General features: G+C 30.0%; 1 protein-coding gene across 3 annotated transcripts; it reads right to left on the bottom strand.

Moving 5' to 3' along the window:
• Positions 1–2582: 2582 nt before the first annotated feature.
• LOC142318056 (uncharacterized) lies at positions 2583–114181 on the bottom strand. 3 transcript variants are annotated; one of them, XM_075354581.1, is made up of 12 exons: positions 114144–114181; positions 43649–43701; positions 30535–30625; positions 23983–24099; positions 19533–19895; positions 17010–17359; positions 15022–15198; positions 9505–9648; positions 8372–8635; positions 6002–6094; positions 5390–5546; positions 2583–4186 (listed from the first exon to the last, which is right to left on the bottom strand). In XM_075354581.1, exons 2-12 carry the CDS (start codon positions 43697–43699, stop codon positions 4038–4040), a joined length of 1956 nt encoding a protein of 651 aa, XP_075210696.1. In that variant the 5' UTR covers positions 43700–43701; positions 114144–114181; the 3' UTR covers positions 2583–4037. The 3 variants fall into 3 exon arrangements, with proteins under 3 accessions (XP_075210696.1, XP_075210695.1, XP_075210697.1); XM_075354580.1 differs by having other exon boundaries at positions 19509–19895; XM_075354582.1 differs by lacking the exons at positions 30535–30625; positions 43649–43701; positions 114144–114181 and adding an exon at positions 25048–25155 and having other exon boundaries at positions 19509–19895.
• Positions 114182–144179: the final 29998 nt, after the last annotated feature.

Genomic DNA, 144179 nt, shown 5'->3' on the forward strand with positions numbered 1-144179 from the left:
TATAAAAAATAACGTCTTAAGAATAAATAGACCGAGATATTTTAATGAAATTTGGTACACTTTAAAATGGAAGACAGAGGGAATATGAAGCAGGATAGGGCATTGTAGACAAGAACTTTGCAACCAGCATTAGTGTTTTCATTTCAAGTTACAAACTCTTTCAGTGAATGCCAAAAAAAGTTTTACTTATTAGAAAGTGTTTAAAATGGAGAGTTGATGATATAGCAAGATACTTAACACTTCAAGTTTTATCAAAAAGGTATCTGGTTATGTAGAGCATGTAATTAGTAGTTTAGAAGTAATAATGGTTAAAAGTTTAATTTTTATATTTTGTTGCCTGTATACCAAAAGAATTACTATAGAAAATTATTGTAGCCATTGAGGAAATTAGTTTTAAAGTTAGAAAATTTGCAAGTGATATGGGTTCACCAAACTGTAAATTACATATGTTATTAATAAAGCTGGGAAAGGCATGCATTGTTTATCCATACTTTTGAAAAAATAAAAACTTGGACATTTTGTGAAGTACCCCTGCCCTAAAATTATTAGTGTCATCTATTGGATTCAGTATGTGAACTTTCTGATGGGGAGATACAAACGATTAAGAGAAAAACAATTAATTAGAGTAATTAATAGAAGGAGATTATAATATGTTTAATTTATATTCCTTCTCTCATAATATTTTTAATTTATGTTCCTTTTCATAACCACAATAATTTCATATATGTATTTCTGGAATTGACAGGCAAAAAAACAGAAAAGCAACCAAACTATTATATTTAAAATCATTTCAACGAGAATTCCTTATAATATTCTAGAAATAGAAACAAGTATCAGATTTTGTTAAAATAATCGACAGATATGATGTTCTGATTACTTAATGTGATAACTATTTTAAGAAAGAGATTTTTAAAGAGGTCATGAATTAAATTTATTATGCAAAAAGAAGCTGTATCAAAGCCTTTCAGACTGATGGACATTAATGAGAGTAATCAGAAAAAATTCTTGTTTACTATTTCAGATTGAACTGATTGTCTCAATAAAAAATGCTCAGGGATTATAAGATCAATTAAGAAATAAGAAGGATATACTTTTCTGTTGGGAGAAAAGCTGAACCAAGATGTACATTCTGTAGGTTCCTGTGGTGAATAAATTCATCAAGCCAAAATTTAAAAAAGAAATTAAAATTGATAATTTAGAACTATCGGCAAGTTCTGCCTAATAACTAAATGTAAATATTTGTAATCTCTTAAATTTGAAAAAAGAAATCTCATTAAAAAAGCCAAAGCAAATTCAGCTTAGCTTTTAAATTTTTAGTTAGAAGATTATTTAATTACCATTATTATATTTAAATTATTATATCAATTTTTGTAACGGAAAAAAATAATTTCTAATTTTGTGTTATCTATTGTAATAAAATAGAATAACTATACCTGGTAATACAATCGATTCAATTTTAAATAAACATACCTGAAATTTTTGAGAAACAAGAATTCAGATATAATTCATATGATTGATCACCTTCTCATGGTCTCTCACTATTTCCAGAACCTAAATAGTAATCTTTCTGGTGCAGACTCATGTATTCATAAACAAAAAATAAGTAAATAATGCTGTTTAAGGACAGATATATAAAGACATTTTTACTAACAAAACTATTTGACTTTTTTTATCTACCAAGTTTTTATAAGCAGTTGGAAATGTAGGTGTTGGTAATAGGTGTATGAAAAACAAGGTGTAATGATTGCTTACTAAGAGAAAGCTATGTGTATGTATGCACCCTATTCTTTTTTCTTTTTAAATTGATTCATTACTTTTCTACTTAAAGTCTACTCTGATTAAAATTGTTTCCTTTTTAAAGTTCATTCATTCATCTTCTATTAAATCTACTTTTTTGATTCTATTAAGACTTTATTCAAAGTCTACATTAACTACAAATCAATTTTTTAGTCTTTCTTTGTTCCATTTCTTTGATCACAGTTCCTTTAGATCAGTTTTTTACTTTTCAATTTATTAAATTACAATTAGAATCAATATCTACTACTTTACAGTTTATAATTTCCTTCAGAACTACTGAAAGGACTATGTTTTGAAACAGAAAACAACTTTTTTCAGTGATTTGAATTCTAGGCTCTTTTACCCTTAACATAGTTTTAATGTTACTGATCATTTACTCTTGACAAATTTAAATACTTAATGATACACCTGCCACGTACCATCATGATACATCAGGGATTCTGAATTAAATTAAATAATTAACTATGTTGTAAAAGAAAGAAACTATTTCAAAGTATTCAAAATTACGACATGAAGTTAATAAATAATGCAAATAAAAACAAAACATATTTAATTTTAATGTTCTTTATTAAAAAAAAAAAATATATAAAGAAATTACACTATATCTAAAATAATTTTTATATATAAAATTACCTTTCATGTTTATGAAACATGTAATTTCTAATTGTAAACAAAATATTTTTATTGTGAATAAAGAGGAATATGTGCAAAATATAATTTATATCATGAAAAAAAAGAAAAATGGCACAATTCAGTTTTTATTACTCTAATTACTATATTACCAGTATAAAATGTGTGGTATATTTAGACAATATAAATTTTATTTCTCCTTATATACAATATATATTTACATTTATTTTTATTTTCAAGTAGAAAAGCATACAAATATATCTATATAATAGATTTAATATATAAAAGAATATATAAGTATGTATATATACAACTCACTAATACATGCACACATTTAAAAACACTCACTCTCACAAAACTTGTGGTGCACTCAACACAAAAACATAGTAAATACATAATGAATCAGAGCTGGACTAAAGTAGTAAATACATTAATCTTATTTGCTCATCCATTCATTCATTTTGATAAAATCGTAATTATAAGAATGAACTATTTCAGTTTCAGTTTACTTTTAGCACCTACTTTCACATGTATCTAAATTAATAATTTTTTATTTATTTATAAAGCTAGTAATATGTTTTTTTTTTTTTTTTTTTTTTTTGAAAAATACAAACTACAGTGATATCTTCTGGCAGAAAGATTTAAAAATCATTACTTCTAATGTCTTACCAATTCATTAATTTAATTTACCTATATTTATCGTGTCAATCATTTTTATGTATAATCATGTTTACCTATATCATTATGTAAACAATTCCTTTTTTTCTAACATATTACTTTAGAAAAGAAGTTTCTGATGAATATGCTATAACTATCATTAATTTCGTCAGTTATAAGTTTAGCTAAATAAAATCTTATTGAAGCAGACTCGTATATTAATGTATCAGTAAAGAGAATAATTTCAATTTTATAAAGAAATGAAAATTTTAAAACAAACTTTCAGTATAATCTTTCAGAAAAATCGTATGTTTTCAGAATTGTGAAATATGTTTACAGAACTGTGATAGAAGCTTCTTTAGAGTTCAATAAAGAATTTATGCTATCAAATAAACTGTATCATAGCTCTGAAAAGATTTTCTGGATGGATATTTCCAAGAAGAGTTGTTTTTAAATTTATTTTTTGTAAAAGTTCAATTTTGTACTGTCATAAATTATCTAAAAGATTTCTGCAGTATTTTTATTTAAATTAAACGAAATATACTTTATTTAATATAAAATAATTTGTAATTTTAACTTATAAATGTTTGCTAGAAATTATATAAGTAGTTCTTTGCTTTTAAACAAGTCTGATATGGTAACTTTTATTCATTTACTTTGGTTATTACATAAATGTTTTTGCTAGCACTATCTATAGAAAGAGAGCAATTCTGGAAAATATTAAATCTTGCAAATCATATTTCTATTTGTTGTTATAATGACGTGTAAGTTCATGATGAAGTTTTTTGTTGTTGAAGTTGTATATTTTTCAGTACATATGGTAACAATAGAATCTTTTTGCTTTATCTTATTTAATCTGTTAGTTCCTTTTTTCATAATTTATTATTTCTTACAAAGATTGAGCTCTGATTAATACACAGGTTTGTTGCATTCAATTACAGTTGGTTCTAGGATTAGTTTTTTAAAAATGGATTCCTTTGAAGTTTGAACCATAGTGATACAGTAGTCAAACATGATGCAGCCATAATTCCAAGAAGAACTGTGAACATGGTAATAAATACTCCAGTTGACAAGCACACTGAATCTGAGGTCTGTTCAGCCACTGCAAATGTAAATAAAACATTAGTGATAATCAATAATTAAAATAAACCTCTATAGCAATTGCAGACGATAAACAGTACTTAATAAGTAATAATAACTTACCAATATAAAAATGATCTCTGAAAAATAAAAAAATGACATTTGATGAATAATAAACCTATTCTTGTTGATCAGCAGAATAACACTGAATGAAGTTTCTATATTGCAGGTTAATTACAAATTGTTGGGATTGTTTTTTGGTTAACAACCTTAGCAGTTAAATATCAATTAAAGACACAGGACAGCTGTATTTAGATAATTCCCTTATAAAGTAGGCCTAAATCACAATTAAGTCAGTATTACCAGATCTACTTTGGTAGTGAATAAATCATTTAAGTTATTAGTCAACCAGATATTACTGTGATTTATTAATCATTTATGTAAAATTATAATATTTTAAAAATGAAAGTAAGAAATTCTACTAAGCTTCGAGTACATATAGATGTGACTTCATTGGGAGCTACCGGGAGTCAGGTCCCGATGAAGAAACATACAGGGCTGGCTCCCAACTATGACAGCTGTGGTGAAGGCGGCGGGTCAGATATATACGAACCTCCTTCGCACAGTGAAGAAAACCATGTTGCCGGGTGAGGCAAGTATTCTTTCAGCACAAAGGGGTTAGAGAGAGGACCTCCATATAAGAATTAAGGACACTGGGGCCACAGCCGAGAAGTTACACCAACAAATCATGAATAAAGTGAAGGGTACCACTTATGGCTGGTAGGGGCGTTCAGTGAATCCATTTATTGATAAAGGACATTGATACCCTTACCTCTGAGGAGGAACTTGTGCGGGACATCCGTAAGAAAACTGGGGACTCAGTCACAATAGATGTCCTCTCCTTAACAAAAAATAGATTTTCCAAGTTAAATTTTTTTTTTCTTAGTATTAACTTAATTTTAGTTTTGTTTTTAATAGTCTAGGTGGCAAAAATTTATTTCATGATTTTAGAGACATGTCTCTATGATTACTTTGTACAGTAACATGCTGTAATTATTACAACAGAGAAACAAAAATTTATATTATTATTACACCTGTTATTCTGAAATTCCAGAAAGCAATTGCTTGTTATTATACAGCTTAATTTTTAACTTTTACTAAAGTTGGGAATCAACTATCATAAATTTTAAGGGGATAAGCATATTACTTATATTTTTCAACTTACTTGATCCAACATTGATCACAACAGGTGTGTTGCTGGTTGATGACTGTTCAATGTCTTCAGGTAAATATACTCGAAGTCTACCTCCTAATGTTACAGGATCAGCAATTAAAGAACTATTCAATATATCTCTTCTTCTTCTTTTACCTGGCTCTAGTTTCTGAAATATAATTGAAGCTCAATGAATTATTAATAATTATCATTCAGTAATGTTAGAAAAATGTAATTTTCAGATCAAATATTTCACTGACTTAAAAGTTAATTTGAATTTTTATTACTATAATATAGAAATTGCTTATTACGAGAAATTTATGTACTAAATTAAATAACAAAACATTTAATAAACATTTCATTATTAAAACATTCTTGTTGTAAATTAAATATATATTAAAATTTTGATAAAAATTTTTTGGAAAAGATTACCAAAAATATTTCATTTGCTGCCAGTCATAAATTTAATAGAAATTTTGTGCTGCATTAAACATTTTTACATTATTTTTTGTTACAATTACTTATATATTCATAATCCAATCTATATTTGATATACTTGTACCAATACATAAACTGAATTTGTAAGACATATATATTTTATTATTATTGTTAATTTGTTATTACCTGATTAGGATTCGGGCAAGGTTGGCAATCAGTTTTGCATAATTCCACATTGCATTCAATAGTTAGATCCATTACATCTGGGAACTTAAATGCCTGAAAAAAAATGTAATACAATTAATTTAACAATGAATATGATGCAGTTTTAATGTATATTTCAAATGGTTTTTTGATATTTGAAATATAATACATTAAAAGAAAACATATAAAATTAATCTGACTCTTATCAAATAAATGGTAGTGAAACAGTGTTATATTTTTTTGTCATTTTATGTTATCCCATTTTTTACAATTCCAGATTCTTTATAAGAAAACTTAAATTATAACGATTGTAAGTTTAATCACAAATCATAACCAGTCCTTTTATGTTTGCTTTACAGTGAAGTTTAATAAGCTATTAAACCAAAGAAGAAATTCATTTAAAAAATGACAAATGTAAAAGTTTAGGTGTAATTGTTTTAATTGTGTCATTTTTAATATATGTTTTTAAAATCTAACTTCTGTATGCATTATGCTTACTCCTTAAATTTTTAAGTACATTTTTTTTTCAATTCAAGTGTATTTAATTTTTTTCAACCTATTTGTCTAAACCAGTATTGAAGTTACCTCCCCTTTTCTTGACATACTTAATCAGATTTATCTTCTCTTATCATGTAAAATAAGATAAATTTATCTTCCCTATTTAAATGATTTTTATATTCAGTCCTCAAACTCTATGCCAGCTGTTCACTAATAGTGATGAAACTAAAGTTAAACAAAAGATTAGATATGCTGACAATTTTTATGTCAGCTTTATTTTTTTTTAGATATTTTCAATATAATAATAATAATAATTCTATAAACAAAATGAAATGCACAAAAGGGATGCATAAATAAATTTAGCACATTATCTAAATTTTTTAAATAATGTCAAAGTCAAAACCAGTAATAATTTACCAATATTTAAACATAAAACTCTACTGATTGTTCCTTATAAACTACTAAAATACTCAATTGCCATGATTTTACTAATTAAGATTTTAAAAGAGGAGAAATCATTTTTAATGAAAACACTAAAATGTATTCCAGCATTTGAACAGTAAGTTTCCCTTCTTAGCAATGTTCATCTAAAACCATTTATTATTTAAATTATGATTCTGTTTCTACCTAAAAGATACATTTTTGATAGCATTTATAAAACTTTGATAGATAAATAACAGTATCACACACTGAAGAGGTTGTGACGATAACCTGGTAATCTATGAATCAAGGCGCTCATAGATTTATGAAAGTATCTATCCAAAACAAAATACTGAGCCAACATTCTGTAAAAATTTATTATAAGTGACAAGTAGACAAATTTATGATATATTTTATTTCATAAAATATGAAATAAGAATCCTATGGTTAAGGAATATGTATATATTACAAATCATAAAAATCTGATGTGGACACCACAAGACTTCCTTGCATACCTATTAAATTATATATACACATTTTTTTTTTTAAGTGAAAAGTACATAAAATTCTATTTCATTAATGACTTCTGATATTTTTTTCATTTTTTTTTTTTTTTTTATTGTTATTATTGAATTATTATTTATCATAAAGATTAGTTTACAGTCAGATGTTAACAATTAATTATTAATAAATCAATATATTTAAATTAAAAAAAGCAGATGAAGTAGGATTTGAATCGATGTGCCTTCCTCTTGTAAGATCCAAATATTTCATTAATTAAAATTTTATTTGGCTATAACTCTGGAACCAATGAAAATAAGTAGCAGTTATGATGTTGTTGAAATTGACTCAATGAGGGCTTATTACTGCAGTTAAGAAAAAGTTCAAAATCCAATTTTTTTGGATTTTTGGACTTTTTGACTTTTGGATTTTGGATACATACAGATGTCACATCAAACTAGTCAAAATGGATTCAGGAATCGTCAAAATGGATACTTCTGTTGAAATCTGAACACTGAAATTTTTCGCGATCACAGTACTTCCTTTACTTCATACAAGGAAGAAAGAGATTAATTTTTTAATCTCTCTTAATGATTATTTCAGTAAAGTAATATGTGTGTGTGTGTGTGTGTGTGTGTGTCACCATTTTTAAAAGGTAAAAATATCTAAACAACTAATTGAAAAAGCAGATTTGAATTAATATAAATCGTGCAGATGAAAAGAATTAACCACTATAAAAATTATTTTCACAAATACATAACACATTTTAAACAAAGTATATGCTAGTGAATTATTTACTCTAAGCATTAATTTAAATAAACGTCAATGACAATATTACTGTTATTATGTACATGGTAATAATAATTATTATAATTATGGTGATGTATATATTTCATTGTTCGAAAATAATATCTAGTACAATTTTTAATTTACCTGGAAAAATGCATAAGCAATTGTGCTACCAGTTTCAGGGTTACGACTTGTCTGGAAAGCACCAATCAATTTTGGTTTAAGTACACAACCCAGATCATCTGTTAATTTAACAATATTACCAGAACTAGGATCATTATCTCTAGCAATACATTCTCGAACAAGAACATTGAATGCTGGATCACCATCTACAGTAACCACAAGCGTCATCGGTTCTCCTATTTTAATAAGCCCATTTGCATTTGGTGCAAATGGTCCTTTTCCAATCTAAAACATAAAATTCATATTATGATATTAATTTATTAAAATAACTATGCACCTTAGTGTTTAGAAGAAAATTTGTTTATTATTAATCAGTTAATTTTATTAAATATTATATTGTTATTATTACGTTTTAAATTACTATGTTAGGTGTTCAATTAAAGTAATTAAATACATCTATTGTTGGTAGCTGTCACCTGTTAACATAGAAAAGAAATTTTATTTTATCTTTTATTTTTTCACTTATTTATAATTTTATGTTTCCTGAATCAACAACTATTGTGTCTTGAAACAAGTGAAAGTCTTTATTTTTTGTGAAACTGTAATTTAGTCAGAGGCCAAGTAACAGTAGGTGATAACATGAAGCCATCCTCTCAAACCATAATTAGAATTTTAAATCAAAGTAGAGAGATGATGCAAAAACATAGCTACAGCTATGATAAAACAAATTATTAAAAACTTTACATTGAGTTATAAAAAGTATTATATTATTAGAATGAATAGTCAATGATAAATCACTGAGTAATGCTAACAGTAAGAAAAATGTTATTCATCAGGGATAGTATTATGTTTAGAACTTACTTATTTAAATTTTGTTTTTTACAATTTTATTATTTGTAAACTAGTATTTTATAAAAATTAATATTTTAGTGACATACAAGAAGTGAGTACTACTAAGAGAATAGTTATTGTCAAGTTCAGAATTTAGTTTAGATTTAATTAATTGAAAATTAAAATGGTTTGATGACAGAAAATATGCCAATAATACTATATTTTATTTTCCATTTCATCCTTCTACATCATGAATACTAGCTGGTTTAATAAAATAATTTTTCATTAAATAATTAAATTAAAATAATAACTATAATTTATACCTGAATGTCAAGTCTTGCAGTTGCTGTGTCACCACTGAATGTAACAACTTCCTGGTTTAACATATCAACACTAAGCGCCACACTAAGTGCTTTGTTTAAATTACCTTCCCAAAGGCATCTAACACTTCTTACACTATCCCAGACCTACAAGAAAATCAAATTTTGAAAATAAGTTGAAAAACTTGACAGTAAAAAATAACTACTGAATCAAACAATATTATATAATGTTTAAACAATCAGATAATTATTTCAAGTGAGATTCATGCTTTAACAACTTTTAATCAGCATAAATAAATGATTTTACTTACCTAACCAACACAATAAGCTACAATTACGAAAAATAGATATAGTAAATAACTTGTTAAATATATATTTTCCAAATATGTGCATTACAAATCTGTTCAATAAGCAACCCCCCTCAGCCCAATAAGATGAGGATGATGTATGGCATGTGTATTAGGTGTAGTCTTATACAGACTCAGGCTGACCATTCCTGAAACATGTGATTAATTGAGCCCTAACCACCAAAGTACACTGGTATCCACTGTCAAGTATTCAAATCCATACAAAAGCAACTAAGTTTATTAGGATTTGAACCTCAGAATATACAATATCAAAAATCAGCTATCAATCAATGGTTTGTAACGACAAGTTAATCACTAGACCAGCCCAGTGGACTAGTGTATAATTGTGAATAAAAAAATTCTGTAATTTATTTCATTGCAATAGTTTACTTTGCAAAATTACAAAAATATTCATGGAGAAAAAGTTCATAAAATACTTTCCTTTCTAAACAATCTGTAGGAAAATTATAAAATATATATCAAATAAATAGTTTTATGAGTATTGTATTAAAAATCTTAAATTGGAAATATTCTTCTATTAGATCTTTTTAAGAGTTTTGTTTACAATTTTCTTTAAGATGTGATTTTAAAATGAGTAGGAAACTGTTAGAATAAGGTTAAGTGGTACATTTGATCTATGATGTCTTTGTTCATTTAGTACATTACTTTTCCAAATTTACTATGTTTGCAGATTTTATATTATTCAAGTATGTTGTATTTGCTACTTTAATCTATCTACAAAATTTACATGTTGTGGTTAATCTACATAATAAAACAGAGTGAGTGATCCATAATCAACACCCAGCAAAAAATCTTGAAGATAAATTGATGAAAATTTGTATACATATTCTTGATATGGTGTAAGTTTACAATAGGAAAGGATTTTTTAAAATTATTATTAGAATGGAGTAACAATAAAGTTTACTATTTTTTTATATTCTTGGTAATGAATGGAGACACCAACTTTTTTTTATGTGTGTAATCTTCGTGTGAATATCTAAACACCAATTTCCAGATTTTTTAAAATTCCGAGTTTAAAGGTTAAAATGGATTCTTTGATTTTTTTTTAAACCCAGCTATTTTCTTAATTTCCTAAAATTTCTTATAATTTAATTTCTTAAATTTAATTTAATTACTTCTTTCTTATTTTCATAATTTCGGCTTATTTTCTTAGTTGACTTTAACAACTTGATTTTTGGTTTGTGTAATCTTGATGTGAATATTTAAAAACCAATTTATAGATTTTTTGAAATTTGATCTTGAAAGGGGTGAAGAAAGGTAAAATAATTTTTAACAATGATTGAAAATTTTCCCATTTTTGACTATACTAAATAAGATATTCAGTATATTTGTGCTTTTAAGTATTCTTCAGATAAATATCTACAACCATTTTCAAGTTTTTTTGAATTTTATTTTTTTAAGGGGTACTCTGGTGTACCCAAAGCGGTTCAACCAACACTTCCATCCCCACTTTTACTGTATCTGCAACATGAATGGCTGCACCTGTCTCCAGTTATTTGACTAAAACACATAAAATAAAAAAATTGGCCCCGATGGAAAATGCAAGTAACCATATAGCACGGGCAAAGCCATTACAAGGTTGTTAGTGTTTTTATAAATACACATTTCATAATGAAAAGTAACTATAAAATAAAAATTGTTAATATTATAAATGAAATTAAATTTAGTGTCAAAAATTGAGAAATTTTCACACTATTTTGTAAAAATGTCTTCATATATCATAAAAAAATAAAGGTGGAAAGATTTTTAGATTAGCTGAGTCTGAGATCATCTTCAATTTACATTATTATCTCTTTAATTAAAAAAAACAAAAGAATTTTTAATTTCTTGTTCATTTGTCATAAATTACAAATAACTATGCAGCAGCCACATAAAGATCCACTGAAGAAGATATATCACAGCAAAACATATTTATACATAATGAAAGTATTTATAGTACTTTATTATCAAAAAGTGTAGCAGCATGCCATTTTCTCAAATATATTTTTGGATCTTATCAATTATTTTTATATTTATTCATCTTTTATTTGTTGATAGACTATTTTCCGTAATTTTTTTTTTTGTGTAGCTTAATGAGATATTCATTGTAAATATTATATTAATAATTTCTATTGAAATAAAATGATCCAAAAAGTAGTTTACAAACTAGGAATAATTATCCAATTTGTTAAATACTAGGAAAAATTTCTAACTTATCTTGGCTAAAATTGTTTCAAAATCTCAAGGTTTGTCTGAAAACATGAAATTCACTAGACTCAGTCACTGATTAGAAGCTATTTATTTTTTTATTCCCTTCTTCCTTTTTTTTTTGTTAAAAGTTATTAAGACATAAATTAATTAGTAAGTTTTGATGAAACAACCAACAATGATCAAATGAATGAAATATGCCAAAAATCAAAAACCACCTAATGAATATATATGTTGAGACTCAGGTTTCATTTGCTCCTTTTTTATTAAAAGGAGGACTTAAAATTTTATTAATGGAGGACTTCTAAATTTTAAAATAAAAATTTTCATTTTTTTTTACTCTATAAATTCTCACTTTTTCATTACTCTTATTAATTGAATTGGTCTAATGCCTTATTTTTAGTCAGTCTTGTTCCATTTTTCAAAGACTCAACATATGTTTATTACAAACATGTAATTAATTAATACAATAATGTTATATACATATGAATTACAAGTTCAAAGATCAGAATAAAAGTAATTTATATTATAAACAAAATAAAGATTATTTATTGGAATGAACCAGCGAATAATAAAATATTTAGAATAATTAAACCTAATCAAGGTGGCATATTATTCGACAATACATATTGATTAAAAAGCACACACCTACACAAGATACAGCACAATAATATATTATTCCCGTGGAATAAATTCTCGCATACCTCAATAATGTATTTAATGTAAAAAGTGATATATAGACATCAAATAACATGTTGACTTACAGCACCTGATTACAGTAAAGTGTTGAAAATGTCCACCCTGCATTACAAGGCTGGTGTGAGCCCTCTTAACATTGTTGGATGCCACCTTGCACAGGAGCATATGGCTGATGGGCATAATCTCTTGGATTATCATCCCCCTTCAGGTCTTATACAATGTGTGGATTCTGTGAGTACATACAAACTTTTAAATAAGTTCAGAAAGAAAAATCCTCTTGATATAAATCAGGTGGCTGGTGGGAGGGGACTGTCACAAAACTTTTGAAAATCAGGTGGTCAGAAAATATTTTTTTGAGAAACCCCATAGTGCCATAGGATGTGTGACGTAGTGCTCTGTTTTGTTGCAAGTGACGATAATGTTTATCTGTATTCAGAAGTGCATAAATTGTATGATTATGTCCTGTTGAGGATTATGAATCTTAACTGACTGTTAAGGTTCATGTCAAAAAGTAGGGATCCTATTTTCACACAAACAAAAAATTTATCATCATGTAATCATATACATCTCCTCAAATTTCAATGAATGTAACAGCATTTCATCTAAGAGATGAGGATTTTCAATCTACCAAAATCTGTTGCTCTGTCTGATGACATATCAACTAAACTGGAAGTATGCTTTGGCACTTAAAAACAATAAAGAGGCCGATTCTATGATGTCTCAAAAAAATAATCTGCCAACTAGAGTATGCAATTTGTTTGAGTCATTGATTCTTTCATTTCCTGAACATATGGTAAGCAAAGAGACATAATTTCTTTCTTGCCTTCGGTGCACTCCCATTAGATATTTGCATTTACAATTCCAGTTCATTCAAACTTTTTGTTGAGGACCCTTTTAATAGTACCACAACTTTGACTAGTTTTGCATCCACTAACTCTTGAGAATTCCTTGCCTTCTTATCATCAACAGATCTGGTCTCTTGGAAATGCCTGACAATTCTCATAATTTTCAAGTTGTTGAGCATAGGCATATCAAAATACTTATAATAAAATTATTCCTTCACATGCGTGACTATTTTTGAAAATATACTTCCACAATAAAAAATAAGTAAAGTGCTGCAAAAAAGCACAGCACTGACATTTTTTAATGCAAGTAACAAACTTATAAAAAAACACAACTTTTTTTTAAGGCAGATCTGTGATTTAACCAACAAGTGTGTATGTTACCTACCTTGAGGAACACTGTGATGCCATTTTCTGGGACATTCCCAAACTACACTAACCTGCACCAAACTATGTGATAAAATGATTACCCTTTATAATGTATTATAATAGTAATATTATAATTATTATTATTATAAGGTTAATACTACATTGTTAATCAACAATAATTAAAAGTTATTTCTTCTTTTCCTGTACAAGGACCAAACTTGTATAGGAAGCCAAACTCCTGATTTCATTCTCCATGAAACCAACAGTTTGGTTTGATTGAGAAGTATAAAAATAAAGTTAGATTTCATACAATAAATAACCTAAATAATAAATTACTGTGTTTAGTGTGACTTGAGTAGTTGGACTTTTAATGATCACTAAATTAAAAATTGTTTAATTTACAAATATAAATAGTTATCACCAATTCCAAAAAAAAATACCTGCATACCTTAAAATTTTATTCTGGAGTTTATGGTTTTTGATACAAATATCAGTCTTTTAAGATCAAATCCTTAGCAAATCAACCCAAAAAGTATATATTTATAAATACATTAGTAAAAATGTCATTTCAATCCCACTATCCAATATTTATGAATCCAATTTGTCATTTTTTCTACACATATGCAATCCATTTTACAAGATCCTAGTAGTCTAAGGGATCTTTCTATCTTATAGAAATTTGCCTGACTGAGAAAATCTGAGCAACATAATTAATGAGTGTGCATAAAATTATTATCTGTATATATCCAACAGAATGATATTTACACAAATAAATAAATACATATATATTTGTATTTTGTATTTGTGTAAATACTATTTGGTAGTATAACATACCAGTAACTCTAAACATAATTTATCTTTGTAAATAATAATTATCAATATACACGTAATTGCTTCTTTAAAGTTTTTATTTATGTAATCTAGTTTTCAGATTTCCTAAGGCTAAATCAATTTAAATTATCTCTGAAGAAATGGAATCAGTGATAATTTTTTTTTAGCAAATTAGCTTATGCTTCATTTTATTAGTTAGGATATGTAAAATAAAATTGAATTACCTCTTGAATTCCTGGTTCATTCTGTAGAACAAGAACATTTTCTAAATATGCCTGTTTTCCTTCACTAAATCCATCAATGAATTGAGTTCCACAAGAATTAAGCATTACAGTAAATATATACTTTGTCTGTGCAGAGTTAGGAGCAACATAACGACATTCTGGTGATGCGTAGTAACCCTTAAAAATTATTGTAGTTACTTTAGTGTTAGCATTCAAACATTTTCTCATGTATTATCAAAAACAAGTAATATAAATTTAAATGATATTTTACCCAGCAAATAAAGCCATTTTACCTGATCACATAGTAGCAGAAGTTAGCTCACTACTATCTTCAAAAATGTTTAGTAAAGAATAAATTAAAACCAACTGCGGTAAATTAAAAAACGTTGTTATGTATAGAATCCACATCCTAAATGCCATTCATCTCATGGAAGAGTGTACTTCTAAACCATATCTCAGTTGAGATCTTCCAAGGTAAAATGGAATTTAAGCAGCACCTCTGATCTGTATCCCAGCTATCAATAAGAACATTTAATACAGCAAAACTTTATTGGCATAAAATTTTGAGTTCTCTTAAATATTTACCCATCTCATCCATTCATCAAATAAAACATTTTTAATTTTACTTTAACATGATGAGAATTCTTTGTTAATAATAAAACAATACACTCTAATTGTAAATGAGAAATCAAACATCTGTTGTAATAGAGATTGAAAATCTAAAGCAAAAAATTTTCAAATTGTAATAATGCTACTTATTTAAAAAAAAAATAAACAGTCACCAGTTGCCATATTATGGCATAGAAATTGCAAAGTTATTGACATATAGTAAATACACTATATGGAGTTTTATTTATTACTTTATCAAATAATGTAACATCTAACATGAGTGTGTAACATTCAACTCTGAAACCATATCAAAAGAGATAAAAGGTCTCACTCTAAACAAAACCACATGGGGATGTAAAATATCATCACTTACATTCAAATAAATAATTAAAAAAAGTTGCATAAAAATACAGAAATAAAAATTATTCAAGGGCAATATGAAACATTTCCACTAATCTTGGCTAATTATTATTAAATGTACTAATTTATATTATCGTGTAATAACAGAAATTATTTTCAGTAAAATACACTTTAAGTAAACTCTTTTGGACACATAAGAATGGGCAAATTTTAACCACAAAACGGTACTTTATTTTACTATTAATTCAATAAGAACAGAAAATAAATTTGTATTTTAGATACCATAACCAGAAATGTTCTGGACAATCTGACTTGAAATTTAAGTCTTTCTCTAACTGCCAAGCCATTATCAAGATTACAAGCATCTCTTGATAAGCTTACTATGAAAAGTGATGAATGAAAGTGCTTCCTATTGTTATTTTAATGAGTCAAACATAGTGGCATGTTAAGCCACCAAAATGTAAGAGAGAGGGACTGATAGCAAACAAAGCACAGCTTTACCAAAGCTAACAAAGTGATTAAATGTAATGACTAACATCATTACTACTGATGAAAGCAACTCTGACTATGCCTCCTGTACCAAAGATACTTTAAATTTATCATACTCATAAGAAAGACTGAGAAAGGTACCATAAAAAAAAATTAATATACTTCTTGAGGGCAATATATTATATTACTTTCCCAAGGTATTACATTGTTTCTATCTAATTGGAGAACTAATAAATGGAAACTTTTTTTTATATGTAACATAATAATGATAGTGTATACAGATATATATATATATATATATATATATATATATAAGCAAACACAGAAATGATAATATATCACGACAACTTTTAGTTGGTATGCAAAAATGTTCTGTTACTTACTACACAAAAATTTATAAGAATGAAAATTATTTTGTAACTAAGTTATAAAATTAATATAAATATGTTACTTAGTAATTGTAATTGTAACTCAGTTCTTGAAATAAACTCACTTCAGAAACTAAAAATCAAAGTATTTTAATGTATTACCTTTGAGTATATGACTCCATCAAATTGTCGATTAAATTCAATATCAATTGTCATACGATCCTTGCTGCACTGAACATTAATAGCATGTATATGTGGAGGATGTAACGTATCAGTATCTATCTCATTACCAGAGAAAGTTTCATCACCCGGTGAAGTTGCTGTTGAAGAAGGAGAGGGAGATGGATAAATACCTGACGAAGTTGGTCCAGGGCTAAAATAATCTGGTGATGATGGGAAACCTTGAGAGGATGGGAATCCTTGAGAAGATGGGAATCCTGGAGCAGTTGGTACATCAGGTGCTGTAGGAGATTGACTGGAAACAACTGGAGAAATAGGACTGCTAGGAATTCCTATAAAATAAAATACAAAATCATTAAATTGGAATTCATATTTCACAATATTGAAAATTAACATTTTGTAGTAAAAAGTAATTAATAATTCTCACCCAAGAAGCATAAAGAAAAACTAAAAATATAATTACAAGTATAAAATGAATCATTTTAAACTGCAGTTAAAATATGATATTTTACTAAATTAGTGGAGAAGTAAATTTAAATTTACTATGTGGCTATTAATATCACAGGATATATCAAATAATATTTTATATTCGATAATGAAATGTTTCAGAACTACTGTTCATGTTATTTTTTTCCACCAGAATATGTGTCCTCACAAAAAGTACTAAAAATTACCCTTATGTCAAAAACATAATGTTACCCTTTTTCAAATCTTAAAGTTATCAATCCAGAAGCAAACTAAATCCATCAATCCAAATACAGTGATTAGGGAAAAATAATGGTTAATTTTAATAGCTCTTAATTAGACATTTCAAAAAGTTAAAAATAAACTGATTGAACCAGCTAAATTGCTAAAAACTGTTATGGATTGGGTCTCAGAATCCTGTTCATATACTTAAAACTTAACATACCAAACCTAAACTTTGTAGGGTTAATAGGGTTGTAGGGTTAATAAAGGTAGTTCAGTTTTCTTAAAACTATTCACTTCATATAATAAGATGCTCTCCTCATGTGGAAGAGTATTTGTAAAGAAATCTGTAGACAGAATTGTCAATAGTCAATTGTAAATAGCAATTGTCAATTGTTTTATAATTCCGCTAGGATTATCATAATGATTTGAGTGTTATATTTTGCTCTTTTGTCACTCTAATATTTGCTGTTGACACATTTTGGATTACCTCCATTCTCAAAGCTAGTTTTATTACTCAATTTTGAGAATGGAGGTCTGAAATGCATCAACAAAAATGTTAGAGAGAGAATGTTAGGAAGGGTAGAAAATAACAGTGAAATCAATTCTCTAGCAGACTTAAGACATTCTTATTAAGTAACCTCATATAAAATTTTTTTTTAAGAAAATGTAAGTGCTTACTTGTTCATCCTTATATTTAGTAGTATGTGTGAAAGAAATTTATCCAAATAATTAATTTATATACAAACAAAAGGAATATTTTTTTTTTTAATAAGCTACCTGTATTGTTAAATATAGATTACCAAAAACTTTCATTGAACTTAAAAAAAATCTAATTAAAAACCAATATTCATGTGAAGGAATGCTGACTTTAAATTCATGACAGATTAAAAAGCAATGAACTAATTTAATCTACAAACCTCCTTAAAATGTAATCAAACAGGATTTTTATGTAAAGATATATTAATTTTTTTGATAACATTATTTTTAAATTATTACTTGTTATTTTTACCAATGTACACATTTGACCAGATCATTCTAGGAGACTAGACCATATAATATCTCTTTCTACTATAGTCATTTTCTCAACAGTAAGGTACTCTGAATTATTTTTTTCAGACTGGCTACAGATTAGGACACTTGATAGAAGCATTATTTAAAAATTAAACTGATCTGGTTGCAGAAATCATATTTTATGTATACTGTTGATTAGGTACCATTTATTGGCATGAATATACTGTACAGAAAATGATCACTTTTCATAATTTCAAACAAATTCATTAAATATAATGTTATAAAATTATTACTACTTTATAAATAGTTTATAAAAACTGTTAAAATATGTTTTAGTTTTCTTAAAAATGAATGATTCATTAATTCAAGAATCAAAGTATTTCAGATGTTACGGTAAAATATACATTTCAGATACTACTTTTTATGCTTATGCTGCTTAAAATTTCAGTATAATTAATTTCTATTAATCTTTAATCTGGTTGTGAGTAGATTAGATCAGCTGCTTTTAAACTTTCAATCTAGATTTAAAAGCAACTAATGAATGACTAGACTAATATTAAAAAGATTATTAATTTCAGAGATTAATAATATTTGTTGCAGATAGACAATTATGTTTGCAGATTTTAAATAATCGATAAATTAATACTACATTTACATTTAAGGAACCTAGGAATATATGCCTTAATTGGTTCAGTATGATTAACCATAAAATAATTTCATAATTAGTCATTATTACACAGAAAAAAAACAGTATTCTAACATAATAAGAACGCATAATACTTTGTGGTATTGATGACTGATAACCTGTTGAAGACTGATATGAAGGTGGCTCAAATGTTGATGGTTGGTATGTTGATTGAGGTGGCTGATAGGTCGAAGACTGCACTGGTGGTTGAAAGCTGGATGGTTGTTCATAACCTGGTGAAGGTTGATATGTAGTTGATGGCTGATATGTAGATGATGGTCTTTGTGGAATGTTAAATTGTGGATTTGGTGCCTCCTGATATGGATATCCCTTTACACTGATATCAACACCTCCAGATGCTGCTGAAATGGAAGGCTGTTGTGGAGGAACAGGAGAACTTGTTTGGAATGGTCGGGGTCTTTGCGTTGTTGACACCCCAGGTAACGATGGAAGATACTGTCGTGAAGGCAGCTGCTGTCTTGCTGATGAGAACAAACAGAATGGTATTCATAAACTCAAAGAATAAAAATATATTTTTTTAAATAGCAAATTAATATACAGAAAATATCACAAAGTTCTCTTGGGACTTTTATAACCCATTCTACTCATGTAAGTAATGGAAAAAGTTCATATAAATACATATATATATTAAAATGCATAATTTGCTAGTTACAGCCAATGAAAGGTTAAGCACAGACTTCGGCTACCGAAGGTCGTAAATAAAGGTCTTAAATGAGGTCATATTGAAATTTTTAAGACAGTAATTAAGGGACAAAATTGATTTCTTATAGCTTTTGACCTGAAAATTGAATAAAGTAGGTCCCAGAAAAGTACTGATAGTTTTTGAAAAATCTGTTGTGAAAACCAATAAATTGGGATAAAAATCCCTGTTTTTTATTTGACATACAATAACTTTGTTAAATGGAAAATAAACATATAAAAATTTTAAATAAAGCTTGTAGAGAATTTATTTCTGAACAATATGGCGTAAGATAAGTTGAATAACAGAAAAGTTAGAAAAATTTGAATTCTATTTAGAAACAGTATATTACTAAATTTGCCAGAAAAGTACTTGTTTAATGTTGAATAAACAAATATTTTTATATATATATATATTCTATGTAGTTTATATGGAATTTTCCATTATTTTCACTAGTAGAATAGGTTATAAAAGTCCTGGAGAACTTCGTGATACACTCTGTATACAATTTTTTATCAATAATCAAGTTTTCAGAAGTATAATTATAGGAAATAATGGAGCAAAGACCAAAATGAACTTGAATATAGAACTTTTAATATTACTGCATTAAATCTCTTTTCAAAATATAGTAATTTAGTGGTAACTTAATTACTTTTCTGCTGTTCCTTATGATGATGTAACACAATCCTATTTTAACTTAGATTACATTTATTCTCTTCATATGTAAATATTTTATAATAAACTGAGTAGCTATGAACGAGTTCAATGAAACATTTCAGAACCTTTTTTTGTAGAATCTATTGCAAGGGGGAAAAATATCTCTTTAAGGGGTTTACGATGACCCTTGCTCATCTGTAATTTTTTAAATTGCAAAAATTTTCAAAATATGAATACAGTTTGTTATATTTATATTAAAACTATTGATCAGACTTCAAAAATTGCTCCAATTAAACAAATACCTTTAAAAATCTATGCTATTTCATCATCCATCTTCTATTAAAACATTTTTGCTATTACAAAGATTTTGCAATATTTCTCAGTAGCCAATTTTTTTCTAAGAAACAAATTAAGGTTCACTAGTCGATAAAAATATAGCATTAAAATGCTTTTATTATATTTTGTAGCATTTTAAGAACATATTCAAAAGAGTGGCAAACAAATAAATAAAACAACTGCATCATTTCATCCCTTCACAAGCCCATCTATCATTCTAATTGGTAATATTCTCTTGTGAATTTTTAAGTCTATACACTTACTGAAGATAAGCAGTATGTTATGTATGTTTATTGTTATTAAAAACTACTGCAACCTGTACATAAAAAACAATCTTTTGTTGTATTTGTTAATGGGTTGATTTTGTTGCAATGTATCTGAATTGTAGTATTCAAATATGAGTTATGATTAGGGTGTTGTCTGATTCATTTTAGATTAATTTTATATTGTGTGTATAAATATATATATATATATATATATATATATATATATATATATATATATATATATTCTTTTTTTTAAATTAGTATAAACATTTGAAATTTCTTTTTGAAACATAATTTTTTAAGTCTTTAAGTCATTTATCTTTTCAAATATTTGCTATGTGTTGAAAAGTTACATATAAACTATAAGTTATCATAAGTATATTGATTTTAAGTATTCATGAAACTGAATGATACTTTTTGGCCTTACTTTTTTGTTAGTTTAAGAATCCAGAAAAGAGGGAGCCAGAAAATAAACAGGAAGGAATTTGAAGAGAAGTTTTTAAATATCCAGATAGATGTCTGGATTCATTAATTTCACTGTTGATACGACTAATAAATTTCCAAATCTTTGTTTTCTTAATTAAGAATCTAATTCTTTCACTTTTCAAATCAACTATAATTTAATACATATTTTGACAAAATTGGTAATGTGAATCATCAGAATTTTTGAAAAATAGAATGCAGAAGCTTTAGGTTGAAATATGGATAAATTTGCCCACATGTATTCTACTTTGTTATGTATAATGACACCAAGGCTTGATAACACCAGCAACCTGGTATCACATTACCTACAATAGCAGGTGCACTCATTTTTTAGCCACTAAATCACTCTCTGGTTTTTAACAGTCAATAATAACCAATTGCTAAGAAACAAATGGTTAAGATCATTTGTTTGAAATTGCTCTTTTCCACGTTTATGTAAGTTTCATGTTCATTTTGAAAGGTGAAGTTTTTGAAAGAAAAATGAAATAAATTAAATTAAAAAAAGTTGTGAAGGAGATGAAATCATAAATAATTCTATTTTTTTCATCAATACTGATGAAAAAAAATTTTTTCATCATTGTAAAATAGTTTGGTAATGGACATTTTCAGTGTTATTTATTTAGTTTTTTTTTTTTGTCTTCAGTCATTTGACTGGTTTGATGCAGCTCTCCAAGATTCCCTATCTAGTGCTAGTCGTTTCATTTCAGTATACCCTCTACATCCTACATCCCCAACAATTTGTTTTACATACTCCAAACGTGGCCTGCCTACACAATTTTTCCCTTCTACCTGTCCTTCCAATATTAAAGCGACTATTCCAGGATGCCTTAGTATGTGGCCTATAAGTCTGTCTCTTCTTTTAACTATATTTTTCCAAATGCTTCTTTCTTCATCTATTTGCCGCAATACCTCTTCATTTGTCACTTTATCCACCCATCTGATTTTTAACATTCTCCTATAGCACCACATTTCAAAAGCTTCTAATCTTTTATTCTCAGATACTCCGATTGTCCAAGTTTCACTTCCATATGATGCGACACTCCAAACATACACTTTCAAAAATCTTTTCCTGACATTTAAATTTATTTAGTAACAATACACTTCTTTTTTGGCTTGATATCACCACATAAGCTTGATGCTTGTGTGTGAGATATGGAAATGGAATTTTGTAGTGTGTGGAAATGCTATGCTCAGATTATTGTATATCTGAATTTATCTTGTGGAATAGTAATTATTTAAAGGTTTATTACTCTTTAAAAATATGGGCACTGATTCATATACTTTTCTGAATATTCTCTTATAATCTGACCTAACTTTCGTTTTTTTTGATAGTTGCTTAATGGTAATTTTTTTTTTTTTAATTTTAATTCATTTTGAACCAATCATAGCATAGCTTAAAGATTTTTCTCCACCCAGAATCTAATTTTCTCATGCTTAGAAAAAATAGCTTTTCTTGAAATTTAAAACTATTGTAACTACTCTAGATATAAAGTTATTTTTAAAATTTGTTGTTAAATAACAATTTATTTTTTTTAAATTGAAATTTAATACTAGAAATTAATATAAATAAAGTAATAATACTGACAAAGGACCTTCAAAAAAATTGTTTGAAATGAAAACACCATAAAGTTAAGTGTTTATATGCAATAAGTGAACAAACAGAATTTTATAGACTTAAAAAATATAAAAACAAATTTAATAATCACAATTCAAGATTTATTTACCGAGGCTTACTTTATAAATTTTATTACTGTATTGTGAACAAACTATTGACTACAAAAATTTTGATAATCAAATAACAAGAAAATCAGTTGTAATTTTATAGTTGAATAACAAGATATGCTAATTCTCTAATATTAAAGATTGATTTAACTTACAATAATTTTATCATAATTATGATTAAATAATCTTCCTGCAAAAATCTTCCTTAAATGATCTTCCTGCAAAAGTACTCTATGAAGTATTCATGCCAAAAATCAGCAAAGGTGGAAAATATTTTGAAGCTACATTTAATATTTTAATTATTTTTTTAATATTGATTGAATTATATTACATAACATTATAATATCACAGACTAATGGTGAATAACATAAATTAAATACAGTAAACGGCATAATTTATATTTACCTATCCTATTATTTTCAGTGTATTTTCCTTGAAGCCACTGCAATATATTATGCACAGTTTGATCCATGGTTGTTGATGTCTCCTGACCTTGACGAGATGTTCTACCAAGGCTTGAACCTGATTTATAGAAAAATATTATTATTATTATTAATAATGTTGATGATAAAAAAAATTTTTGTGCAGTCTGCACAAAACGAGCGACTTTTCGATATTTTATTTTGTTTCCTTTTGACCGGCTTAAACACGTAACCATTCATCATGGCTAAGTGGGTAACGCTACCTGAATACGCCGAACAATATTGCTAACAGTAGACAACGTAAATAAAAAAACGTCAAACTTCCAACTTGCAGCATAATAACGGACGATTGGTCATCATAACGAATATGGCTAAATAGAAAAGAAAGAAAGCATCATAGCGAACTTCGCTTCTAACTTGCCCCGCTCAAATTTTTCGACGTTAAATTGAGCGTAACTCAAGAATGGCTCAACCAATCTTTATCAAATTTTGAAACGTTAACTTCAGATACACTACTACAGCATATTTAAATTTCAATGAAATTGATTTACTAACTTTGGAAATTTTCGAGCTGCAGTATTTTACACGCAAGCCTGTAAATAAATTTATAATTAAACCACAATTTATTGAATGGTATTTTCGTATTCCCTTTGTCTCAAAACGTAAAAAAAATAATTTTCACCCTCTCCGCACTCCAAACATTCGAGCCTTACTAAATACCGTACTTTTATTCGAAAAGTCGGTAAAAACGAATAAATTATTTTAAAAAATAAAATCTTTTGTAATGTTGGTAATTTTTAGTAATGTTACACAGAAACAGAAGTAGTCAGTGAAAAATATTGTAAATGCTCATTTTATATACAGAGTATACTGGTCAAAGGTATCAAAAAGTAACAGTTTATATTAATAGAACCAGTTAATGTAATTTATCATAATATAATTTAATATATAATTTGTTTTTATAATAAACACAGCAACTCACCAAGTTTTAATGTACTTGGTGAGTTGATGTGCCCACATCAAGTTTAATGTGGGCACCTTTACTAACCTGGCAGACGTTTAGACGATAATCTAATTTTTGCCAGGTGTTTAGGAGCATCTGCGTTATTAGAATACCAAATTCAAGAATTCTCTGTTTTAAATCAGTCAGATCTCGATATTTTCTTTGGTACAAACAACCTAAAGCAAAATAGTCCAAAGGAGTGATATCTGGAAATCTAGGTGGCCAAGCAATTGAATCTCTTCAGCCGATTCAACTTCCGAGGAAAGAGTTGTTCAAGAAAATGGTAACATCTCGATGAAAGTATTGTGAAGCACCACCATCTTGATGGAAACTGAAGCCTACAGGTTCTGAAGAACAGCAAAGTTTTCAAACATGTCGAGGTGCACTGTCACAGTGGGCTCCATGAAAAAAAAACGGACCAATGACGCCATTTTTCTGTAATCCTAACCAGTGAAACGAGGAATTTGCACTTCGTAAGTAGCCCGCTTAATTAACTTTCCAGGACTGGCAATGAATGAATGCATCGCGTACACGATCCACAGTCTCGTCAAAAAGTGATACTTTTGGATGATTTCCAGTTTTGAAGAGATTTCAGTCTCTCTTAGTCGTATTCCGCTGACGAGTAGACTTGAATATAGAAGGATCGATATTCCGTTCAGTTCGTACACGCCGTTGAACACGCGTAACTGATTGAAACTCTGCTAACCAAGGCACGCACTGAACTTTCTGATCTAGGATCCACAGCTCGACTGAGTATAATTGTGCTATGAATCGGCTTACCTGTCCAAGAGTATTCCGCTGACCTTGACAGAATACAGAAAAATCTTGGAGATATTTCCTGTCGATTGAACCTATGTTTAAAAGATTACGACGACTGGACTGATTTTCTAAATAATACAGGCCATTATTGTTGGATAACTTTAGCCGGGAAAACCTCTGTGTGTGTGTATATATATATATATATATATATATATACATATGATGCAACCAAACTTTCACTGACATTAAATGGTGTTTAATTTCTTAGTTGAGCTGTGTCTTCTAGTTTTATCAGTGTAAAATAGAGGAAATCTTTCGATTTCTGTGGTGGAGTGGTAGCGTCTAGGCCTTTCATCCGGAGGTCCCAGGTTTGAATCCCGGTCAGGCACGGAATTTTTTATACGCAACAAAGTTCTATTTACATATCCCATACGCAAGCCTCAAGTTTATGTGGTGATATAATCAAGTAAAAAAAATAATAACTCTGTTCTTCATTTATTTACAGTAACAAGTAATTTTACTCACTAGATGAAGTTACCTGAAAAATAATTAACTAAGGTATAGTAATGGTAATGATTGCAAATATAACCTGAACTATATTAATTTTCATCATATAAGTAAGAAAAATGCTGATCCAATCTTAAAAAATTGAATCAAAATTTAATTAATACGGTTACAAAAAAAATACTGACTACAAAGTTGTAGGACTTTCCCGTCACGAGGTTTTTTCCTATGCACGGCATACACACACACACACACAACCTAATTTGAAATATTTATCAATTTGCTAAAATATAATATTTTTTGTTTATTTAATTCAATGATTCTATAAAGTACGCGCGCATGTCGTATTTCATTCGCGGGGGTGAGGCGGTACTAGCGGCCACTTAAATAATTTTCTACACTCTAAAAATGATTCTTTAGTTAAACCTGCGCTCACCTGTGAAGTCACAACATAGCTGTCGACTACAACAGTTGTATGTTGGTGTTCACTAGCGCTCCTTATAATGAGAGGGGATACTATTGAGTCAATATACCCACTTAGCCGCTAATTTATTTAGGTCATTTTTTGCGATGGAGTTGCAACTTTGCAAAAATATTTTTTGCAAATATTATTGTTTTTTAATAGTTAACTATTACGCCTAAGAAAAAAAGGACCATTATTACGCAAAATCTCAAGATACTGAGGGTGACGCTTGCTGTACAGCCTCACCCCCTTAACCTTTTAGATTGAAAATTTAATCGCATCAATGCCCATATATAGAAGTAAGCTGACCAAGTTTGGTCAAAATCGGTCCAGTAGTTCTGGAGATATAAGGAGTGAAATATCAAACACACACATGTACATATGAACATCCAGAAAATTTCCATCCAGTTTTTTGGGTTCCTTAGATGTCAAAACATCAATATCCAATAAAAACCACATATGCCCAAATTGGACTGATTACAATACTTTCCCTTCTAAAACTGTAGCTTTGCAGTATCACTTAGAGAGGGGAAAGTAATATTATCATACTATTCTTCCAGAAATAAGAAAGTGCTACCACCAGTAGAAATTTGTATACCAATTACTACAAAAAAAGATTCTGTGCTATCAATTAGCACTGTAATGTACATGATAGAAGAGTATCAGATTTTTCATGACTGCTTTTTTTTCAGGTTTTTCTGCCCTTAGACAGGGTGAATGTAGCAGATTTATTTTGTAGCTGGATGCTCTTCCATAAATAAAACTACCTGAATTGCCAGCAACATACCACGCACATGGATGATCACATCTATTTACAAACTATGCCTATTTTACTGATTTAAGAATTTACGAGCTGATTACATTAAAATTCCTCTTTCTAACTGCTCTAATTATTTGTAAACTGTAATAAGAAACTTTCTGTTAGCAAAAGTATTAGTTAAATTATCTGTTTATCCCGTGTAAAAGACTTAAGGAGAAATTATTATCTCACTAAATATAGTACCGTAATTGTACTTATATTAAAATTTACATCAAGTCAGTGACAACATATATTTGGAGAATAAATACTATTATTTTGATAGTAAGTAAAAGGTTCTTTTCTTTGTATATATTATAATTACAATACTGACTGATAGAAATATATATTTCTGTTAGGTTTTTTGTAAGCAAACTGGTTTACACAAGTTATTATCTGTATCCTCATTAGGGAATACTAGTTAGACATATTAAGTGTTACTACATATGTTTTGTAGAAGGGAATAAGGCTAGTGTTTCCAGCTATTGAAGAAGCTCCTATTTTATATTAATTATCTTGTTCTGCAAAAATTTCATATACATACTCAAATAAAGGCAGAACAGAGCTTTCAGAATACTATTCATTTATTAAACTATTAGTATAAATATGCAGAAAGTGTGTCAGCTGATTTAAAATTTTCTGATGCACTAGTAAGAAAGGAATGAAAAGTCAAGTAAATAATTATAATATAAAATTCCAATCAGTTCAACCAAATATTAATGATTTTTATTCTAATAACTATTCAATCTTTTTTTATAAGTGTATTAGTTATACTTTTATTTTACTGTTTTGTAATAAGTTTTCCAATTTACTTTTTTGTTTTTCTAAAACTGCAATGCAAGTGTTTAAATCTTTCACGTACATGACTATCCATTAAATGTTCTTTTATATTGGAAAATTTGCTATTTTCATTTCCATAATGATTACTAAAGGGCTTTGATAACTTTCTTTTTAAATAATACTTTCAACAATGTGTAATTGTTCACATTCATTTCAAATGATTCTGTGAACACCAATAAGTCAAATTTCTGTTGTTTTTTTTTTGATATATGTATTTTTATGCCATTTCATGCATTGAGTGGTATTTTAATACTTAATAAATATATTTGAAGTTTTATTAATAAAGTTATTGTTAGATTTATGAATGTATTTCTCATTGTTGATAATAATTTTAATATTTTCACTTGTAGAGTATTCATAGCCTGTAGTATTAAATTTATTACTATTTTTTTATCTTATTAATAAAATAATTTCCCGCTTTATTCCTTTCTTACTATATTAGAGAAACCTTTTTGTTACTTTACCCGTTTAATATCTGTGACAATACTTTGCTGATGACAGTGCAATACTTTAAAGTGCTCCAAAAATTAGTTAGTGAAAAAACTCTTTATGTACAAAGACCTTTTATAAATTATACCACACCAATTTTCATTATTCTCAGAATAATATAAGGTTATATTCTTTGTTTTTCTTCTTATTGTGCCCATTAAGCAATATTTTAAGGAATTTATTCAGAATTTTGTTATAAAATGTGTAGTCTTAAAAGACAATGGATATTAATCCAAGAAAATGTTTCAAAGTTTTATTTCAAATAATACCTGTATGACAAGATGATAAATAACTTTAGAGCAAGCCTTTTCTTACATACTTTTATTACTATTTTTTTACAGTTTAAAGAAATCATCCATCACAGGATTGATAAGAAACTCAGATAAATTCTTAATTATCTGCTACGGACTTAAACTGAAATTTTGCCACCAGTAGAACAAATAGATATGTGATAACTGTTAGACACAAACAGCTTAAAGTTGTTTGCCCATGTTTATAGCTGGAAAAAAGTTCTCTGGCCAGCTAAAAGTTATCAAAGCTCTTTAGTAACAATTATGGAAATGAAAATAGCAAATTTTCCAATATAAAAGAACATTTAATGGATAGTCATGTACGTGAAAGATTTAAACACTTGCATTGCAGTTTTAGAAAAATAAAAAAAGTAAATTGGAAAACTTATTACAAAACAGTAAAATAAAAATATAACTAACTACACTTATAAAAAAAGAATGAATAGATATTAGAATAAAAATCATTAAGATTTGATTGAACTGATTGGAATTTTATATTATAATTATTTATTTGACTATTCGTTCCTTTCTTACTAGTGCATCAGGAAATTCTTAACGCAAATGATATGCAAAAATTCAAAACAAATAATGCAAAATCATGAGAGCAAACTATTTGTGAACTGGAACAGAGAAGTGGAAAAACAATAAGTTTTCTGTTAAATAATATTTCTTCTATTTCTATCATATTTGTAAAGAAATTGATGTCTTTCTAGGATTTGCACATGATGGAAATATATTAATGAAAAATACCACAGTCAACTAAATAAAAAATAAAAAAATGTTTTGTGTTGTTATACATTTAAACACCCTGGTTCATTAGTGGTAGTAGATATAGTAATTTAAAAGTAACAAACACCCAAGATTGAGCCAGCAAAGGTTGTTATTCAACTTCAAAGACTTTCCATAAGGGAATGGAGGTTTAAAAGAATAATCATTAAACTACTTTAAAAATATTTAAAAGCAGAATAATCAAATAATGCAGAGACCAGGTAACTTCTATTTTGATCTAATCAAAAATTTGTACAGTACTGTCAAAATTTGTTATCATAAAATCTTACCACTAAATTAGTAGTTCAGGTATGATTACATCACAATAAAATAAAATATTTTATTTACGTACTGAATCTTAGTCAAATCATATATGCAGAATGATTAATAATATAGTATTAGATAATAGCTATTTGATATTTACAAATTATAAAGATGTTAAAATGTAATTGAACTATATATTTTTTAATATAAATTTTAAAGAATTAAAAAAGATATAAAGAATTTTTGGATTAATTTGCTTGCTACTCTTATTTTACTTGGTGATTTTGATAAAATAATATATTTTTTTTACTGTAATTAACTTATACTGTAATCTCAATGAGATTATTTTAATTACATACTGTGAGGAGTTTCATTTCTGACGAATAGTGCTTGACCATCAACTGTTGATAAAGTTCCAGCCAGAGAATTATCAGCATTGACCACAACAACCTGAAGAAAAAAATACATCGATAAAAAAACTGAAAACTATTAAAAAATAATAGCAATGAGATACAATTGTATGAGCCTGCTCTAATATAGTTAATAGAATAAGCACATATTACAAAATTTTATTCCTTTGAAAAAAAGGCAGAGTATTAATACAGCATATTTCAAATATTGTTACACCTGTACTGGATTACAGAGCCATTCTTACTTGATCATCAATATTTCAGTTATATATTACATAGTGGGTAATCATTTGTAAAGTTACCACATTTATTATTCAACAGCTATCAGTCCCATTACATTCTTGTTTGCAGGCATGTATACCATTCTCAGGGGGGAACCTTTTTAAGATTATTTTCAAAGGGGTTGCTTCACCTACACCAACTCAGAAATCTTAAATGGCAATGGTAACAATTAATTACATTAATCGACAAGCTGAAAAAATAATGAATTTTGGTGAAAAGAAAATTAAAATCCGCCCACCCCTTCATTTGGTAGGTGCAAAAAACCATTTGGGGTAGTCCTTTTTTAAATTTCAATCTAACGAAAATAACTATAAAATTCCATTATATTACTTCTTAAACCATTTAAAATAATCATAATCTTGTATTAAAACTATGAAAATTATTTTTTAAATTACCAACACAAAATTTCGCCCTTGTATATTTTCTAAATTTTCAAGGGTTGAAAACTTATTTTTTTTTAAATGAGACAACTTTATAAGACAAACTTATAAATTTATTTTATCAAAATATGTGAGATCCAGCCATTAAATTTCATAATTTCTAGACCTCATTTTAATTACTAGGAATTACAACATTTTTCGATCAAAACGTAATTATGTAGAGCAGGGGTGTCCAACTTTTCTGTATATAAGATCGACTTTTTGTCCTAAAACTGTGTCGCGATCGACTTATCATAGGCGTAATCTAAGGGGGAAGAAGGGGTATGAAATGCATACTATGTTTATACACTGTGTTTCAGTATAAGGTGCATTCAAGCGAGAAATGGGTAGATAAGAAAAATATACTATTTTTTAAATCGCTTATTAAGTTTTCCAGATATAGGATCATGAAGAAAATAAATTTCCAGACCCAAATTTGATAGCAGCATTCCGTACATGCGGTACCTAAAAAATTCGATTTTCCGACACGTTTTCAAGATAGATTTTTACTAACTTAAAATGCAATTTAATTTTTTTATCAACTGCAATGTATAAGTTGTTGTACTATTTGTTCGTAAATATGAAAAATGTGTTATAAAAGTACACAGTATGGCTAATAATTTGATTTCAATATTTCACTTTCGCGTTTTTTTGGGCCAGGAAAATTTATAATGAAAGAATAATATGACTTACTTTTTGCTAATCTATCAATAGCTCGCTGAGTACACCTCGTACTGAAATATAGATATACGGCTTATCTATCTACGTAAAAAACAACAATAATAATTATTTAAAGGGCCAAAAAACTCACATCCAGGGGAATTAAAAGAACATGGATAATTATTAACAATATTTATTAATTCAAAGTAGCTACAGATAAAGACAGATTTAGAATTTACTTTGTTGCCTTAACATAATGGGAAGACAGAGTTTGCATGTCTCTAACCAAGGAATCATAATTAGGTGTATATCCTGACAAAGATAATAATAATGACTCTTCAGTATGGGAATCAGTCAGAACAGAACGTTGTTTAGTCTTCGTTAGCTTCAAGTATTAAAATGCCGATTTGCATAGGTATGTAGATCCGAAACAAGAATAGATATATTCGCTGCATTTGGTGATACTGGGATATTTTTCTTGGTTGACATATTTCCAAAAATCTTCTTCAAATTTTCTGGCTTGTAAGATAAGTCAGTTTGTAAAATTATAATTAAATTTTCTAATGCCCTTTAATCCATATGAAATATGTCTGAAATTTTTTTTGCTAATGCGTTTAACACTTAAATCTTTTTTAAAAGAAAAAGATATAAATTCCACAATTTCTTTAATTTGTTTCAAAATCCTGGAATCTTACCTCAGAATCTTCAATTACTTTTTGGATTTCCGCGACGTGTTTGTCGATCTTATAATTAATATTTTTATGTTTTTGTAGGTTATCTGCCATATTTGGAAAATGATTCAGATTATTTTGTTGCATATCTTCTATTAGCAAAATAAATTTTGTTTTATATGCGTCTATGCAGCTGATCATATCAATTACTGTTTTATTTTTACCTTGTAATTCTAAATTTAAATGACTTAATATTGAAGTAAAAGCTGTAAGAAACGCTAAGTCACTAAGCCAAGTTTCATCATTTAAATTTTCACCGTTTCCATCTTGTTCGTGAAGAAAATCTATAATTTCAGTCAATAAATCACGAAATCGCTGCAGAAATTTACCTCTGCTTAGCCATCTGACATCGGTATGTAGTAATAATTCAGGTTGGCCTTCATCGAGCTACAGTTGGAAGAGACGCCGTTTGAGGGAACTTCCTCGAATTGAATTAACAATTATAAATGCTATGTCCATTACCTCTTTTGTGTTTAGTCTCTTGCTAAACACTTTCTGGTGAATTATGCAGTGATAGCTCAAAAAGACTGGGAATTCATCTTCATTTTGAAATAGGGCTATAAATCCATTTCTGCAACCTATCATTGCAGCTGCGCCATCCGTTGTTATTGAGACTAATTTAAAAAGTGGTACTTTCAAATCATTGAGCAAGTTTTTAAAGGCCTTAAATATGTTTACACCTCTAGTCCTTTCCTTCAAAGAAATCATACCCAACAATTCTTCTTTAGATGTAAAATCCTTAAAACCATACAAACGAAAACAAGTAATTGTGCTGTATCACTTATATCTGTCGATTCATCACACTGAAGGGAAAAACAAGAACATCTATTAATATCATCATCTGCTCTTTTACATTCCCACTCATCCTTTCAATTCGTCGCAACACTGTTTTTCGAGACAATTGTAGATCTTGAATTGCAGCAACAATTTGACTAGTTCTTAAAATCGTTTAAAAGTGAATCTGACATTTCCAAAAAAATTTCCTTTACAATTTCACCGTCGGAAAATGGCTTACATTTTTTTGCTAAGAGATAGCTTACTTTGAATGATGCAGTAGTTACTGCTTGTGACTTCAACCTTGGCTTTTTAAAAACGCTTTGTTGATTTGTTAATTGAGTTTTAAGATCCCTAACTTTATGTTTTCTCAGTTCAGAATTTGCTGGATAATCTGTTTTATACTTGTTATGTAAAGCTAAACAATGTCTCTCCAGATTACCCTTTTTAGCAATGGCTACCGAGGTAAGGCATATTAAACAAAAACATTTATCATTCACCGTTGTAAAAAAGTAATCGAGTTCCCATTCTTCATTGAAGTGATAAGTTTTCGATTTACTACTCATGTCCATGGGTATACTAGAATGCAAAGAAATACGACAATTTAAAGAATAAATATTGAATTAAATATTTTCCTAGAAAATTCAAAAACTCATGAACTGCGGCAATTATGTCCGTTACATTGAGAGAAATTATAACAATACTGCATATTATGATCGGGGACAGCAATGCAAGTATATTAAAATCTAATATAGATATATTCAAATTTACAAGAAGTATGTTAAAGTTACAATATATTTATTGCGGTTTACAATGCCGACTTCTTAATTTAAATATAATTATTGTTATTCTTAATATATTTGTAATACTGTCCCTTATTTTTCTCTCACTGTAATGACCGCAGTTTAGTGATCTGTTGCCGAGAATGCTCACTTATCAAGTAAATGGATAGGTAAGAAAAGCAATTTAATTTAAAACAAAGAAAAGGTACTTACATTTTAAACAGAAGAAAAATTGAAACTCAACGTGGTCACCGAGGATAAATAATATTGATTAATAATAATACTGTTAATACAAAAGAAAAGAGGCTACCGAATGACACTACCAAATATTCAAGCTAACTGACTGTGTTCTTCGATGAGTCGAGTCGTAACTGTTGCTTTCATGCGTTGCGTCCGGTGACAAGTGTAGCGCATAAGTCAAAATGTATTGTGCTGGGTGGGCGGAGATCACAGTGTCAGGCTGTCAGAATTTTAGGAATTTATGACCTTGGCAAATTCCCAAAATGCATTAAACTATTGCTAGAAAGTTTTGTCTTCTACAATCGCTTCATAGTCCATGGTACACGGAATTCCACCCCAGACATTGCGAGCGATCGACGATCGACCAAAATTGGCCTCGCGATCGACCGGTCGATAGCGATCGACTTGTTGGCCACCCCTGATGTAGAGCATGAACTAGGCAAGTTATTTTATGAACTGTTGTACCTTATTCTCTTTGAGGTATCTCAATTATTGGTTAAAGGTAAGTAGTCTAAATGCTGTTAAGAAGATGATATCAACTGAAGTCCCACTCTGACCCATTCTTACAATAAAATTTGTGGCTAAGATTTCTTGTTAATAAAGATGATAGATTTATAATACCTTTTAATTAAACCCTTCTACTCTTCTGGAAGATTGTATACTATGGTTATTTTTTAGCTGTTAATTACCATAACATTTAATGTCATTTAAAATACATGAAAGGTCCATAATTGTAAAAAAAAAAGTGGAAACACATAATACATCTGAATCATTTAAATAAATAAATAAAGACAATTTTAATATCACTAAACATTGAAGATTTATTTGCCTATGACAAAGTTGAAAGATTTTATTGAATAAATAATATGTGTGAAAAAGAAATACATTTTAATCTTGACAAGATAATGGTATGAACAGATCTAATACATTACACAGATTTTAAATTGAAAATATAATTTTTTTTAAATTCTGCAATTTGTTTTTTATTAATAACTAGCCAAGAAAGTGTAACATATCTTTTAGCATCATCTATTAGTCTAGCCAACATCCTTATAGAAAGGAAAGATTATCAAATAAAATTAAAACTCTAATAATAGAGGACAGAATATTGATCTCAATGTTACTTAAAAATCCCTCTTAAATCTGTGCAATGCAAAATTGTGTAACGATCTCTTGTAATTAAAATACAATAGCTTCCCTTTTCTGGATATAACAAGAATGACTTCACTGTCTAATAAATATGCAGGCCTTGCAGAAGATGTAACTAATGCTGAAAAATATTTTTAAAAGTTTCTCTTTATATTTTCCTTGATTTGAATCCAAAGCAGTTATCAGGAAATCTAACTGTCGACAATGCTGTAATACAAACATTGAAATGCAGGTAATATTTTTATCTGATGAATATTTCATTACAGCATAGTTAACAACTTCTGTTATAAAAAATATAATTGTCATTACTAATTTGAGGATGTAGTAATAATAATAAATTCTCTTAAAGGTGTGTGCATGATTAAATTTTATTAGAAGTAATAACTGTAAGGCAAACATTTCTCAGAATATGAATGTAATAAATTTATTTAAATAATATTCTTTAAAAAATTTTACTAATGAAATACTTCAACAGTGAGCTAATCACTTATAAATATAAAATAAATGAAAATTAATTTATTTAAATACATACTTTTAGTTAGATGTTTTTAAGTCAATAAATACACTAATGTGTACTTGCTAAAACGTATGTTGAAATAATTTTGTATAATTTTTAGTCATTTTTTTGACAAATCAGACTTTTTTTTCTCAACTGATCAGAGAAAATGATTTCAATTTACTATTTAATAACAGAAAAAAGTATAATAATTATTTTTGTCTCACACTACCTCAACCAAACCAGTCTTCATTATGAACACATGAGCACTTGAAAGGTAAGAAACACCAGTCACAGCTACTTTCTTTAAGAGTAATGATGATTACTATACAGTCAGTTCCTGTAGAGAACAGAGTGAAGAAGTCACTTGTAGGACTGACTGATTATCATCTACAATTTAACAGGCTTTACATTCTGATTAAAAAAAAAAACATTACATTCTTATAAAAAGAATATAATGTACACATTCTTTTCATAAAATCCTACAATAGAATAGTTATATTTGGGCAAGGCATAGAAAACAAGGTATCTTATGCACTTAATGAAATAGAAATATTTTTTCCTCAAATAAATTCAGAGTCTGATTTGTCATTAACCATGAACATCTTTAAATATTAAAATCAAATTATGACTATAAAGGTAAAGACAATGATGTAAAGTAAAGAAATGAAAAAAAGAAACTAAAATCAAAGAAGAGAGATAGAGAGATGCTAACAAAGAATAATGAGGAATTAAAATTTGAATAAACTGTAGCGTTAGAAAAAAAAGTTTATCTGATAAAAGTCAGAAGGCAGAAAAACAATTGATATTTTAATGAGAATCTGATAAAATCTGAAAAATTAAAATAATAACAAAATATTGTGAACTGATGATATTCCATCTGAATTACTATGCATCCTTTGCAAATTATAATAGGCTATAGACATTGTAGTAAATTTATGAGAATTTTACTCACTATATAAAAGGAAGCAGTGTTAAAAAAGTGTAAAAACTATAATATATTATAAGTTTAACATCTCATATTTTCAAATTGCTGACTCAAATAAATTACAGAAACATAGAAGAGGTAAAAGGCAAGCTATAGTAGGTAAGCAGTATAGTTTCCAGAGAGATATGGAACATAAGAAGGAAATTTAGTCCTCAGATTAGTTTTAAAAAGAAGGTTTAAGTAAAATAAAAAATAAAGCTATGAATGTAGTGTTTCTATGACTTGAAAAAAGATTTGATATTGTAAAATGGAATAGACAATTTAAGAGTTTAATAAAACAAGACATAAATAGAAGAAAGAAGAAACATTTATGGCATACATACCTATCTATAAGAAACACATTTATACATATGTCGTCATTACATATACACATATGTAATGCTTATTAAATTACATTTACACATTTTTAATAGTATGTTTTTTTTGTCTTCAGTCATTTGACTGGTTTGATGCAGCTCTCCAAGATTCCCTATCTAGTGCTAGTCGTTTCATTTCAGTATACCCTCTACATCCTACATCCCTAACAATTTGTTTTACATATTCCAAACATGGCCTGCCTACACAATTTTTCCCTTCTACCTGTCCTTCCAATATTAAAGCGACTATTCCAGGATGCCTTAGTATGTGGCCTATAAGTCTGTCTCTTCTTTTAACTATATTTTTCTATATCATTAACTGCTAGTTCCATGTAAAGATTAAAAAGTAACAGAGACAGGGAACATCCTTGTTGGACTCCCTTTCTTTTTAATAGTATATAAAATTTTATTTCGCTAATAATTTTCTTTCATTTTTAAAATTTTTTTATTGACATTGAATTATTATTTATTGTAAAACATTTTTTACAATCACGGGTTAATAATTATTAAATCAATATATTTAATACTGTTTACTGTATTTAAAATAATGTTTTTACTAGGGTTTTGTGTTGTATTTCGTTTTTTCTGTTGATTTTTTACCGTTGTTATTTTTTGTTGTTTACTGGTGTTTACCTATCGTAACCAAGTACTGTTTGCTTGGTTACGCAGTACTGATTTAATCAAAGACAATTTAGATCTCTGTTTACCTTCGGCTTATATGGTCTATTAAGTAGAATTTTATAAGAATAATTTTATTTAAATTATTTGTTTATAACATGTATATATTACTTAATATATATTTGGATTATAAAAAATTGATATGGCAGAGCCAGGCGGACTTGAGGGCAACATCCCGATCGATGAGGAGGGATTTTCTCCTGTTACGGGTCGGAGATCCTGCAGGCAGGGAGGGTCTGGTGTCATCGTGCAGGAAGTTCTCTCTGACAGCAGTTGTAGTGAGACTACTGAAGAGATGGTTATATGGTTATAGCTAAGATTTGGCATGCCGATCGTTTGCTTTCAAGAAGTAAGTTGAAGAAGCCTGGAGAGGCTTTGGTTCGATGCCAGAAGACGGCTGTTGGCTCGTCTGGTTCATCCGCTAGGGACTACGAAATAGATTTTCCGTCTCTCCCGACAGGGCCGGGTGACGACCAGGATGATGGACAGGGGTCGATTAAGCATGGAGGGAAACGTCGACTACGTGGTTCTCCTTCGGCGTCTGAGGGGAAGAAGAAGTCTCGGGCCAGTTGGAATTCCCTATATTCGGCGGAGGAAGCCTCTGACTTGGAGAGATACGAGTCGTCAATGAACGTTTCTGGTATGGGGGAAGAAGGATCTGCAGAACAACGGCGTGTTGTAAGTACAGAGTCGTTTCTTCTGAAACAGAAGAAGTGTTTTGACTACAATATGAGGCTTCTCTTTCATAATGTGAGAAAGCTGAATGTGTTCAAGATCAAGATTAAGGAGCGCTCCGAAGACTTGGACCGCAGCGTTCGTACGTTGGTCTTTTGAGGAAGTTTAGGCCGGCTAGAAGAGGGACTTCAAGGGCGACATGTTCGGGCAAGTGTCAAGGACCAAGCCATACAGACTAACCAAATTGTCTCTGATGAGGCAACTCAAACTCCGGATGGGGAATTGGGACAAGCTACCACTTAGTTACTTGCAAAGCTGCGGGGGACGGTCGAAGATGATGTCCCTGATGCCAATCTTGAACGGCTGGTCCTTAGAGGCTGGCCCGAGGACCTCTACCCTTGTTGAGGGCACTGACGCTTTGGAAAAAGGAGTTGGCTCCACCTGGATTACTGACATGGCGGTTGGAATTGAACATTTTCAGCATATGACAGTGCTTAGGAACTTGGCCACTGGTGGCCGATTGAAGCCTGGCCAGGTCCTCCTTTTGCAGTCGACTACTCGGGACCTCTCTGAAGAGGATAGCAGCTGTGAGGTAGCATTTACATTTGGGGTACATGAGGTAGCAGCTACATTTGGGCTGACCGATTACGTTCGGGTCATCGATTCTGCGGCGGGGGATCGTGGGGTGCCCTCTGCTGTTTGCAGGTCTGTCCCACGGTGTCAGAGAATGGACAAGATCGGCGGGTCTGCTTCTGTGGTCCACAAGGCCGGGTCGGACAAGTCTTACTGCGTTCCGTGGAGTACGGAAGGAAAAGGATAGGGAAACGCCTTCTCGTTCATCTGACACAGGGATCACCATCATCGATGCTGGCAGATAAGAAGCGATCCGCGGGTCGGCCGACTACTATAGTTGTGGTCAAGGCGGAGGGGAGGACCTTCTCCGCTTTGTGAAAGGGGCAGTTTCACCAGGGGAAACTGGACTCCTCTCCGTCCGGTAAGGCCAAGGGGAGAACCTCCACCTACGGGTTCAGGCGTACAGTTGCGAGGCGGACCAACTCAGCAAGGATATTGCTAAAGGTGGAGGGTCCTACTAGGGCCCTGGCTGGTAGGGACGGTAGAAGAGTCCACGACCTGGTTAAGGATGTGGATTCACTCACGTCACAAGACGAGTTTCTTCGGGAGCTTCGCAAGATGATAGGTGAGTCGGTCACTATTGTTGTCCGGTCAACAGGGGCGGCTTACGGCTCCACTCAGGTGGTTACACTGCCAATGCCACCAATCATGGCAGACAAACTACTGTCTGTTGGACGAGTTTGGATTGGGTGGTGGCCTCTCGAATGGTGTGGCGTTCATCCGATTACCTTTGCTTCAGATATTGCAATCCCGACCACAGGGCCAAGTTCTGTTCTGGCGTAGACAGAAGCGGCCACTATTTTACATGTGGTAAGGCTGGCCATTTACGCAAGAACTGCCAGCAGGACCCTAGATGCTTCTCCTGCAATTCACATGGTCATGCACCCCGGGGGTCGGGGATGTAAGATGGCTCCAACGGCATCTGGAACTGTTTCTTCAGTAGGATATCGTGGTATCCCTGAGTGCAACCCCATCAGGGAGGTGGTAGAGGCCTCGGTCTTCCAATTACGTTGATTTGGTGGGGATTCCCTTGCAGAACCATTGGTGGGAAAGTAAGACTGAGTCCCAGTGGGATGATATTTTGGGATTTACTCATTAGAGGCATGGTGCCTACAAGACCTAGTCCCAGCTATCTGCCGGGAACTTTGTTCCCAAAGAGGTAGTTAGAGGCTATGGCACCCCTTGGAGCTGAGTTTATGTATAGTTGTGGATCTAGCTCCGGAGGGCGGGGAAAAAAAGGAGGAAAAAAAATTTAATTAAAAAAAGGAAAAATTAAAAAAATAAATAAATAAAGAGTTAAAAAAAACAAACAAAGATGAAGTCTGATTCGAACCGATGTGCCTTCCCTTTAAGATTCAAATATTTCCTTAATTAAAATTTTTATTTTAATTTCGATTGCAATAAAAAAAGGAGGTGCACAACTAGATATTACAACAGTGCTAAACAACAGTGCTACCCAAAATTTCAACATCCTACGGCTAATCGTTTTTGAGTTTTATGAGATATATGTACGTACAGACGTCACACCAAAACTAGTCAAAATGGGTTCAGAGATGGTCAAAATGGATATTTCCATTGAAATATGAAAATGAAAATGATTCCTGATCGTAATACTTCCTTTACTTCATACTTCCTTTACTTAATTTTTACTTCATAAAAGAAGTAAAAATTAAGATCTAACATTGCTAATTAGAATAACAAGAAATGGGATTTGTAAAATCATGAAGAAACTTTTTATGTTTCAAGCAAAATATTTCAGCAAATAACCTGTTTTTTTACAAAACCACATTAATAAACTCATCCATGAATATTGCATACCTATAAAACATATAATGTGAATGTATACATACTTTGTGATAAAAATTATTTTTTTTAAAGATGAGTAAAGAAAAGCTAATAAATTAACTTACAGCCATTTACAGTGAGAAATAAATCTAACTTTAAATAACCTTGTAACTGTACAATTTTGAACATTAATAAAAGGTATAACAACTAGTAATTAACTATAAATTTATGTAATTAAATTTGGTCAAGGTATACTAGATTAAGTCCTATAAGTATTTTCAATTTATTAATTATTCATTTGATTAACCATACTTGAATGCATAATCATTAAAAATAATTAAATGTTTTGCAGTTTCTTTATACTCTATACATGCATATTTACAGTAAGAAACTTTTCATATAAACAGCCCTGATCGATACAACTTCACAAGACCAGTCTTTATCAAAACCACTTAACACAAGTATGTACATATACTTGATTTATTATGAAATAATTATTCATAAAAAAATTATAATATTGATTCCTATTTTACTTTTTTCAGTATAAAGATTCCAATGTAACTAAAAAAATAAAAATGATAAGAAATCATTATTTCAAGAAATCATATTATAACTAAAGAAAGAAAATATTCCAAGCACCACAGTTATAAGATAGTAAACCACAGATTCAGCAACACTGTGTGACTATACCTTTGGGACTAAACTGTGAGACTGTAGTACAAAATCTATGATGTAAAAGAGAAAAAATAAATGTAGTAAATTTTTAATATTACAGGCTGTAATCTGCTCAAAGTTTTACCAGGAATAATTAGGCACTCTTTACTTTTAGTTGTGATCTATCATCATCAAAAAGTATCAAACAAATAATGGCAAGGATGACGGTTTTTAGTATCTCTTCTAATGCAGTTAAGACCACATGTAAGCATTTGATCCTCCATTTGTCATAATGATGCATTCATTTATTCCTTGTTGTCTTGAGACAACCACTTAGTGTATACAAACAGTATTAGTAAACTTACTCTTATTCTGTGCCTGTCATACCTAATTGACAGGTTCTCATTGTTTAGGTACAATGAGATTTTTTTGAAGCAGAATATTCAAATTTTTATAATAGTTTTTTGATATTTTGGAAGAAGATTTGGGTGGTATAATTAGAAGAGAGAGAATAAAATATTCACTAATCTTGCTATTGATACCAGAACAGAGCATGAATATTAATGTGATGCTAAAGGTATTGACATAAATAACTAACATATCAACAAAAAATATTTTTCTTTTACTAAAAAATAAATAAACAGATAAACAATCTAGACAATTTGCTCATTAATTAAACAATCCCGGAAACTGATGTTTCACGGTTGCAATTCAGGAGAAGCTGTTGTATCTGATTCAATCTGGAATTTGACATTTATTGCTGATGTGTTTGGTTTACTTCTTTGTTGAGTAAACCAAAGCCTCCCAGTAAATTCAAAACTTCCTCTGCATTAGAACATTAAAAGAATAGTTTTTAGAAATTGTCAACCACATTTATCCTCCAACTCAAGTTATCATAAATTGACTATTTTGGATTCATTTCCTATAGAAACAGATCAGATTTCAGTAATGTTTGAATTAACATACAAGCTTTTTTATTTCAATCAATATACAGGTATTTCATTCCATTACATAAAAAATGGGGTTTAATTTATTTCCATTATATTAATTATTCAGTTAATATAATATATTAATTAATATATTATTAAATGTATAATCATCAGGTATCTTTAAAGGTTGCTTTAACCTGTATGTAAGGTTGCTTTATGTTCTAACATAAATAGGTTAACTAGTATTTTGAACAAGTAAAAAGTTAATCTGATCTCAACTGTAAAGTTTATACAACTTCCATCGGTATTTTAAATTAAAAATTTCTAATCTGGCAAATCTATCTGATATTAAATCCAGCATAAGCCTACATAATATACAGTATAACAAGTATTTCACAAAAAAAAATAAATAAATAAAAATAAATACATATTACGTAAATCTGTTTCGTAAAACAGCATACTTAATTGCAACACATCCTAACCCCTCATAAGGGAAGAGACCTGCCTTTTGATAATCCCGGTCGCTGTACCAACCCCTTTATTCTTAGCCCTGATGGGCTTTACTGGAGTTAATTCCCACACAACTGATGATGTTTCTATAACAACTGAAACATCTAAGGGAGCATAGCATCCTCAAAGTAGCAATGTAAAATATGATAAAATTTCAACAGCCAAAACCAAATTTATTTAAAAGTTCTCTAAGATCATTGAAGCTAAACAATGTTAGGTAAGTTGCACTGCATACTAGGCATTTATTAGTGAATATGACTACACCAGTTAATGCCTCTTGATATTAATTAATTAATATAATGTTACACAAAAATAAACTTACTATGAGAACTAAATCAGCCACCAGTTGTATCATTTTTGAGCAAAAGGTCATCTCTGCAAATAAAAAAAAGTTATTAATATCATTTACATAAAATTAACATTCAAATTAAAATATTTAAATAGTAATACTAATAATAATAATGATGTATATTTATAAAACTTGTAAATCTCTCTCTAAGTGTGTATGTATGTGTGTTTTATAGTGAGATGACTGGATTACTGTTAAATTTGAGGAATGAGATATTTATAGGCAGTACAATTGGAATTCTAAGCAGATAATTGCCCAGTGGGTGATAAAAATATAAACAAGCTCTTTCTTTCTCTCAGGTTTTTTTTATAAGCGCATATTGTTGCTTAGTATGCCAAGGAAAATTCATTGTGTAACATACATAACAGGCATTAGTTATTACTTCATACATGAAAGTAGTATAAATACAACATAATTTGTAGAGAGTTGCTCTATACAAGACACAATATCATCAGTGGCCTGCCATTAGCATTACCAGTTTTTCCTCGATTAATATTTTTCAAATTTAAAGTTAAATTTTATTGAGCAATATAATTTGAATTAAAATCGTATAAGTCATCTCAGAAAAAATTTATTTCAACATAATTTTCAACAAATAAGATTCTTCCTAATCCCACATAATATAACTCAAAAAAATCCTGAAAATTATTATTTGGCTCATTTAAAATTCCTCTAAATTATTTCTTTCAAAGGGAAGCAGATGTTTCTTTTTTAAAACAAAAATTTTGTAAATTTGTTTGAACTATCTAAGATATACAAAGTATTTAATAGGGTTCAACCTGTGAAGAACTGTTACGGGTTGTCACAGAAAGCCTATATAGCGCTGGAGATGTATTTAAACTGGGAATTTCTGGATAGTGATCACTTCCTTTCCTTTCATAATACAGTACAAAAAAAAAGATAGACGCTAGTCAAAAAAATTGCATAAAACTGTTACTTTTTATAAATACATACAAGCGACTTTATTTTAACATATTGGTTTTAAATCATGAATCATGAATTATAAAGGAAGAAACCAAAATAAATCGATAACTGGAATTACTGTAATATTTCATAAAAGCAAGTTAATTATAGGGCCATTTTTCAGACTCATCCGATGTGACAAGCTTTGTCGATGGATGATAATCAAAGATTCGTGACCTTTGTACTGTAATGCATTTAAGTCTAAAACTACAACAATAAATACACTGCTTTCACCTTCACCATTCATAGCAATCAGCACGACGAGTAAGGTTCATTTGCACGCACGTTTAAACCAAATAAGATCGTCACACTCGGTAAATTGTTTTCCTCTGTTTATTAGCTTAAAAAAAGACGGCTTCATTATGTACGCACGCTAATATAATTTAATGTCACTGGTTCATTCTAATCCATCATAATATTATAGTTACGTAATTTAATTCTCTCTTAATAAAGTTTTTATTTTAAAATAATTCAGTTGTCACTGGTTACTTAATACAGTAATTCCAAAGAAAGAAAGTAGATTCGACTGCATTTTAGTTTTAATTAATTAATAATCATTAATTTTGTTTATTTTAAAGGTAAAAGTAATTGCATGATTTTTTATAATCTTATAATTTGATGTAGGTTAAATTATGAAAGAATTACTAAAAAAAAAATAAATTAAATAAAAAAAATACTAAAAAAAATAGTTAAATTAGAAATGCAAGAGACAAAAAAAGAAATTTCGCCAAAAATTAATTCTATGAATAAGACAATGTAAAGACATAATTTTATTTTATGAACACATACTTACCTGATATTAGTAATTCTAAAATCCGATATATATACGAGGTGCGACAATAAAGTAATGAGACTGATTTTTCTTTGCAAGATGTGGCAACCCTGCAGCTTGCGTAGGCACACCAACTTTGACCTTGGTCTATAAGCTACTTCTAGTCCAAGCGGCACATTGATGCAACTGCTCAGGCGTGAGTTGTGCTGTAATAAGTGAACACGTGTTTGTGTCTCGCATCACAGAAATGAAACCGCAAAATATTGCGCAACGGTATGCCATTTCTTTTTGCGTTAAATTGGGTGAAAACGCGACGACAACTTATGGTAAGCTTCAGAAGGCTTTTGGAGGGGAGGTTATATCAAGAGCTCAAGTTTTTCGGTGGCATAAAATTTTTAGTGAAGGCAGAACGAATGTTGAAGATGAAGACCGCAGTGGACGACCATCAACCTCACGGACAGATGTCAACTTGACCAGGGTGCGTGAAATCGTACGATCTGATCGAAGATTATCCGTAAAAATGATTGCAGAAGAACTCAACATCGATCGAGAAACGGTTCGTCTAATATTAATTGGAGATCTTGGTATGAGAAAGATTTGTTCAAAAATGGTCCCAAAAATCTCACACAACAACAGCAAGAAACAAGGAAAAATGTGGCAGCTGATCTGTTAAACGGAAATCAATCCTGATTTTTTGAGCCGTGTTATCACTGGTGATGAAGGTTGGTTTTTTCAATACGATCCAGAGACAAAACGCCAAAGTTCGCAATGGTGCTCAAAGGGATCACCCAGACCAAAAAAAAGCTCGCATGTCAAAGTCAAAAGTGAAATGCATGCTTCGGTGCTTCTTCGATTACAAGGGAATTGTTCATAAAGAGTGGGTGCCTCCTGGACAAACAATTAAACAATATTTCTACAAAGAAACTTTAGAAAGACTTCGTAAACGAGTTCTTCGTGTCCGTGCCAACATTGCTGATAATTGGATTCTGCATCACGATACTCGTAATGCGCCATCCCATACTGCTCTGTCAGTACAGCAATTTTTAACCTCAAAACAGTACTATCACAGCCAGCAGATATCGGCTCCGTGCGACTTTTTTCTATTTCCAAGAGTCAAAATGGCGGTCAAGGGACACCATTTTCAAACAACACAAGATGTCCAAAAAGCTGTGACGAGGGTCTTGGAGGATATTACAGAAGATGAGTTCCAGAAATCTTACCATCAATGGCAGAAGCGCTGGAATAAGTATGTGCAATCAGAGGGGAACTACTTTGAAGGAGACAACACTAAACATGACTAAAACGGTAAGCAACATTTTTTTTCACATCAGTCTCATTATTTCATTGTCGCACCTCGTATATATATATATATATATATATATATATATAGAAAGAGAGAGAGAAATGATGAAGGGGGTTGAGGAAGTGTCTTCCTAAACAAAAGATGCATTTAGCTCTACAAAGATAAACGAAGCAAGCATATGTATTAAGCAGCAAAACTAATGCCACAAACTTCGTTATTAAGAAAAGGACTTTAGTACAGAAAGAAATAATGAAGGTTTTGTTATCATGTAAAACCGTAATTCATTACTATACTACTGGAAAAATTAACAGACAGAAATTGTTTAAATAATTCGTAAATTAAATGAAAAAATTGCTAGAACTTATAATATTATTCTATGGTAATTAAACAAAAAATGTCGAAATATATTTAATTAAAATTGAATGATATAATTGATAAATAAATCTAATCAAACAAATAAATATAATAATTTTTACAAACCTAACTGAAGGTGGATTGAGCAAAATTAAAAAATATTGTCTGTAATTTGTGTTATCTAAATATAGATTTATAAGTAAATATCTAACAAGGAAGTTCTCATGGTACAAACTAAAATTATTTAAACATTGAAATTTACTCTAAATGGTTGTTGAAGTAAAATAATTAAGAGTAGGCAAAAGAACCGTTTAAACAAAGTAAATAACAGGACTAAAATGGATTTCAATTGTTAAACAATCATCATCAGTCATAACAGAAGTGATAAAATAACCCGTAAATTGGTAAAAATAAAAAATAAATAAATAAAGGTTAAATTTTAAAAAATCTTATTACATCTTGCAAATAATTTAATTAATTTTTTTTTTTATCTACTACTTTAATCAAAATAGATAAGAATATGAAACGTGATAAAAGAATTCTTCGTAAGGAAGCCCATGGGCAATTATGGTTTATCAACAGTAATAAATATCTATTTCTGCAAAATGAGTAATTTAATAACAACAATATAATATATTATTTGTGCATTAATTAATTTAATGGGCTATTTTGATGACCATTCCATCCATAATTTAAACTTACTAATGTTATAAAAACAAAATTTTAATCGAGGGTGAAGAAATTTATGAACTCAAATTGAAGTAATACATTTTTTATGGTTTGAATAATTTTAATAGCTTTCGTAATAATGCCAAACTCTGCCATTATGAATAATGTAATTTTCATAACAGTAGTCGAATATACTCTTGATTTGTTCATTGAAGTAGATATTACAGCGAAAAAGATTCAAACTATACTTTTTGTACTACTGTTCATATTAAAAATTATATATTTAGTATGTTATCGAGGCAATATTATAATAAAATAAAAAAATAAATACTTCGGATCTTCCACCAATCCCTACAATTTAAATCTAGAAAAAAAAATTTAAAGGTCAGTCAGCAAAATTTAACTCTTTCCATAATTCTCTATATACTCGTTCCATTGAGTGAATAAACAGTATTATTTACTTAAAAAAATATCGGATACAGACAGAGGAAGTGAGTAATGGGTTTACTAGATTAAATTTGTCCATTTCTTAATATTTTGAAAATAAAATTAGGAATATTCAAAATAATTCTTGCACCCCTCTGATAACAGTTAGTCAAAATATAAATTATTAAGTAATAAACGCTGTTAAGTAAATTCTAGTAAAATAGAGTTTACAACATTAAAAACCGTGAATAACTTAAGTTAAACATTTTCATTTCTATTGATAAACATTTTTTTTTAATCAAAATGTGTTTTACACATTAAAATATATAAGGTATTCATATAAAAGTCATAGGCTGCATATAGTTACATTATAAAACTGTTTTGGTGTAAATTTACAAAGGAAATTTCAAAAAAATAGCTGGTAAAATATTACACAATTTATCCGGCTATGCCGGTCAAGTCATTGCAAAATCTTGTCTGCATTTTTAATCCAGGATCTATAACTTTTTTTAAAAATTGTAGACTTTTTGATGACTCTATATATAAAGTATAAACTTTTAAACAATTTTTGAAAAATATTTAAAACGAAGAAAGAAATAGCAAATGAACATAAAAGATCAATTTTAAGAGATAATTGATTTTTTTTTTTAATTAAAAAAAAAAGTGTTTGGATTGTAGGTAAAAGATTTGCTTTAATGAAATTTTTTCTAAAATACCTCTGAGAAAAATCGAAATTTGTTTTTTCGCGATGTCTTCCCACTCCCTACATATAGAAATATTTGAGCCAAATTTGAAGAAAATCGGTTCGACTACATAATGCCAAGAGATATCCTTGGCCTTATAAGCAAGGATATAAGGCTAAAAGCTGCGTTACACACATACTTTCGCAAATATTACATATATATATATATATTTTTACATATTATATATATATTTTTTAGTCTACCTCTAGATGAACTAGTAGGGGTCTAAAACGTAAAGATTTAAGAACACCCGATACTTACTTTTTGCATCATCAACATACTTTTCCTTTTAATATTAATTCCTTTTTAATTTTTAATATTCTTGCTATAATCGCCGGGAAAGTAATAATTTTTTTTTACTCTGTTGTAAGACCATCAGTTACCTTTAAAGTAAAATTATGATTTATTAAGAGTGTAAAAAATAAAAAATTCATCTATACCGTATAAACAAATTTTTATTTTCTTCTATAAACAAGAGCCTGTAAAGATGTCGTGATGTAATTATTATTATCACTGTGATGTCAAGGAAGCATGTAATTTCGATGTTAAACAAATCACAATTATTACATGGAAAAAAGAGATCTCACTTTCAGTTTATATCAGGTATCTCATTTAATCTAGATACGGGAAAATATATACCAGTCGATGGACAGTCGTTTTTTAGCACTATCAATATCACCTAAAAGAGACAGCAGAACAATTGTAATCTATGTCAGATGAAATATTGTTACTCTCACCGCAGAGATATAATCAGTTAATTTTAACACGAATCTGTCTAATAAGTTAGATTAAATTACAGATAAAATAATGTAAATATGATTCAAATAATTCCTCTGAATTCATAATAAGATAAGAAATGTACCCAATTTTTTAACTTCCACTAAGTCATTTTTAAACATAACTGAAATTCGCTGACAAGATATTGAAAAAAAAATATGTTACTTCATTTTCACAAAATGATCTAAAAAAACCAATACGGCTGTTTCGGCACATTTCTCCGGTGTTACAAAGAGAATACACACCATATACATAATGCTATATTTTATTTGTAATTACGTATTTATTACTTTATTATTATTAATAACCTCAAAATTAACATTATTTTAATTTTTCAGTATAAACGGAATTTAAATACGACATTTAAAATTACAATATAAAAAAAATAAAGATAAACTAAAACGAAGAGAACTTGTACAAAAGTGTAAAGAAATCCCATAGTCAGAATACTAACTGTTTAAAAAAAAAATCAATAATGTATCAACATAAAAAAGTCTTTTCCTGTCAGTCACATAATTTGCGGAAGTTTATTTTTTTTTTTTTTTTGTCTTCAGTCACTTGACTGGTTTGATGCAGCTCTCCAAGATTCCCTATCTAGTGCTAGTCGTTTCATTTCAGTATACCCTCTACATCCTACATCCCTAACAATTTGTTTTACATATTCCAAACGTGGCCTGCCTACACAATTTTTCCCTTCTACCTGTCCTTCCAAAATTAAAGCGACTATTCCAGGATGCCTTAGTATGTGGCCTATAAGTCTGTCTCTTCTTTTAACTATATTTTTCCAAATGCTTCTTTCTTCATCTATTTGCCGCAATACCTCCTCATTTGTCACTTTATCCACCCACCTGATTTTTAACATTCTCCTATAGCACCACATTTCAAAAGCTTCTAACCTTTTCTTCTCAGATACTCCGATTGTCCAAGTTTCACTTCCATATAAAGCGACACTCCAAACATACACTTTCAAAAATCTTTTCCTGACATTTAAATTAATTTTTGATGTAAACAACTTATATTTCTTACTGAAGGCTCGTTTAGCTTGTGCTATTCGGCATTTTATATCGCTCCTGCTTCGTCCATCTTTAGTAATTCTACTTCCCAAATAACAAAATTCTTCTACCTCCATAATCTTTTCTCCTCCTATTTTCACATTCAGTGGTCCATCTTTATTATCAGTGGAAGTTTATTATCATTGCCAAAGGAAAAGAGACAGTTATTTTTTGTGTCACAGTGCAGCGTAGTTAAATCAGTTAGAATATGCTCAAAAACAAAACAAAAAATCTAAATAAATAAATTTGTTAGCGTTATAAGATATCAGAATTTGAATATAATTCATGGAACGATTCAAAACCTTACCTTAGGTAATAAATCATCAAAAAAAATTTTTAGAAAATGATGGATCAGTTCATATAGATCAGCATAGCTCTTAGCTGATATCTATGTATCAGATAAACCACAGATGAGTCAAACAATTATCAAACTGTATTTGAGTGCATAACTTTATACGTTTGTAACAATAGATAAAGAAATAAACCTTAATGATTCTAAAGCCTTAAAATGCATGATTTGAGAAGAAATGTTACGTTTTTTTCCATTGTGATGTATTCTGAATCAGTATATCAAGCGGTTTATAAATGATATCATTGAACGATTACAACATAGAAGGGTAGTGAATCGTTAACTCAGTCTCACAAATGGGGTATTGAATCGAATATTTTTGACTGACCTTGTGAAATTCTTTATAAATTTAGTAGAGATGTACTTTTTATACTAGTACTAAGAAAATAGCATTTAGTGATGTATAAATGTTATTGACCACAATCTATTGCTTGTACAGTCTACTGCTTATAGTCAGTCACTACAGTTTGTAACTTGTAGCTACAAGATTCCTGGAAATAGTGAAACTTAATTTTTTTAGTAGTTAAATTAACAACTTTAATATTTAAAATACAAATAATGCGATTGGCGATGAAAGCAGGTAATAATTTCATAACATAAAAATATTACTATCATATTAAAATGCTTAATAAAGGTATATTGCAACTGGGGAAAAAACAATGAACAAAAGAAACTAGAATTTAATTTTTCTGATTGATTAAAAGGATTTCAGTTCGTATTTATGGCAAAACGATCTGTATTTCTTAGTATTTGTGCATTAATCACAATCTAAAAATTAAAAAAAAAAAAAACGGTAATAAAAAACTGTAATCATTATTATATAACGATATGAATTCTATCGTCACAGCAATCTGTAATGCAATCCGAATAGTATTTTTAAAAATGAAAAGCCTCAGTTTTAACTCTTGCTAATCTAATTAATTTTATTTACAGGACTATTATAAAATTTTACGTAAATTAATGATCGCTTTCTGATACTGAATTGTACGATAAAATTACAACCTTAATGATATCGTAAAACACTAAATTGAGATGTAAAATTTTTCTGCGCGAAGCATAATTTCTGAAGTCTTAACGACGTTCATAACACTGAACGAATATTTTTGACTGAGCTTGTTCGGAGTAGCTCGGTAATAGCACGGCTTACTATCCAGCGTTATTGTAATATAGTTAACTGTAAGTAGCTTATGTAAGAGCAAGATTTCCACTATGAAAACAAAACATTTAAGATTAATATGCAAATTAAATATATTTTACTTTCAAAATAGCAAAAGTGATAATTTAGAGAAATTTTTAAATATTTTTTTTTTTTTTTTTTATATTGAAAGGAAGTTCCACATCATTAAAGGATGTACAGGTTAAAAGCTATCAGATATAAACTTTTGTCTTTTTTTTTCTAATTGAAGAGGACGACAGACAGGAAATACAAGGTTATGTCAAAGGTTATTCTAAGTAATACTTTCACTAGTCGTTTCCTTCAATTGGAAGATATGGTTACATTTTATGTACGTAAATTATAGTAAATAATATTAAAAAATTCACAACAATATCTCAATTCCTTTTCAGTCAGTAATCAAATGAGAAATATGCTTGTGTTATATAAAAGAAAACAATAATGAAAGAAGTAACTTTTTTCCTAAAAAAAAGTGCTAAAACACTTACACAACCATTCAACTTTAACATAAATTTAAAAAAAAAGACGTGATACCTAATTACAGTACACGGAATTCTATACTTTAACTTTAGTGTTATCTCTTCCCGTAGATCACTTTTCGACTGCAGAACTCAAAATATTAAAGTAAATTAATACAATCTAAATATCAGTTTGAGATATTTAACAAAAATAAATAATTAAACCTTCTGTTTGATAATTTAAATATTTATAAAATATTATGATGCTGTAACAGTAGGACTGAACTACAAAAATTGCTTTAGCAATATAGAAACAAGCCAACAATTTAACTTAATTTAATATAAATGGTTACAAGGTTGTAATCAGAATACATGCTGAAAAAGTATTATTTTTTTTTTGTAGATAATGATGATTAAAATGTTTGTTTAATTCTTGGGATCTTATCTTAAACAAAATACAAGTAGAAAAGTAAATTAATACGGGTAAAACTGGTAATTTTTCTGTTTATTTCACAATAGAAGGTAATTAATTTTCAGGTATAAACTTTTTCCGATAAATGAAATCGAACGATCATTTACTTCTAACAGGGGAAAGAAGCTAGCCTCCACAGTTCATCGTTTTCTAAACTCATAGAATAGTACAAGTACTGCAAGTATTTTTTTAATATGTCACTTCTCCTTGATGCCGGACCTGCATTAATTACGAACATACCACCAAGAATTAATCAGGGAGTATTCATCCCTGCACTTCTTCCGTCATCCGTCATTCGGATAATTGGTACCAACGTCCTAGACACAGTGTACTACGCCCGTTCGTTCAGCAGCATTGTCTTCATGATGTTATCTGGAATAAACCTGTCAAATTCTCTCAGGTATGCTTCCCTGTGTTACAAAAACCTGTCACATTCAAACACGGTATGTTCTACGCTATCCTTCCTTCCGCAGTAACCACATTCAGCGGAGGGTCTTGAGGCTCACGCTTACAGATTTGCTTTGAAGCGACCGTGACCGAACAGGAACTGTATTAACTCCTACCTTAGTTTCCCGCGTGCTTGCGGTCAACCATCTCTGGTGGTCCAGGATCACTATATGAGTTCATCTACCAATCGTACACTGTTCCCATTTCTCATGCTATCTGCGAATTACTGTAATTTAATTGATGTGTTATTAATAAAACCATCCTTTAAGGCAATAATTGCTCGTGCACACGTTAATAATACTTTTTACCATAGCGATGAACAATAAAATTGAATAATAGTGGCAGCAGAATTTATTACTAAAGTAAGATTGCCGTGTACACTGTTTCTTTTGTTATTTTAACGAGTGTTTATCATACGCAACAAAATTTTTAAACGACTTGAAGGAATGAATTAAAATTTGAACAGCGTAACAAATCTCAAACCACCTGCTTGTCAAGATATTTGATTAATTTTTCACGTTCATCATAATATCACCCTTATCAATGTAAAAATACAGCACGACAGGACTTTCCAGGCATAATTAAACGGTTAATTCTGCTCTGGACAGTATTCTTATTTACAAAGTAACACGATTAAGTTAGTTTGAAAAAAGGAAGGTAAATTTAACATTCAATAGGTATATACTAACAAATATGAATAGCCGTTAGCAAATATTAATAGCCAAGACATATGTCTTTACATATGTTGTAAACAAAATGTACAAAATGATTGACAGAAATTGTGACAATTTAATGCAAAGAAAAGCTGGAATTATGATGCAGACAAGGCATACTGTTCAGATAGGTTGATATATTATCACCCTACGCTAAATACGACATTACTGTCATTAATGTTACGATCTGTAAATATTGAGGAAAATACTGGAATTACAATTACTGTTATATTCGATTCTCTACGAAGTCTAAGTTTATGGAAAATTGTAAATATGGAAGCTGTTTCAAGACTTCACCCACAATTTCCTCTTTTGTTTATTACCCATGCCGAGGGCTCTTTGGAATAAGGGAAGTATTTAAGAAAGAATCTGTACTTCAGGGGAACAAAAGAATGCCTTGTCTAAGTGTAATCAGGCGTTCTGACCAGCTCCTTTTGAAGAGAAGTACCTCAAATATTATTTTATACTTATTTGTCTATATATCTTATATTAGTAAGAGAATAAACAATTAAAAGAAAGCTTGCTTTTTTATACACTGGGCTAACAAAACATTATAACACAAAAAAGGTAATTAATTTAAAGAAATAAAATCAAAAAATAAGAATTTTAAACAGAAAACATATTATAACAGCATCAAGGAAAAAAACTTAACCGTATTTTTAGACAAACATTTAAAATATAAAAAATAAACAAACCGGTACGGTAATTTTAAGAGATGAAGATAACGAAACTGGTCATGACATTAGTAATGAATAATTCTTTATAGTCCACGCTTATTAATATAAAAATTATTATATAATTTTATAATACAAGGAAATAAAGAGAAAGAAGACAGTACTCTCAGGCAATTACCATATTTCAGGATCTCTGTTGATGACATGACGTCATATAAGAGTTTACTGAGCTTGGAGTTCAAGTCACGTGGCCTGTGAGAACAACAATAATAATGAAGACTTTCTCTTATAAAATAGTGTTAACTCAGAAAATTTTTGAGTTTTACTGTAACCCACGTATTAGCCGCATAAACTTCCATATACGTGAAAATAATTACGTAGTAGAGATTATAATAATTTAATAAAAACGTAACCACATAACAACATTATTTCTTTTATTTTATGTACTGTACGTATTTCTTTTAAAGGACGAGTAAGAAATTTAAAAAAAGTAATAGTACTGTGTACGTGACGTTATTTTAACAAATGGCAAACAACGCATTATATTTTTGAAACTATTAAATATTATTTTCATCAAAAAATCACTAATGAAATTTGTAGCAACCTCTTGAATGTAGTTGTTACAAGAAATTTAATCGCCCCGTATTAAATTAGCAACTCGCATTTTTCAAAACATTATTATATAGAATATAAAATTTATTTTGTTAGTAGTTACTTGTTTTTAGGTATTTAAAATATATTCTTTATTTTTACCATCTAGTCATTACTTATTTTCTAGTCCCGAAAAATTTAAACTGCAAAAAAATTTCAAACAGGTTTAACTTTTGTGTATAGGTAGGTAGTAGCATTTATTAATATAATATAGCTTCATTAATAAAATTATTATTTGATGATTAAATAATCGTCTAAAAGATGAAATAACAATTTTTTTCGTTTCTAGTGTTGCGTTAAAGAAAAAATGAACAAGTTGATTTTTGATTTTTCTTAAATATCTCTGAAAGTAATATAATTATGTAGAAATTAAGATAGTAATCGATAGAGGAAAAACTTTTATCCAAAACAACTTTTCTACCGATTTTATAAATGCAATAGCTTTTAATAAAATTCAATGAAGAAAATACGTTTCCATTAGGATTAGAGGAAACGGAAAGTTGAAAATTTGATTTTTATGGGTAATAATGCATTTTAATATCGCAATGCTTTTTAAAAAATTGTAAAGTTTAACTTCAGATATGAAAAAAAAAATGGTACATTAAAAAGAAGAATTTTTCTTTCCATCACATAAAAAAATATGAATAATTGTCAGATAGAGTGTAAAAGAAAGGTAAAAAATAAAAAATAAAACATTTTGTATAATTACATACATGATGCATGCGCGCGCGCGCACACACACACACACACACACACCCTTATATATATATATCTTTTTTTTTAATTGCTCAAAAAGAACAGATTTTTTTTAAACAGATCCCGTTTTATAACATCGAATATGTGTGAAACCATTGTGAAATTTCTATGAAAATTTCTTTGAAGACAGCAAAACTATTTATGAATACTGGATTATACGACTAGTGTGAGTTGTTTTAATGAAAAGCATTTACAGCTGCTATAACTGCTACTAACTATACTAAGTATTTCAGCTAAGTAACCGGATAAAATACCCTTATTAGTATATATACCGTTATTGATTGGTTTTTTTAAGTACCGAGCAATATTCGTACTGGCCAGTATTCAAACTTTTATAAACCTCATCTCGTCCTTTTCATACCAAAAAAACAGAAAGCTTTGACTTTTGCAATTTAATGCACCTATAAAAGAATCGGAATACTCAACGTTACATTGTTACTGAACGTGAAAGTAAGAAGAAACCTCAATTCCTCCCACAATTTTACCGTGCTATGTAGAAAGGAGACGGAATCTCCTTTACTTCGTGAGTGAACTACATGTTCGAATAGTGGGCCGATGCATATGTACCAATTCGTGGTGGGGTAAGCGTGAGATAAATGTACGCTGCTGTCCACAAATATTTTCAGAAATGCACGGGTTACACGCATCAACTTTTTCCTCAGCAATGTTTCCAACGGATTATGAACATCTCAAATATCTTATATGCGTCTCTGTCGTTTTTTAATGTAAAAGCAACGACACAAATTACCAAAGGGAGATTTATTTTTAAAAACATGTTTAGGAGTATTTAATATTTAGGTTCGGTATACTTATGTTTAGGTTAGGTTTGGTTACATTAACTGAAACCAAACCTAACTTTTTTCTGAATTAATGTTGAGTAGAGAATATTTATTCCAGGTCACTAATTTGAAACCCACCGGGTTGGTCTAGTGGTGAACGCGTCTTCCCAAATCAGCTGATTTGGAAGTCGAGAGTTCCAGCGTTCAAGTCCTAGTAAAGCCAGCTATTTTTACATGGACTTGAATACTAGATCGTGGATACCGGTGTTCTTTGGTGGTTGGGTTTCAATTAACCACACAACTCAGGAATGGTCGAACTGAGAATGTACAAGACTACACTTCATTCACACTCATACATATCATCCTCATTCATCCTCTGAAGTATTATCTAAACGGTAGTTACCGGAGGCTAAACAGGAAAAAAAAGGTCACTAATTTGAAATTTTGAAGTACAACATTCAATGCAAAAACCACATTTTCCTGAATCGAAACTTTTTCTAACTTTCGTTTCAAGTAAAGTATAGTACGATGTATTTTACAAATTGTATTTTCCAAACTAATCTTGAATTTTTAAAAACGTGTAACATTTTGAGTTTGTGTTTTAATTGTATTTTAATAATGTAAATTACATAATACATTGTTGAAAGAAAGAATACTGAAGGAAAAATGCAAATTTATCATAACAAAATAGAAAAAAATTCAGTAAATACGCAGAATAATATATTTACAAGGTAAATTTATAAAAAGTACCTACATAGCTAAAAATTTTATATTTTTGTTATTTTTTAGTGCATTTTTAATTATTATCATATAGAATTCTATTCAAGTAAAGTTTTCTATACCCTGCCAAGTTAAAATTTTAATTCTGCTCATCTCGCTTTTAATTTTTAAAATTCTAAGTGTTTAATATCATCTGTAAAAATGTAACACAAAATTTTCCAGGTCTTGTTTCTCCTTACATAAACTACAAATTTAAATTATGACATAACAAACGTGCATAAAAATTCTTTTTTTTTTTCAAATAAAAGAAGTAAAATCAAATTCATTCTTTGTCATTTTGCCAAACAGTTATACGGTTTAATGAAGAAGCCAACGTGAAATTACCATACTTTCCTAAATAACCTGGCATAGAATGTCTATTTATCTCTACGGATATATAAAATAGAGAACCCGTTTTAGGAATTAAATGGATCTCATAACAGATTGTCCAAACCGTTTGGTTATGTTAACTAATGTCAAGTAATTTTATTTATTTATTTTCTTAAATAAAAATTACAATAAAAGAGATGGAATCAGTAGTGTATAGAAAATGCCCATCCTCGCCAGAATTTGAATTCGTTAAGATTTTCCATTCATGAATTGTAAAAGAAATAATTAACAGGAATAATAAACGAATTCAGTCGTTATATAGGAGACATACCCTCCTAAAATTCTTCAAAGCGATGCTTCACATAAATCAATAGAACCATCTGTACCAATACTTATTCTGTTTCTTTAATTATTAGAATTAATTTTTTTTTTACTTTTTAATATTTAAATTTATCTGCAGATAGATTTCCGGTGCAAGTTTTGTAGTAAGTTATTATTTTTTTAAATTAATTGTTACCTCAAATATATTTACATATAAATAAATATAAAAATATATGCACCCACATGTTTGTGTACGTTAATATGTTTAGCTGGTTTTTTTCGTATGGGCAGAAACGGTTGTGGGTGAATGAGTAAGTAGTCAAGTATTCGGAAATCAAGAACTTGTGATTCTAACATAGGCGTAAATTTAAAACACTTCACTACTTTAAAACAAAATTATTTGTTTTATTTTGATTGGTACATAATAATACGTTATGTAAATCCAATAATTTAAAATCGATTATAAATGTAAAAACAAAATATAAGATAAAAAATAGATGTGATTAAAAAACGTGTTAATTTTTTAAATACAAACACATGAAATCATTTTAAGGTAAATATATAAAATATAAAAAATTGCTATAAAAAATTCAAAACTTTAGTTCTATTGAAAATTATTTGAGGTTACGTAACGTTAAATGGGTTACAAATGAATCGATCTTTTTTATTATTATTATTTAAAAATTCATCGACAGAGTAAATCGTGTCCGTAAAAGAACATTTTTTAATCGTATTTTAAATAAATTAGTTGGAAAATTTTTCGCATAATAACCTTTTTCTTTTAAGCTGAAATATAGCGATGAATTGTATGAAACAATTCCATTTTCTGGTTTCGTAAAAGTGGATATCGCTATTTTTTAAGAATAAGTGATCACTCTTTTTAGCAATTATTGCACATTCATAAATATAAACACAATGATAAGTTAACATATGTAATTTTTTAAATACAGATCTATGCGGTTCATAATGACGACGTAATCATAATGATATATTGATTTGATAACTCTTATGATACGTTTCTATATCTTAATAACTAGTTTTGAATTGTTGATGGTAAATTCCGATAATCTCATTTATCTTTCTCCAGTTGATTTATAAGATATATTACTTATAAAATAAAGAGATAAATAACATACAGAAAGAAAACTCATATTATGGAGTAAAAAAAGTTTTAAACAAAAAATAATATTGTAATTAACATCGACAAAAACGTACAGTAGAAGTAATATAATTCAATGTATAGGTTAATGATAATTATTGTTGAAGTATTATAACGGTGTATTAGTTAATACAACCTTTAAGAAAAAATTGTTGAGTTAATTCCAGTATTACGTAGACCTTGCGTTATTAAATTAAGTTAGCGTCCTAGATAGTTGCTTGAACTTCGCGTACAATATTCTACAATTCTAGAAAACACAGCGTTAAATAATTACACTTAATGTTAATGAGTCCTACCCTTTCACTAGTATTTAGACTTTCTGTCGCTCTTATGCAACAACGCTTCAGTATACAGATAAATAAATAAAAATGTTAAAAATATTGTAAACGTAAGTAATTAACAATCATAAAATTTAACCGCTACTTAGTATTAATTAGCCAGTCGATAAATAGTTAAATCTGGAAAATGAAACTAACCTTATTAAACAGATCCACAACCAAATTTCTATTAAGTTGAAATTTTATTTTTGTTCACACATTTCACATTTAATTAACGCATGAATGTAATGTTATATGTATCTTAGACCACACTTTTACTTTTTAATTCTTTCTTCTTAAGTTTCCACATATTAAAAAAAAAACATTCAAACAACTTTAAAATTCTGTGTGCAACTTATACTTATATAACTATATAATATTAACTTTCGTAGCTGTAAATTTGTAAATCAGACAATCGATAAATTTCCACAGGAAGTGACTTGGGATTTCTTAGCGGTTTCTGTTTTTTCTTCGTTATTTCAGATATTATCAGTTTTCAGTAAATTTTTGAAAAAAAACATTCTTAATAAATTTCATATTAAATTACTCGTACAATTAATAAAAAAACGAAGTTAATTTTCAAAAATGTTACATTTATATATATACCCATATGTTTGTATTTCACCAATTAAGGTACCAATTTTTTATTTTATTACGTATATTTTTTTCTGTTTTATTATAAGAGAAAACCAAGAATTACCCTTCTTCTGTTTTAAGTTGAAATAAATTGAATATTTTCCAAAACAAAAATAAAACCAAGATAATGGCGATTTTTATGAAACATTGAAACTGACATTAAAATTACAAAAATTTGATTTGAAAATGTAGTCTCCAGTAGAGCAACTCCAACATACAATTCATACGAATAATTTCAAGCAATAGTCTGCGTATAGTAACTACAGGTTATAACAGAAACTTAAAAAAAAAACGAACATGATTAACACTTTCTAAATCATAAAATTCATTTTTGAGCACGTCAGACTTCACATTATTCATTGAAGAAATTTAAGTCACCTAAGCTGAAATCTTTGATTTGAGATCAGTATAAGTTCCAAATAACCAAAACAAGAAAACTTTTCGTGCATATTAGTTTTGTAGAAAACTTATTTTTCTTCCATTTTTACAAAGTATTTTCAAGTAAATCTAACAAAATTAAAATAATGAAAAAAATAGAAGTTCCACAAAAATTTTCTAATATCGGTTAACTTTCTCCTATACGAAACTTACGACCGATTTCCTAATAAAGTTTAAGAAATAATTCTGGAAACTTAACCATCTAAAAGTTATCATAAAACGAATATATAGAAAAACAGGCTCTCAAACTCACATTTAGTACCGACATAAATAGCAAGAAGGTTTTACACGATACGAATAATTCACTAAATCTTCAATAAAAGAAAATATCCCCTAATTTTAAAGATTGCCACAGTATTTCAATATCTTTATAACATTTACCATTATATATCTTTATATATCTTTATAACATTTACCATTATCTAAAGAGTTAATAACGCAGCGTGATATTAAGTGTAAAATTATACATTTTCCATTACGTCCAAGTTCGTGAGTTTTTCCAGTAATATTAATTTATTTCTGGATGTCTGATCGTGTTTTTGAATAATTAATTGTTAAACAGTAAGTGATAGATGTATCTTAAAAACTATTTACTTCTAAAACTATCTGTTTTAGAAGTGAACAAATCATTAATAAATTACCCAAACACTTTACCGTAGTTTAGTAGGTATTTAATATCAGCTGACAGTTAGGTAATAAATTAACTTTTAACCGGTAAGTTAACTTCATTTATAAGACTGGTCTTTAGGTAAACAAGTACGTGACGCATTTAAGCCTGACTGGTTAAATGGAAACCGCATTATTAAATCTTCTGCAACAGGGTGATATAGTTAAAGTTATCAAAATTTATGCCAAACTTAGTAATTACGTCAATATTAAAATTAATTTATAAAAAAATTATACATAATACTTCATAAGTATTGCTACGATTAAAACAAAAATCGATTAAATTTTAAATAGGTTCGAAGTTAGAAGATGTAGTAAAATATTTAAATAAATATCCTATTGATGGTATAACTAAGTATGAAGTACATTATATTTTAAAACTCTTCCTTCAATAAAGCTTAATTATATCACTTTATGCTGATTTCCACCGGAATAATTTGAAGTTAAGTTTTATTAATAATAAAAAAAAGAAAAATATGTAGGATCTAGACAACTTTAGACCGTCATTAATAACTTAATTAACTCAAATGATGGTATCGTTATAATCAGAAATGAAACATAATAGGAAAGAAATTGACTTTTTAGCAAATGATGAACCAGCATGAGATCATCATATTTTTTTTTTTGTCTTCAGTCATTTGACTGGTTTGATGCAGCTCTCCAAGGTTCCCTTTCTAGTGCTAGTCGTTTCATTTCAGTATACCCTCTACATCGTACATCCCTAACAATTTGTTTTACATTTTCCAAACGTGGCCTCCCTACACAATTTTTTCCTTCTACCTGTTCTTCCAATATTAAAGCGATGATCATCATATAGATTTCAATTTTATATAATAATTAAAACTGAAAAAAAAAAGTTATATATAATTTTTATTATATTAATTTGTTTTTACATCTCAAGTTAATTTAACTGTGGTGACGTATTATCCTATTATGTTTACTATTTATAATTTTTATTTCATTTTCTTTTTGATTTCTTTAACTTTTTACGAAACCGTTTTGTGAATCTGAATGTTCAATAATTTTCGAAATTATTCGCTTAAATACACTAGAAATAAAACTATTGTGACAATTGCGCAGAGGCAATTTCGCACAACTTAATTTTAGTAGACCATACAGATATCAGTATTAGTAGACTTACAGAGTATTTAAAAAGTTAGTTTATACTTGAAAAATTTTTTGTACATAGTTTTTTTACGTAGTTTATATATAAATTATAAAATATATTTTAAAGATGAGGCCTACGATTCTTAATAACTTATTCTGTAACTGTAAGGACTCATTCTTAGTCTTATAATTTTCATTCTAAATAATTCTGGTTCTTAATAACTCTAAGGACTTATTCTTTAAGTCTAAGGCTTAAACCGATATTTATATGTTGAATTGTCCCAGCGTACCTACCGCATAATTGAAATAAATCGGTTTGCTTAATGTATAGAGTTATACAAAAAGTAAACTCCTTAGATTTAGACGACTTATTTTTCACATAAGGAAGTAAGTTTATAATGAAATATAAACTCACCGACCGTAGCAAAAATAATAAGCGGTAGCAGATTTAACTAAGTGGTTAATAGTTCTGGAACTAAAATATGAATCTGTGTGAACGAACGAGTGAGGTATGTCGTGATGTAATCTACCTTGGCCTATAGTTTATCGTTTGCTTTATATTAGACGGGCAGTAGAGTTGTGGTGGCCTTTGTAAAACACTCACTCCCTTTAGACTTTGTTTTTTCCATTTTTTATATGTAAAATTCTCTAAAATCACACTTGCTTCTTTCACACTGCTATGCACTATCATAAGTTAAAACATTAGGCAATATTCTTCCCGTATTATTCAGTAGTAATCAGATTACTTTTTTGTTTTACTTTAGTCATCTCTATTATTATAGGATACATTTTTTCAAAATAGTAATACTAATTTTTACAGATATGTATTAAAGTTTTCTTAATACTTTCTAAAAAAAAAAAAAAAAACACATTTATTTCGAAAATAATGAACTTGAAAGAATGGAAATATGAGATAATTACGAAATGTCTTTTTAAATAATTTAAGGAGATTATAACTAAGGATTTAAATTATCATTAAATATGTTTTATAATATATTAATAAACAATGAAAATGAAAGTACAAGTAGGAAGTGTCACAGGTTTTTAGAAAGAGTATCTAATACGATTTTACTTCACCCAGCCTATTTCTCTTTCTCTTTCCCTCCCCAAATAATTCATATATATTTTACAAGCATTGAGGTACTTCCACTCATACTTCATATTGGTTAAATTATTAGTTTAATGGTATAAGTATAAACGCGTAATATCATTCGAAATTTAGCGAGTTCTCTGCTTATTTCCTCTTCTTCTTCTTTTATAATCAACATCAGAGAAGCACTATGAGCTAAGTAAGTAAAAGAAAACTGATATAAAATCATTTCGATGAAAATCTGCACGATGTTTTCTAGAAATTCAGCGATTCGCATAGTCTCCTTGAACAACGTAGAATAAATTTAGTCAATCTTACTTCGTTTGAGAATAATTTGTAATTCATATTAATTCTACAACCTACAACTATTATGATTATGGCATTTAAAATATGATAAATATTACCATAATGAATATGAAAAATATTGAAAGAATTAAATAGGAATATTTTGGAGAATTATTTCACTCTCGTTATAACGAGTATTACAATTCAGTTTACAGAATTAATTGTAACAATTTTTCATCATTTTTCTTCAGAAAACGAGAATAAATTATATTTTTTATATCAATATATGTTCTGAAGTGATTTAGAAAAATTATGAAAATTAGGAAAGGACAAAGAGCTAATGAGAGTTTCAGATAAAAAAAAAGGATTCTTCCTCAAATATAAAAAAAAATAAATTAATCACAAATAAACATCAAAAGGGGGGGACATTTATATAAAAGATATTTTACGAGAACAGAGAAATGAATAAAAATTAAAAAGAATTTAAAAAATATAATTAATTGAACGAAATCAATTAATAAAACAAAAGTTAAACCAACACGTAAATGATATTTTTAAGTTTATGAAATGAAAATTTCTAAAAAAAATTTAGTTATAAAAAGGTTAACCGACAAAAAAAAGATAATATTAATAAAAGTAATAATCATACATAAGACATTATTTTTGTTGTTACATGCAAGATTATTCAAAAACTTGAGTAATGTAATAAAAGACATGGGTGGATCAGAATGGACCGCAAGGATAGCGGGAGATTCAAAAATCTCCCGCTATGATTTCCCTTCAGACCGGTATGATTCCCCTTTAGTCCGTCCGCTGAAGTCCTTTCGGTGTGAAAACCTTCCGGCCTAGCAGGAATGCGCCTTTGGAGACCCTAGTTGTTGGAGGAAACAATGTATTCCCCTCCGGAGGGAGTTGCATAAGCTGGCAATGATATAATTGAAAGACTCAGCAAAGGGAGGATGGTTGGTTGTGAAACAAACCAACCGTGATGGAGAATGAAGGTAGTGACCATATAAATAAAAAGATTTTTACTATAAATCGACTGAACTGAAAGTTCATTCTACCTTCAAATATCAGAAGAAACGCAATAATATTTTATGGGAATAAAAAAGATGCCAAGATTTAAAATTTCCAAACGAGTTCTCTCTATTCGCGCCTATTAAAATATTTAGAAAATAAAACAACCAACTAATTAAAAATAGGTAATTATTTATAAACAGGTAAGTATTACAGCGAAAAAGGTTTTATAAAATCGCTTTAGAATAACCTACATACTTAAAATAGTTTCCTGATAACAGTTTTAAAAATGAATTGTAGTTCAACGGTAGGTCTTACGCTAATATTTCTATGACAGTGCCTTTAACAGAATTCTAACGAAAAGAATTTCTGTAAAGTATTTATTTAAATGCAAATATACATCTAATTCAACAACCAAAGAAGAAAACAGGTAGAATATTATAAACAGTAGTAACTTGTTAGAAACGAAACATAAAATAATTGCCGGTATTATAGATTGTTAAAATGACTGTCCCTGGAAAAGCAAGGAGCTTGAATTTTTATCCTCCGATAAAAACTTATCTCAGATGTTATAAATTCTTTGATATCGTGTTGAGGATAACGTTTTAACAATTATATATTTTATTGAGATAATTTCAGCTAAGTACGGAAGTACTTTTTTCCCCAGAATGATTTTAATTTTATTGTTCTATCGGAACAGTATAACAACAAAAAAAATGAAGTGATATAAAAGATAAAATAGTTTAAACAAAAATTACCTTTGACAGAATTTATATTCCATTACATTTTGTCATTAATCTTTACACGGAACTAGCAGTTAATGATGTTAAAGAACAATTTAGATTCGGAGTAACAGTACAAGGTGAAAAGATAAAGATGCTACGATTTGCTGATGATATAGTAATTCTAGCCGAGAGTAAAAAGGATTTAGAAGAAACAATGAACGGCATAGATGAAGTCCTACGCAAGAACTACCGCATGAAAATAAACAAGAACAAAAAAAAAGTAATGAAATGTAGTAGAAATAACAAAGATGGACCACTGAATGTGAAAATAGGAGGAGAAAAGATTATGGAGGTAGAAGAATTTTGTTATTTTGGAAGTAAAATTACTAAAGATGGACGAAGCAGGAGCGATATAAAATGCCGAATAGCACAAGCTAAACGAGCCTTCAGTAAGAAATATAATTTGTTTACATCAAAAATTAATTTAAATCTCAGGAAAAGATTTTTTAAAGTGTATGTTTGGAGTGTCGCTTTATATGGAAGTGAAACTTGGACAATCGGAGTATCTGAGAAGAAAAGATTAGAAGCTTTTGAAATGCGGTGCTATAGGAGAATGTTAAAAATCAGATGGGTGGATAAAGTGACAAATGAAGAGGTATTGCGGCAAATAGATGAAGAAAGAAGCATTTGGAAAAATATAGTTAAAAGAAGAGACAGACTTATAGGCCACATACTAAGGCATCCTGGAATAGTCGCTTTAATATTGGAAGGACAGGTAGAAGGGAAAAATTGTGTAGGCAGGCCACGTTTGGAATATGTAAAACAAATTGTTAGGGATGTACGATGTAGAGGGTATACTGAAATGAAACGACTAGCACTAGATAGGGAATCTTGGAGAGCTGCATGAAACCAGTCAAATGACTGAAGACAAAAAAAAAAACATTTTGTCAATGTTATAGAATATTAGGAAATCTTTCATAATTTGGACAAAATCGGAGATTTGTCCAAATAACAAATCTTTACAATTAATAACTAATTAATCTAAACGTTTATTCGTTGTCGATCTAAACGTTCATTATCTAAACAAATTGTTACCAAGTTAAAACCAAAATTTTCCTTCGGTTTACACAAGAACATTGTTTTTATTTACAAGAGACCGTAATTTTTTAAACGAAAATAATTGTTTTTAAGCAATTTTATTAATCTCGGTATTATTTATTAGCAAGAAACCAATTTATTTCTTGGATTTAAATCTGAAGTTTATCTCATTTCATCTGTACAATTATACAGTATAATTTTATTTTGCACGATCAAGCATAAAGGCACAGTCGCTAAATCCAATGGGAAGTGAAATTTCACATTTGCTCTTAGGATTATTATCATTAAAATTGCCTTTATACTGAAATATTCACTATATATATATATATATATATATATATATATATATATATATATGTGTGTGTGTGTATGGTACGTTCATATTCAATTCAGAACTTGTGTGGAAGAAATTATAAATATAGAAGTATATTGGTATCAGATTTCCCATTCTAGAAGACAGATTTATTATTAGCTTTCTCTTACAAGACCAAGACAACTCACAATACCATATTATATGGAAATCATTAGAGATAAAATTTATCGTATACATCATTTCAAAACTTCTTTATTTTTCAATTTAGATTAAGATAAATTTGTTTTTTCCAAAGCCTTGTGATCACTGAACAAAAAGACCAAAAAATAATAGTACAATTTTAAAGTAATTTTTTAGTGTATTTGCGTTACACAGCCAAACATAGTGACAAAAAAAATTACTAATCTAGAATTACTTTTTAAACTGCAGAATTCTATAAAAATGTATACTAACTTACTTTAACCTGATCGTAGTTGTTCAGGAATGAAGTCGGAGCGATCCAACCTAGATGATTTAAATTATTTTTTTATTGTTTAACAGACTTAAGACGGCATAGCCGGGACCAGGTTTATTGCCCAGGTGGTTTGAGGCAATGACAACTCCCGAGCTGAGTTTATGCTTGAGTGCAGGTCCAGCTAGGGGGGGGGGGGCAAATAAAGAAGATAAAATATATATATATATATATTGAGGAATTAAAAAAGAAATGAAATGTTAAAGCTCAACTTAATTACAACAGTGAGAAGATTAAAAAAAAGATGACTAAATCAAATTTTAGAGTTATGATCAACGGATGAGAATTTAGAAAATTTATATAAACCAAGTATTAATAATAAGAAAAAAAAAGAAGTATTTATAATAATTCATTGACTGATTATTTTCAAAGTAAAAAACTATAATCTATGTGTAAGTTTATCAATTGAACTGAACTAAACCACGTAACTCAATTATCCATAAAAAAAGAAAACTATTGTTTTTAATTTCAATAAACCAGTAAATCTACTTCATTCACTGTTATAAATTATTCCTAACACATCAATTAACATTAGAGAAACTTATTTAGCTGTAGGAGAAACTATAACAAAACGCTCGACGAAGAAACTTATAAAAAAGATTTCTTGTTAAAAATATTTAGTGGTCGATAGTTTAAAAAGAGATGCCGAGAAGACATTTTTATTCTTTAAAAAAAGTATTTATCATATGCCTACGTGAATAAACCACTTTCACCCCGTCTTATTTTTATTGTATTTATTCATAGATTTCTTATTTAAAATCATAATTGTATATACCAAGCTTGCTTTTTATATAATCTTTACTTTGTTTTAGATTTGAGAAGCAGCCGTCACGTACAACTAAACAACACCCTTTACGATTTAGAAAACAATAGATTTAAAACATTTATTTCACGGATTATGTAAACGCTAATATTCGTTAAATACGAAATTTTCCTCACTAAATCCTTGTTTTAAAAATATCCCATTTATTTGAATAAAAAATACAATAACTACACTAACGTAAATTGTAATTGCCTTTAGTTATTATAATGTAAATTTTTCATAAAATTATTTCTTCAAATATTATAAAATTACAATATTGATAAAATAACTAAAACTATTTTTTTTTTTTTTTTTTTTTTTTTTTAACATGTAATATTATCATAAAAAATATAACTACGTCAATCAGAAGAAAATTTCTCTAAGAAAAAAATTACGCTACATCACCTATATTTTATCAGAAACTGGATTATTACGTAATTCATTCATAGTTTATACAATGTTACCTAATATCGAAAAATTATATCGTTTCCAGTAGATTTAAGATAAATTACTTATCCCAGTAGGCTAATTACTTAAAATATCGGCTTCCCGTCAGGAGGTTTGAACTTTTATGGAAATCGAAATTGGTAGAAGATTTCCATAGAACTATTCTTTGACCGTAATGATAATAAATCATTATTAAACTTATTATTTACGAGTATTACTGTATAACTATGATAATTTAACATAAATGCCAAACTGTTCTAGTAGCAAAACAAGAAACAAATCTATTTCTTTACTTTGGTTAGACACGAAGGGAACACTTGTACAATGCTATAAAAATGTTTTATAGCTTACCAAACAACTTGAAGTGATTAAATATAAGTAAAAATATACATAAATTTAAACTGAAGGTATTTAATAATTAAATAAGTAAACAGAATAATAAAAGAAAATATTTATTTTATATTTGTAGAAAATCATAAAATTGTTATTTTTATCAGGTTAAATTTAGATTAAGTTGGAATTATATGGACTTCTTATAATTTTTTTAGGGTAAGATTATATTTTTTTATTTTTAATTCTTTTTTCGGGATCGTGCACAGGTTTTATAAATCTCCTACGACTTCCAGTGCGGCTTATATATGTGAAATAGTAGTTGATAAGTGTAAAGAATTTAAGTGTGTGTTGAAATATTGTAATAATATGTGGTAAATAAATACATTTTCTATAAGTCTATGCAATGACTTTAATAAAAAAAATGAAAACATATCATATTTAGAACATTAACATAAACGAAGAAATATTTAATTAATTTTAACACAAATTAAGCAATTCTGAAATAAAGTAAATCATATTAGTAATAAAGTAACATTACAGTAATGAAAAATTTCCTTCCACGAATACGTTATAGATTAAATCTATATTAACGAAATATAGATTTAATCTTCTCGCACACCATTATTCGTAAAACAATAATCAGACACATCACTACAGAAAGCGGAAAGTAATTTTAAATGTGAATTAATACAAAATACATAGTTGTTATTAAAGAAATATGTACAAGTACACATGGAAATTATCGATACTTAACCTAACTCATAGACCAGAATTTTTACCGATTATGGACATTTGGTAAAAATCAAATTTTTATTTTACCATTCAATTCATCGACCAGAATTTTTTTTAATGTAGAAATAAATATTTGAAACTATTTTGAGTTGTAAACTATAAATTTTTAATCAACTGATACTTTTTCCGAATTAAAAACTGTTAAATGTTTTCATTACAGGCAATTACAGTATAGAGAAAGTAATTCGAAATAGAAAGTAGACAGAATACTTGAAAAAAACCCACGACCAGCACTATTTTCCTCACGTGAGAAATTTTAAAGTAGTTTTTTCTATCGTAAACCATAAATAAGTAACTTGATTGCAACCATTGATCACAAGTGAAAAAAAAGTATTGAGAATATAACCCACATTACAATTTCTACAAGTTTTCATATCCTACATTCTTCATAGCACAAGAAACTGGTCTAAAAAATAAATTTTAGTATAGTCGCTGCTAAAAATTTATATTTAAAAAAAAATTATATTTGTTTTATTGTTATTATTATTATAAATTTTATATAATAAATTACATTATTCACATTGAAATTTAAGAAATATCTGATACAATTCCTTGTAATAAATACTTCAAATGTATTTAAGAAATAAGCGAAAAAATAGATTTTATGTGGATGTAATACTGGAAGGTAAATAATAACTTTATATAAAATTAAAAATAAATTTAAGACAACTAAATATTTTACGGTATTACAAAATAACGTAATGGGAGATTAAGTATTTTACTGTTACATCGCATCCTCTGGAAAATCATATCGTGTAACGTTTTCTTCGAAGCATAAATCATTTTAATAGTTGAAAGTTTCTTTAAAATTGTAAAGGATTACGTTGTAGAACATTAGGATTTAAGATATTTTGTAAGAAGAAACTTTACATCATAAAAACAAAATAATTTTTCAGATTGAATTGTTTACTTAGCTCGTATAATACCTAAGTAGTTGTTAGTATTTGCACATTTGCAATAAATTTACAATTCTAGTTTTAATGTAAAATAATAAAAAAATTATGTAATAATTTTATCACCTTTTTCAAATTCTACTTAGTCATTATGAATATCTTTTTACATGCATATAAAATATCTTTTACATCTTGAATATCTTTTTACAGGCTGTCTACAAAAATTTGAATTCATCACTGTCTTTATTAGAATGTCCTAGATCTTCTCCTACCATTACGTTTCGTACAATTCAAACTCTTAGCCAATCGAGGCAAACTAATAATAAAACGTAGATAATTTAATATTTTTCATTAAAGATGAACTTATAAAATTAATATATAATAATTGTTAATTATAAAACTTTTGAACGTAATTAATTAATTTAAACAATATTCTATATCTAAAATTATAGATGTTAATTAAATACGCCAACCTTTATACAAAGATTGATTTTTATTTTCTTTAACTCACAACGTTTTGTTCTTCATGTTTGTCCTCAAATCTTGCTTTCTTAATTTAACATACTTCCTGACATTGCCTATTGATAAAATTTTGCATGTTACTAAAATCGGGTGACAATACAATATTCCATCATTACTTTTACAAACATCCCCCCTCCCCACGAAGTACAGGGGTAAATTAAGGATGCGGTGTAAAAAACTACAAAATCTGCAAAACGATACCCGAATCGTATTTACTGAATCAGCTCTTTGCTGAAGGTCAATCCTTAGACGAGTTAGATCTCTCGATGGACTTAGGATCGAAGAATTGGGCAACTCCAAATTAACAGGAAGAAAACCTTGGAATAATGATGCATTTTCAGTGATGGATCGAATGAGAAATCTGTTATAAAAACTCATAAAAACGTTTATCGAAAATTGTAATAGTTAAATAAGTAAAAAAATAAAAATTTCACTGTACAAAAATTTCACTATTTCGTTACTTTTTATAGTAAATATTTGACTGAAAATTTGTTTGATATTTTATAAATATATTAGGAATCTCAGTATACGATGTTATCTTTTGAAATCCAAATTAACCTACTAATTAAACTCTTGCAATGTATGATAATTTGATTAAAGTATGACTAAAAAGTATAACGTAAGTTTTTAAAGATTTTATAAAATGTTTGTAATATTATTACATTACAAGTCTTTTTCATAGTAAAAGAGGGTATACTTTTTTTATTTTCAAGGCTTTTCGCTACCCGTCATAAGAAAACATGGTTTCAGAAACAAAGAATTTATTCAAAAATTTTTCAGTCAAATATATATTTCCATTTATGTGCAATATTCTATATTTTTTTAAATGGCACAACAATTTTTTAAATTAAGCTATTTTCTTTTTTTTAATTAAAACAGTTATTTCTGCTTGTTCGTAAACTATGAAATATAATTAATTGGGTTTTATCATTTCTGTCCATGGTGATGTCAAGTAACCCCGTAATAGATAGATAATATTTCCATTATGTCCTTTAACTTAATTTTCAAATCCATCACATGCAACATAATATTGTATTTCTTTATTCTGTAATAAAACGAGTAACTGTTATTCGTAATGTAGCATTCTGCAAATCTCTGAACTATGTCTCAACTGTCACAAACGTTGTAATATCCTCCTCACAATGTACTCGTATGTCACCTAATTAGTCGTCCCCTAAGTAGTATAAATAAATATGCGTGTACAGTTAATGAACTAAAATAACTCACGTATTGAATCGCAGAATAAAACAAAGAAAACTATAAGACTTTCCATTTTATATAAAGAACGTTTTTATTACTAGCGTTTGATTAAAACAAACATATATTGTAATATTTTTAACCTTTAAAGAACTGACAATAAATATTGACAATATATTATTTTAAATGTATAAAATTTATGGATGATGAATTTCGAAATAATATAAATTGAAATAATTACAAAATTGTAGCTATAATGATTTATTTCCTTTTTTTAGAATATTTATATATCTTTGTAGAATTAATGCTCCACTGAAATTTCAGATTTCTAGAGAACTGCAAATTTGGCCACTCATTAGGTCTCGCAGTTAAAGGCTATAAGAAATATTATCCTAAGATAAAAAAAAATATATATATATAGACAAAAGAAAATTCCTGATATTAGTAGAATCACTCCGCAAGAAGATAATTGAATTTAAGATTCGATTAATCGTAGAAAATGAAATTGTTTCCGTATAGTAGTGGGTTAATGACATTAATACAAGCAGAGGTCATCAGAACCAAATCTAACCTTCACTGTTTGAAAGTGCAGGTTTATTATAACGTAGTTGTGTTCTGTATCTTCAATGAACTGAAGTTTTTCATCAGTAAAAATTTTTACATTTTAGAATCGATTATTAACCAAAAAATTATTTTCTAATTCTACATCTTCTTAGTACCATCAAATTTCCTCTATCAAAACAAAAAAAGCGGAAATGTAAATTAAAGTTTTTAAATTTAAACTTTCTAATTTTCTTTTATTCTATTTTCAGCAAAAGGTTACTTTATTCAGTAATATATTTATATATATATATATATATATATATATATATACGTTATTAATTAAAGAAATTAATCACAACGTTATGATCTTAGCTAAAAAAAAGTGTAGGTGTAATTTTCCACCGTATTTTTGTCAACCACTTTGAAGAGATGTTATAAAAATAATTTTTTAAGGTACAATTTATTTTAATAAAAATAATATTATAAATTAAAAGCTTAATTACGAAATCTGCAAGTATTTTTTAAAAAATGTTACTTTCTATTTTGAATAGAAAATAAATCTCTATAAGAAAATAAAAATATACTTAATAAGTTAATTATTGTTATTAAATTAAAGAGAATTATAAACATAAAATTTATATGTAAAATAAGTTATAGTCAGGTCTACAAAAAAAGAACCTTTGTAAAAGCTAGTTATTTGAAAGAAATGCATAGCAAAAAAAATGGAATTTATTTAAAATAAGAAAAGGAATGCCTAAAGCGACTGATATCGAGAGTAATCTAAACCTTAACCTCTGGAATGCTGAGTATTCATTTTTTTTAACCTCAGTTTTTTAACTATTTTTTTTTTCATGAGAACTCACTTTGAATATCAGAATGACATAAGGCTATATATGCTACAGTCCAATACTAAGCTATGATAAGAACCACAAAAAAAAAAATGCCTTCAAATCTCTGAATGAACGAACATTAAAAAAAAGACCGACAACAAAGTTGTACTTTTCTGGCATTCCTAGCATCGGTTATTTATTCTTATTTTGTGGAAAAATAATGATACATGAAAAAAGTTTAAAAATTCAAAACATCTACATTCTTTTACTTTTTTCTGCTCCTCCACCCCAAAAATAACCTCCCAAGAAAATGTATGATTAGTCTACGTTTATTATGTTAATTAGAAAAAACTAAAAACATTCCACTGAAAAATGTACAAGCGATAAAAAGTTACCTAAGATCTCTTTTTTGGTTGTGGGGGTAAATTATGATAAACTTTTATTGTAATATTATAGTTAAACTTAGATAAAAAAAATGTAATTCAGAAATCTATATTTTTAAACTTTGATCGCCTCCCCTATCCCGAAATTCCCCTCAAAGTATTTTGTTGGAGTCGTTTGCAGTATTATTTTGGCTAGGAAGGCGTAAAAAAATTCGGTTTAAAAAATATATAGTAAATAATTTTTTTTTTAGGGGAAGGGTGAGAATTCGGGGCAGATTATTTTAAGATCAGAAAGTAAGATAAGATTATTAAGTAAGATAAGCATGTATGCATGTGCTGAGCTTAATATTGACGCCCTGGAGATATTGATTTCAAACTTTTACCAATCAATCGGCTCATATACACTTCGTGTATATATACAGAGTGTCCCATATAAAACGCAACCCATCAATCACTAATCCATGAAATTTCAAAAGTCAAGCTTACTCCCCTACTCGTTACTAAAATGGACTCGTCCAACATCTGAACATCGCGGCGTAGCAGTAGAACACTACCGATAGTAACAACAATGCAATGATAACGTTCAGTGTATTGCTAGAGACAAGATGGAGTTTTCGCTAGATGAACGTGTTTCATTGTTGAGTCGTACTTCAGTACGAAATCAGAGGTTGCAGTGCAAGATTTGTTTCGCCATAAGTACCCAGATAAACCAACTCTTAACAAAACATCAGTTTTAAGGTTAGTTGCAATATTTAGAGAGACCGGTTCTGTTAATAACAAGGAACACAAAAGATCTGCGTCAGTATTGAATACAAATACAGTCGCTGAAATCAAAGACCGATTACTCGCCTCGCCAAATAAATCGATCAGACGTTTGTCTGCTGAAATTAATTTGTCTAAATCGACTGTTCATCGGGCGACCAAACGATTACAATTACGACCTTAACGCATTCAAACGGTTCATCGACTTCTTGAGCCCGACAAAGAAAAACGGCTACATTATTGTCAACGGTTCCGTCGATTTCTGCGTGAGGGAATTAATGTTATGGATTCGTTATTTTTCAAAGATGAAGCACGGTTTTATTTGGACGGCTACGTAAACAGCCAAAACAGTAGAATTTGGAGCGCTGAAAATCCCCACGTTTATCACGAAAAACAAAAACCACAGAAGCCGGGCGTGTGGTGCGCGATATCGCGGAAGAAAATAATCGGTCCTATTTTTTTCGAGTACACCATTAATGCAGAACGATATCAGGATATTTTATTTCAGTTCATTGCACTCTTGGAAGAGGAAGACAGACACTGCTGGCTACAACATGACGGTGCGACATCGCACAACGCAGGTTCAACTTCTGATTTCGTCGAGGAATTTTTTGGTAATCGTGTTATCGGTCGAGGCTTGTGGCCACCAAGATCTCCAGATTTGACTGCGGCGGATTTTTTTTTTCTACTGGGTTACCTCAAAGAAAAAGCCTACAGCAGCAAACCACGAACACTTGAACGATTGAAAGTCGATATTGAACAAGCTGTATTAAATATCCAGCCACAAACTTTGAAAAAAGTTGCAAGAAATGCTGTAAAAAGAATTGAAGCTTGTATTCAAGAAGATGGCGGCCACTTCCAACATTTACTCTAAATGTAAGGTAATGGATGGTAATAATAAAAAATTACATTTAAAAGTACATTAAAATTACATTTAAAAATTACATTTAATTTACATGCCTTTTTATTATTTCAATACCTACCAATATAAGGTTGGGTTGCGTTTTATATGGGACACCCTGTACTTTAAGTCTTTGTGCCAAATTTCATCAAAATAGGCTTATCCAGTCAAAAGTAGTTATTAGACTTCAAACAAACCAACACATGTACATACGTACGTTTGGACATTACCCTTACTTTTTTTTTTGTTTTTTTGTGCTCCTTGGGACATGAAACGTTGAAAAATGTAAAAAAAACAACCATACCCATTTTTTGATTGATTAACAGTCTTTCCTTTCTGCAAAATAGCTCTAGGACTATGGTATCAAGAAAGTAAAAGACCAACATAAGTTATTTGAACATTAACAATAGGAACTTAGAGGAATTTTCTCTTTGAGCGGATATTTATCTAAAAAATAAATCATCAAAACTAAAAATAGAAATGAATCATTGAGAACAGTTTAGACAAATACGGATAAAAAAGGAAAAAAGACATACGGTAGAACCGAGAATCTTTTTCAAAGTCTGTTGAAGAAGAAAAAATCCATCATTAATAGAAATTTACTCTTACGTTATTAAATTATCAAACAGATTAGGGTTATTAATTAAAACTTACAGAATGGATGATTTATTTTTAAATAAGCCAAAAAATTAATTCCAAAACAAATAAATAATCTTCTAAATATTAGGTTCATTTATGTTTTTCAAATTAAATGTTTAAATTTGTTCACTGTTCTATACAACTGATCCGTTAAGGACTCAGGCCAGTAACTTTTTTGAGATTATGCTACTAGCTTGCAATAAGCTACGAATATTTGCTTAGTGCAAAAAGCTCTAGAAAAATTACGTTTTACTGAAGAAAAACATTGATAAAATACATTGGCGATATGAAAACTTGATACAGTTAAATGAACTTCAAATACCTATTACTGTATTAAAATACAGTTCTTTCAGTCAAAACAATAGAAAATACAGGGGCAGACTAAACCACGGAGAAGTATTTTTTCCTTTTATATTACATAACTCTCAAGAGATAACAAATAAACAAATAAGCACATGCGTACGTGACTTTTTAATCTTTCAAACGTCTCTTCCTGTATTAAGTGTGAAAGTTAGTACACGCAATATCAATTCAAACAATTCCCATCCGTTTATTAAATTAAATAATGAATTAATTGCATTTAAATTAATAATTAATTTTCTTTGCTTTCTTATATTAATACGCAATGGTTATGAATAAGATGCGTGTAAAAATTAATTCCATACAAGATGTAGAATATGAAATAAATAAAAATAATTTTATTAATTTCAAACAAAATATTTTATTTGTAATAAATTAAAAATTGTACTGATAACTATTAAAAATTATATATTAAATGAATATTACATAGCAAAACAAACAACAAATAAAATAAAGCCGTACTTTCTTAAGAACAATTAAACCGTCAAAACTTAAAAAGGTTTCTGAATTTTGCATTTATGTGTCCGTGTGTTAGAAATTGTTACATATAAATGTATTTCAACAAAACTTTTCTTGAAATTATGGTGTAAATACGCGAATAAATACGTTTTAAAAATAAATTATCTTAAGCAATTAATTTAGTACAGAGAAATGAAGAGACCACTGTAGTGACCATTTACCCACTGTAGTTATACGTAGTAAATGAAAAATAACATCAATTAAAATAAATAAAAAATTACTGATTTAACAGTTTGCGAGCATGCATAAATCAGCCAAATTCGGTAAAATCCCGTTATCAGGCTATAACCAATTACACATCACCGGTTAATAGTTTACCCTGACAAAAAAAAAAAAAAAAAATACAAAAAATGACAATATTAAAATTCATTAAGTACTAACTTAAAATTAATAACCCGCAAGAAGCATGCTTAAAGGAAGATTTGATCTTACTTAAATATAGATTTGATTTTATTTTAACCCATGTAGAATATCTGCTTCAAATATTTTTCGCAATAAGGAATACTAAATAAGAAATAGTTGAAACAAGCTAGAAAAAATCTGCACGTCAGAATTTTATAATTGCTGCTTACTTCCCTATTAGATAGATCTACGAGTAAGCTCTTCATCTGTTTATTTCTAATTTATTTTCAATCCAAATAATATATATATTACATAAGCAATAAAACTTCCCACAAGTAATAAATTGCAATATAAAATATTCGATTCATAAACTAAATAAAAATTGAATTAAAATTTACTTGAAATGATTCTAAACAAAGAAACAGTAAAATATAGGAAGTAGAATACCCGGGGTAAGTTTTTATTTGAAAGCACCATTCAAGTATTCTATAAACTATGTCAAATCTTTCATTAAAGATGACGACTATTTGTATACTTTCCACTTTTTAATTGTATTCCTCGTGCATAAGAAGACTGAAAGAGTGGTAGTCTAAACCACCTAAATAAAATTTGTTTAAATTAAATGTTTATTCAGTTTCTATTTGTATTAACGTGTAATGATTAGCACTGGAGACGGAATAAAAGTAAACCATTTTCTCCTTGCAGTGAAAGAATTATTCATTTTATTGCTACTTATAAAACCTTGACTGAAAGATGAATGAATCATACGTGCTTGAATGAAAAAATCATTGAATATAAAAAGAGAGTAGTATATTAAATATATATATATATATATATATATATATATATATATATATATATATACTTACGTGCGCGCGTGTGTTTAGTTTTAATTCATTTTTACATAGGTTTTCTTTTCATCTGTACCTCTTTTTTAATTATTCTTTATTATGTCATTATAAAAGAAACTAAAAATAAACGTAGAAAAAATATTTAATTGGAATAATAGAATTAAATTAGTACTGTAGATAAGTGTGTGGGCAAAAAACTAAATAGCTTTTTGTTATTAATAAATAAGAAAAATAAATTGCATTGTACGATATCTAACCGCTCTTAAATTTTAATGTGTAGTGTAACAAAAATACAGCTCATTTAAATTTTGTGTGAATTGTTATACATACGCTGAACATAATGAATCACTAAATAACAGTTTTTTGACTCTAACTCTCGTTCCTGTGAACTGATTTGATTGAAAATAAGTAGGGAACTATTCCCAGTAGGTTTACATAACCCACCAAGTTTTGTAAAAATCAGTTAAGACTTGCGTCAGGTAGAGCGAACGAAAAAATCTTATACGTTCATACATACCAACATATGTATGTATATGAACATGAATGAGCGCAATAATAATTTCCAGATTTTTTGGAAATTCGTTAAAAATCTATATTAATTTCCGATATGGTAGCCATTTAAAGAAATAAAAAAGGCTATTTCGACTGCAGTAAGGAAAGAAATTATTTTCCCCTAAAACTTATTATAACTGTGAAAATCTCGGCCGCCCGATAGAATCAACTATAAATTGATTTATGTAAACGTAAAATGCAGTATTATTTTAGTACAGACCCTGAATTCTTCTGTACTACGGTTCACCACAAAGCGGTTTAAGCGACTGCATTCATATTCTTTATAAATTTTGTTTATAACAGAATTCTTTTATTGTATTTGAGATGAATCATAAGTTGAAATCAAAAGACGTATGATAAGATTAAGAAATATGTATAAAGTGTAAAATTTACTTAATTATAAAACAAACTATTACTTAATGGAAGTATATATGTACTTGCGTACTCTTGCAAACATTAATACACGCACCTACAACTACAGACATCTGATAAACCTGTGTAAAGGTATGAAAGGGTACAGGCTAACACTCAATTAAAATCAAGCTTACGTAATACCCGTATATTTAGTTATTTATATGTATAAAACAAATCAGACAGATTACACACAATTTTTTGTGGTTCTTATAGACGTAATTTTTACTTTTTTACGCTAAACTTAGCTTATGTACATTATCTGACAGACCGCACGTTCTTGACAAAGACTTTCATAAATTTTCTTCCAATTTCATTAAAGTTTTAAGACAGAAATTATCGAAATGAAAATAATCGTAATGTTATATTTTTTTCAGCATGGTTACATCATCTTGTGTTTTTTTCACCAATTAAGCTAAAAGATTGTGCTGTGGGAATATGAAATAAAACTTTTGTAGCGTATGAAAAATTCAATACCTGACTGGAATTCAAATCCGGGACTTCTAGATGAAAGGTCGAGACGCTATCACTCTACCATGGGAGATCGAGTTCGAATGTAAGTTTTAATATTAGATTAATACATCGGATAGGGATCATTAGATGGTTAATTGTGTTAGGTTTCTTGATTGGCTGTCTACCAGAAGGTTTATCTACTCCAAAAAATAATAATTTAGGTAATATATCTTTATATATATATATATATCCTTATATATATATATATATATATATATATACACACGAAGGTAAGTCAATTATTATCCGCAATTTAGTTATATTTTTGTTTATGATGGTAGTACTGTCGTGTTGCGTAGATACGCATGCGTGGTTTAATTGCTGTTAAATCTGTGCAGGTTTGATGCTGCTAGGTTAGTTCCATTATCGCTGCCCTGCCGTTAACCGTGGCTGCTCCGCTTTCTGTTTGTATCAAAGAAGAGCAACGTTCAGTGATCCGTTTTTTGTGGTCGGAAGGTGTATCAGAGGGCGAAATTCATCGAAGACTTTCGGTACAGTACGGGAACAGTGTGTTGCCGCAACGGAGTATCTATGAATGGATTGAAAAATTCAAAAATAGTCGCACAAGTGTTACGCACGACGAAGTATCCGGACGACCGTTTACCGCCACAGATGAGGAAAACATTGAGCTTGCACGTGGTATGGGTTTCTTAGACAGACGAGTAACTAGTAACAGACGTGTGAAGTGGCACATCGTATACTAAATTAAACAGCAAATTAGTTCTGCCTACAAAATCATTCACAACAGACTTGGGTTTCATAAAGTCTGTGCAAGATGGGTTTCAAAACAACTCACACAGTTGCATAAACAAACGCGCTTGGACATCTGCCAAAATCATTTGGATCACTATGGTAATGAGCGAGACATTTCTTAAACAGAATCGTCACTGGTGACGAAACATGGATCCATCATTACGACCCGGAGAGTAAACGGCAGAGTATGGAATGGAAACATCCAAATTCGCCCTGCAAAAAAAAGTTCAAGACCCAAACGTCCGCAAGAAAACTGATGCTTACGGTTTTTCGGGACTCACAATGCCCAATACTGGAACATTATGAGGAAAGGGGCACAACGATAAACAGTGCGCGTTACAGTGAGATGCTTACTGCCAAGCTGAATCCTGCAGTTCGAAGCAAACGCCGAGGACTGCTGTCTAAAGGTATTGTGTTGTTGCACGACAATGCCAGTCCACATACTGCTGCTCACACTGCTGAAACGCTCCAAAAACTCAACTTTGAAGTACCGGCTCATCCTCCGTATAGTCCTGATCTTGTCCGTTCTGACTACCACTTGTTTGGTCCACTCAAAGAGGAATTAAGTGGCCGTCGATTTACCTCGGACGAAACAATGAAAGAAGCGGTGCATTCCTGGCTCGCAGCTCAACCGAAAGCCTTCTTTTGTGAGGGCATCAGGAAGCTTGTGCAACGATGGACCAAGTGCGTTGAAATGCAAGGGGACTATGTTGAAAAATGATGTACATGTAAGTTTCCTATTTGTATTGCAATAAAATGTATAACTAAATTGCGGATAATAATTGACTTACCCTCGTGTATGTATATATCTATATATATATATATGTATGTATGTGTGTGTGTGTGCTGTGAAAAGACTCATAATTCCAATTCAATAGATAAGTAATTTGTCAAAACAACCACCAATTGACTACTTAAGACCACCAAACAATTCTTTTTAAGAGACTATCTTCCTTTCTTTTTCTGTTTAGCCTCCGGAACCACCGTTAGTTATTACTTCAGAAGATGATATGTGTTAATGAATGTAAATGAAGGGTAGTCTTGTACAATCTTAGGTCGACCACTACTGAGATGTGTGATTAATTGAAACCCAACCACCAAAGAACACCAGTACCCACAATCTAGTATTCAAATTCATATTAAAAAGAAACTGCCTTTTCTAGAATTTGAGCTTAGAACTCTCGACTTCGAAATCAGCTGATCTGCGATGACCAGTTTACCCCTAGACCAACCCGGTTTTTAAGAAACTATCTGCTGAATTTTTTTTATATTAAACTCATCAGTTAATTCAGGACGCATGTTAAAAAAAAAAGCGAATGAATTAATCGTGTGCATGCCTCTTTGCAAACACAGACTTCTTTCTATACAGGCCGAATAGCATTTGTAGAAAATTTTTATAGTATTTTTTTCTGAATTTTCAGTTGTTTAAGAAAACTCGTCTGCTTTTTTGAATTTATACAAAACTTTCCCTTAAATGAATTCACATACATTACAACAAATAATTAGCAATTGCCTGATTAAAAACATAAATATGAGAAAGTTCATTAATTTATTGAGAGTCGAGGTCGGGGAAAATTAAACGAACCTATGTTTTTGAGTAGTAGCAAAAGATTAATTACTCAACCCTTACTTAAATGAATATCATATTTACACTACTAGACCATTCTAATTCTAAAATTAATTACGAAGTTTTACTGCATCTACAAAAAAGTGACCACAATTATTAATATAAAAAGGTGCTACATACTCTTTACAGTAAATAATTTTAAATGAATGATGTAGTTCAAATATATAATTATTCTTTGATTAATTTAATTAAATAATCAAATAATAAATTAATTTGGCTATAATTTTAGGTTAAAAGAGCACACAGCAGAAAAATTTGTGTAAATATTACATGTTAAACGATTCAACTTATTTCGAAACATAATTATTACGAATAAATATTACTAGTCAAATTTAATGTTGCATCAACTGCCTCGTCAATGATGAAACTTGATGATCCTACACATCGCTCTGGTCAACAACACAAGGTCGGATGGTAACCTGTATGCCTGTACAATTAACATTATTGCTGCTTTTATTAAATCAAATGATGCATCAAAAAACTATTTTACAAAATTAAGAATCTAGATTATCATCTTATTAAAGAAAAATGAATGCAAAAATTTCCCAATAAGACACAGAAAAACTACATTAATAAAACAAAAGAAACAAAAAAGGAATATATAAGAAGAACTTTGTTACACGTATAGTAACTTATTCAAAAGTAAAATTTGTTAAAATACGTATATCATTAAAATAGATCTTTGTAAAATTTACACACTATTGATATAATTTTGTTTCTATCAATAGATAATGTTTTTAATATCGTTAGTGTTATTGTAGTGTTATTAAACTGATATGAACAAAATTTTATCACTCGATTGTTTTTTTCTTAATATAATGATAGTTATGTCATAAGTAACAAGATATTTTCATCATAATCGAAGACAAAAATACAGCTATATAAGTATATTTAAAACAAAATGTTGAATGTTACGTATAAAATTTATTTATAAAGAAACCAGTTACAATGATCACCCACATGTAGCCACATGTGGCCATCACCCACAGAAATTTCAAACGTATCTTAAATAAACGTAGATTAAATAGAAAATACAAATTAAAACTCATATTAGAGCACCCTACTTGGTCTTTCCAATTTTTAATAAAATAACTAATACAAAAATCAACCAATGAATAACCGGTAATTCCTTAAAAAGAAAAAAAAATTATGATTATAAATTTACTCGAATATATATATATATATATAATGTAATACCGCATCAAATAAAGGGAGAATCAAGTTATTCCACAGAAAGTATAAAGTACATTATATCGTGTTATTAGTTATATAAATAAAAAACTGTGAAAAAATTTATTAGAATACCTTAGAACTATTAAAATAAACAGAGAGTAATAAAAATAACTAAGCTTAATGTTTAAAATCTAATCTAAATATCCAAATTTTGTCAGAAGATGTTCTGTTTAGGATAGTTTAAATGTATTTAAGTAATTTACCTAGTGAATTCAAGAACTTCATAGAATTCATTATCCCAGTTCTTATTCTTACTGTGATGCAGATATCTCTAGTAAAATAGGCACCACCCAGCCAAAGTTAATTTATCTTAGGGTAAAGATATTTAATAGATAATAGGTTAATAGAAATCCAGTTTCTGCAGTGAACAAAATGTATTTCTTTTCTTTAAGGTGTGTCTTATCGTATGCTGAATATCACAGGAATTTCATGAACTTATAACACCGAAATTCAGGTGAAAATTTTAAATCTATACTTTTTACAAAATTGTATTTGCCACGGTGAAGAAAGCCATAGGAAACAGATTTTTAAAAACTTTTTCCCTAATAAGTCTACAAAAAGGATGCTTATTATTATTGAGAATGCTTTACAATTTTTAGGAATAACTTGAGTCAAAAATTTGGAGGCCTATAACTTAGGTTTATGACACAAATAAAAATGTAAGTAGTTTAATCGGTGATTATTTATATATCTCGTTTATTAGGAATAATTTAATGCACAATTATATACTATGTTTTAATTACAATAAATCCCTTAAATCCTGATTTAACCTTTTTTAGACGATCAATTTTTTTCAGATTCTCAGATTGACCGGAAGAGGTCAGTCTTTGGGTTAATTCTCATCGCTGCTTGGTATAGGTTTTGTGTTATATCTGCTTTTTCTGTTTAGCTTCCGAAGCCACCGTAAGTTATTCAAAGGATAAATGAGAATGATTTATAAATGAAGTGTAGTCTTGTACAGTTTCAGATCAACCGTTCCTGAGATGTGTGGTTAATTGAAGCCCAACCACCAAAGAACACCGGTATCAACGATCTAGTATTCAAATCCGTATAAATTTAATTGCCTTTACTAGGATTTGAACCTTACAACTCTCGACTTCGAAATCAGCTGATTTCCGATGACGAGTTCACCAATAGACCAACCCGGTGGGTTAGTTAATATGTGTTATATCAACAAAAAATAAACTGATGAGTTTTAGGAGAGTCTTGACTCTTACAGCCAAAATTTTCGTAAACAGGAGCATCTTAGATTCAAGAGCTTTAATTGTTTTTTAATTGTGAACTATCCTATTTGAAGACTAAGGGTGTGGAGGCAGGTTTGTATTAGCACCAAAGATACCAGGATTGACGATTATTCTATTGAGGAGAATCAGATCGGATACAATAAAACATTTTAAAAACTCCGTCATATCGGTCTTAATATATGAATCAGAAAACTGGACGTTATCGGTCTATTAGATATTCCATTTGAAGGCAACGGAAACGGGTTTGTTGAAAATATTAACTGGGTATCGACGGTTAGACAGAAAGAGAAATGGTAACAATCTACAAGAGCTTGATATTCTGAATGTTGTGGATACCATCATGACAGACTACAGTGGTATGATCACGGATGCTGGGAGATTCCTCTACAGATGTTGATATGCCTCTGAGATGACAAAATATTGACGGCCTACAATTACCGAATTTACAATTATTTGTTCGTAAAGTATTTAGATAATTATTACTTAAAGATTAAGAAATGATGTCGTAGGTCCTAAAGAAATTATTCCCAGAGTCTAACCAGGAAAAAAAGGCCCTAAAAAAATTCGGTCTATTCCGTAAGACAATATTGCGTTCTCATAAATGTTTACAATTGTTTAAACGATCTTTACTCTTAAAATGAAGAACAACCATCAAAACATCGCAAATAAAATATTTAAAGATTATAATGGTCGTAAAATTTGTTTTATGAATATTATTAACAAAAATTCTATAAACGTCGCTACAGAGGTCTTGTTTGCTTTAATGAAGCTTATGTAGTAACCATATGTATCTAAAAAACTGCAAAATTAACATACTTAATCTCGACGCATGTAGTTTGATACTTTTAAAGTTAATGTTATTAAAAAACGAAAAAACCTTCTCACAAAAGATAATGCTCCAACTTATCTTAATTTTTACACCGCACGCTCGTCAACATAAATTTTAGATAATACAATGACACGCAATTTAATATTCTAAAATCTTAAGTATTCACCTAACAAAATATAACTCTTTTTGTAAGCGACAATCAAACAGTAGTAGAAGTTGTGTAAATAAGAATTCAGTTACGTACAAAAAGCTATACTTGTCGAGAAGAATGAAATAATTTATGTAGTAAATATTTTAGCGATTACACTGATTTTGTGTCGCACCAAATTGTCGTTCGTATTATTTAAAAGTACAGTACACTTTTACATCTAATCAGATTTGAAACCCTGTGTTTTCGATTTAATTCGTTATTAGTAGTCAATTAACCCACCGGGTTGGTCTAGTGGTTAACGCGTCTTCCCAAATCTGATTTGGAAGTCGAGAGTTACAGCGTTCAAGTCCTTGTTCAAGTCCAGTTATTTTTACACGGATTTGAATACTAGATCGTGGATACCGGTATTCTTTGGTGGTTGGGTTTCAATTAACCACACATCTCAGGAATGGTCGAACTGAGAATGTACAAGACTACACTTCATTTACACTCATACATATCATCCTCATTCATCCTCTGAAGAATTATCTAAACGGTAATTACCGGAGGCTAAACAGGAAAAAGAAAGTAGTCAATTAGGAACAAATGGTTAAAGATCGATATACATGTAAGCTGACCAAGATTGGTTGAAATTAATGGACCAGGACTTACAGCCTTCTTTAAAATAAACATAGAAATATATCAAATTCATTGAAAATGTAAAACTTAACGAATTTTATTTTTGACCTAAAATTAAAATAACAAGGCACGATTTCACTGAGATGTACATAATATGAAAATTTATGCAATCATATATGTATAATTTTTTGTTAATAAAAAATAATTTAAATCTACAAACGTTTTTTTTTTTTGTAGTTGTAAGTACACTTTTAAATATTCAGTTGTAATATAAGAGGCAATGAAAAAAGATGTAATAAAAATTTTCTCAAACTGTTGTATTTTGACCACGAACTAGTAAAAGTATTTTACATAATTGAAGAGAAATAATTTTTCAACAAAAATAAATTAAGAAAATTAAATTAAAATAAGTTCAACCCCTTCATCACAATGAACGCTTTTGCTACATAACTAATATAAACTAAACTTAGACAATGTGAATAAGGTTCAAGAAAAATTCTTATTTATAATAAAACGGGACTGGAATATAAAACGCTTCAGGCGTAATACTGGAAAAAATAGAAACTAGAAGAAAATCAGCAGTTAAATTTTTGTTACACAACATACCAATCATAAAAATGCACGAACAAGAACTTCTAGTAGCTCTTTTGCATATTTAAATTGTCGATACAGTGCTACATAATGAACGCAAAGAATATGTGATTCTGTTAGATGTCAACCTCAAGTTAAGCATCATAAGTTGGCATAAAAAATTAATTAGGTAATATGATATGCCCTAAATGGTAACAACACTCGAAGATTATCTGAGAGTTACATAATGTGGTACTCTTCCATGAGGATATACGATTAATCTGTTGAAGTTCGTTATCACGAATTGATAATGAACATAGCCGGTCGGATTATGTTAAGTTAGACATAGCTTGACAGTGGGTAAAAAGAGATCTGTTTTTTAATTGTGTGATAATGTAGAAGCTGATTTTTTCCGGTATCTTATCTCACAAAGGAGATGCCCGTATTAAACGATGATGCGGGTAACAGGAACGGCGTGTATAAGGTATCTGTGTATTGATGATTACGGATTACGCGTTCATTGTGACACACCAGTAAAGTAAACACATGAATTATCCATATTTATACAAATATTGATGTTACGAATGACTGTGGTTTACTACTTTATGTTGAAACCGGTCTCTCAAGGTCTGATGGTAATAAAGATGCGGCACACACGTAATAGAGGATGTAGTGTTTTCTTTTCTTTAACTTTAATTCCGTGGTGAAAGCCATTCTACAACTTACGTTGATGAAATAGTAGATAAAAATGTAAAGAATATTTTAGTAGTAGTAATAATAGTAATAACGTCAATAATAAGAAAAAAGATATTTATAATTTAATTATTAAAAATGTGTTTGAAAATTAATTTCATTCTTTATAAAGTCATTGGTAACGTTCGATACAGTGTTTATGCACGCCGTAAGTCGATACTTCACGCTTTCAGTGTTATAAATTATAATTTTACTAACATTATCCATTTCTTTCGGAAAGAAAGAAAACAAATTTTCTTAATTGTTTTTTACTTTATTAACCTCTGAACAAAAAACAAACAGGATTAAAGTATTAGATATCATGTATTATGTGAAGTAAAATCATCAGTCAATATTTCTGGTCTACGAATTTATTAAGGGTAATAAAAATTACAAACATTAGATTATTTATTAAAAAGTTATATAAATTTTAACTTAAATATATTAAGATATGAGTAAAACCTGTTAGACACAAAAAAATTCTTTTTAGGCACGCCGGAAGGCGGAGGTAGATTTCACCCGTGCTATGTAGGGTATAAAAAAGATTTCCACCTTAAAGTTAGAAAAACTTCAAATTTATTCAATACGAAAATGTTTTCATGTAAAAAAAAGTTTCACATGTTTAACATACGACAAGCCCCATCTTCTTACAATTCCAGCAATATTTTGTTCATTCCTTGCCGTAAGAGTTGGTCATATCAAAAATTGTTACAAACAAAACTTTAAGGTAATGTTTATAAGACTAACGACCACTTTAAACCCATTCGATACTGTGCATATTAATAGAGGTATAATTTTTTTGTTTTCGAAACCCCAATTTTCCCACCCCCTGGACCAATGGTTTGTGATATCAAAAAACTTTACTTAGATACGTTTTAGGCCCTTATTCAAAAAATTAGTAGGAACTTTAAACGAATTCGATATTTTACATAGTAAGAAAGTTATAGCGATATTTTGTTCTTTTCGAGAAAGCCCACCATTTCCACCCCCATGGTCTGATTTTGCCCATTAACAAACTCGATCAAGATTTTGGGTCGTTATATTTTATGTATAAATTTGAAAGTGATTGGCGCAAAATTACGGCAGTTATCGTGTCCATAAGAAAGTGAAATATATATATGTATATAATTATAAACTTTTAAACTGACGGTGATTCTGGGGTCTTGCGGATGTGAAAAGCGAAGATATGTCAAAATTTTCCGGAAGTCGAATCATGATACCCATTACAATAGGTAGCTTTCTTATGAAATCTACCTAAAATTAATATGCGTAATTCAACTTAGAAAAGAAAAGTGGTTAATATAAATGAGTGTCTCACACAACTTGGACAATATAACTGTAAAATACCATTGCAAAGTTAATAATATAAAATGACAAAGTTAATGAAGATTAAAATAGTAAAATATTTTTTTTATATATTTAAATAATGTGCTTAATTTATGGATACTGCGCACTTCATTATTACTTAAATAAGTAAGATCAGATCGATCAAAAGTCCTGTTTTTGTATTATTAATATCTGCCATAATATATAATGGATTTTATTCAAAACTGCACTCGAGCAACACGTTGACAGGAGTAATTATTAATGCAATGCAAACACAGACTGATATGTTACTACCTACACTGGTCCGTCCAGTACAAGAACTGAATCGTCTGAACGGCTCCATTACGAAACAAGCGCTACTATCAACTGTTTCGGTTTTTCTACCGAATCGGTGAATACGGTTTCTGTTGGCAAAACCGGATGTTAATTTCACCGTATACATTTAACAACCGAATGGTGTACAAGTTCTAAATACATGCAAAACTGTTAGACTGCGAAAAAACCCGATACGTTAAAACTAACGAAAACGTATCGTGTGAACTGATCCTTAATCGTAGTCGAGCGTGGAACGAGGCGAATGTGCGTTTGTTAGCTTGTGTGTAAATCCGTGATCGTTCACACTCTAGTAAAACATTGGAGAACATTATGAATGACTTCTTTTTGCGTTTTGGTAAATCGTCACCATCACGGTAAATGTTACTGACATGGAAGGAGAAAGCTACTATTGCAACGGGAAATGTTCTTGATGCGCAGTGGGAGGCTAAGCACTCGAGCTGAGACGTGTGCTGCTGTCGAGGCATCAATTCAGCGATCACCGATGAAATCAACTGGCAAACGTTCTGCAGAGTTAGGCATTCCAAGATCGACAATGATAGATTATACGAGGAAAAACTTGAAAGTTAAATGTTTTCATCCAGCCACAGCTAATGAGTTGACCGTGACCATTGACCTTGATCGACATGTCAGTTATTACTTGAACGCTTTCCGAGAGCAAACGATGAAAAGAACGCCGTGTAATCAGACGAATATGCGATTTGTCGAAGCTCTCGTAACCGATATGATTTTTTCTGGACGAAAGACAATCCTCACTTTTTTGAGGGAATCGAACACCATCCGTTGAACATCTCATTGGTCCTTATTTTTTCGGTGGCGAAGTTAATAAACACAGTTATCTGAGAATGATTAACGAATGGTTGCTTCCAGAATTAACAGCAAAATGGATCACTGACAGCATTACGTTTCAGCAAAATAGAACTCAGTGCATTTTGCTTTGAATGTCGGCAGACGCATCGATGAAAGTTTTTCCGAATCACTGGATCGGACGTGGGTCAGAAGAGTTACCGACTCCATCGCCTTGGCCAGCAAGAAGCCCCGACCTCACCGCACCTGAAAATTCACACTGAGAGTTTGTAAAAAAAAAGATCCGAAAGCGTAGATACAACGAGTATCTCTAAGATGCTGTTCGGTCATTTTTTGAAATGACCACTTCTGATATGTTGTTTCGGATGAACAACCGGACATACAGGGGCATACAGCTGTGCTTGAACATGATAGCACTCACGCAGACGTTTTAGATTAATAGAAGGTAAGCTGTACCTATCCTAATAATTTCATAACTACCGTTAAGGGACTTTCCACCCATTCCTCATAAGTACATAGAGAGTGTTCAACTTAAAAGAGGCCCATCATTTAGTGGTTTATACTAAATGCATATTTTTGTTAAAGTACATTTACGATGTGAGACGGGTAAAATAATTTGGAAGATTTTGGTACTACTGGAGCTGTAGTGAGGAGGACTTTATTGCCTACGCATTTGAGTATTGCCAGATTGTGTCGAGCATTTGGTTTTTGAACGAGGTTGCGTAATCACGTGTTGTTATTTTTTAAAATGCGGTTAATTGTTGAAGAATGTGTATTCGTGATGGAAATTTATTTAGAGACGAATTTTCATATTATGTGTCGACGAAAGTTCAGTAAGAAATTTTAAAAGGAAGCACCAGTGAAAAGTGTTAAGATCAGAATTTAGTTAAAAAATTGTTAAAAGGTTCGGTTATAAACAAGAAACGTGCTCAACATAGATTAGTTTTAACGACGCAGGTTTTAAGGGGCAGTTACAAGATGTATTCATAAATCTTTGCGGAAACTAAGCTGGGAAAAAAATATTTCACTAGGTTCAAATCACACTGCAGTGAGGAGAATGCTGAAATACTGTCCTTATTGAAAGCAGGTTTTCCACGAGCTAACTAATATTGATTATGCTAAAAGAGTTCACTACTGTCAGTGGTTTAAGAACTTCATTAGAGGTACCATTGGTGTTTTTAAATGAAGTGTTTTCCACAGATAAAGCGTGGTTTCACTTGGTGGATGTGTTAATAGAGTCAGATCTACCGGATCTGAGATACTGAAAACTCGCACATTTTTTTTTAATCTCCCTTACACCCACAAAAAATAGGGGTGCGGTTTTAAGGCGCCCAATAATCGCTAAGTAGAACTCTTGTTTTTTTTTTTTTCAAAAACCTTAATGACAATGAACTTAATGAACTTAGTCAACTTAACAAAAAGCTTTTTTTTTTCAAAAAACTGAATGATGTAGATGCTGCCACCTAACAAGAAATAATCCAACAATTCATAGCCTTACAGCAAGAGGATGAGCATGACTACTGGTTGCATCAGTACAACGCCACTTGCTGTACAGCTCGCTCCACACAGAGATCCTATAGGATTTTTCATATTTTAAATTAATTATACAAAAACCTGAATTTCATTTAAACCAACCTTTTGTAAAAAATGCAAAAAACTTAATATATAAATTAATAACATATTTTAGTTATTACTCTTTATCTATTAATTTATTTTTATCATTACTATTATTATTTTGTTGCAAAAACCTTTATAATTTATTTTAAAATGCTTTAAGTGCTCTATATTTTATTAAATTAAGTATTGCTTCATAAAAAGTTTATAGAATAGCTAAAAACAGAGAGGAATAGAATTAGAAATTATTTCTCCATAAGCATTTAAGTGGGTTTGACATGATGATTTGAAGTATTATAACAGAACAATCTCATTCAAGATAAAAAGACGGTAAATTAGTATAATCTTCACTTTCCCTATTACGCTTGGCAAAGGAGTTTTTTTTATTGATTTTTAATTATTGAATGTTTGTTATTGTTTCCGAGAATGATTATTATATCAGTTGCGGATTAGCAAAAGACTAACTGACATATTGTTAAAAAACAAACAAATATTTTAAAGCGTTTTTTTAATTGGCTAACAAGACTACTTCAATATTAAATCAAAATTATCCGGTGGTTCAAGTGAATTATTGTCTCGTGTTCAAACAGCCTGAACTTAGTAACTACCAAATATCTTTATGTATAGGTTGTTTTAAAATATTTAGGACAAATTCGATGAAAACAAGAACCCTAAGCTAATATCAAAAAATACATTTAATTTTTGAAAAGAAAAAATTAATTATTTTAATAACGAGTATTCAGTGAAGTTAATAAAAATCATAATTTATATCGATAATTAAAAATGCAGATAAGTATAAGAAATATTTTTAAAAATTAACGTTTTTTTATCAGTTTGTTACATTATTTTAATTATTGAAGTAAATTACCAATGTATACAGTTATTTAAATAATTATACACAGACCTACAATCGTCCTGAGCGAAGACAGCGTACACAATGAGCCGTTATCACAGAAAGAAATTCATTGTATTTTACTTTACACTATCTGTCCTAATCTTTACTACAACTGTGACGAATGTATCTGAGATTCAAACAGTACTAATCAGAGTTCTTTCATTAAAAGAGATGAAGTTCATTATACAAAGTGAACATCAATTAAAGAAATAATATTATGTTTATTTCGGTGGGTGAGCATACTGACATAAATAACACAGGGAAACTAATCCATTCCTCATTTTATTTCTTATCCGGCAATGTTTTTTTTTTTTTTTATTTAATGAGATGAGCGGGTATCGACTGCTATGATCAATCAGCCCGAATAGAAATTTGTAGAGTATGAAAAATGCCTTGCCTGGCCGGGATTCGAAGCCAGGACCTCCGGGTGAAAGGCGAAGACGCTACCACTCGCGTCACGGAGGCCGGCGCGATTGGTTATTGTTAAGGATACGAATATCATTTACACTTGTTATTTTATTTTTTATCACATCGCCTGCATCCGTGAGGTTATTATACCTAACAAATATGCAGACCAACTTACTAGCATTTCACGCGATTTTTCGTACATAATAATATTTTGCATTAAAAGCGATTAAAATTACAAGATTTGGAAATTTTCTGATAACATCACCATACTCTCTGAAAAAAAACACTAACTGGGCTTCAAAACTTCCACAAACATATATAAACTCAATTCAGCAAAGGTTTGCTACCTGGAAAAAAAGAATTAATAGTCTACAAATAAATTATAAAAAAAAACTTTTACTCTGCGACCAATTACAACGGCTCCCAATTACAACTCGGCTGTCCAATTACAACTATCATCAATCAATGTTACTAAGCAATAACGTTATTTAGATCTGACACCATTGTTCATCTCATTAGAAATCTCACGAAATACTACACGAACTGTTAGAAGTAAAATTCTTCAAATTAAACGATAAGATGAGACGAAAGTCGTCACTAACTCTACATCTAAAAATCACGGTGTAAAAATCGCTAATCAGTGGAGTTTAGATTTACTGCAGACTCGCTTTCAGATTTTTTCATAATTCCAAACTAAATATCATTCAAACCATCAATCAAAATCTTTAAACAATATAGCAAAAGCATCATATTTAGTTAAAAGTTCACGCTGCACAATGAGTTGAAAATTCCTAGTTTTCAAGCACAGTGGTTGTACTATATATGCAATATTTTTCATGGTGGACTGTAAGGGTACTCTTACTCTACCGTTACGTATCTATATTAGCTTCAAAAGATACTTTCAAATAAAAAACCTCTAAAGTAAAATGGAACAGAGATGTATTATGAACCATTTACTAACACAATTATCAGAATATCGCACTCAAAATAAGTCATTAATCTAAAAATAAATTAGAAATCCTTTTTATCGAAGGGCGTCTCTAGCGCCTCCTCTGACAAGTATTACAACAGAGGCGACGACGCTACCTCTATAATCTTTAAAATAAGGGTTTTCGATACTTCCGTACCTTCAAATTCATTTTATTAAATAAGTAAGAATTATGTGTTTATCAACGATAGTTTTAAGAATCCTGAAAAAAATTGAATGCCATACGCAAAACAGTTTTTCGATTAGCATTCTTGATTTCTTTATTGGAACGCATTAAAGTCCCACAGAATGTACTATAAAAATATTTAAACTTCAGAAGTGTTCTGACCGAGATCAGCTGACACTGATCGGTCGAGAACGACTCAACCAATTTATATCAAATTTTAACATGCATATCTAAATTTTAATGAAACTGATGTAGTTTGGAGATTTTTGAGCTTCAAAATTGTATTCATTGACATATATATATAAAAAACACATCCCATAAAATATTTTTCATGATTTATTTAATATTTATATTGAGTGTACACTGTTCATGCATACAACCACGCTTTTTCAAAACAGAAATTTGTCTCTGAATTTATTTTTAAAATAAGTGATCATTCTCTTTTTTACAAAATAAGATTATTTATGAGCAAATATGATTTAATAGTCCTCACTACTTTGTGGATTAAACTTTCATTCGATACCTACATAACCTTCATAAATTTCTTGCCTATATTTTTCTTTTTCATTTCAATATAAGCCTTATAAGATTAAAATAATTTTTATTAATTTTCCATGAAACTCTCCGGGCAATTCCATCTTCAACTCTAGGCAAAAAATGGAATCAAAACGCATTCTGTCAAGCTTAAACTTTCATTCGATCGTTTTCATTCTTCATGAAGTTTCTTTTATATTTCAATATAAGACATTTTTTACTAGATACAACTCTATACATAACTTATTTATGTTGAGCTAATATTTTTTGGGAACCACTTATATACTACAACTCAACAAAAGAGATGCAATGAACAAAATATATCACAACTTATTTTTAAATAGTATTGTTAATAGTGTTTCGTATCTTACTGAATTCATCCTGCAGAATTCGTTGTAGAATAAAAACAATATGTCTCGTATTAAAATCGGATCCTTCTAGAAAAAACTTAATCGATCACATCGTTAATCGATTTATTTTCAATCGAAAACACACCGGACTTTAGCCATACTTGACCGGTCCGCCGAAGAGATTGGAACATATAAAAAATATAACTATCCAACTATGCTAAGATTAATGAATTACCAATTTCCACTTCATCTTTTTATTTGAGTGGTTTGAATTTCATACATAATCGGATTAGATGAGTTATCCCACTAACACCGCTTCGGTAATTTTTTAACTTCAAAAAGATTGAGGTTCTACATCAGAAATACACTCACGGAAAAAACTTTACTTAGGTAATTTAGGTTTCTCAGCATCCTGTGTATTCTAAATTGAGCTGGAGCGACCTGAAGTTAAAGAGAAGACAAATGTTGGTGTAAACGTATATACACAATCTTTCATGCAATCTGAAGTTAGCAGAGGTGACAAAATCGGTGTCAGCTCGGAGAAGATCTTTGAATGCAATTTTTTCTCACATTAGTAAATGAAAATATAAAATATATACAAAAAATCTAAAAACATATTATAATACAAAAACTTTACATGTTCAAGCAGCTCGATTATTTCCAAGTAAGAGTAAAATTTACTCTGAAATCCCTAAATTAGGCAAAATTATTCGGTTAGTAAGTGTCAATTTTTTTCTGTTTGGGATTTCAATTTCTAGAAAAGTTTTCTTAGTGGATCTCTAGAACAATTAGAAATGAATTTCAAAATTTCAACCTTTTAATAACTTAGCGTCAAGAAGAAACTTTGATGAATGCGTGACATTTCGCATTATGCTAAACTTTCATTAGATATTCAATTCTAATCACATATGTTCTTAAAATACAGTTCTACAGCAATACAGTTCTTAAAATAGATATGTTTTGCGATCATTCAATCGGCTGTAAATAAATAAATATGTGCAGTGTTGGAAACTAAATTCTTTTATTTTTGTCTTCTAGAAAATTCAAATACAAATTACCGTAAATGCGTTTTAAGATCCTTACAATTAATTTATGGCATTCAAATATAGAATGTTTATTATTTATTAAAAATAGATTTTACATAAAAACATAACAAAAACAAGTCGTAAAAATACAAGATAACTTCGTTTTACTGAAAAATTATCATATTACTTTAATAGTAATAAATTCTCACTAATGGTCTGCTCTATTTTTACGAGGTAATTTAATCACTTATAACGGTGAAAGAACAGCAAGAATATACCGGAATTATTACTGTAGCTACAATATTAATATACTATATTATACATATTTAACTTATTGAAAAAATAAAATCACATCTGTAATTACTATTTTGTATGTAAATGAAGACAATATTTTTAAAACGTAAAACTAAAAAGATTACTTTTTTTTTTTTTTTTTTTTTTTTTTTTTTTTTTTTTTTTTTTTTTTTTTTTTTTTTATTCCACCTACTCCTCTGGAACGGATCTACAATCAAGTTTGACTCGCGCCAGAGGAGTGTCCTTTACTCTAGCTCGCCTCCCCGCCCGCCGGCTGTATGTCCGGCACGCGGCAGGTCAGTTCACCGGTTAGCTCTTTTATTTCGTAGGTGGAAATTCCACCTACGACAAGCCGTCATCAGCGAGCGGTTTCTTCTTGACGAGCTTCCTCATCTTTCTTCTTTATAACTGAGGTTATAAACGACGAGATCACATTAAAGTTATCCTCGTTAAGCAGCATTTTATCCACCACATTCTCCGTAGATAATGGCCCTATACGTCTTACACAGGATTGCCTGCTTTCAGTCCAACGGTTACATTCAAATACTACATGTTCAGGGGAATCATATGCCCCACAGTAAGGACAGTTGTTGTTATCTACCCTTAGTCTTGCACATAAATAGGACCTGAACGACCCATGCCCTGTAAAAAATTGCGTTATCCAATAATTTATGTCCCCGAACTTCCTTTCTATCCACGGTCGGATCAAAGGTATCAAACGATGTGTCCATCGTCCCGTGTTGGCTACATCCCAACGATGTTGCCAATTACGCAGCATCTCTTCATATGCTTCTTTAGAAGGTTGTCCACATGCTATACTCACTCGCATCTCCGCCAGTTGTTTAAGCGGAGGAACTCCTGCAATTACGAGTACTGCCTCGGTGGAGACTGAAGAATATGCGCATATCACTCTTAAGCCCATGCGCCGTTGAATTCCTTCAAGGGCTCTTCTGTTCTTGTCGGCACGCAGAGCTCTTTCCCAGACTTGTATACCGTAAAGTAAGATGGAATTGACTACGTGAGCGTAAATCTTACGCTTCGCAGTTCTGGATCCTGTCATATTACCGAGTAATCTGCTAAGATTTTTGACCGTGCATTCAGCTCGTTTACGTATTTCATTCACGTGTGCCGTAAAACTCCTCCTCTTGTCAAGCCAGATCCCTAAATATTTGGCTGAAGTCTGTTGCTGGACAAGATTACCCCCTACTCGAATTAGGATGTCAGATATTCTCCTACGACCTGTCATGACTACGTATTTTGTTTTACCATGCGAAAGTTTTAAGCCTTTAGTAGACATCCAGACTTCTGCCATTCGTATCGCTGCGTTTGCCTTCTCCGATACCTCTACTTCAGTTTTTCCAGTAACAACCAAGGCCAGGTCGTCAGCAAAAGCCACTGGGAAAACACCCAGAGGATAACTCAGCCCGAGAATTCCGTCATAGACCAGATTCCAAAGGAGTGGCCCCAAGACAGAGCCTTGAGGCACTCCACACGTCACTTTGAAGCGGAAGCAGGATCTACCCTGGTGACAAACAACAAACCTATCCTGCAGGTAATTCTGGATAATTCTTCTTAGGTATCCAGGAATATCCTTATCTCTCAACGCTTGTAGGATCGCATCCCATTTCAGCGAATTAAAAGCATTGCTCACATCAAGCAATATCACAATTGGTATCTTCCTGGTGCGCAAAGTACCCGATGCCGCTTCGTCCACCAGACGCATAACTGTCTTAACAGCACCCACCGTAGAACGCCCCTTACGGAAACCAAATTGTGCGTTAGAAAGGCCACCATGTTCTTCAATCGCATTTTTCAGCCGCAATTCCAACAATCTCTCTAGGAGTTTGCAGATGTTATTAATCATGCATATAGGTCTATATGCTACTTGTAAGTCATCGGTCCCCGGTTTCTTGATAAGGGCCAACCTGGACTCTTTCCATTGCATTGGAATACAACCATCTCTCAGGATCTTATTCATGATATTAAGAAGCTCTGCAGGCATCCTCTCTGCTAATATTCTGATTATCTCGGCTGGAATGCCATCTGGCCCGAGTCCCTTATGTAGCTTCAGTCTTTTCACCGCCATTAATAGCTCACTAGCGTCAAGAAGTTCAAAGCTATTATCCACAATCTCTTCCCGAACAGGATCCGCTTGCTGAGGAAATAATTCCTTAACAACACGATGGATCTTATCGTCTGTTAAGGCAGGTAATCTCTTCCCTAACTTGTTGGTAACAATTTTAAAACCCCTGCCCCATGGATCAGCATCTATATCTTGACACAGTCGCTTCCAGCAACTGGCTTTAGCCCTTTTAATTGATGCATTATATGCATTCCTTGCTTCCACGTATACCTCACGGGCAGCATCCCTTAATCTAGCATTCTGCCTACCCGATCTTTGGTAGGCTCTTCTTGCTTTCCATGCTGCCTTCCGTAGTTGTTCCAAATCAGGCGACCACCAGTAAGCATGTTGCTGCCTCCGGGGATAAACTAAGACCCCCGCTTTTCCGCATTCCTCTTGAATTTGTTCCACAAAGTCTTCGGGGGACATATCGCCAGCAAGTCTTAGGATTATTCTGTCCCTAAACCGTAAGCATCCTTTTTTGGAGACGATCAGCCTTCCCGACATTACACGAATTTCCCCGGATCGGGACTCAAATGCTATAAATAGATGGTCCGATAAACTCTCTTTATTAATAATCCTCCAATCAAAGAAGTCGTTAATATCAGTACTCCTTGTAAAGGCTAAATCTATTGCCGAACACGACATTCGTCTACGGAACGTCATATCTTCACCGTTTATACAAGTCAGCCCTAGTGTGTTAACATACTCACTCAGGTGACGCCCTCTTAGACTGTTTACAGTTCCCGCAAATTCGGGACTTTTGGCGTTAAAGTCTCCAGCGATTAAGACTTTACGACCTCTATGCCTCATAACTTCTTCTGCAAGATTTTCTAGGAATACTACAAAATTATCTATTCCCGCATTTGGAGAATTGTAGCAAGAAAATACTACGATTTCACCGAGGTCGGCCCATATAAAACCGTCACTGCTGCCACTGCTAATTATAGGGATCCCAGACACCGGAAAACCAATAGCTGCTGTCGTTGTCGCATCCACTAGCCATCCCGTTCCAGAAGTGAGATCATAAGGAGGTTCCGACACAAAAATGATGTCTGAGCGCTCCGTCAAAGCGGTGTCCCACGATAAAGCCAATGACTGTCGGCTCCTATTGCAATTGATTTGCAGAAATCTTATTTTGCAACAGAACACCGACCGGTCCTGTGGCCCTCCTTACCACATAGCATGCACGTTGTCAGGTCTTTACATTGTGCTCTGTGATGACCCGCTTTTCCACACCCGTAGCACAGTTGCGAACGGTCCACACCCTTGCAGGTCGCAGAGACGTGGCCGAAAGACCAACATCTAAAACATCTTTCTTCCGGTTCTCTTATGTACGCTCCACAATGAACCCAGCCGATGCGAACCCGTCTTTCCGTTAATTTTTTTGCGGCCCGGAAGTTCGTGATTACGGTGACGTTTTTAGTTTCACCGTAAGCTTGTCTTATTGACGATAATTTAAAGTCTTCGTCCTCACCGAGTACTCGCGATAACGCAGTGGTTATTTCTTCTTCTGTTGTATCCATGGCTATTCCCTTAACATGTACCACCGTCCGCCTGCTTTCACGTGACCTGAGATCAATTTTAAGATCAGCCGCCTTGGTTTTCAATAACGTTTTCAGCTCGGCAGCTTTCTTTGAACCTTGGACCCGAATATATAAATCATCATTTACACCTTTCTTTAGTGACAAAATATCACCCATTTCTTCTTGTGACACCGAAGACTTGACAGTCCGTAATAAATCCGCGTAGGATCTTCCCTGCGCTTTAACAATAACAGTACCGCTATCAGTTACCGCGGGCGTAGTTCTTAAGACCTGTTTTACTTCTTGACGTCCTTCTCCTGGTCGGACATAAATCTTAATGTTTTCCTCCTGTTGACGAAGCAAGTACAATATAATCTTGCGTAAGCTTGTCCCGAATTTGCCTCCAGGAAGAACGAAAGTCGGCACTGCAGAACTACTTACAACTCTTTTCAAAGCAGCTAATATCGTCTTGAGTAATGGCTCCTCATGCTCCGATGAGTCATAAAATATTGTATATCGCGTAAATTGAATCGTAGAAGCATCACTACACATTATAGTAGAGATATCTTGCTTTATTTCACCTGGTTTCGCTTGGTACCTCCTAGATTCTTGAACGCTTTTATTTTCCACAATGTCATGAAAATGACACGTGTCACCCTCCTGTGGATATTCCTCTAGTTGTACAAGACGCTGCAATAAATCAATAGGCCATTTCCTATGTAGGAGGCGTATCAGATCATCGTCCGATGTTATATCCGCCATAATGTCCACTACTTGACTTTGGTGTGGCAATTCAGTCTGAGTCGGAATTTCATTACATTGCTTCGGATGTGAGAGCTCATAAAGAGCCCTCACTGAGGTACCTAAGTCTTTAGCTAATTCAAGAATCTTAAAAGCGCATTCTTTAATTTCTTTCTTAGTATTAGTGCTTCCATGCACTAATTTCACTAAATTTCCAACTTCTTTCATCAACTGATCAAAGTCTGTGCCCTCGATAGAATCACTATCTGTGCTAGCTTCAATCTCCTCTAGTTTACGTTTTTGAGGCTTATCGCCAGGGGCCTCCCTTCTCTTGTCTCTTTGTGGAAGTGGGACTGTCCGTACACTAGGTGTAGTCTGCGGAGACACGCTCTCCAATTGGCTCACAGACTGTTCCTGCTGCGATACTTCCATTCTAACAGGGGAACGAGCCAGTGTTTTTTTAGGTTTAAAACATTTGTCAGCCATCTCACAATTCAGCAAGAGCAGATAAAATTATAAAATGTTAAAAAATCTAACTCTCAACTCAATCCCAATTAACTTGATACCCCACTCACTATAATCGGAGGGGGTCCAATACGGGGGTCAGGGGGTCACTTACTAGAAGCAATTTCAATAAAACTAGGTCTATATATAACAAGATTAAACTTGACTTCTATTCCAGTAACTTATAAATTAAATATTTATATACTAACACACTGCATGTTAATAACACACACACAAATGCAGTTAAATGTAAATAGTTTACTCACTACTATACACAAGTATACTTACTTGTGTATAGTCTTACACGCACAGTCTTAATATAATAAAAAAGCGTAATATTATATTTATAGGTCTCTTATCAAGAGATAACGCAAACAAAAGAAATAAATTTAACTCTGTCCAAGCCACAGTAGCTTATCACTGTAAGTTATTGTTATTAATAATATAAAGTAATTATAGATAAGATTACTTGTCTATTGTCTTAACTTATTTTCACTAGCCTCAACAGCCAATTTAACATTGGCTCTTATGGAGAAAAACGTTACGACAGTAATTAAAAACGTAATTACAGCACAGTCCGGTCACCAAAATTCACAAAATCTTACACAATTGTCCGTTATCCTTACCTCGAAATGATTCACTACTTGTCCAATAAAAAAGCCGCAAAAAACCAAACCAAAAACGCATAAAACGCAGAGCAAGAAATACACGTCCACTCAGGCTGAGTATCCATACTCGACTCGTAAAAAGATTACTTAATACCTAATATCACACAATGACAATAAAATGATTGAAATTAATAAACTTCATTAACATATTGAATATATACAAATATTAGCATTTTTATTTAAATGCTGTTTAATTAAGTTATAATTTTTCATTTATTTTATTTTTTCAGTACGAAGCAATAAAATCAATCTTTTTTAATATAATTTTTTTTTAAATATTTTGAAGCACGCTTACTTATTAAAACGTTACTCTTTCCACCGTTTTTACGGCCTCGATTTCATCTGATTATATCAAGAAGAAAGGTAATATGCTTGGGTGGTATCTTTCTTTATTTATCCTCCTAACGAGCTGTCTCATTTGTATCTCGCTAGTTAAGTAACGATTTAAAAATCGAAATGATTGAAAATATAACAATTTTTTTCAAGATGAAGTTATAAAAGAAGAATTAAATAAAATTATTTATTTAAGATAATTTCAAGAATATAAATATTGTAGTGTTTTGTTAAAGAAATTTTAAAAAATAAAATTATAATAAAAGTATCAACAAAAATTATTAAAATAAATTTGAAAGTCATTTAAAACATCAATAAATAGAAAAATTTTCATGGACCCGTGATTCTATCAAACTAACATTTGTATGGTTTAATATTTAATCATGATTTGCATTAGTAGATTAGGGATATAAAAAAAAGGGCCAACGATAAAATCTTTTTAAACAAAATTTAATTTTTTGGATATAATTTAGAAAATAATTAAAATAAAAGAGATACAAATTCAACCACTCCATTAAATAAATAACCTTACCTTAAACAATTTTTGCTTTAGAAAACTGTATAAAATGAAAAAAAAACCAAGATGGAGATATGATTACAAGCAGACGTATATCCAAATGCTTTTATTTATTGAAATCCATTAACAAATAAACAAATGTTATGAAAAAAGATGAGTATCAAGTTACCTCTTTATCTTTTTTTTCTTTTATAGAACGCCTGGAATATGCATATTTGATACGTTAATTTTGAACTATAATATGTCAAAGAAACAATTTACCTTTTTGAGAAACAAAATTATCTATCTTGTTAATTATTATTTTCTTTTCTGCATTAAATTTATTTAGTTTTGTTTGATACTATTCAGCATATTTTTTTTCTTAATGTGTATGTGGCAATCTGTTCAACTAACAAACAATAACCAATCCCTTCCTGTGGTCAAATGAGATAGGGATGATATATAAGGCATGTAAATGAGGTAAAATATTTTATACGACTCAGTTTGACAATTCCTGATTGGTGCAGTTAATTGAACCCAACCACAAAAGTACACCGGTATCCACTTTATAGTATTCAAAATAGTATAAAAGCAACTAACTTTTACTGGGATTTGAACCTCAAAATCTTCTACTTCGAAAATCAGAAACAATTCAACATCTGAAATATAAATCATGGTCTATTTAAAAATAAACTTCATCAAAAATGATCTTTTGAAAACATCTTTTCCCTTGTTATCCCGTGAGAGTGTTTCCGTCTGTCAACGAACACGAGTTTAAAGCTATTAATAGCAAATTAAAGGTATAATTTAATAAATATTTAATTACGTATTTAATAGATAAATATTTAATTAAAGGTATTAACTACAAAGAATGTTTTTACTACGTTCAAGACAGATGTGAAAAATTAATTGGTTGTTATTGTTGTATACTGAAAGCAGTATTGTAACTGAAAATAAAGAAGCAATAGTTTTTTTTAAATTTAAGGGTTGAAAATTATATTTATATAAATGACAAAGTATAAATTACAGTTAAAAAATACAAAGGTAATTGCACTAAAATCTACATTGTCATTGTTATAAACTGATAAAAATGAATTCGAAAGTAAATTTTACAGATCGGTTTCGTTTAATAAACAATAATTAAAATAATAACAATCCATAAAGGATATTTTAAACAGGTAATTATAATAAAATGTAAACCGATAGAAAGAACAATAAATAGAAGTTCTGTAAGTATACATAAAAAGAATTACGACCGAGTATGTAACTACAAACAAATACCGATGACTTGCAAAGTAATACACTAACGAATCACTCTTTGTCATAACAATAGTGAATTTTTATTTTCATTCGGTGTAACAACAGACATAATAAGGATATTCATAATGATTTAATGTCTGTAGTAAAATCTTTTTGCGTCAACGTTACTAATTTATAAATTATATATGAAGTTAGCTAGCTACAAGAAAGCTAAAGCATTAACATACGGAATTTTAAATTTTTGTTTAGGATTAATGTTCGTAACACTTTCGAAGTTATATCACTTTCTCACCGATCCCACTTTAATAAATACGTAAAGATTTAGGGTTCAATCAGTTTAACTTTCATTTCAATTGAAATAAAAATTAAAATCTCAGTTTTTCACAATAGAATTGAAAAAACATGTAAGTGATTATTGTTAGAAATAATAGAAGAGACTTATTACCGAAGTAGTAAGTATTTTTATTTAATTTCACTGATCTTTTATCAATCTAATTTTGCTTCAGCCTAATTAATAAATACAATTTTTTTTCAAATCCAAGTTTATTGAATGGGCTCTACCACAATGCATTTCTAATAAATAAAAAAACTGGGTTTTTAAATTTATTGATTATTTTTATTTTAACTGCTAAATTTATTCATTTAAATGCATTTATTTTTATTAATTATTGAGTCGCTAATAATTAGTAGTAATCTCTCTCCTCTTTTAATCATTCACTAACATGCTTTCTCTCTCTCTCTCTCTCTTTCTTTCTGTATACATATATACGAATATATAAGGAATTTAACTAAGAAATATTGTACTTTTAATTAATATATTCTATTATGAATAAGTATCATAGAAGGTAGATTTTATTTACTCGAAGTTACGTGTTTAAAAATTCATTAATGTATATTCATTATGTATTTATAACGTTTAATTCATTTAATTTCATATTTTTAACTTATCAGAAGAATCAATATCCTAAAAAAAATCAGAACATTGTATTTTACTTCCCATTCGTTAGTTCCGAATGGAGTTGATATACTCACACAGATAAGTAACCTATAACGTAACAGGAAATTATGAAATAATTTCTCACACATCTACTATTCTTTTCCGCTTCACACATTTCTCTCATAAATTAAAAGAACATTATTACAATAACATGTATTAGATATTTCCGATCAAAGAAATTTTATATAAAACAATAATAATAAAATAGAGCTGAACATGATTGATTTAGTCTCCAATAACTAACTATTACGACATATTCATGTAGTAAAGAGTATATTTCCTTTTTATTACTCTCCAAACAAAACTAAAAAAAAAATTCTGTTTTTTTTTTTTCAAGAAAAAAATTGCGTAAAAGGATTATAACAATTTGTCTTTAAAAAATAATAGGAAAAGAATATTTTAATCAATATATAGTTTTTTACTGTGATGAATTTATGAATACTTGCAACAAAACACAAAAAGAAAATGATACCATCAGATAAAACCAAACTTTACCACTTTTAAAATACAACGATTTTCATTTTATTATTTCCATTATTCTATTAAGTATTTTTTACAGAAAGTAATTTGGCATAATCTTTAAGCTAAAGCATTATACGATTTATGATGCGCCTCAATTAATTTCAAGGTTTAAAAAGGGTGTCTCATAAGTTTCCATTCGTAGAATACATATAAATGAATAATAACAATTATAACATTAAGAGAGAATTAAATTCTGAATCCATACTTCGGTTAATAATACAATAATAAATACATAAAAATAAATAAAAAAAGTTTTCATATAATATAAAATAAATTTATTTTTTCTATGTGTGAAAATTTATGGGATGCTCTATATAAATACTATGGACTATATAAGCTATATACTAAATACGTAAATATTGTTTATGAGTAAAAAAAATAAGTTTAAAAAAATTCCATCAATAAATTCATAAATCATAATATTTATACACCATTCCAAACCATAACAACTTAAAATGTAAAACTTACCAGCACTTTTAGGTCTATGCACATACAGCTTAAGACGGAAATGCAATAAGAAGGATTATTTTCACACAGCAGTAAGTAATAATGAAGTGAAAATGGGATGAAAGCCATTTCACAAAAAGCAATTGTTTTTGTTAAACCCGTTAAGATGTAACTCTAATATTCGTCAAGAATATTTTGCAATAGTTTTAGGGTTATGTTGAAGCCTGTAAGTTTAAGATTTCATTAAATCTCTCCTAATAAGGTAAACATTTATTAAGGATCGATTCCCATTTTACTCTGCCGTATATCAAACCAATATGATAGTAACTAAAAATTTATTTTGTTCTGCAATTCAAGTATTGCAACTGAATTACCAGTTATTCATTAAGTTTTGTTTATTGTTTAGCAAAATCTCCAAGCTAGAGTATAATATGGTTAACTTGCATTAACTTCTCGTTAACAACTTCACAATATAAGAAGAATGAGCCATAAAGAAAATACAAATTTGAAGATAATCTTATATCATATTTTTAAACAAAAATCTTTGAAAATATACAGTATATTCTCATTGAAAAGTAGTATTATAATAATTTAGAAAACTACTGTAATTTTATTTACACCAGAACGGTATGTAATCCTTACAAATGAATATATTTATTTTTTTTATTCTCAGCGTTGAGTTTATTTTTTAAATTCATACGAATATTTTGATCCGTTTTTAAATTTATAAAAAATTCAAACGGAATTATGGGACAATTAATTAATGTATTCGCATTCCAGTAATACTCCAGAATTTAAAAACTACCGCACTAGAAACTTGAGACCTGTCACTGACATTCCTTGACAGGCTGTTAAATATACTAACATTAGAAAAACAGCTTTTTCTCATACACCTCGAAAGGGTAAAAGTAATGCTTAAAAAAAACCGTATTTTTCTTCAATCCTTTATTTTAAGGCCTTGTAAAAGTTAGTCGGAACAGGTGACATGTTCATTAGTTTTTGAAAAAAATTAAAAACTACGGTGAAGACGAAATTGATAATAGAGTACAAAGGAAAGAATTAAGTGGAGTTTCAGCAGATAAAATGAGACTCTTTCAATCTGTTAATGGTTGTATTAAATAATACGATTATATAATAACAGCATTAAGACAGAATTAAACGTTGAGATAACACATAATAAAACACATCAAAAGAGAGAGATAAGAAATATTAAGAGAGACTACAACTCTAGACCCGTTAATGTAGCAATGTTTAACGACCATGCAAGAAGGAAAAATGTGGGTTTAAGTCGTAACTGGCAAATCACTTAATCCGGGAAAGACGACGACGAGAAATTATAGTAGTATTAGAATTTGGTATTCTTTTATTTACTGCTGACTAGAATCATCTAGTCAGCACAAATAATCTAGATCAAAGGGTTAAATAAACTTAGACTGAAAATTGTCCCTAAACTATACCGTAGGTCAAAATGAACTGTCTTATTATTTACAAGCACTCAACACCCTTGTAATATAATGATATTCATTTCCCAGTTTATGTAAGGGCTACCGATATAATAAAATTTAAATTATTTCTGTGAATACCAATAAACAACTAATAGAAATATATTATTATTAAGTATAACTTACATACAATTTAATATTAATTTCCGGGAAAATTAATGTAAATAAGTATTTAATTCCCACAGAATCATATCAATCATTTTCTTCTCTGATCACGCTTAAAAAATGACACATTACCTTTCTCGTAACAGTTATTTTTAAAACTACTAACGTAATACTACAAATATTGAACATTAATTCATATACACTGAGTAAGTTGTTTTAGTAGCACACATGATGTCTTGATAAACCTTCAAATATTTAGTAGAATTTATGCCAGATATATTCGTAAATATAATAATACTCAGATTATGGGGCTATAATCGTTACAATAACAGTAATTTAAACTCCAATAATCATTACTTCCAGGTGTCATTGTAATTACCAAGAACTTCATAACGATAGAATCGGTAAAAATATCTCGATCACAAAATACAAACCTATAGATATTTTGCAGATAATATTAATAAGAATGTGGTTATTGTAAAGAAACGTGCGGGAAGACTTATGTTGCAGCTATCCACTAATTATTTATACTACCGAAGCGATAACAATTATGCAAATGTATTCTTTAAAAAAAAAACACAGGGGAATTCAGCGAGATGAAATTTTATCATGTTTTAATAAAACAAATAAATACTTAAGAAATACGCACATTTTACGCGTAAATTGTGCACCTAAGAGAAAAAGTAAAATATAAAAATTTTGATGTATTTTTTAAAATGAACTAAAAATGTTTGGGTAAAGTAACCAAAATATTTAAAAAATATTCTATCAATCATTTTGTACAAAACCGAGTTATGTATTTTTGTACTTTGCTACAAAATTCACGTTAAAATTTTAAATGTCGAACTTATTTTTGTCAATACAACATTTTATTGATATATTACTCGTATTTCAAACAATTTAGTTGAAAGAAAATAATAAATTTGTTATTTCATAATAATGTAAATTTATTCACTAAAAAAAAAAGGTTGTTTTTTATCGACATTAAAAATTGTAATTTTAGTGTTTAAACTTTTCTTGAATCATTTCATCGAAAAACTCTTGTTTCTAGAACAATAAACAGTCTTCTTAAACACGTTTAACCATTTCTTTACCATAGTTGAATTTTTATAATAGTGTGAAGCATTGAGTAATCAGTCAGCAAGAAAGTTTTTTGGATACTCTAATAAAAATTAATTAAATAAAATAACCTGCAAAATAAAAAATAAAATATTCAATTATGAAACAAACTTGTTGGTTTTAGCAGAAAAGTAGTATTTGAATTTAATTCTAAACGTAATTTTAAAATAGATACGAGTACAGTCATGTTAATCCTTTACATATTTATTGCTTCAATGTGTTTATTATTAAAAGTTTCTAATCGATACATCTTTTGGTAAATGGTAAATGTTACGTAATATGAATATTTAATGTTCATGATCGAACGAATGGTCTATTGCTTAGAATATGGGGTTCAAACAAGAACAAAGATTAACACGTACTTTCTACAAAACTCTTTCTTCAGAAAGCTGCACGATTAAACTTTAAATATTCTTAACAATTTTAAATGATTCTTGAATTCAGAGCTTAAATTACCTGAAAGTAATTGGGAATACTTCCAATAATTTTAATTTAATAATAACAAAATTAAAATTATTTCTAATTTTAAATTTTATTGTGAAACAAAAAGCTGGCTGTAATTTCAGTTATGTTGAGAAATTGATCTTATTTATACATGGCTAATTTAATCTAGCCATCAGAATACTTCAATAAAACGGGCATTAGAGTGCAATTAAAGTAATTATTATTTTAGTAGTATTATATTTTATCTACAGATATAATATTATTATAAAATTATTTTTTAAATTCTATATAACATTACATCACACAGTACAATTAAGGGTAATATTATATAATTTTAAGTTGATTTCATTCATTATTAAAAAAATAGGTTTTGTTTGGGAAGAGGGTTTCAAAGAGAATATAAATAAACGTAAAGTAACAGTTATGATAAGATATGCAACACGTGCAAAAACAAAAACACATACTACTGTAGCGCCTGTTTAAGTCTAGTTATACTTTTTTCGCGAACGATCTTAAGCAGTATTCTAGTCGAAGAATAATAGCACGTAAAATCGTGCTAAAAATAATTTCAATGTTTAGAAAGTTTGGTTTTTTTTTATGAGCAGAACATAAAAATGTTACAAATTTAAATGCAATTTTTTATTTATTTAAATATTAATTTTTGAAAACAATGTAATACCGATTTTAAATCGGTAAAAAACGAACGTAAGGTAAAGACATTGAGACTAGGTCTGTTTGTATTCTCAAACTTTATCGACCTACTAAATCCACGTTTTAAATCCATTCTAATTTTTTTTAATTTGTCTCCGTAATACGTAAGGTGGTTTCATTTACACTTTTAAGAAAAAACATGTCTGCTGACTACAATTTTGTCTCACATCTTTTCTTCTAAAGAAGTCTAAGACTTCTAAAGAATTTACAAAAAGTGTAGTTTACAAAATATTAACACAACCTTCTACTTCTTGGTTTCCATTTTAAGTCTTACCAGTTTCAGCTTTCCACCTTTTCGTCAATCTCCCTATTCGCTTTCCCCATTATAGTGCACAGTTTAAAGATTTTTTTGCATGCCAGTTTTATCCATACGGTAAAGACACTGAAGCTAATTCTGTTTGTATTCTCAAACTTTGTCGTCTGCTAAATACACGTTTTAAATCCACTCTAATTGTTTTATTTTACACTGTAATATGTACAGTGTTTCAATTTAAACTTCTAAGAAAAATGTCTACTGACTAAAATTTTGTTTCACATCTTTTCTTCTAAGCATCCATGCCTCATTGCATACGCAAGAGTAAGAAACATTGTTTTATGCAACGTTATTTGACCTTACACTCGAGACTTACTTTTTAATGAATACTTCGAATTGCACCGCAAAAGACCGTTTTTTATTAATAAAATAACTTTAAATCCCTAACTATTTTATTAATAATCATTAAAAAATAAAGATTGTGATCTAAATAAATAAACAATTGAATCTGTCGCAACATCTTCAAAGAGATCTCAATTTAAATCTTATAGGGATCATCATGAAGAGTCAACACTTTAGTTTTTGACACAGAGACTGATTAGTTAACTTTCCGCTAATTTTTAAACTTTTATTGAAATAACTAGAATTCCTTTTCACTTATCCTCGTTCACGTTCATTTTGGATGGTAATACCATCCACAAAATGGATAGTCTTTAGACACTTAAAATTTCCTAAATTTCCATCAAGAGCTGGCCTCCGTGGCGCAAGTGGTAGCGTCTTGGTCTTTCATCTGGAGGTCCCGGGTTCAAATCCCGGTCAGGCATGGCATTTTCACACCCTATAAAAATTTTCAATCATCTCATCATCTGAAGCAATACCTGACGTTGGTCCCGAAGGTAAAACAAAAATTTACATCAAGAGGTGCATGTCGTTTCCATAATGAAATTCCCACAAAGTTATATCATTTTTATAACATTATGAACCAATAATGATGACCGACTTGACGTTTATATCGAACTGATGTATTTTCTGTGATTTTGTCTGCTGATTTATTAACAAATGAGAACCAAAACACATAACTTTTAAATTTAGTACTGGTAAAATACTCTATTATACGTACAATAGAGAATTGAACACTCTCCCTAAGAATGTTTGGTTAAAAATTCTGTATTTTAGTGCGGCTTTCATTTGCAACAAACAGGATGCCTTTACACTTTAATAAACAATTTTATACATTTTCCCAGCAAAACTTTTACGCGTTATATGTCAAATTAAACACTGTTTAGCAACCATTATTAAAATACATTTTAGAAACTACCATATGATAGATAGACTGCCATAGTTGCATGACAGTTTTTTTGAAAATCTTAGAGAAAAATTATTTAAATAAACAAATCGTAGAAATTTTATTGTAATTTGATAATCACTAAAAAACTAACGTGATACGTTTTCAATGGTCTTTTCTTTTGTAAATGAAAACTCTGTGAAAATCCTAATTTATATTAGTGTTTAAATTTACTTATCAAACTGGACGCTTTATTTTTTTAAAGGTAGGGCTACTTTAAAAATAAAATTAATTTTTGAATGAAAAAAAATGAATCCAATATAAAACTGATAATAAATAAGTTATAAGCTTGGCACTTTTTAAAGAAGGAAGAATATTGATGTTTTTTTTTAAAATTAGAATTAAAAAAAGTTGTATATTCTAAATTATTACTTGTTCTTTAATATCCATTATTTAATTTCAGAAAGTAAAATTATCAATTTAAGTAAAGTAATTTTAAGTGTATAACATTCACGCCCAATTTTAGTTATAAAGTACCTGGCCATTTTTACGATTGTTTACACTACCAACCTAAACTAGTAATGTAGGAGTACGCGTATTTCAAATAAATCACTGAGGCTTTTCAAATGAGATCATTCAAGTCTCATAGGAAATAAATATGTTCAAAACACACACACACACACATATATATATATTATTAAAAAAATGTGTAATTGTTAAAACATTTTTTTTTTTATACTTTCGGCAATAAAACAATTATAGTAATAATATCATTATATTAATGTTAATAATTAATACATTTTATATTTTTATTATACTGAATTACCATTTGAATTAAAATCTTATGATATTCACAAACAGAGCACCAGTACGGAATTTTTCTTAATCAGTCGATTACACATATGTATTATTTATTATAGGCATAAAATTTCATAGGAATAGTCGGTCGGCTTTAATATGACAATTAAGTTAAGCATTTATGCCGCCTACATTCGTTTATTTTCAACAAATACTATCGTAAACATTCGGTCGTGTACCTCTGACTAAATGTCATATGTTACATAATGGAGTATTTTTTATGGCTAATATTTAAATCATTATTCAGCACTCAACGATTCAGAAGATATACCCAAATATTTCCACAAATGTAGGGATTGTACATATTCATCTTGTGCCAGTAAATGAGATGTACACTCATGCAAAATAGTAAATATATTTTTAAAACGAAATTATCTACTGTATGTAGTGAAAATATTAGTAATAACAAGTACTGTTAAACTAACTTTGCCCTTGTTATTTTCTTCACGCAAATGATCATTAGTTTGAAGTCTAATTTTTATACTCCATAGTTTTCATATACACTTAAACGATACTAAAGGGACTCTATAGGGTAAGGGAAACATGACAAAATATTTTCCCCCTAAGAAACATTAAATAACTACAGAAATATTAGATATGAAAGTAAAAATATGTACTACAGAATTTTATCACGTTCTATCAGTATACAGATAGATTCATAATCGAAGGGAGCTGAAAATTATTATTTTATATTTTATTTTTAAGATTTATGGTACATACTAAATTATTATTATCATGCATACTAAATTATTTTACGTGGTTTTTTCTTAAATTTAGTAAAATTGTTTTACAACAAATATTCATTTATTTTTTTTATTTTCTATATACAAGAATAAATAATTCAACTAACTGTAGTATTTTGCATAAGGTCTATTATTTTTTTTTTTTTTCATATCTTCTCTATTTTCTTCCAATAAATAATGATTAGCTAATGAGAAAATTAATTGAATTATCATTCAATTATTCATTTATTTCAATCAATTATTCAATTTTTCCTTCAAGAAAATAAATAAATTATTATTATTATTAACCCAAAAAAAATAATTATTATTTTTATTTCACAAGGCAACAAATAATACACTACTGTTTCACCCGGTATTTAAAATACCGAATGTGTAAAATATTTTTAATGTGATGACAAATGTATATAAAAGAAAAACATTTCAAATCACGTTTACATACCTCGTAGATAACGACAGTAACGATGAAGTGATGATCCTGTAAAGACAATAGCACAAGAAATGCCAATAGAATTCTGTTGGAGGTGGTATTTATACTAAGTCGTGAGATCTGAGGTCGTCTTCTTCTTTCCACCCCTGCACTGCTGTTCTCTCTCATTCTTTCTTTCCGAGTTCTACAGTAGGATCATCTCCGTAGTACGAACGTAGGCCCTCTTCTCATCCTTATTCTTCTTTCTTTGTTGCCTTTCCCAGAGACCGGTGAAGACGAGTTTTCATTATTCTCACTGACACGGCGTATTGCCCCCTCCCGTCACTGTAGGCAAGCCGGTATGTGCATCATCAGGATGATGCTACAGTCAGACCCCTATGAACTTCATTCTACGCTTACAGTCGCCCGAGCCGACTTCACTGCGAAACATTTGACCCAAAGAAACACGATTCCGTTTAACTCTTACGAGTGACACGGTCCGATCACGTTATCCTTTCACTTAGTTATTCTATCCGAGCGCGTTTATTCACTTCACCCGACATTCTTCATTCATTGCTGAATTTACAAAACCACAGTTAAACTTAAACTAAAATATTACTCGTAATAAAGAAATTAATTATTCGTTTTAAAATTATAATTTTAATAAAGAGGATAAAAATTAATCTCTAAGATTCAAAATTTTTTAACTTAAAAACTTTTCATCGAGTTATTTTTCACAGCTGTTTCAAAAGAATCGAACGAGATCGTGAAAATACTTCAGTGGTCTACATTATAAGGAATTTAAAAACGGAATTTTAATTGCTAAGATAAAACGTTAACATAATTTTTTTTCATAAAAATATTCATTACTTTTTTCATAAAAAATATATTTCTACAGAAAAGTGTATATATTTTTTTATTATTTTGTAGAATATATTTTATTTTAAAGTAGAATACAAACAAAAATACTTCTTTAATTCTTAGCATTGAACTACGAAGAAATAAAATCATTACATTACACTACATTTATTTCAAGTTTATATAAGTTTTCTTGTATATGTAAGAAAATTTACCAACAATAAAAGTAACTGTTAAAATAAATTTCTTATATCTATTTCACGGGGTTACAATGGCACATACAAAACCGATAATGAGTCCAAAAAATCAATGGTAAGGAAAAGAAATGAACGGTGAGAAGAAAGATCTATTCTCGGAAGAACTACAGAAAAGATAACAACCCCTCCTCCACGCTCGAAAATATCTCAAGACTCCGGGCCGCGAGTACCAATCCTTTCCAAACTCTCTTGTGAAATCGGAGCATTTTTAATCAAATAGGGGCAACATTTTTTACTAATCCCACTTTTGCGTTGATCAGCCATAAATATATAGAAACATTTAATAAAAATGAAAGTTTATTTTTTCAAGGAATTGCAGAGCCATTGATAAATAGGTACGGAACTCCTAAAAGAACAATTTCACCCGCTCCTGGAATTTTTTGGGCTGAAAATGTATCAAACTTAGTTAACTTAGTAAACTTAATTTTATCAAAGTATACTTTTTATCAAAAGTATAATCTGTGACATCAAAAGAGGCAGGGTTAGAATCTACGACTCAGAGGTACCTCGTTTTGTACCACTCTTTATGGAACAAAATAATCAGAACTTGTTTGGTAAGGTGTAAATGAGAAATTCAATTCGAGATGTAATGGATGTATGATACATTTTATATGCCAAGTCTAATCCTAATAAAATTCACACACAATAAAATAAATTTCTATGCAAACAGGATTAATTAATACAGATGAATAAGATAAACTTATAAATTAAAAAAAAAAAATGTAATTTGCATTTCACGTTTAAGGATTCAGTCATTATAAAACATTGCACATTTGCCGCCAAAACAAAGAAATAAAATTCTTTATTTTAGTGTGGAGAGAATTCTTGCTTTATTTATAATTATCAAGTTATGTGTGTATGTATATATATATATATATATATATATATATACGTTCAATAGTTACAAATAAGTTATTTTACTGCTGACATCAAATATCAATAGATTGCCACATTTTAAAATTATATCAGAACGGCAAGAAAAGTTAAGTCAAACGAAAAAAATGTTCTTACAACTGTCTTACAAGTTTTCCAATTTAAAATTTAGCTTCATATCATTCTCAACAAGATACAATTATTACTGATAGACAAAAAAAAAATTAATGTTTCTCTAAGTGTGATACCATTTTCTGAATTGCTCTTTTGTGTACATTACAGATCTGTAAATAAAATAAAATGTTTCTATATTACATCCCACAGCTCTGTATGAAGTAAGAAGTATATTACAATATCCTGGTAATTGTTGGATTTTTGTTTGCTGAGAAAAGTTTTGCAAACGTCTTTAAATGAAGTCCAAGCGCACGTTCTACATTAATTAACATTGAGTTAAATACATCATTTTTGACCAACTCTCTTATTTGAGGACCAACAAATATTCCTTCTTTAATTTTTCCTTCACTTACATTCAGAAATTTCTGTCTGATGTACAGAAATCTGGGACTACTGTTTTTCATTGGTTTTACAAAAGTTCTCATTAGTCCTAGCTTGATATGGAGAAGAGAAAAAAATGTTGGGTTTAACTAAGGGCTCATGAGTAATATTTTTCCCATTTGGAGTTAAGCTGTCTCGTTTCTTCCACTCTTTGGTAACATAATGTTTATCCCCATCTCGGCTGTCCCATTCGCATAGAAAACACATGTAGTTAATATAACCTAACTGCAAGTCTAACAAAGTAGTTATAACTTTCAAATCACCACATATGTTCCAGCTATGTATTTATAATTAATGTTTTCAAGAACGTCTTTCATCACATCGTATGTCTCTTTCAAATTAATACCATAATCGATTGGTATCGAAGGATTTGTTACTGTTGTGTAGTATTGTTGTTTTGTAACCACTTTTAAACTATACTTGGACGAATCTATGAGAAGGGGCCAGACCTCAGGTTTATGAACTTGTCCTAAGTGCAACATAAGCTCATCAATATTTGTACAATAAACCAAATTATTTTCATCAATAAAGTAGTGAGAAAGTTCTTTTTGTTGGCTTCGAAAGCCCGAAAATTTTGTATTTTTCTGTTCAGTACTGCCTGATTCTTCATCGCTGCTTTCTAAACATACATTCACAGATGGCTCAGGAACTGGAATAATTTCACTGCGAGGTACAGGCCTGATTGCAATGAAGGATATTTTACAGTATGTTAAGAATTTTTAGAAATTCCAGACACACTTGTTAAAAACAAAAGTAACAATCGGTTACATGATCCTTTGGTTCATTCCAAACCTTAGGTACACCAAATGGCAAAGCCTTCCGTGTACCTTTCAGCCATCCTCTTAAATATACAGAAAAATTAGTATATATTTCATATTACTATATGAAGAGCCCACGTCTTATCCCGATCACCAATTTTACACTGAAAGTACAAATGATATGCATTTTCAATTAAAGATGTAATGTTTATTTTATTTGATTTTACGGTAAACTCACCACATACATAACAAAAGGCATCCACATCATTTAAACAATTTCGAGGCATTATGACACTGCAGTGTTAACAAACTTAAGAAGGCAATAAGACTGAACAAAATTAATTCATTCCTAAATCCAGTGCTTAATGCAAACAACACAGCTGTGTTTTCAGTTACATGTTTTGATCTGCACAGATATGATTAATCTTGTCCATGAAGGCTCACTCTTCTGTATTAGATATAATGTCATAGTATGTGACTATGATGTACTTTAATTCTTTCTCTAGTATTGTTTATTTATAGCTTACAAATTATGTTAACAAAGTTAAACAATAAAAAATGAGCTAACAAAGTATAATATTGGAGTTTAAAATGCTAATTATACGTTGAAAAATTAAAAAAATCATTTAATTAAAATTTAAATTTTTTTTCAAAAAGGATGGGTGATAGAAAGATTCTGAATTCATATTCGTTTACAGCATCTAAAATCAAATTAAAATCATGTATCGCATGTTAGGAAACAAAAATTATGTTTATCAGTGATTATTAAAATTATTTACAATAATAACCAGGTTAAATTATCTACAAGAAAAAACAAAACAGTAAGAATTTTTAATAACGTCCTTCCTCCATTCTAAAAAAAGGTAATCTGTTGGAATCTAGTAGAATCATTAATCTTTCATTTCACTGGTATTTTTAGATCTGATCATTCTACTTCAATTCAAACTAAACTTCTTATGAGATTGCTTAAGAAGCTGTCCTCTAAGATAAAAGAAAAAATGATCGGAGTTTAGAACTTACTTTATTTGGTGCATTTATTGGTTGAACATAATTTATCTATAAACTATTTTTCAAAAATATTCAATATGAATATTGAAAAAATTTTTTTGTGTGTGTTATGAAAGAGCGGACATCAACAGCTTATTAGACGGGTGGAGATCAGTAGCGTATGAAAATATGCCATGCCTGACCGGGTTTCGAACCCCGGACTTCCGTACGAAATTCCGAGACGCTACCTACTCAGCCACGAAGGTTGGGAAGGAAAAGTTCGTTGTTAGGGAAATTCTCAGAAAGTATTGAATCGATTTGAATAATTCCTTTCTGCTTTAAAAGGTTACTACTTTCCGAATGACATAGACAATATAATGCCATCTTGGTGATTTTTTTCATCTTGTGACAATTTGATTAATAATATTTAAGTACGTACTTCGTTCATATCTGTTTTAAATTACAAACTTGGAAATGTGCTACACATGTCATTTAATAGAAATATTAAACTTGTAAAATTAAACATAAAACTAGATTATTGTAATAAATTACAATAAACCGTTCATCATCGTTTTATAAAATTTTGGATATGATTCTTCGGCTCAGGAAAGGAATTATCAACAAGTTTGAACAGAATTCAACCACTTCCAACCCCTCAAAATTGAGAAAAATTGATATTTTGTTATATCTGAACTATTTATTTTTCAAAACGTTTTCAACCTCCAGGACAAGTAAAGAAACGTAATGATGACGAACAGGTTCAGGCCTCTTTGCTTTCTAGCCCCCTCTCAGATCCCTGAAATTAAAAAAATGAAAGCTTATGATATTAGGACCATCATTTTTCAAGATTCGGTCTATTTTGAGGAATTAATAAAATTTCAATGGGTTTTAAAGATGTTCAGATTTTCTTTTCATACACCTTTTGAAAATTAAATATCAAATTAATATACATAATCCTCCCTTTAAAAAATGTCTTCTTCTAGAAACCGGTAAAAAATCTCTATAGGATAGAATTTTCGGTTTTATGACTCCGCCAAGCATCCTAATATCTCTGATTCCATTTCAATATACATAAATATCAAAATCACTATGTTAGAACTATTCAGCGGATTCTAAATTCAAAGTAACTAGAAAATTCTGTGATATTAAGAAGGTTTGAAACTTCTTATCCCTCCGAAGTTTCTTTTACTAACAAAATATTGAAATTCTGTGGAACTGAAACTTTTTTTTTTCAAAACGTATTCTATTTTCAAAAACAAGTAAAACATTCAAGAATGTCAAACAGGTTTGAGACTTACCTTACCAAGCTTCTTAACTCCCCAATTTAAAAATTATATATATATATATATATATGCTAGCGGACCCGACAGAAGCATTATTCTGACGCGGCATTATTCTGTAATAAATGCACACACATAAATATAAGTAACTTAATTAAGTTAAAATTAGCAGGAATGTGTTCTAAATTTCATTAAAATGACTATTAGTATGATATTATAAGTTTGTGATTGTTGTATTATTGTAATGGGTTTACTGATTAATTATGTGTAGTATGGTTAATATTTATTTTCACTAAATATTGAGATGTCCGATGAAAATTGAATTAAAAAATCGAAACGTCGTAAAATTAATAATTACTGTAATTAATAAATTTTCATCCACATTACTACCAATTTTCACTTATCATTCTAAAAAAAGTACCTCCTACATATGTTTTTTTTTTTATTTAACAATTTTGATGCTTCATAACCATGTAACAACTTAATTAATCAATAAAAAAATTAAAGCACTGTAAAAAAGCAACGTAGTTAATATTTTATCATTTTTCTCATTATTTATTTTAACATTTATTTTACCAAATTTTAGATAATTGTAAATTAAAAATAATTTTAGAAAACTTTTTATAAAATTAATCAGCTAAAACACTATTAATTCAATTTTTTAAATATACTTTAAACTATATTATAAGTAACTCATATTTTAATTTTATAAATGTTATAATTTATTTTACAAACTTAAAAAATTTTTATTTTCAAAGAGCCGTTCAATACTTCATAAGTTGCATAGAATAAAATGAGAACTGACAATTTAAATTTGTAGGTTAAGTTGATTGTTATTGAATTCACGTGTATACATCATTAAAATTCATGAAAAATCATGTAAAATACTCACTTCAATACTGCACGCACCTTACAAATTTGCACAATGTACATTTTTTAATTAAACTTTAAAACGTTATTTCAATAAATAATAATATAATATAATATTCTCAATAAGCGCGCAATTTTAGCAGACTCGGCAATGCTTCGCTATTGCTAGTTCTGAGTATACATACAGATTAAACGACAACAATTGAAAGTTTCATAAAACCTTAAAAAACTGAACATTAGCAATTTAACAAAATTTAACCTTTCACTTTATAAAAGTCAATGTAAATAAATCCAAATGGCAAAACTAACAGCACTACCTATCGGATTTAATTCACACCACTCTCTAATCACAGTATTCGGTGGAAAATAATTTTTTAACGAAAAGTGTTGTGGCTGCAAAATCATTACAATTAATACTGAACATTAAGAAACTTACAAAACATTACGGAACCTTATAAAATTTCATCTTTAACTTTATAAAATTCAGAATGTAAATAAATCCAATCGTCAGAATAGCACTACCTATCGGATTTAATTCAAACTATTCTCTAAATACGAATTTTAATGTAAAAACAACACTAAGCTACGATGCAAGTAACTGATATGCGAAAAAGCAGCAAAATAAAAAAAATTCCTAGAATCCGATCGCAGCACCAACTACCGGGTTTGACTGATAAACCTAAAATTAAACAAAAAACTTCTAAAACGCGATCGCAGCTCTGCCTACCGGACCCAATTGTGAACCTTAACCATCCCAAGATCAACAACACATAAATAAATTTTAAAAAAACATCTTCACTTCAATACTGTACCTTACAAATTTGCACAATGTATATTTATTAATTACACTTTAAAACGTTATTTCAATAAATAATAATATAATATTTCTCAATACGCGCACAATTCTAAACGCGATCGCAGTGCTGCCTACTTGTTACTTAATCAGTTGTAATTTTGTTTACATTGGCAACGGCCATACGGGCTCTTTGTGATTGGTCGTTGTGTTTGACAGCGGCCATCTTGCATTGATCTGATTGGTTTTCCTTTGTTTACATTTCCATCTGATTTATTAGCCTCTTATTTATTAAAAATCTGTTTTCTCACGATTTTTTGTAACACAAAATTACGAAATTTTTTTCTCAATTTGATCGCAGCACCAACTGTCGGGACAAACTAAAATTAAAATATAATATTATTGAATATTCGATACTGCGATGGTAGTGCAGTCTGCCGGATCCAATGTAAAACATTCCAAAATCAACAACTAATTATAAATAAAAAATTAATTAAAAAAACATTTTCCAGTGGACCAAATTGTGAATCTAAATCATTATCGAATCCCCTTGAACACACACACAAATTTTCATCAAAATCAGTCCAGCCGTTTAGGAGGAGTTCACTTTCATACACACGCACACAAGAAATATATATATAAAGATACCATTTTTACGAAAAAATTGTTCTACTTTAAAATGCAAGGAAAAGTTGTTTTTGAAGCAGTTCATACCTTCGATAACCCATAAACCCTATTAAATTAATGAAAAATAAGAGTGCGTGATTAATATAAAATTAATTTTTTTTTAAATTTAAATCTTTATTTTTTTCTGTTTAGCCTCCGGGAATTACCGTTCAGGTATTACTTCAGAGGATGAATGAGGATGATATGTATGAATGTAAATTAACTGTCTTGTACAGTACAGTCTCAGTTTGACCAGTCCTGAGATGTGTGGTTAATTGAAACCGAATCACCAAAGAACACCGGTATCCACGATCTTGTATTCAAATCCGTATAGAAGAAGTTACTGTCTTTACCAGGACTTGAACGCTGAAACTCTGGACTCCAAATCAGCTGATTTGGGAAGACACATTCATCATTAGACCAACCCGGTGGTTAGTTTTTATTTAAATCTACACATATTATTTTTAACTTTCATTATAATTTTTTTTTATCTTCATTCTTCCTTTAGATTTTTACAAAAATACCTGTTGCAAAATATTCGTACTGTATCCCGTTTCATCGGAGAAAGATATTGAGTCTCTGGTTATTACCCAAACATAGCGGATCCGATTTCAATTGAACCTGTACTTAATCTTATGTATACAAAAAAAAAATTAAAACAGCAACAATGCAAATAGATTCGTTTTAACGTGACTTGATAATTCAGAATTAATATTATCAGAAATGTTAGATTATTATTGTCAAAAATGTCTGTAATCGCACTAAATTGCTTATACTGAAAACAATTCCTTTTTTATAATAAGAAATCCATCTTTCTACATAAAAAAGATAGTTAAAGCTCTTCTTTATTCTGTATTTTATTTTCTATCAAAATGTATTCGTTCTTATTTACTACTAACTAAATTTATTCATTCGGATCATACTTTTTGATGCTGTGTTATTATGCAATCTAAATCAGTATTATCCATATATATATATATATATATATATATATAATACTGATATACATATATTACACAGTTACTTTAAGGGTGATACTAATAAATATTAAAATTATTTTTATAAATGTGAGACGTTTATTTAATAAATTTATACGTGCTTTTAACTGCCAGATGTTGATAATATTGGAGAACATTTTTATTTGTAATTTATTCTTCTTCAGTAAAAGGAATTTTTATTTTAATTGGATGTAAAAATGTTAAATTTATTTAGACAGCGTTTAAAATATTGGATGTGTTGTCTCAGTTGCAGGAGAGGCAAGAAGGCTCAACCAATATGGGTAAATATGACCAATTTATGTGGAATCAGAGTAAAATGTAAGATTATTATGTAAAATAAAATATAAATCTAGCTAAAATACATTTCATGAATCTATTTTGGCATAATAACAAGGAATTATGGTAAATGATATGCTTATCTTTGTTACAATTTTTAGGTATAAAAAGTTAGTTTATTGTTCATCGTCATTGATTACTCGTACATTAGCATAATCACTTCAAAATATTTAAAATCGCTTAAAGTCAACTTAAAATCTTCATAATCACTCAAAATCAAGTTTCTAGAAACGCTCTAGTATAATCTCATAGATGGGTTGAATTTTGTTAATAAATAGTACAGGTTATTTAAGGATAACTTTGTGTACAATAATCTTGGGAAACTGAAATTCAGATTTTACTGACAAAGTATTTTTCTAGGATTCCATTTCCAAAACTGACCAATGCATACCTCATTATCCTTGCTAACTTTCTATTTGTCTACCCTTTTTTATTTAAATTTATTGTATTGTAATAAAATTCCTATATAAGCTGAAGTTTGTATTCTTAATTTACACAAAAATTTAAGTTGCGTAATGAAAACTGACTTTTATTCTGCGTTTAACACACATTGTTCCTTCTTTCAACATCTTGAGATACATACAACCGACACTAAACTGATAATAATATCAAATACTCTTAACTAAAGTTCATTACTTTTATCTTCATTTAAAAATCTGATCATAGTGTTTATGAAAATAAATTATTACGAGCAAAAGTATTTCATTATTAATGAATGAATCCGTACTATTCAAACTATATGCCCAATTTTTTTCATAATACTTTTTATGCAATTTATATAAACATTTATTTAAATTTTATATACTGATGCACACATTTCCTAGTTACGATTTATTTGTTTATTGTATAACGCGTTAGTTAAAATTAATGCAGGTTTGTTATTCAGTAGTTATTATACTAACTTCCTGATGCACAATTTTAGCTGTGAGAATATTCAATGAGAAGCAAATAGTTTTTGAATTAACAAGATAACTTTTCTTGTGGTATCAAGTTTCACCCATTTATTTTTATTCCCATTACCGGAAATCACAGAAGAAATGTTATTGTGAACTTTTGTTTAAATTTCTGTTCCTTTAACCAATAATTATTTCTGCTTTAAAACAAACATATTTCTATATTAAAATATTTCTCGAGATTAAACCCGCAATCCAAAGCCTGAACTAGAAATATCTGAAAAATCTCAGTTACAATTTTGAAAAACTTTTGGAATTTAGAGAATGGTGTTATTTTTGGAAAGAAAGAAATTGACGATATTTAAAAAACACAGGAGGTACATTTAATGGTTAATTCATTTTTTTTTTTTTTTCATTTGAACGACTCGTAATTTTGCTTGACCTTACTTTTTATTGTTCTCAGCAGAACAATAAAAACAACATTAACCGTATTTTTTTGTATAAAAAATTTGAATATTGAAAGCACGATCTTTATAAATACTTTCTTGAGTTATGTCCGCTAATTAAAATTGACTGATAAAGCAATATTTAAAGAAAAAGAAGTAAACATTTTACCCAAAACAGCTCAGATTCCATATATGAATAGATTTTTGGTCTAATAAAACGTTTAAGCTTTATGAAAAGAATATACATACAGTAAAGAGAAAAGTTCTCATGAAAGAAATGAAAATGAAGAAATTACCAGCCATCCGAAGCCAAGATATATGTATGCATGTGTAGTACTGAAACTTAAGACTTGATGTTTAAATCCTATTGAGACTAGCTAAAATTTATAAATGTAGGACTACTGAATAAATAATAAAATTTAAAAAGTATTTATTTTGTTAACAAGGTTTTAATATCGTCATTTACGTACAGAAAAATAATCAAGTAAGGTACCCTTGCTCATTAACAAGATATCTCACGATCCAAAGAGCAACTAGTAAAAACTCTCAGAACACTGCTAAGAAGAAAGGAATTGTAGTTAAGGCATATGAGTAAATCTGCAAAAGTAACAACCTCTCCACAGAGAGACTGCGGTCGAGACAAATAAAAACACTCACCCAAATGTTAGAAGATGCTCCAAAATTCCTTTTAGATAATGGATTCCCGTACCTATTACAATTCCTAGATAGAACGAGATATGAAAACTGCTGAGATCCAAAATGTGAGTTATACATTACCAATAAATAATTTTGTGTTGTCTAACTCAATTATTATTACGTTATGAATATTCCCATACGTCTCCATATATCCCATGCAGCAATCTGAATTCGAGGCCCGTAAGCAGCCGCACTTCTTGTTCGTAACGTGTCAGTGAGGTGTAGTCGTGTAGACTCAGGCCCAAAATATCTGACGCGTTTGATTAATTGAAACCCAACCACCAAAGAACACCGGTATTCACGATCTAGTATATCCATGTCTACCTCAGTCATATCTTCAATAAATGTTTCTTCGGACATTACGTAGGAGGGAAAAGACTTCGGAGGTTTGGTTACTTATTAAATTAGTAATAATAATACAGTGCTGTAAGTATTTTTATTTTCATTACTTTACAATAGTCATTAATAGATTTTAACAAAAAACGTCCTCAATCTACTATTAAATTGTTTTATAAATTAAATGAACATAATTGAAAGTTTGATAAAACATTAACAAAATGAATATTACGGAACTTTCAAAAAATGTAACCTTTTCCCTTTTACCCTGTTTCCCTTTTACCATCTCACCCTTTTCCCCTTTTCATTTTTCTCCATTTCATTTCCCCGTCTCTCTTACTCTCTATCTATTTTCTTTTTCCATTTCCACTTTCCCCATTTTATCCTTTCCCCCGTTCCCCTTTCTTCCCCCATTTCTATGCCCCTTTTCCATATCCCCTTCCTCTTTCTTCCTTTCCCCTTTTCTTTTTTCTCCTTTCCTCTTTCCGTTTCCTTTCCCTATTTTCCCTTTTTACATTCCCTCCTTTTACTTTTTTCGATTTTTCCCTTTCTCCCTTTTTCCCGTCCGTAAATCGGTCCGGTAATTTTTTTAGTTTATAGCAAATACACATATCGGAAACACTGAAATGGAATCGTAAAATATTTCGTATAGCGTGTGTTGCTTTTACAACACACGCGTGTTTGGACAACACGCTGTTGGACGTGTGTTTTGTCCAACAGATAGCGCTGTGTTTTTACCTGTCACAGCTGTGAGATATTAGGTATTTAAAAACATGCGTGTATTCGAATGACTTTTAAATTTATTTTACATTTTTATTAAAAGACCATTTGATAACTAACAAATATGTATATTCATGTATTTGATATCTTATTAGATATGAAAACTGCTGAGATCCTGAAAAAAATAAGAACATTCAAATTGAATGTGGGTTTTAAAATAGTCGACTGTTATAAAATTATCAAAAATTCGGAACTCTCTCTTTATAATTACGAGATGATAAATTGATTTTATGACAGGTATTCTTAAAAAGACTATGCAAGTTCTAAAAACAGTTAACATACTCGTATATCAGAATAAATGTACTTATATTTATAATATAAAAAAAGCTTATTTTTAACATTTGTTTGGAACGCTATAAAATTATTGATATAGGCCGCATATATTAAATTAAACGATTTCTTATTTACAAATAAAAAAATTTCACTAAATGTAAGTTTTAATTTCAAATAATATAAATTGATTCTATTTACATGCCTAACAAAATATATTACTCCATATTTAAGGGAAAAAAACAATCAATATAAGTACAATATGGATGTAATTTACAATACACGAATATTTTCTGTAACAATAGTTTTATTTTTAATTAATCAGTCTACAACAATATTATCATCTGTGAGCTATAAGATAAATTTATTTTATGAAATTTTTAAAATATGGTTTCAATTAAAAAAAAGAAAAAATTGAAAGTGCAGCCGTATCAATAAAAACATCACTGCGCTCAATTTTCTCCTGAAACAGAATCAATAAAGGGAAGAATTACTAAATGTATTATTCTTATTCAACATTAGGAATTAGGAACACAACTACTTATTTATTAAAGTAACTATCGTGAAAGTAAGCACGAATATAATAAAGCTTTCTCCAAAATCATAAAACACAAGTTAGGCTTACTTTTAAAAAGGTTTCAGGTGATTGCGTAATATAAAAAATTAAACAGTGTAGATACTTTTATCAGACACTTGTAATTATACAGTAATGCACTGGGTATGATTTTCAAGTATATGTGAGCGTATATCAGTGTGACATATACAAACCACATATTTTATATACAACAAATAAAATTAACTGCAATTAATAAATTAAAACTTAAAATCTGTATAAAACATATTAATCGTCTGGCTGCTATATTGCTGCGTAAGCCTAAAGGTCAAAAATAGGTGTTACAAACAACTTCCCAGTCCAAAAATAATTAACGATGAATCAGGACTGGTTCTCACAGAAACGTTATTCCAAATTTAAACCAGTTATTAGTAATTTGGATTTTAAAATAAATACATAATTATATGTATACATATATATATATATGCATATATATAAAATGCTCTGTTATTTTATCAAAAGCACTGGATTGACCATGCGCAACTCGATATCAAACAATCGTACTCCCCTCCGATCCATCACCTTAAGGATATTACGTATAATAATAAAACCAAACTATCCAAATTCATTTACTCATACATTACTGCATAAGTATATTACTAGTATATATGATACAACAAAAACTTACGAATCTTTATTGTGTGGTCATTAAAATAAAAATAGCCTTCCTTTGGGCGAATTTCTAAGCAGAAAAAATAATTTGTCTTAATGTCGAAATTTTTATTTTAAATTTGAAAAATTCTTATTTATGATTTATTCATTGGTTCTTCATTAAAAAAAACATACTTTTTATTATATAGTACATTATTTACGATGGAATTTATCAGTAATTATATAAAAGTTATTCGTGTTTAATAAAATTAAAAATGTTTACAGCAAATCAATAATTAAAGGTTATTCAATGATGAATCATATATATCTGGCAGATATATTACTTATTTGCAAAATAATTCAGCTACAAATGTATTTGTCGAATAACTCGATATAAAAACGTATAAGCAACTTATTTTTATAACTAATTAAGCGATAAATTTTATTGATTTCAACTCGGTAGTCATTCTACTTGTTTATAGATGTTTGATTTCTTAATTTAAAGAATCAGTGGAAAATTACTGACAATTTAAGATTATTGGTGTAATACGGTAGCTACAGAATACTCTACTAAATAATTAGATTACTAAAGAAATAATCAGAATAGCCTATATAGAAATTGAACAATATTCAACTTTGAGGACTTTTAAGAAAATCTAATATTACAACTAATGTAGACTCATTTGACAGTCATTTTTCATTATTTTAATAATATTTATACAAAAAAAACGTGTTCCCATTTCAGTGAAATTATTTTTTTTGTTTGAGAAGGAGATTTAGTTTGAGAAAGATTTTACTTGAAATTAATGTTTAAAGAAATAGATAAATAATAGATCAGTTTTTAACCGAGCAACTTCAGATAAAATAATAGAGATCATTTATAATATTCAAAGGTATTGAAATTAGAGTAGGCCAAAACTTTATATGCTCAAAGTAAAGGGATCGATACATCCAACCAGAGATTTTTGGTTGAAAGATTTCATTTAGAAATTAAATTTCATTTTCCTAAAGATGACATTCCGATTTCTAGGTTTCCAATCGATCTATGATCCACACAATTGATGAAATCGGTTTTATTTTAAACGCGTTGACAATGAGAGAATCTATTCATGCGCAGGGAATTATTATAACGAATAACTTTTAGCAATTGTTCAAACGGATACGTAATAAAATTTTGCTGAACCTTCCTCCTTGAAGTGTATCGATTACAGACAACGAGCTTTACCACGAACGATTGTTCAAATTTTAAAATTCAATAATTTAATATATCCAGATCGGAAGTTCAAAATTGGCACCGTAAGAGAAATACTTTTTTAGCTAAAATTGAGTTATACTATTTAATTGGGTCAATAAAAAAAAAATACAAAAATTATGAAGCACATAAAATTTTAAATGAATATGGTTATTCTGTTTTGAGATTTATTCCATACCAACTACAGTCATTTCCGTAGACTTATAACGGTGGAAGTTAAAAATTGAATAGTGGTAAATATTATCATTTATAATACAAGCGATTAGAAAATAGTGTTTTTTTTATTTTTTATTTGTCATTAATTACTGCAGAAAATTGGAAACAAAAGTGTGAGCTCGTGTATAAAAATGAAATATAAAACAGAAAATCTGATGGCTTTATAGGTGATCAGGTGATTTATTTGTTACTGAGGTTGATCAGAAAAATTCTTACAGTGAAAGTTATTCAGCAGAAGATAATGTTAATTGGAATTTGAAGAATTTCCGGACATTACACAAAACTAAGCGATAAACACAGTAAACAGATTAACATCTATTTTAAATTGACCTTTTTTTCATAGTTATTTTTTTATATTTATATTTGACTGAAATTAATTTTATTTCAAATATAACCTTTTAGAAAGTATTGTAATGGTAATAAAGTATAAAAATTCCGTGGATGAGTATTTTTTCTAATTTTTTTACACAGTATAAGACATATTTACATTTTTTTGTTTAGATACATGATATATATTTAATATAACTGAATCGTTGTTATTTTAAATTCAATATAAAATAAATAATAAATTGATTTTAGAATTGAAATTAAAAAATCTTTAAAGAATAGATTGAAATTAAAGGTAAAAATAGATCTCATACAAGAGGTCTTACAATATCATATTTAACTGGTTATATATGTGTCTGCGCATCTATAAGAAAAATTATATTCGTTATAATATTAAATTAGTAAAAATGTAAAGATTCAATTGTTATTTGTTTTTTTTTACATTAAAAATTTCCAATATTAAATTGATTATTTCGAATTTGATTCCACATAAGGGAATCCCTGACAATCATTAATCATTTTATATAGTACCCGAGAAAAAATATTAGGTTTATCAGTCTGAACTTACCGAACGAACAAACGGCGGATCGAATTACACAACAGTGAATTGAAAGAAACATCAGCAGGGTTGATGTTCCTCAATATTAAGAAGAAATTTCACAACATAAAACTTCGTGATGGAGTATTATTATACGTGGAAAGAAATTATTGAAAATAACAAAAGATTTTCTCAGCTGAGGTGGATCTCTTGATCGCTTCGAGATCAGATCTTAACATTGAACTAAATATTAAGTAGGTATATAATTATTATAATAAAATAAAACAATAATCTTATAAAATGCATTAAATATTGCTTCTACAGAAGTTTATCATTCATTAGATGAATAATACTAATTTTATTAAAGTAAGTAATTTATTTGAATCACAACTAATTATAATTGAAAATTATGAAGAAGTCACAATTTGATTTTGAGGTACACGAAGCAATTTATTAAAAAAATAATGAAACGGAATATGAGGAGTATCTGTACTTCTCTTAGCCTTCAATAATTTGAAACAGAGAGTGAAGTAAATAACTTATTATTAGACATACAACTTCCAGCTGATCATTCAGTTAAAAATATTTTAAACTTTGACATCCAGCACTAAAGATTATAATACAAAATACAAGCACATATTTCACTTATAGTTTTATTATTAACCGTATCGCTACATTTGCACATCAGGATAAAAATAAAATATTATTGTACAGAATTTATAATCATAAAATTAAATATTTTGAAGAGTACTAAAATCTTAACGGAATAATTGCTGTGGAAATTAGAGAAAGTTCCTTGTGTACTGCATGGTAATTACTCATTAGCGCACACACAAAGGTGAATATGTTGCAACGGTGAATTGTTCAGAATGAACGGAAGTGCAAGTTTGTAATGTTTTGTTCGAATATGGAAGCTTAAACGTTTGGGAGGTCATAAAAGTAAGACCTTAAATCTTCAATATGACAGTGAGAGATTAGCTATTTTAAAGTAATTGAATCTACAATTATTTAATTTAATTTAATTAAAATATTGTTTAACGTACATTAATTAAATTTGGTGTAAATTATTTTTATTTCATTATTACAGTACTCCACAGGATTTGTTTTGTTGTAAAATAAATAGTAGATTTTATTCAGTTTCAGGTCACAAAGTGGTTAGCCAATCAAGATAATTTAAAATTAATGAAATATTTTAAAAAATAAGAAATTAATTAAAAACAAAACATACAAATTCATTATATCTATGCTTTTTTTTTGTCTTCAGTCATTTGACTGGTTTGATGCAGCTCTCCAAGATTCCCTATCTAGTGCTAGTCGTTTCATTTCAGTATACCCTCGACATCGTACATCCCTAACAATTTGTTTTACATATTCCAAACGTGGCCTGCCTACACAATTTTTCCCTTCTACCTGTCCTTCCAATATTAAAGCGACTATTCCAGGATGCCTTAGTATGTAGCCTATAAGACTGTCTCTTCTTTTAACTATATTTTTCCAAATGCTTCATTCTTCATCTATTTGCCGCAATACCTCTTCATTTGTCACTTTATCCACCCATCTGATTTTTAACATTCTTCTATAGCACCGCATTTCAAAAGCTTCTAATCTTTTATTCTCAGATACTCCGATTGTTCAAGTTTCACTTCCATATAAAGCGACACTCCAAACATATACTTTCAAAAATCTTTTCCTGACATTTAAATTAATTTTTGATGTAAACAGATTATATTTCTTACTGAAGGGTCGTTTAGCTTGTGCTATTCGGCATTTTATATCGCTCCTGCTTCGTCCATTTTTAGAAATTCTACTTCCCAAATAACAAAATTCTTCTACCTCCATAATCTTTTCTCCTCCTATTTTCACATTCAGTGGTCCATCTTTGTTATTTCTACTACATTTCATTACTTTTGTTTTGTTCTTGTTTATTTTCATGCGATAGTTCTAGCGTAGGACTTCATCTATGCCGTTCATTGTTTCTTCTAAATCCTTTTTACTCTCTGCTAGAATTACTATATCATCAGCAAATCGTAGCATCTTTATCTTTTCACCTTGTACTGTTACTCCGAATCTAAATTGTTCTTTAATATCATTAACTGCTAGTTTCATGTAAAGATTAAAAAGTAACGGAGACAGGGAACACCCTTGTCGGACTCTCTTTCTTATTACGGCTTCTTTCTTATGTTCTTCAATTGTTACTGTTGCTGTTTGGTTCCTGTACATATTAGCAATTGTTCTTCTATCTCTGTATTTGAACCCTAATTTTTTTTAAATCCTGAACATTTTATTCCAGTCTACGTTATCAAATGCCTTTTCTAGGTCTATAAACGCCAAGTATGGTGGTTTGTTTTTCTTTAATCTTCCTTCTACTATTAATCTGAGGCCTAAAATTGCTTCCCTTGTCCCTATACTTTTCCAAATTGATCTTCTCCTAACACTTCTTCCACTCTCATCTCAATTCTTCTGTATAGAATTCTAGTTAAGGTTTTTGATGCATGAATAGTTAAACTAATTGTTCTGTATTCTTCACATTTATCTGCCCCTGCTTTCTTTGGTATCATGACTATAACACTTTTTTTGAAATCTGACGGAACTTCCCCTTTTTCATAAATATTACACACCAGCTTGTATAATCTATCAATCGCTTCCTCACCTGCACTGCGCAGTAATTCTACAGGTATTCCGTCTATTCCAGGAGCCTTTCTGCCATTTAAATCTTTTAATGCTCTTTTAAATTCAGATCTCAGTATTGTTTCTCCCATTTCATCCTCCTCAACTTCCTCTTCTTCCTCTGTAACACCATTTTCTAATTCATTTCCTCCGTATAACTCTTCAATATATTCCACCCATCTATCGACTTTACCTTTCGTATTATATATTGGTGTACAATCTTTGTTTAACACATTATTAGATTTTAATTTATGTACCCCATAATTTTCCTTAACTTTCCTGTATGCTCCGTTTATTTTACCAATGTTCATTTCTCTTTCCACTTCTGAACACTTTTCTTTAATCCACTCTTCATTCGCCAGTTTGCACTTCCTGTTTATAGCATTTCTTAATTGCCGATAGTTCTTTTTACTTTCTTCATCACTAGCATTCTTATATTTTCTACGTTCATCCATCAGCTGCAATATATCGTCTGAAACCCAAGGTTTTCTACCAGTTCTCTTTATTCCTCCTAAGTTTGCTTCTGCTGATTTAAGAATTTCCAGTTTTTTAACATTCTCCCATTCTTCTTCTACATTTTCTACCTTACCTCTTTTACTCAGACCTCTTGCGATGTCCTCCTCAAAAATCTTCTTTACCTCCTCTTCCTCAAGCTTCTCTAAATTCCACCGATTCATCTGTCACCTTTTCTTCAGGTTTTTAAACCCCAATCTACATTTCATTATCACTAAATTATGGTCGTTATCAATATCTGTTCCAGGGTAAGTTTAGCAGTCGACAAGTTGATTTCTAAATCTTTGCTTAACCATGATAAAATCTATCTGATACATTATCGCCTGGCTTTTTCCAACTGTATATTCTTCTATTATGATTTTTAAATTGGATGTTGGCAATTACTAAATTATACTTCATGCAAAACTCTATAAGTCGGTCTCCTCTTTCATTCCTTTTGCCCAGCCCTTATTCACTTACTATATTTCCTTCCTTGCCTTTTCCAATGCTTGCATTCCAATCTCCAACTATTATTAAATTTTCATCTCCTTTTACGTGTTTAATTGCTTCATCAATCTCTTCGTATACACAGTCTACCTCATCATCATCATGAGCGCTTGTAGGCATATAGATGTTAACAATCGTTGTCGGTTTAGGTTTTGATTTTAACCTTATTACAATGACTCTATCGTTATGCGTCTTGAAATACTGCACTCTCCTCCCTATCTTCTTGTTCATCACGAAACCTACTCCTGCCTGCCCATTATTTGACGCTGAGTTAATTACTCTAAAGTCCCCTGTGCAAAAGTCGCCTTCCTCTTCCCACCGAACCTCACTAATTCCTACATATCTATGCTATTATATAAAAAAGAAAATTGTTTCTGTTTGTTCGGGATAAATAAAAAAACTATTCGATCAATCGCTACCAAATTTTTACCCTTGTTTCTTGGCGTAACTGAGATTTTTAAACACATTGCATCTCGCAAATAAAAAAATATATATATATATATATATACTCGTATATATAGAAGTGAAGATTTTTCGGTTGAAGCACACTTTAATGGACTGAATTACTGAACTGTGAGTCTCTGTCACAATGTGAACTAGGTTTGAACTGGATCAATCGAATGAATAATATTGCAAAAAATAATAGAATTAAATTTACATTAAATAAATTAATATTATATAAATTTAAAAAACTTCTGTTTAACAACAATGGGATGGGCTTCCTGTGGGGACTGTGTGGGAAGGTAGAACAATCATCACTATCAACTGGTAACAATCGGAGTGCCCCCAGGACACTATTTTGAGAGATGCAGTGGGGTGCTCTTATAATATTTCTGCAAACAATCGTCCGATTTTCAAAATTCAGGTTCGAGTCCTTCTATATGGATTTGAATGATAGATTGTTACTTGTTGGTTGGGCTTCAATTAACCACACACAGAAGCGTCTCAGGAGCGATAGGTCTGAGTCTGTTCAGCTACAGATTTACAGTTACACGCCAGACTGCACACAGATGCCTTTCGCATCTGTGCAGAGTTCTGTCAGTGTGCTGTTACTCTGTAACCTGATGTACATAAATAAATAAATAATATATAAGTTTTGTCGGTTTATTTGTTAACGCATCACACGAGAACCAACCGACCGATTACTTTCAATTTTAGAGGATACATTTTTGTTATCCCAGGGAAGGTTTTAAGCCTTCGATAGAGACCATAGCTTCCTTAAAGGTTAAGATATTAAAAATATTCATCATTTCTTCGCCCCCAAAAAGGGTGAATTTGTGAATTAAAGATATTCATTAAGGAAAAAATAGATAAGTTCTTTTACTTCATTATTATATTTCTACCACTACGGCAAAGAAATAAGTGATGAATTTTTCGTCGTCAAATGTGTGTGTACTTTAGTTACCATAGGTACTATTTTTGTATCTTTTGTGATTTAGTTTCTTTTTCAGGTTTCTATAAAGCCTGAATACTATAATTATTATTTAACAATATTATTCTTACACCCGTGAGAATAACGTACAGTGCGGAGGTCCAATGACTGGAGCCCCCTAGATGGATGGGAATGGCTACCGAAGCAGTCTCTGCGAGTGTCCAGAGTGCCGGTCCCCCTGACAAATTGGGAATGGCGAGCGAAGCGAGCTCTGCAGCTATGGGGTAGGACCCTTGGCTCCAGGAGGCCCCGAGGAGCCTTGAGTTATCTCCAGGATTCGTCTGGGCGGACCTGAGTACCCAGGGTCGAGGTTCTGGCTAGAGAGACCGACTTGTGTATATATATTTATATATAATTGGGTTTAAACTTCAGTCGGTAGCAATGTTGATCTGTAATCACAACAGCTGAAAACAGTTGATTCACTTGTAGAATGTTTTTTTAATGATTTTTTTTCTTTATATGGGCATTGACTTCTAAGTTTATTAGCCCTCGTCACATTGTTTAAAAATAGAATAAAATCACCAGCAAGTTCGTCAGATGTAAAGGTGTTACAATTTAATAAAACACAAAATAAACGTAACATGAAACATTTAAACACAACGTACACTATAACACTTGCAGGGTATAAAGGGTTCTGGCATTTATATCAAACACAAAAATAAAATAAAACATTAATATATAGTAAGGACACAAAAAATGTTGAGCAATACCAAGCAAATTTGAAAAATCTATGTTTGGGTGTAAAGTGCCTTTACATAGAGGATTCTCACTCAAATATAACACATTCTGACTTCTTCAAAGGCTTACAATAAGCGTGTTAGTAATTTGCTGGTACGTAGGTCAGGAAGGTAAGCAACTATTTTTTTTCTTTGCCATTTTCTAAATCAGCAGTGACATTATTTGTTAATGGTGCTTCTTTCTGAGGTTTTCATGTATTGTATATTCTTCCAGTATATCTTGATGCTTAATATTAAATGGTTTGTAACATAGCCTGCACATTGGTTTTTCTTTTCCGGTAAACAATTATGAATTTATTATTCGCGTGTAACCGATTCTGAATCTGGTTAACTTGTTCCCAGCGAACCAGTTTCACGTCACTCTTCAATTTATATGAAATGATTTTAATTTCATTCAGTTTCTATCTATTCTTCAGCGTTTAGTATTCCACGTGGTTCTGATGGTCATTACTAGAAGATTTTTAACGTCTGCCACTCGAATAGGAATCATGACTGATTCTGCTTGGTCTGGAATCTTGGTCTGCTTGCATAATATTCACTGTGAGAGAGTTATGTTCGAACATGTATATGATATGTTTGAACACGCAGTGATCTGAGCAGTATAAAAGAGGCATAAGGAATTACAGAACATCAGTTTGGTTTCGAATAGGAAGTGTGCGACTGGTGTCTTTATTTAAGTTTTTAAAAGTGTAGTTACATTCAAAATAATAATAAGTGAGGTTTCGGTTTTTTAGTGTGTGGTCAAATGGTGTAACTGTTTTTTTTTTTAAATTAGATTCTTATGCAAAATGAATAAATTTGTGTAAAACCTAAGTGAGCCATCTACATCCAGTAGATTGATTAGTAAAAAGACAAGATTTTACAATGAAAGTTACTTAAATTACGGTTTTACCCCCTTTTCTTTTGAGAAATCAACAAGCTTCTATTTGTAAATCAAGCCAAACTGATAGACATACTCTTGAAGCATCTTATCTCATAGCAATAAGAGTAACTAAGATGTCCAAACCCTATACAATCGCAGAAAACCCCATATTTCCTACTGCAATTGATATGGTCAGTGTTTTAATAGGCGGGGAAGAAGCAAAAAAGTAAAAAAAAATTCCGCTCTCTAACGACACACCATCAAGGCAAATCTATGACATGACTGCCCGTGTTTGCTACCAGACAATTCAGCAAGTGAGTTCAAGTGGATTTTTTAGTATAGAATTTGATAAATCAACAAATGTGGAAAACGTTTCTCAGTTCTTATGTTTCGTGAGATATGAATGCGATAGAGACAGATCAATAAAAGAAAATATGTGATTGTTCTACAAATCAATATCTGATCACCAAAAGAACATTGTTTTTTGATGTGTTTTATGAAGCTACTAAAAACTATAACACAGACTGGGCAAAGTGTACTGCAGTAAGTAGTGAAGGTGCAAAGGCGATATCAGGAAAGAACAGTGGATTTCAGAACAGAAGTCATAAAGGTTATGGCGGAGGAAAGTGTTAACCCGGTTATTGGAATTGCGAGATAAATTAATAATATTTCGAGGAAAACAAATGCCATTCTCAATATTTTTATAGAATAATGAATATATATTGCTGTTGGCTTAGTTAGCTGATGAGTCCTGGCAGAAAGCGGATGCACAATCTCTGCCTTGATTCCAAGCCCATACTCACCGAAGTTTTCAGGGCTATCATGCATCGTCATTCATGAGAATCTAATTACAGGCTTGCCATCGTTGATGTCATGTGAATAACGGAAGGGTCTCTTTTACACTTGTAATCCCATCGACCCTGCTAGCTAGATCGCCAGTTATAAAGGTAGTATAAATCCGTTTCCAGCTGTACATAATCTACAGTTGGGTGAAATGTTCTGTCCGAATAGTGACCTAAAGAAGGAAATTAGGTCAACAGAAAGTTATTATTTCCGAGAAAAACACTCGGAGCCTCATTAGACAGATATATGTACTGTTGCTTAGTTGTTGCCGTCCTGGACGTAGATCGTAAGTGATACATTATGGACGTGAGAATTATTTAGTGCAGCTTAGAATATTACTACTCAGGCAGTTTATTAGACTACTATTAGACAGAATATTAATACTACAGGCAGAATATTACTTAGAGAATATACTTACAACAGGCAGAATATTACTACTCAGGCAGTTTACAGAGTAAGGAACTGAGCCACTGAAACTAGAAAGGGGACATGGAGAACTCGGCGAATACCCATATTAATATTGTTAGATGTCCGAAACGCTTTTGGCTCGGTTCCCGGGGACATCATTATAACTGCCCTTGAAGATAAAGGAATCAGTCAATACCTGCAGAGACAGGTCAGAGAATATTTAAGTGACAGATGGATTACAACTGACACTTAGAGGGGTAACCTGAGATTTCAGATGTTTGGTAGGGTCCCGCAGGAGTCGATTTTGAGGCCCTTGCTTTGGATTATAGTATATGACGGTATCCTCGGTCTACAACTGCCGGAAGGGAAATAAACGGTCGCCGATGCTGACGAACATGTGGTCTTTGTCAACGGTAGGTCGGAACAGAAGCTGCAGGACCGCAGTAGCTCGGCTCTGGCGGCAATAGAAGCATGGATGGCACATGGTCTTAAACTGGCTTCAAGGAAGAGTGAACTTATCACATTGGCTGGGAGAAGGAGAGTGGGACTTATAATGTTAAAGGATGGAGATCACTCTATACAGTCGAGAAGTAAGGTCAAGTATCTGGTAGTCGTAATAGATCGAGCCTGTAAGTTTACGGATCACATGCTGGAAAATTGTACCAAAGTTGAGAGGACGTTGAAGGCTCAAGCAGACTTATTACCACGCACGTGGTGCCGAGACCGTCTAAGCGTAGAGCCATAATGTCGGCTGTCATGTTCACATTGTTGTACGCGGCGCTGGTCTGGAGATCCACTGTCAGCACACAAAGGACCCTCTAGAGACTAAAGGGTGCACTGAAAGTCCCTTTTAGGCGTCATATCAGTGAACAGGACAGTCTCATACTAGAGGTCATAAGAAGGACTGTTTAGCAGCAGTCCTTCCTGTTGAGTTGCAAATACGAGAACGGGAAGCCAGATATGATGGTCAGAGACGGTCCGAGGCAAGCTCAGCTAGCTATCTTCAGAAATTGGCGTGATAACTGCTGAGGCTAACAGCATTGAAACGCCTCATGTCTTCGCAGATAGCACTGCGGACGTCGAAGCGCCAGGTTATAATGTCGGCGGTTACATCTATCGTGCTTTACGCTGCCCCGTTGTGAAAAACTACACTAGCCATTCGACGGAACCTCTCTAGACTGAAGATCAAGCACCGAGCAACCCTTCTAGGAGTTCTTGCGGCATACAGAACATCATCATATGAGGTGGTGTGTGTGCTGACGGGTAATCTTCCCATACATCTTTTAGTGTGGGAGAGATTGCACGCTGGTGTGGTTGCGACCTTGACAAGGGCTGCGACTCTAAAAGCTTGGCAAGAACGGTGGCGGACTGGACTAGGAGGGTGGTCCCAAACCTGACGGTGTGGTGTTCCAGGAGACACAAGGAAATTAATTACTATGTGACACAAATGGTTACAGGTCATGGCAACTTTGGAGCGTATCTACACAGGTTTGGCAGACGCTAGGCCCTGACCTGCATGTTCTGCATTGAACGAGATTCTGTGGAACACACATTGTTCCATTGCCCAAAATGGGAGGAGCAGCGGATTTGTGCTGGCATCGGTGGGCAGACTCCGGAAGACCTTCTGCCCATTTACTATCGTCGCCGGCCCAATGGAAGGCGTTCGATGAGTACGCACGGGAAGTCCTGCGATTCAAGGATGAAGAGGAACGACGGAGGAGCTACCAGTATAGGGAACGTTTGACAGCTCCAGCGGCGAGGACCGACATGCCGAGGTGTGCCGGTTCCGAAGAACAGCCGTAGACTCCAGGTGAATTACGGCATTCCACAGTCAGCTGGACGCCATATAATGTCAACGAAGAGGGACTTAAGACCGCTGTCCTGGTGGACGATCCCCTTGGGATTTCCCCATTAGAGGCTAAGGCACTTAAGGACCGAGGTACTTAAGGAGCCGCTGGTGTGGGGTTTTCAGGATTGGCACAGCCGGTTCTGGCGGCTCTACACTAGAGGTTAAAGCCAGGCGCAAAACAAAAGATCCAACCAGCGGGCCGACCTGTCATGCCGTATGTAAAGCCGGTAGACGAGGAGTCTCGTTAGAGTTAAGGACACTCCCTGGGCTGAGTTATACTTAATTGTGGGTCCGGCCCATGGGGGGGGGGGAGAAAAAGGTTAGAATACTATTAAAACTGGTTACACTATGCTATAGATTCATTTTAAAAAGAGAAAGACAGCCTCTTAAAGCAACCAAGATATTCGAACTAATAAGAGACAGTTTATCGAAATAATTATCTATAAGTAAGTGGTAAAAATCACTTAATAATTATTTTTAAGATAAAAATATAACATCATTATCTAAAACTTGTTCGTTGCCTTCACCGCAGAAAATAATGTTCCACTGATTATGCTTTTTATAAGCAATCATAGAAGTCTGATGCATCATATGAAAGGAAAGTATATTACTTCCTTAATACGATTGAATTTACCGCACAAGATCGATGGTTGGTAAGTTAGACACCTGATGATGCAGGAGATAAAAAGTAAAAGAATTTGTAAAAGAGGGGAAGAACATTGTGAATAATAGACTTTGAATGTTGTTTATTTGGATTACAGGTAAGCTTTTTAATTAATGTAATTAGCAATTGTAAAATTTTTAAATAAATAAAATTTTCCTTGGTTTGCAGAGAGAAACTTCATTTTAATTATTTTTCTTTAATTCCAAGAAAAGAATAAAAAAAATATAAAACATATTACAAAACAACATTCTCGTTGATAGTTAACAATGGATAAATTTAGATTCGATTTTATGGTTCGAAGCTCGGCAGATAGAAAAAAAGTGTCTTATGTAAAATCTCAATGTGTACACCGGATGGCCGCTCATTCGAGATCCCAGATGAACACCAGCCAATAATGTTACATGCAACAGTTATGGACGCACAAGCATTTGCTAAAGTAAAAAACACACTCAAAAAGAGACACCAAATAAGAAATTCAAATAAGTTAATGCAACAGAAACGCTAAAAACTTATTTAGACAAAAAAAACTTTTTTGTGAAACATTCGCAAATAAAGGTTGGACTCCAATAAGATATGCATTCTTTCTTTTTCCTGTTTAGCCTCCGGTAACTACCGTTTAGATAATTCTTCAGAGGATGAATGAGGATGATATGTATGAGTGTAAATGAAGTGTAGTCTTGTACATTCTCAGTTCGACCATTCCTGAGATGTGTGGTTAATTGAAACCCAACCCCACCAAAGGAACACCGGTATCCATGATCTAGTATTCAAATCCGTGTAAAAATAACTGGCTTTACTAAGACTTGAACCCTGTAACTCTCGACTTCCAAATCAGCTGATTTGGGAAGACGCGTTAACCACTAGACCAACCCGGTGGGTTAATAAGATATGCATTACCATTCAAATACTAAACAGGTTCTCTTTTAGATCATGCAATAAAGAAAGAAAGATTGTTGTTGGTGGTACGAAAATCAATTGAAAATGGAGCATTAATAGATCTTATTACAGCTTTTCTACCGATCTTTGCTGCTGATATGATTGATTGAGAAACATTAGGAGAGACCGAAGACCTCTATAACGAAATAGGTAAATTAGAACATTTTGTTGACAAAAGGAATTTTTAAATGAAAAAAAAATAAAAGCTACACCAACAAGAAAAACTAGAGAAAATACCACGTGGAATTTGTAAGGATAAGGGCAAAGGAACACGCTTCCACCCTGAATCTGAATGCTGGTTCAAATATAAAAAAGATAAAATAAAAAATGTATTAGAAATACATACATAGAATTCAGTATTAGAAATGAAACTGAATAGAAAGGACCCAAAAAACTAATAATTCCACCATTAACTAAACTCAAAGTAGTATTAAATGAAACGTTGGAAGTATTTGGTATTTATGATACAGGCTGAAATGTTTCATTGATAAATTCAAAATTATGTAATCTAAAGATGAAAGATAATGATACAAGAAGAGTAAATTTGAGAAGAAATTAACGATGTAAACAAGACAAATGTGTTAATTACACTGAAATCAATCATATTAGATAAAGAAGAATACAATGATTGTATTCATAGTAAATAATAAAAACTTCAAATGTGACTTTCTAATTGGATTAGATTGTAAAAGAAAATTTAGATTGATTCAGAAAGAGGAATTACAAATAGAACAGAAAATTCCTGATTCTACAGAAAAAAAACAGATAATTATGAAGTAAGTTTTAACGAACATGTAAATGTGGATACTCTTGAAATTCCAATAAGCCACTTAAGGTCTTATGAAAATTTCGTAATAGACGAACTTCGAGGTAAATATGAAGCAATACTTGCCAAAAAGAATATATGATACTGGCACAATGAAAGATTATGAAGCCAGAATAGATCTGATAAGAGATAAATATCGTTGTAAATGGCCGTACAGATGCACAATTGAAGAGAAAAAAGAAATAGAACAAATTTCAGAGTTGCTAAAAAACAATTTAATAAAAGATTCATGTATCCCTTTCACTGCTTCAGTAACACTAGCATTTAAACGAGATGAAGGTAAAAAATCAAGATTATGTGTTGATTTTAGAGATTTAAATAAGATAATAATCCCTCAATCTCAACCATTCCCATTGATCGAGGATTTAGCAATAAAAACAAGAAATTGCAAGAAATTTTTGATGTCAAAGCTGGATATCAACTCGGCATTTTGGTGGATCCCACTAAGAATTGAAGATAGAAGAAAAACAGGATTTGTAACTCAAGAAGGAAAGTTTCAATGGACCTGTTTGCCGTTTGGATTGAAGACCTCGCCTGCTATTTTTCAAAGAATCTTAAGTAATATAAAAAGGAAATACGAATTATCAGATCACGGTTATCTTCACGGTAAACTATATAGATGACATTTTAATTTTCTCGAAATCTTTTGAAAGACATATGAATCATTTACCACGATTACTATAAGGAGTAATGAATAATAATGAAGGAAGCAATTGTACAGATTAAAACTTTCTAAATGTGCATTTCCAATGGATTCGGCCAAATATTAAGGTCACGTAATAAAACACAATTCAATTTATCCAACAAAAGATAACCTAATCTCAATAAGAAATTTCCCTGCGCCGAAAACACAGAAAAAAGTTAGAAAATTCGTAGGAAAACTTTTACAATGAATACGTACCTAACATTTCAATGATACTAGATCCACTACATAATTTATTACGAAAAGAACAGATTCATTCGGTCAGAAGGATATCAGGAAGTCTTTGAATATATGAAAAATTTTCTTTGTACCCAGCCAGTTCTAATTATTTTTGATCCAGATTTACCAATCCATATATACACAGATAAGAGTTTACGGGGTGCAGGGGCTGTGTTGAAACAACCACAATCAAATAATAAAACAGGAGGAGTCGAAAAACCCGTGGCGTACTTTTCAAAGAAATTAAATGAATCTCAAAAGGTGATTAGTTTATTATTTATCACAGTATGATTTTGAACTAATGTATCGTCCGGGTAATGTTAATTTAGAAGCAGATTGCATAAGTAGAAATTCAGTACTAGAAGCCCATGAAAATGGAGATGACAATTTGAAAATTGTAAATTTAATAAAATTGGAAGATATTCTAGAAGATCAAAAAGAACGAAGATTTAAAGGATAACAAAAATAAACTGATCTTAAAAGATAATCCGTACTATAAAAATGTAAGAAAGAAAGAAAAAATTATACTATCGGAAGATTTTTGTAAAACGTTCACAGAAAACGCACCGAAATTTCTGCCACACAGGAATAAAATTGATGCAAAGCAAAATAGGACCACATTACACAGCAAAAAACATAACGGAGAATATAAGGAAAATTTGTAGAAACTGCGAGATCTATATAAAAAGCAAATCAAGAAGGCAAGATAAGATTGGTCAAATGTCGCATCTAGGT

The sequence above is a fragment of the Lycorma delicatula genome, chromosome 1 (assembly GCF_047948215.1).
Source record: "Lycorma delicatula isolate Av1 chromosome 1, ASM4794821v1, whole genome shotgun sequence".
Taxonomy (NCBI): Eukaryota; Metazoa; Arthropoda; class Insecta; order Hemiptera; family Fulgoridae; genus Lycorma; species Lycorma delicatula.

What these genes read in the sequence shown, in the direction of transcription:
- LOC142318056 (XM_075354580.1), bottom strand. Translation starts at nt 43,699, where the DNA reads ATGACCTTTTGCTCAAAAATGATACAACTGGTGGCTGATTTAGTTCTC. An exon ending in CTGCAAGACTTGACATTCAG is followed by an intron (nt 8,636 to 9,504) that starts GTATAAATTATA and finishes TTTATGTTTTAG; the next exon opens with ATTGGAAAAGGACCATTTGC. An exon ending in TGTGATCAATGTTGGATCAA is followed by an intron (nt 4,187 to 5,389) that starts GTAAGTTGAAAA and finishes TTACATTTGCAG; the next exon opens with TGGCTGAACAGACCTCAGAT.